General features: G+C 39.3%; 4 protein-coding genes across 10 annotated transcripts; 3 read left to right on the top strand and 1 right to left on the bottom strand.

The window, feature by feature from the left end:
* The first annotated feature begins 43916 nt into the window (after positions 1-43916).
* On the top strand, positions 43917-49386 carry LOC140888929 (probable serine/threonine-protein phosphatase 2A regulatory subunit B'' subunit TON2). Its single transcript, XM_073296628.1, has 12 exons — positions 43917-44236; positions 44904-44995; positions 45329-45391; positions 45613-45711; positions 46128-46286; positions 46602-46673; positions 46801-46933; positions 47014-47078; positions 47167-47242; positions 47653-47754; positions 48184-48376; positions 48977-49386. Exons 1-12 carry the CDS (start codon positions 44095-44097, stop codon positions 49221-49223), a joined length of 1443 nt encoding a protein of 480 aa, XP_073152729.1. The 5' UTR covers positions 43917-44094; the 3' UTR covers positions 49224-49386.
* A 1918-nt stretch (positions 49387-51304) lies between these two features.
* LOC140880613 (nuclear transcription factor Y subunit C-3-like) lies at positions 51305-54755 on the top strand. 4 transcript variants are annotated; one of them, XM_073285229.1, is made up of 5 exons: positions 51360-51402; positions 52329-52400; positions 52983-53056; positions 53167-53986; positions 54465-54755. In XM_073285229.1, the coding sequence occupies exon 4, from the start codon at positions 53209-53211 to the stop codon at positions 53980-53982; it is 774 nt and encodes a 257-aa protein (XP_073141330.1). In that variant the 5' UTR covers positions 51360-51402; positions 52329-52400; positions 52983-53056; positions 53167-53208; the 3' UTR covers positions 53983-53986; positions 54465-54755. The 4 variants fall into 4 exon arrangements, with proteins under 4 accessions (XP_073141316.1, XP_073141323.1, XP_073141306.1 ...); XM_073285222.1 differs by lacking the exon at positions 52983-53056 and having other exon boundaries at positions 51315-51402; positions 52353-52400; XM_073285205.1 differs by lacking the exon at positions 52983-53056 and having other exon boundaries at positions 51322-51402.
* A 1437-nt stretch (positions 54756-56192) lies between these two features.
* LOC140875265 (uncharacterized) lies at positions 56193-107154 on the bottom strand. Of its 3 annotated transcripts, none has more exons than XR_012148381.1 (6): positions 106600-107154; positions 105832-105866; positions 57977-58075; positions 57261-57303; positions 56911-57087; positions 56193-56392 (listed from the first exon to the last, which is right to left on the bottom strand). XR_012148381.1 is itself a non-coding variant. In XM_073278918.1 (6 exons), the coding sequence occupies exons 2-6, from the start codon at positions 106664-106666 to the stop codon at positions 57017-57019; spliced, it is 315 nt and encodes a 104-aa protein (XP_073135019.1). In that variant the 5' UTR covers position 106667; positions 106811-107154; the 3' UTR covers positions 56193-57016. The 3 variants fall into 3 exon arrangements, 2 of the variants coding, with proteins under 2 accessions (XP_073135019.1, XP_073135020.1); XM_073278918.1 differs by having other exon boundaries at positions 56193-57087; positions 106600-106667; positions 106811-107154; XM_073278919.1 differs by lacking the exon at positions 56911-57087.
* A 681-nt stretch (positions 107155-107835) lies between these two features.
* Positions 107836-111018, top strand: LOC140879994 (peroxiredoxin-2F, mitochondrial). Of its 2 annotated transcripts, XM_073284024.1 has the most exons (5): positions 107839-108127; positions 108241-108270; positions 109746-109904; positions 110443-110537; positions 110640-111016. In XM_073284024.1, exons 1-5 carry the CDS (start codon positions 107924-107926, stop codon positions 110743-110745), a joined length of 594 nt encoding a protein of 197 aa, XP_073140125.1. In that variant the 5' UTR covers positions 107839-107923; the 3' UTR covers positions 110746-111016. The 2 variants fall into 2 exon arrangements, with proteins under 2 accessions (XP_073140133.1, XP_073140125.1); XM_073284032.1 differs by lacking the exon at positions 108241-108270 and having other exon boundaries at positions 107836-108127; positions 110640-111018.
* Positions 111019-144179: the final 33161 nt, after the last annotated feature.

Raw genomic sequence — 144179 nt, 5'->3', positions numbered from 1 at the left:
TTCAAGCCATAAATTCGAATCCGCATCAGAAATTGCTTCCTTGAAGTTTCTTGGATCACATCCAATGTCGGGTTCATCTTGATCCCCTTCAAGAAGAAGACCATATCGAACTGGAGGTCTAGAAGTCCTTTCGGATCTTCTAGGTGCAGGCGTGTCCAGCAATGGTTCCTGAGGTGTAGGATCGTTATTTTGTATTTCGGGTTCTTCTCGAACTTCTTCGAGTTCCATCATCTCGCCTTTCTTATCCAATAAGAACTCCTTCTCCAAGAAGGTGGCATTCCTAGAAACAAACACCTTTGTTTCAGCAGGATAATAGAAATAATATCCGATTGAATTCTTCGGATACCCTACAAAATAACATAAGCTGGATAGACTATCCAACTTATCTCCCACTGTCCGCTTCACGTAAGCAGGACATCCCCAAATCCTCAAGTACGAATACTTAGGAGCTTTGCCATTCCATAACTCGTATGGTGTTTTGTCCACTGCTTTAGTGTGGACGTTGTTCAACAACAATACCGCCGTTTCAAGCGCATAGCCCCAAAACGAAGGTGGAAGCTCAGTGAAGCTCATCATAGATCGAACCATGTCCAACAAAGTTCGATTACGACGTTCCGATACACCATTAAGTTGTGGTGTCATAGGAGGAGTCCACTGAGAGAGAATCCCATTCTCTTTCAGATAGTCCAAAAACTCGGTACTCAAGTATTCTCCACCTCGATCCGATCGAAGTGCTTTAATACTTTTACCTAGCTTGTTTTCTACTTCAGCCCTGAATTCTTTGAACTTTTCAAATGCTTCAGACTTATATTTCATTAAATATAAATACCCATACCTTGAATAATCATCAGTAAAGGTAATGAAGTAGGTGTGGCCATGTTGAGTCCCTACTCTAAATGGACCACAAACATCTGTATGGATCAAATCCAACAGATTCTGACTACGCTCAGGTTTACCCTTAAAAGGAGATTTAGTCATTTTTCCTTTTAGGCAGGATTCACAAGTAGGTAGAGAATTAATATCAGACATATCAAACATTCCCTCTCCCACTAGCTTGTTCATCCTCCTTGAGGAAATATGACCTAGCCTAGCATGCCAAAGGTTTGCCGGGTTTTGACTATCGATTTTCCTTTTGTTTGTTGTCGCCGGTTTATCAACATAATTCACTGGAACGTCTTTTAGTTTTAAGTTGTATAGATCGTTTTCAAGTTGTCCATTTCCAATTAAACATTCATTCTTGTAAATATTGCAAATCCCATTCACAAAATTGCAAGAATAACCATCTCTATCAAGCATAGAAATAGAAATAATGTTTTTAATTAAATCTGGCACAAATAAAACATCTCTTAACAATAATTTAAAACCGTTCTGCAAAGTCAAACAAACATCTCCAATGGCCGTAGCTTCAACTCTGGAACCATTCCCGAGCCTCAGCTGGGTCTCACCCATTCTAAGCCTGCGACTTCTTGTCATCACCTGCAAATCATTGCAAATGTGAGATCCACATCCGGTATCCAATACCCAAGAAGTTGTATTAAGTGACATGTTTATTTCAATATAGAACATACCCTTTGCAGTTCCCAACTGCTCAAGATATTCCTTGCAGTTGCGCTTCCAATGACCCGGCTTCTTGCAGTAATGGCAAACATCCTTGGATTTTCCATTGTTTGAAGCCTTTGTCTTTTGCTTCTTCTCGGGCTCGACTTTCTTGGGTGGGGTAGAACGTTTCTTGCCCTTCATACTTGGCCCCTTCTTCGCAGAAGATGAGGAGCCCACCAAGAAAGCTGGCTTATCCTTCTTAAGTGTGGATTCATATGTAACGAGCATATTGACCATCTCTTCAAGGGTGGCCTCTATCTTGTTCATATTAAAATTTATCACAAATCCATCAAATGAAGAAGGAAGAGACAGAAGCAATAAATCCACATTGAGTTCATGCTCCAACACCAAATCTAGGGTCGCCAACTTCTGTATGAGCCAAATCACTCGTACCCCATGATCACGGACCGAAGTCCCTTCACGCATGCGGCACGTCATCAACTCCTTAACAGTAGCGAACCTTTCAGCCCTCGACTGAGCCCCAAAAAGTTCCTTGAGTTGCGCATGAATGTCAGCAGCATTCACCGTGTCCTCAAATCGCCTCTGGAATTCATCAGACATCGAGGCTTGCATATAGCATTTGGTCTTGATGTCATGGTCACACCATGCATCAAGTTTGGCCAATTCCTCCGGACTTATGTCAGCTGGTGCTTCCTTCGGAGGTGCTTTCTCTAACACGTAGAGCATTTTCTCCGAAGTTAAGACAATCTTCAACTTCCGGAACCATTCCGTATAGTTGGCGCCAGTCAACTTGTTTTGTTCGAGGATCGAGAATAATGGATTTCGCGAATTCATTGTATGAAATACTGAAAAGAAAAACAGACATATATCAATGATTGTTTAACAATTTACTAAGACATAAAATAGGCGAATTTAATTTTATGAATCTCACTCCCACTATTTTAACGATTTCACCACCCTCTAGTGAAAACGGGAAACTTTTTCCTTAGTGAGAACATGGAGTCCAATTGACAAACTTATGGTCCCGAATAATATCAGCCAACCATAATTCTCAAAAGGTAGAGCCCAATTGCTTCCAAAGCAACCCCCATGTGTTTACCTCATGTCCAATAAGGGCCCAATAATATGACGCCGTTTAAAGTGACATGTCAAGATGACCCATCAATATTAAGTTGTGATGGACGGTCGCCATGTGGATCCCCCAATAATATGAGCCGATCCCATGGGAGTTCCACCCAACATACAACATTTGTCGATCCAATGTACAGCTTTCCGACGGACGGGCCCCCCCAATAATATGAGCCGGACCGTATCCGCGGGTAGCATCACATACATTGACCGTTGATGGAAGGTGGAACATTTAAACAAATTTAAATTTCCTTTATTTATCTTGATATAAATTTTAAATCATATTTAAAATGAGGGATTTTTAATTATAAAAATATTTGTCTCATCATATTCATTTTATTGCATGCTTGCCGGATTCACGCAATTTATGTCTAAACATGCATACAATCATAATATCAAATATTATATAGGATGATCGATTCCATTTCTAATTGACCCGTGGTTGCCAATCACGGGTCTTAGTCCAATCCTAGGTAATATGCAGTATGCAATGCAATCCTATTACATGTGCTTCCAATTTACATTTCTTCAGTCTTTATTGTCTGCTGGGCCCACCGTCTTCAAATCTTGATCTCCCACTAAATCTAATGCATTTACAATAAATAACAATGACAAGTAGGGGATACATTTTTAGGGGTGGGAACGGGCTATAAACCAAGCCCACTTTTATTACATATGACATTCATATCGGGCCATAAACCAGGCCCATTAATAAAACCAACAACAATAAAAACAAAATGTAAATTCCTAACATACACCTACAAAATTGGTCATGGCAATCGATCATCCTTATCCAATAACATTTAATTCAAAATTAATTTATTGGATAACATGCAGTGGCAATTCAAATTTAAACAAGATAAAATCATATTTTATATATAAAATCTCATTTCACATATAAAATCATATTTTATCTCTATATCAAATAAAATCATATTTTATCTATAAAATCCAATTTTACAAATAAAATCATATTTTACTCAATATATCATAAGATCATATCTTATCATCAATTGTACCAAAATAATTGATTTCAAAATTCAATTTACGGATAAAATATTAAAATTTTCCAAAAATTCAAATTTATCCAAAATCAATTTTAAAATTTACGGACTCGAACAATTCGATCCGAAATCTCGTGAACCAATCAAAAACAATTTTTGATCGGACCAAAAATAAAATTTTAACATATTAAAACTAATTTTTAATAAAAATAATAATTTTTCCCGCGGGCCGCCCGGGACACTCCCGGGCCGGCCCGCACCCGGGGCGCGGGCCGGGGGCAGCCCGGCTGCCCCCTTAGGGCACCAACAATTGCTGCCCTGGCGGCGCCTGGCGCCGCCGCTGGGTGGCGCCGTGCGTCGCCCTGGGCAGCGCCGAGCGCTGCCCTGCGCAGCGCCCAGCGCTGCGCTGGGCAGCGCACAGCGCTGCCCTGGGCGGCGCCGTGTGCCGCCCTGGGCGGCGACGGTCGCCGTCCTGGGCGGCGCCGTGCGCCGCCCGGGGCAGCAACAATTGCTGCCCCACCGGGCAGCGATCCAATCGCTGCCCGGGTTTTGCCCCGGAAAAAAAAAATTTTTTATTATTTAAAAATATTTATTTTGTTTTCCAAAAACCGAGATTCAAAAATTTTGTACAATCGATTAATTTAATCGTTTGATCTGAGCAACCTGGCTCTGATACCACTGTTGGATAACTGGCGTTCAGATCAATCACGATTGATACCCGGTGCAGCGGAAGTTTAAAAATTTTATCATGGAACAATTCCATGGTGTGGGTATCAACCATTCAACGATTAAATTATTGTGTGTGTAAAATTCAAATAACAATTAATTAAATTTTACCTTCAATCTCGAAGCGAGATTAATGGACACCACACAGATTTCTCTGCGCTTCTTGTATCTCCCAGGAACTGATGAACTCCTTCAATCAGGTCCACGAATGGGGTTTAAATCCCTCTGATAGATTGCACTAGAAAATCTATCAGAAGTTTTTCTGCGAAGAGATTAAACGAATCTGATTCGTTATTCCTGACTGCGATTCAAAATCACAGACCGAAATTTCTCGGGCAGAGAACAGGGAGGGGACGGCCGAAAACTTTTGAGAGAGAGGAGGGTTTCGATTTTCTGTCTCAAAAATTATGAGCTGTTATTTTTAATTTCTGTACTGCAATAACTTATTTATAATGCAGGTCACTAACACCTTAGGGCCCATTAGTCATAAGCTAGGGCCCGACAAGCAAAGCCCGCACGTTCAGAAATTAATATAAAATTCATCGTGACTCCGATTGATGAACCGATTTCACCAATGTGCACAGAAACCATTTCTGCACATTTTAAAGTCAAAATAAATTTTCCTGAATCCGAATTCAGTGGTTTCCAAAAATGTCCATCCCTATGTCATTTTAGGAAATCCTACTCCCTTACTCTTATTTAAGAAGTCCAACTCCTTAGTTCATTAAATTTAACTCTTTAAATTTAACTATCTCAACGGGGATTAAAACTCCATTACACTGTGTGACCCTCAATGGTTCAGGGATACAGCTAGCCGTGGGCTCACAACTCCTTGTGACTCGGAACAACACTTTCCGACTTGCCCAACGAATCAAGGTAAAGCGCCTAGCAACATCGCCCCATGATTCCCTAGGTATCACTGATAGTGCCTACAAGAACCAGTAGATTTTGGTTAGCGTACAGTACGGTCCCTTCATCCATATATCCCGATCGAATCAACAACCATTGGTATATCGAGAGTCGCTCAAGATTCGATAACTATGCAATACATCTTGAAGATCAAATTAGTGACATCGCATGTGCTACTAAGAAACCATTTCTTAAATCACATCAAGTACTCTGGCCAGAGATTTGTCACACTAATATCTCCTCAGATCGCATAGGATATCCACACTCGCAAGTATGTGGTGAATCCTTGACAACAATGCATTGACTCCTATATGTGTCGTAACTGTACCCAATCTCGACACCTGATGACCCCCATAGAGTCGGTAAACGAGTCAAAGCACAGCACTAGCATATAGAGTCTCCATGATGTTTCAAGTCGTAAGGACTAATGGTGTACAACCAAAACCGCGGACTTTATCCACTCAATAAGTGATAACCACTTGGAAAGTCCGGATAGGGTAGTTCGATTATTCATCCTATGAATATCCATTTGCATGCTTCAAACATCTCCATGTTCCCTACCAATGAAACGTGGTACTCCGCATCGCAAATGCTAGTCTCAAACTCGAGCGATCCTTATCCTTATTATCGGACGGCTCAATCGACTAGGAACGGTTTTAGAATATACAGTGACTATAAGATGTATTTCATGATAGACATCCCCATGTTCTACCACATCTTACATACACTATAGTATATTCAAGGTCTTTATCAAAACAACAATAGTATATCACAATATAACAATATGAAGTAATATAAAGTCATTGTCATTAATAAAAGTGTAAATAATATTAAACAAAAGATTGTTTATACAAAGAGTCATCAAAGCCCATAGCCACACAGTTGGCTCACTGGGCACCCACTCTTACAATAAGTCATAATCTTTCAATAGTTCAATCCACCTTCTCTGTCTCATGTTCAATTCTTTTTGAGTAAACAAGTACTTGAGACTTTGGTGATCAGTAAATATATCACACTTTGCACCATAGAGGTAATGCCTCAAAATCTTTAGTGCAAAGACCATTGCTGCTAGTTCAAGGTCATGCGTGGGGTAGTTTTGCTCATACGGCTTCAGTTGCCTTGATGCATAAGCAATTACCCTTCCATCTTGCATGAGTACGCATCCCAATCCTCCCTTTGACACATCGTTATAGATGGTAAAATCCTTGACTTTGGTTGGTAGTATCAACACTGATGTGAATGCCAGCTCTTTCTTCAAGGTTTCGAAACTTTTCTCACACATTTTGTCCCTGTTGAACTTAGAGTTCTTTTGTGTGAGTTTGGTGATAGGTATAGCTATAGAAGAAAAACCTTTCACAAATTTTTGATAATAGCCAGCCAAACCTAAAAAGTTTCGAACTTCAGTTACATTTTTTGGTCTGGGCCAGTCCATGACTGCTTTCACTTTCTTGGGATCCACTGATACTCCTTCTTTGGATGTTATATGTCCCAAGAAGGTGACACTATTTAGCCAAAATTTACACTTCTTGAATTTGGCATAGAGTTCCTTTTCTCTCAGCGTCTGGAGAGTGAGCCGGAGATGCTCTTTGTGGTCCTCTTCATTTGGTGAATATACGAGAATGTCGTCAATAAATACCACCATAAATTTGTCGAGGAATGGATTTAATACTCTATTCATGATGTCCATGAATTCTGCTGGTGCATTGGTTAATCCGAATGGCATTACCAAGAACTCGTAATGTCCATACCTTGTCCTGAAGGCTGTTTTCGAAATGTCTTCTTCCTTGACTTTCAATTGGTGATAGCTTGATCTTAAATCGATATTGTTGAGCTATCAGTAGTCAATACACAACCTCATACTCCCGTCCTTTTTCTTCACAAATAGAAACAGATCTCCCCAAGGATATGCACTTGGCCGAATTTGCTTCTTATCCAACAATTCTTGAAGTTGTTCCTTTAATTCTTTCAATTCTGCTGGAGCCATTCGGTACGATGCTTTTTTATCGGTGCGGCACCTGGTACCAAATTAATTTCAAATTCCACTTCACGGTCGGGAATTTCTCCAGGGAGTTCTTCAGGAAAGACATCCAAAAATTCTTGTACTACCGGAATATCTTCTAATACATCCTCTCTGCTTTTCATGGCTTTCCAAGCTTGGGAATCAGATAAGAGAGATTTATGTTCCTTGACCTTGCCATGATAAATGACTTCGTCGAGGTTTGGAGTTCTCAGTTTGACATTATTCATGCGACAATCTACTAATGCATGGTTATTTTCCAGTCAATCCATTCCTAGAATGGCATCGAATTATACCATGTTTAGTTGAATCAGTTCGGTTTGAAATATGTGTTCATTGATTCCGATTTTGCATTCTCAGTGTACCCTATGTGTTTCAATTGTATTACTAGTGGGATTTTCTACTCTAAGGGGTTCCATAAGTATCTCAGGTGTAAGTGCTAACTTCTTAGCAAACCTCTTAGATATAAACGAATGCATAACACCACAATCAAACAATACATACGCATGATATTTGTTGATTAGAATGGTACCTGCTACAACATCATTTGCATTCTCGACCTCCTCTTGGGTTATGGCAAAATTCAAGCATTCGGCTTGTTCTCCTTTGGTTTATTCGGAGCAGGACTGCCTCTTGCCTCAGTTTCTTTGCCCTTGGTTTCTGGACAGTCGGCAATGCAGTGCCCAGTCTTCCCACATCCAAAACAGGAGCCACTTGTTCTATGGCATTCTTCAAATTGTTTAAATCCACATGTACTACACGGTTTGGTTTCTTGATTGCTTGGTTTTGAATAAGCGCTCTTGTTTACCCTAGTAGACTGGTATGGTTTCTTGAACGGCGGTTTTTATTGAGAAGATTGACCAGTCAAAGGTCTCTTATTTGTGTTTTCATCTTCCCTATGTTTTATGTCGGTCTAAGCTCGTATTGCTTCTCCCATTAAGTAAGTGAAGCTTGTGGGTCGGTAGACTGCTAATGCTGTCTGAATACGGCTACTCAAACCCCGTTTGAAACGGTGCATCTTCAAGATATCATCAGTCATGATAGTGGGAGCATATGTTCCAAGTGATTTGAATTTTGAAGTGTAGTCAACCAATGACATCTCCGGAGTCTGAGTGAAATTTTTGAATTCACTCAACTTTTTTTAGTCTGACTTCTGCTGGGTAATACTTCTTCAAAAACACGTCTCAAAATTATCGCCACGTGATTGGACCGGCTGCTGTCATAGCTGGTGAGACAGCCTCCCACCACTTGGCCCTTTTTTTCCTCCAAAAAGGCGTCACTACATCCACCTTAAACTCGTCAGGTATCTCGAGTAGGTGAAGTTGAGTCTCGATGTTCTTGAGCCAGTTTTGACCTACATCAGGGTCTGGATCTCTTTTGAAGGTTTGGGCTCGATTCTTTCTCAGAGACTCGTAGTGATATTTGACCCCACGCACTTGTGGTCCAGCCTTTGGTGGTGGATTGCCATTGGGAGGCGGGTTTCCCAATCGTTGTATGGTGGTAGCCACAATGGTTCCTATGGCCATCAAGTCCGCTTGATTTAGGCCTAACCCTGGTGGAGGTGGTGGTGGAGGTGGGTTCCCTTCATTGTCGTTGTTGCGGTTTCTATAGCATGGGTTATGGTTGTTGCGTACATGTCTTCCGTCCATGTCCTACAAACGAGTAAAGTTTCTAAGATTCTAATAGAGCTATAGATTAGAATCATAATCGAACAAGTTGGACACATGGATAAGCAAAATATTATTTATTGAATTTTAGAATGACAATTTGGTTGGAAATCAAACAATTGAATCAAGAAAACCGAAACAAATAGAATTGAGTAACAATCAGATCAAAAACTAAGGCATCTATCCTAATCCAGATCTATAATCTATCCATATCCTACGGCTTCCACGGGGTCCTCCTCAATCTCTAACTCCTCTGGATCCTCCTCGGGTTCCTCCTCAGAATCGTCTTCTTGCAGTTGATTAACAGCATGGAGTAGAATGTCACTTTGATTGTTCAAGGGTGCCAATGTATTTTGCAACTATTGTACTTGGGCTTCCAACTGCTGGATGCGATCTTGCATCTGCTGACGACTCTGCACCTGTTCGGCATAGGATTGCTGCCTTAGGCGCTTCTCGTGCTCCACTTGCTTTGTCAAGTGGATAATAACACCGAAGAGGTTTTCTATAGTATCTTGAGAAGACTCCAACCTATCCTTCGTCCTTTTGTGTTCTTTTTCAGCCTCAATCACTTGGTCGGTATGACGCTGAACCTCGTTTTGCAAAGCCTCCACTTGGAAATGATTAAGATCGATATCGTCTTGAAGGTATATGTTGTCACCCCTAACTTGTTCCAGTTCGTAAAAGAACTTGTTTGCCTTTTTCTCCCGATCCTGATTCTCGCGTCTAGCTTAAACAACTTTAGCACAAATTCGGGTGATCCTATGCTTTTGGTTATCAATGACGAGTTGCCGCATGCGAAAGATAGCATGAGCACGGGTACGAGGGAAACTTGGCGCTGTTTCCTGAAAGAAAACAAATGGAAAAGGCTTAGAATATAGAACAAAATATCAAAAATAAGAAAATCAGTATCGCATGAACAGTTTCAACTTATCATGCAGGAGACAAGATTTTTCGGAAAAATTTTCAAAAATGGAAAATTTTGAGGTTTTCATTTGATCGAAAAGTAATGATCATGAGGATCTCTATGCAATCGACGGAATTGGATTTAAAGTTCTCTATAAAAAGTTATAAGCGTTTCAAAACATTCCTAAAATGGCAAAAACGCGATTTTGGAGGCCTAAACGATTGAATTTGGCCGGGATAAGCATTTCCTCTTTACTTAGCATGATTATGGTTCATGGGATCGTTTCTGAGGGGAGTACATTGGGCTTTCCCTTGTTATGTGAAATCTCACATAATTTTCAAAAGAATCCCAGCCGGATTATGAACCTGGCGGCTCTGATACCAATTAAATGTCACGCCCCGGAACCGAGATGCGTCATCGGCATTGTTTAACTCTTTGAAACGTGAAACAACAAGCCATTTAGTATGTGAAATAGTCTACAATCAGTCTTTTACATAACCAAGAGTGTCTTTATAAATTATGAAAACGACAATATTGGAAGCGAAAACATAACAGTTAATAATGCTAAAAAGACTACTAGCATTTTCACAACTTGGACTTGATCACCAACTCCAGAACGCGTGTTTCTCATCATTTTCCAACTGCTCTTCAGTATTTGGAGAGTGAAGTAAGGGGGTGAGTGTTTTGAGAAACACTCAGCAAGTGGAGGACAATCGTACATACAAATATCGAATATACATACATGATACGAATTCAAAAGAAGGCATGTTCCAACACATGTCGCAACAGAAAACGAGACAAGGAACCAAACATTGTTCGAAAACAAGACATCAAGATACTTCATAACCGAAACATAAACTTAGAAATAGCACTGTTATTCATCTCGTTAATCCTGGCTACTGATCAATCCCTAATTGTTACTCCTCTAAGGGGACGAGGCCTTAAACGGTTATTATAGCCCACCACATCAGGGTCATTTCATATCATGTTTTCGGAAATTTTCTTACCATTTCTTAAGTTGAATTCTAACAGTTCATAGCAAGGAATTGTGTAGCAAAAGCATGTACGAAATCAAAGGAACTTCATGAACCATAAAATGTACGATTGAACTTTCGAAAACAAGGACACTATCATTTAAAACACATAATGTATAAGCCCACTTACAGTATTTGATTTCCAAGAAAATCGTGTAGGAACAGATGTCGTTGGAGAGCATCAAACTTGGGAAGAAAGCTTTTTCAAAAATGGGACTAGAACCTTGCTCAAAATGTACCGAACTATGTTCGAAACAATGCCGAATTCTCAAGATTTTTGGACAGCCTAGATGCTTCGAACTGCTGCTGAAAAACTGCTACTACTGGCTTCGAAATACTGTTGAAATCTCTCAATTTCAACAGGCCTTTGCTCACTCAAAAATGTCATAAATTTGATGCTCAAAAATGTGTGCTGCTGGTGCTTGAAATTGTGTGATTTTCCTTCGGGTTTTGCCACTATTTATAGGTTGTTTAGATCAGCTGAAGCGTCTCCTTTTAAGATTCATTACAACCCCATAATTCTCCATGAATGGGCTGTTACAACTTTTTTGATTTGAAGGGTGGTGGCTGTTACAACTTTGAGCAATTGATACCTAGTTATTGTCCTTTAAAAATAACACAAATCTGATGCACAAAAAGGGGTTCCAACTTGGAAAAACGTGGCTGCACAAATTACACACTTTTACTACATGCACATGCATAAGTCCATGCATATCTTGGGGTTCACACATTCATAAATCGGATGAAATATACAAAGGATCTATTGAAGAAGTTTGGAATGGAGTCATGCACTGCTTCCACCACTCCAATGAGTTCCTCAACCAAGCTCGACAAAGATGAAGGGGGAATCTCAGTAGATGCAACCATGTATCGAGGTTTAATCGGTTCCTTACTTTATCATACATCTATTAGACCATATATAATGTTTTTTGTTTGTATTTGTTCTCGCTTTCAATCAAATCCAAGCAAAATCATTATGTTGCAGCTCAAGAATTTTGAAATTCTTGAAAAGGAAAGAATGTTGGATTATGGTATCCTAAGGACTCTACACTTAATCTTGTGGGATATTCTGATGTAGATTGTAGTAACCCAAATCCAGAAATAAGAAATTAATTGTATAAGCATGTTTAAAATGGTCAAAAAATGATTAAAGAATTCTTGGATGAGATTAATAAGTAGAAAATCGGATTCAGGACGTTCGGAAATGGTCCAGAGGGTTCAAAGTGTTCGAGCAGTTCGGAAGATCCGAACTTGAACAAGTTGTAGATCGGATGTTCCAATACCTTCAGAAGCAAGAATTGGAGTTCGGAAGCTCCGAGCAGTTCGGTAGCTCCGATCCTGAGTTCGGAAGATTTGAACATTCCCCGACAGGCAGTATGGGCTTTCTGAGTTGTGATTGGACATGGTAGAGATAGGTGGTTCCGATCCCTTAGTTCGGAAGTTCCAAACATTTTTGGCAACCGTGCTGTCCAATCAAAAGACGTGTGTTCAATGGAGAGAGTTCGGAAGCACGATCAAAAGCTCCGAAGTGCGTTCGAAAGTTCCGATCACGAGTTCAGTAGTTGCGAACATGGTCTATAAATAGGGTTGTCGAGATTCTCATTTTTTGCTCATTTCTATTACTCTCTCTATCTCTCTCTCTCTCTCATTACTAGGTGCTTCTAGTGGGTTTTTAGGCATTTTTAGGCGACGTTTTGGATGTTGAACAGTAGTGGGGCGCTACCGGGTTCGTAGAGTAGTTGTGCCCAGGTTTTGAGGTCACCGCCATCAAAGGGTTAACGACGGATGTAGGTATATTTCTAGACTCTGATTAGCTTCAGTGAGTAGCTATTAGTCTAGTTAAGGCTTTTAATAAGCGATAAGTGATATAGTGATTATATTTTTATAGGCTTGGACTTGAGTACCCGGGTGACTAGGTTGCTTGAGTTGCATGATTTGAGGTACGGACGTACTATCTGAGATACCCTGGTTGAGTATGCATATTCATGTTTTCATGTTTTATGTGGCATTACTGATATTGCATTGATTATGTCACGGATATTATGTTGCATGCATTATCAATTTGAGCTTTTACCATTTTTATAACCTGTAGAGGGGTCGCTCAGCCCCATTATATTTTGTGGATGAATGCCATGGTTTTGGATCCGGTTATGTCCATGGTTTATGTTATGGGAGTCACCTCCTGGTACGACGGCTCAGCATGCTACATATCATGGAGTCTTTGACTGAGCAGTATTCTATTGATGATAGGTTTTCGGTACCCTTCACTTGCATTTAGCATTCATAGCATGTGTATACTCATACATCTGTATTGAGCGTTCTTAGCTCACGTCCATGTATTTTTATTGGACAACCCATTCGACGGGGCAGTTGCAGGTTTTTCAGGTTAGGGAATCTGTTTTTAGTTGGTGACCGGGGAGTTGTGGACTCAATTGGTGCCATTAGAGATAATTATGATTGACCCTCTTGTTTTTGAGTTTTCGATTTGTTTGTACATTTATTGAGGTTGCAGTTATTTATCGGTTGTATTCTGTCGGGTTAGTAATTGTTTTAAGTTTCCGCAATTTCTCTGATTTTTGTTATTTAAGTTTTAATTTCATACTTAAGTCTTTGTTAGTAGGTGATTCTAGGGCGGGTCACTACACAGATTATGCACGATGCAAACTGGATCGAAAGAACACCAGAGGATCATGTCAATTTATTGGTGATAGGCTTATTTCTTGGTTCAGTAAAAAGCAGACTTCAATTTCTACTTCTACTGCAGAAGCTGAATATCTCGCAGCTGGAAGTTGTTTCTCTTAAATCCTTTGGATCCAGCAGCAATTGCGAGACTATGACATTACTTCTACTGAATCACCAATCTTTTGCGAAAATACAATTGCTATTGCATCACTTATAATCCAGTACTGCATTCCAGAACTAAGCACATAGACATCAGACATCACTTTATCCGAGATCATAATATGAAGAAGGGTATTCTTCTGGAATATGTGTCCACAGATCAACAAGCTGCTGACATTGTTACTAAACATTGCCAGAGGCTAATTTTCCTATTTTCGTAATATTCTTGGAATTATTGAATTATCATAATATGCATAATCTTAGGGGGAATTTCTTGTATTACTTAGCAACTTCTGGTTATGTCCTTTCCAGCACATAGTGTATTGCATGATATAACACAAACTTGAAAAAACATAAAATAATTTCATTTCATTCATAATAATCAATTTTTCATTTCATTTGATATGTCTCTCTCTATTGATGCCTTCCACACCCTCATCCAAGAGATGAGACCACGAATGGTTGTTTTATTGTACACCCTCATCCAAGATATGAGACCACGAATGGTTGTTTTATTGTACACCCTCATCCAAGATATGAGACCACGAATGGTTGTTTTATTGTACACATCAGAAGAGAAGATCCTTTCAGGTTCCTTCTGCTCTGTAGTTGAAGTTGTGTATGTTTATTTGCACCTATCCTTCTGTTCTTATAGAAGAAATTCTTGGGTAGTGCAAACGACAGATCATCATTGCTTGTGTTTATTCACCTTCATCTTCTACTGCTTTTTATTTAAAATTATTAATATTAGATATATTTTTTGGCGGTTTTTTGTACGAACCGCAAATCTGTTTTGAACTTTTTGAATTAACCAACGACTCTCTGACACGTAATCCCTACTGCGTGTATAACCTTTTGGGTCTTTTCATTACTTTTTCCTTACGCATGATTCACCTAATTGTATCTATCTTGTACTACTAATTTCTATCTGATTTTCAGAACTCACCTTGCAATCATCGTCTTCAAACAACAATGGCAGCCTATACTCTTAACGCTTATTAGATATATTTTGCCTTAGTATACACTGTCAAAGACGAAGCCCTTGTTTGCATGTTCAAATCCTTGGAAGCATCTGGGATCAGCACATTTTTGGAGATCAACTCAATCATGTACAAGAAACCACTAATGGAATTCTATGCTCAAGCGACTGTGAGCACAGAAAACATCATCTCTTTTACATCTGGAAGCACAACCCTAACAATCGACGAAGAATCCTTGCTACTACATTTTCTCTTCCTCGCGAAGGAGCCACTGATTTCTCCACCATCACCAGAGAATCAATTTCTTCTGCCATGAAGAAATTTTCCACCACTGGAGAAGAAGTTTCTACCTCCTACCATAAGAAGATCTTGAAGATTGAATTCCAAATTCTGGTTGATGTTGTGTCCAAAGCCATACTAATCAAAGGAGGAACATTTGACAGGATCACGAAAGAAAAAGCACAGGTAATGACGGCTATTACTGATAATATACCTGTCAATTGGTCTTCTGTCATCTTTAAAATTCTGTGTGAAATGTTGAGAAAGAAGAGTAGTACTGGGTTTGCTGTCCAAATGAGTAAGTTGTTGAGAGATGCTGGTTTTGAATTTACCTCTGACAAAGATGGGTCTAAGGCTCCCATGGTGGATGCGGATAATGTGTTGGCTTTAAGGCCAAAGTCAATTGTCTTTTTTTTTTTATGGTGCTATCAAACAAGAACCTAGTGAGAAACCAACACCTGCTCCCAAATCGACCAGACCCAAGAGAAAGTTTGTTGTTATTAGTGATTCAGAACAGACTCTTTCAAAAGAGTCTACTGCCCCAAATCAGCCCTCACCCAAACCTAACAAAAGAAGACCAAACCTATTCTGAAAATCAAGCCTCTTCGAAAAACAGTGGTGTAGCACGTAAAATCCAATCTATTAAATTGTATGCATTAAATTAAATAAATATTATAATTATTATTTTTAAATTTAATCGGTTTAAAATTCTATATCTGAATTATTTGTTGATAAAATATTAATTGTTTATTCAAATGATTTTTATTGTATTAATTATTTAGATAATATTTTTAATCGTTTAAGTTTATTTGTTGAAATGATTTTTATTGTGCAACTTAATTGTTTTAAATATTCTAAAGATTTAAGCTTTCTTAATTAAATAATTTAAATTATTTAGGTTATTTATTTAAATGATCTTAACTACTACGCTTATTTATTTAAAATGATATTTGTTTATTGGATAGTTATTTAAATGATTTTAATTGTTAAGCTTATTATTTAAATACTTTTGATTTTCCAATTTATTTATTTTAAATAACTTAAGTTTAGCGGTTAGTAATTTTAAATCATTTTAAATGTATAGCTTATTTATTTAAATGTTTTTAGTTTGTTCAAGTCGTTTTAAAGATTTTTATTCCGCTTGTGTATTTATTTAGATGACTTTTAAATAATTATTTAGTTTATTTAAATTATTTTTAATCTCTCTATTTATTATTCAAATATTTTATTTATCATGGTGACATCGAAATAATTAAAGTATTGATTTTAATTTCTAAATCTAGTGTTTAAATTCTTTCAAATGTTTATTTTTTTGTGAGGTCAAAGCTCCATAATTTAAATTTCATGCCTAAATTAGATTCGATATTTAAATTTCTAAAATTTGTGGTGATTTAAATGATAATATTTTCTTAAAATTTAATTGCGCCAATATTTGAATTCAATTTCTTGAGATACTTGAAATTTGTGATTTTCGGCTCCGGCACGCGGCAAAGTTGGACACGGCGGGAAAATCTCTTATTTTAAATTTTGATGGCCTAAAATTCTTAAGAGTTAAAGAAAATAAAAATAAAATATTGTTTTAAACTTTTTCGGATAAAGAAAATCGCGTAAGCGCATTCTTGCGCGTAATTCCCTAAATTTTTCCAAAATTTGCCTTTTTGGACCCGAACTAGTGAAATTTCATTCTTAATATTCAAATTTAAAGATTCTAAACTTGGAAATAAAAAATGAGTGCAAATCTACAACTTGAAGTTGTAACATTTAAACTAGCACTTTTTTTATTGAAATAACACTATTGTGCATATACTACACTCACAAACCAACACCAATACTTACACCACATTAAAAATATATCACACATGACACAAAATAACTCTAAACCTATACCCATCAGCCGCCTCCCTCCTTCTTTTCTCCACCTTCACGCCATCTCCCTTTCTCCCCAAGAAAACCATTGGCATCACCTTTCCTCTTCTTCTCGTCGCCGGCCGCCCTTCCCAGCCCAGCTGCCGCCATCGAGGATGCCTTACGAGGTGTTCCAGCTGCTAGCTGTGTGTGTGTGTGTGTCCAGCCGCCCTCCTTTCTTCTATGCTTGTTGAGTTTGAGGCAAGATATCTTCTTCTCTTTTTTAAAAACCCAAGCATAGGTTATATTTTCTTGGTTTTATTGAAATCTTGATATTTTGACATATTATTTTGTGTAATGTGGATATGTATGTGTTCGGTTTTCAGAGTACAAGAGGACTCGGGGTTGGTTTTGAGTATTTTAAATCCTAGTTTGCATTTTGAGCTTGTATGAATGTTTGGCGTACATCTAAATGAAATTTTGCATGTTGTGAATGGAAAATTAGAATATACCCTGCTGATTTTGATCCATTATTGTGTGTGTATGGTTGGTTTTAAGTCTCACAAGATGGTGGACAAGTTATTTAGTGCATATGCTTTGAAATGAGGTAAATCGAATCGAGTTTGTGGCGTTTGAATGGAAGTTTTTGTGTGAATGGATGAAAGGAGTGGAGGGGCTGCCCATGGGGTGTTCATGGGATTAAACATGTGTTTTTGAATGAGTTTTGGGTGGATTATAGGTCTGATTATTGGGAATTTTGGTTGGAATGTTGGTTAGTGGAGTTTGAGGGCATCGGGCGAGCGTTTTGGAGCAAATGATTGAACGAGCTAGTGCCAGGCAAGAGACTAGCTCATGAACCCTTTTCTGGTCATTTAGGAACCCTTATAGGATGCTTGGGTGATTTTTTGAGGTGTTAAGTCATGAGAAGTGAGTTTGAGAAGCCTAAGTATTAAGGGCGCCAAAACTGAATTTTCCACCTACGCGTATAGCCTCTAAGATTTTGGCTCTATTGGATTCCTTAGCAAGACCTGGGCAAGGGCTACCTCTGATTTTCTTAATGTGTGTGATGTTAGGATCGTTTTGGTGAAAATTGGGCTTATTTCGGCTAATAATCGAGTATGTTATGTGCATTTTAAGTTAGTCGTACGCGAGCAGATGTTTCTAAAAACTATGGGCTGTCTGGGAATTTAAATCATTTGGGTTGTTTGGGCTGCCATTAAAGGATGAATACTGATCCTAGGTGTAATATAAGGTATGTTTGAGGTGACGGTTTGAACAGGAAGCCTTTTGAATTAAAATAGGATGAGTTATGGATCATACGGGTTAACCACTCGAGATAGACCTTTGTTGAGCGTGAACTTAAGTGTAAATAGAAAGCCCTTAAGCCTAAGGTGTTCACCTACACTCCAATCATCCACTTATTTTATTTTCACACTATATTTTGAGTTTCATGTCATTTAAATTATTCAACGCCCATTTATCCGCGTGTGTGGCTTCAAATTTAATTAATATTCTAGTCCCGAAGTCTTAATTATAGAATGCTTGTAAAGGTGAAAAATTGAAATGAGAAAAGAATAAATGAATGAAAAGTGTGAGACCTCGGTTCTAAACAACTAATCTCGGCTTAAACAACAATTAAGCATACAAGATCCAAGACCAAAGTAAGAAAGAAATTTTTTTTTTTTTTTTTTAAAGGGGAGTGCGCTCGGGCGGGCAAAAACTGCCGCTCGAGCGCGCCCTAAACTCCAGCGCTGCTGGACTACTCGAACTGGGGTGCGCTCGGGCTGCTAAAAACTGCAGCTCGGGCGCCCCCCCCCCCCCCCCTGCAGCAGAAACAGAACAGAGCAGAAAAGCTTGGCATCTCAAACCAAAAGTTATTCCATACATCAAACTCAAATTCATGCATTAAAAACATAACTTCTACAGTTATTACATGAAATGCTAACGTTGATCAACTACGAACCAGTCTATAACATGCAACATAAGACTCGCATAATCGATACAACATAACAACGAAGTTCGAGATCTAAACATGTTCTAACAACACTAGGTAGACATGCTGACACGACTTCTAAACCGAGTCTCACTGCTACTACTTTCCCTCGGAGCTAACCATGCCTCTTCTGACTTGATCCTGCCCCACCTGTTGCCAAGTACACATACAAAACAAAGCAACAGCCGGATAACCGGTGAGAACGACATTCCCAGAAAAAGCAACATAACAATTAATACCACAATCAACATGCTTTCAATACAACAAAGAAATCAATAATAACATAATGAATGCATGTCTTTTAAACCAGGATATCAATCTGATAAACGAGGGATTGCTGCTGTGCTTTTGGGATCCCGAGGATAAGATCACCTAACAACTCACCGACTCTCCCAATCGAGGTGGTGCCACGTATCTCACTCCTCTATACTTTGAGCAACTATAATGAGTATGCTAGCACTAGGCGAAACGAATACGACCTAGGCCACTCAATCATAGTTCCCAAACGTCTAAACAAAAAGGGCGGTTCTGCCCGCTGAAAACAATATTGGCTCAAGATGAATGCATAACATAAACATAACACATAAGCTATTTAACAAAAGCCAATACAATCAAACAAGACACAAGTTCCTCATGCTAGAACAAGTGTAAATGCAAGTATGTGATTTCAAAGGGGAAACTCGTGAACCACAGTCCCGAGTATGCTATCCCGCTACGATGACTGCTTTTACCTTTCAATGCAGTAGCTCCTAACTCTGGATACGCTACAAAAGAGATTGTATCAACAACTATACAATCTAACAACAACGAGGCAACGGTTCAAGGAAATTCTCTATACCGTTCTTTGTTCAAATCTCGGAAACGATCAAACAGCTGCTAACTCTAGGCTTGGTACCTCCAAACGAATCTGTTACGGAGACAAAAGAATGATCAATAACCATGATCAACTTACAAGTCTAGTTCAACAACTCAAATACGGTTCGAAATCTCCAAAACTCAAACCGACGGCATAACGATTATAACTGAACAAACCGACAACGCAGACAGCAGTTCAATAGCGATATAACCTCATAAAAATTCTAAGACAACCAAAACAAGGCAATCCCAACAAATCTCAAATCACAATTTTCGAAAATGGCTTCCAAAAATCATAACAATTCCGAACGTCGCTCAAATTCAAAACCGGCAGATAATAAACGATCAGAACTCTGTCTAGAACAAAATACTCGAATCTTGAACGATTCTAACAACATCCAAAAACTAGAATGTATCTGATCATAGAAAAACTTACGATATAACAGAGCTCTCACTGCAGTGATCGATAATCTGCCTTCAGAAATAAATTCCAACGGCTGGATCGAGCTCGGACTGGATTCTGGGAGCTTGGAGAAACGTTTAAAGCGTTTCAATGGAGGAGGAGCCGGCTAAGGAAGGAGATGAAGATTTTTCAATCTCAATTCTAAGTGTAGATAATATATAAAATCCAATAATTGCGTTTTAGTCCCTGAAAAATCCAAATTTTGCAAAAAGGACCCTGATCAAAATCAAGTCGGCTCGAGAACTCTGTAATCTCCGATTAACTCAAATAAACTCATTTAAGATAAAAAAAAATGGGGCGTTACAATTCTCCCCCACTAAGAAGAGATTTCGTCCTCGAAATCAACAAGAACCACAACTCATAAGATAGAATAAGGAACTAAAGACAGTAAGAAGAACTCACGTCATCAGAATAACTCCGAAAATCGCTGTCTCATGTCAGATTCTGTCTCCCAAGTCGCTTTCTCGACTCCGTGACGGCTCCACTGCACTTTCACCAACGGAATCAACTTGGTTCTGAGTTGCTTCTCTTTCCGATCAAGGATCTGAATCGGTCGTTCAAAATAGCTCAGAGTCTCGTCTAACTCGGCTTCGTCAGGCTGAAGGATGTGAGTAGGATCTGGATGATACTTTCGCAGCATAGAGACGTGAAAAACGTCGTGAATACCAGATAAAGACGGGGGAAGTGCAAGTCTGTAGGCAAGATCGCCTATCTTCTCGAGAATCTCGTACGGCCCGATGAATCTCGGAGATAACTTCCCTCTCTTACCGAATCTGACAGTGCCTCTGAAAGGAGAAATCTTAAGGAATACACGGTCTCCCTGCTCAAAACTCAGAGGTCTACGTCTGACGTACGCATACTTTGCCTGTCTATCTTGAGCTGACTTCATTCTGTTCTGAATGATCTTAACCTGCTCTGCCATATCTCTAAGCATATCCGGTCCCAAATCTGGTGACTCGGACAAGTCATCCCAAAACAGCGAAGATCGGCACTTCTTGCCGTACAATGCCTCAAAAGGCGCCATACCGATACTCGCTTGAAAGTTGTTGTTGTAAGAAAACTCGACAAGAGGCAAAGAATCCTGCCAACTAGTGCCAAAGTCTAGCACTACCGCTCGCAGCATATCCTCTAACGTCTGGATAGTCCGCTCTGACTGTCCATCGGTCTGAGGATGATAAGTTGTACTCAGATGTAATCGAGTACCAAGTGCCCCCTGAAGACTGTGCCAAAAGTGAGAAGTGAATCTAGGATCTCTGTCTGAAACGATTGACTTCGGCACACCATGCAATCTCACAACATTGCTAACATATAACTCAGCCATCTGATCATGACGATACGTCATCCTGTACGGAATAAAACACGCAGACTTCGTCAATCGGTCGATCACTACCCAAATGGCATCGCATCTTCGAACGGATCGTGGTAGCTTCGTGACGAAATCCATGGAAATGTGATCCCACTTCCATTCAGAAACAGATAGACTGTGCAACAGACCTCCTGGTCGCTTCCGTTCTGCTTTTACTTGCTGACAGTTCAAACACCGAGATACAAACCTCGCAATATCGCTCTTCATTCTCTTCCATCAGAACTGGTTCTTCAGGTCGTTGTAAATCTTACGACCTCCAGGATGAATACTGAACCGACTGCAATGAGCCTCTCGGAGAATACGTTGTCTCAACTCCGCAACATCAGGCACAACAAGACGGTTATTCACAAACAAGACTTCATCTCTAACCTGGAATTCAAACTGATGCCCAGATCTGACTTTCTCCACTGAAACTTGAATACTCGGCTCAGACTTCTGTGCTTCTCTGATTGCAACAAACAACTCCGGCTCGGCTTGAATAGCAAATACCCTGATAGTCTCCCTATCTGTTTCAAACTCTAAGCCAGAAGTGCAACAATCATCGATCAACTGAGAAACACCAATAGTAGAAAGAGATAGAGAACAAAGCTTTCGGCTCAATGCATCTGCAACTGCATTTGACTTTCCGGGATAATACTTGATTTCGCAGTAAAAATCTTTCAACAGATCTAACCATCTTCTCTGTCTCATATTCAGCTCTGCCTGTGAAAACAAGTACTTAAGTCTCTTATGGTCAGAAAAGATCTCGAAAGACTCACCATAAAGATAGTGACGCCAGATCTTCAGAGCAAAAACGATCGCAGCTAGTTCAAGATCATGAACCGGATAACGAGTCTCGTGCGGTTTCAGCTGCCTCGATGCATACGCTATCACATGCTTATGCTGCATAAGAACACAACCCAAGCCTCGGTTAGAAGCATCACAATAGACTGTGAAACCTCCAGTACCCTTCGGAATAGAAAGAATTGGAGCACTGGTCAGTCTCCTCTTTAGATCAACGAAGCTCGCCTCACAATCTGAAGTCCAAACAAAAGGCGCATTTTTCTGAGTCAGCTGGGTAATTGGCTTGGCAATGGACGAGAAACCCTCGATGAAACGACGGTAATAACCAGCTAAACCCATGAAACTTCGGATCTCCGGCACTGAATTAGGTCTAGGCCAATTCATAACCGCTTCAATCTTGCTGGGATCGACAGAAATCCCATCTTCAGAAATAATATGACCGAGAAATACAACTCGATCCAACCAGAATTCACACTTAGACAACTTGGCAAACAACTGTTCAACTCGTAAAATCTGCAATACTGTCCTCAAGTGCTCTGCATGGTCAGTACGGTTCTTCGAGTAGATAAGAATATCATCGATGAAAATAATGACGAACTCATCTAAATAACGCTGAAAGATACGGTTCATCAAACCCATAAAAACCGCTGGAGCGTTAGTCAAACCGAACGGCATGACTATAAACTCAAAATGACCATACCTCGTTCTGAATGCGGTCTTAGGAACGTCTTCCTCTCGCACTCTCAACTGGTGATAACCTGACCTCAGATCAATCTTAGAGTAGACAGAAGAACCCTGCAGTTGATCAAAAAGGTCATCTATTCGGGGTAAAGGATACCTGTTCTTAACTGTAGCCTGATTCAATTGGCGGTAGTCGATACAGAGTCGCATAGAACCATCCTTTTTCCGTACAAACAGAACAGGAGCACCCCAAGGCGATACACTGGGTCTGATATATCCCTTGGCAATCAAATCTTCAAGTTGTTCTTTCAATTCTCTCAATTCAACAAGTGCCATACGATAAGGAGCTTTTGAAATAGGTTGAGTACCTGGCACTAAGTCAATACTGAATTCGACTTCTCGAATAGGCGGCAATCCAGGAACATCTTCCGGAAACACATCCGCAAAATCTCTAACCACTGGTATATCGACCAAAGCTGGGCTAGATTTCAGTACATCAACCGCATAAACCAAAAATCCTTCTGCACCTCTCTGTAACAAACGAGTCATAGATAACACTGAAATCAAAGGGATTCTAGATCAAGAACCCTTACCAAAGAATTTCCACTCGTCTGCCATTTCAGGTCTGAACCGGACAACCTTCAGAAAACAATCAACTGTTGCCCTGTACTTGGTTAAAGCATCTATACCAACAATACAATCAAAATCTGACAGTCCAAGTACGATACAGTCAAATTCTAACAAATTTCCTTCAAAACACAGTTCACAGTTCCTGACTAATCTGACAGAAACAATTCCTCCACCCAAAGGTGAAGTAACAGCTACTACTGTAGGCAACAACTCAGTAGGCAAAGCATGCAATAACACAAATTTCTCAGAGATAAAGGAATGGGAAGCACCTGTATCTATCAAAACATGAGCAGAATGACAAAAAATCGAACAGTTACCTGCTATAACATCATCAGGTGCCGCCTGAGCCTGATCCTCTATCAGAGCAAAGACACGTGCTTGCTGTCTCGGAGGCTGGTTCACACTAGAATTACCTCCCTGTCTGTTCTGCTGCTGAGGCTGGAAAGAGTGCACTGCAGACGACTGCCTCTCAGGCTGAACTGCAGGTCTAGACGAACTCCCACTCTGAGCTCTATCTCTGTTACGCTGAGGGCATACCTTAGAGAAATGTCCCGGTTGTTGACAGGTGTTACAATTACCGAAGACTCCCACACACTGATCCGGTGAGTGTCTTCCTCCACACTTGCTGCAGTACAAGGATGATGATCCAGAGCTCTGTCCTGAACCAAACTGTCGGGAACCACTGGAACTGGACGAACTGTTCCCCTGCCTTTTGAACTGTTTACCCCTTGCCTTGTACTGATCCTTTCTGTTTCCCCCACTGCTACCACCTTCATACCTCTGCTGCTGGTTTTGATGCTGCGGTGGCTGATTCTGATACTGAGATGGTGGGTTCTGATACTGCCTCTGTTGCTGAGGTGCCACCTGATTACCTCTTTGCCTCCACAAGCCTGCTTCTGCTCCCTTTGCGTGATTCATGGCATCCGCAAAGTTGTTAGGCCTGTTGGTGTTAACCAACGTGAAGACGTCGGGGTTCAACCCATTGATGAACTGATCTGCCTTAGCTTCTTCATCCCCGGCAATTAGCGGTGCAAAACGCAACAGACTATCAAACTTGGCGACGTACTCTTCGATGTTCAGATTCCCTTGCTTCAAATTTGCAAACTCTGCTCCCTTATCCTTACGATACGAGATAGGGAAAAACCGCTTATAAAACTCAGATTTGAAAAGAGTCCAAGTAACTTCCGTACCTCTACTCTCAAATGCTTTCTTTGTCATGATCCACCAGCTCTTAGCACCACCACATAGCTGATGAATTACTAACCTTATTCGGCGGTCATCGGTGTAGTCAATGGAATCAAACAACTGATCCATATCATCCAACCAACTCTCACAGTCAACTGGATTTTCTGAACCCATCAACAACGGCGGATTGAACGACTGAAACCTCTTCAGCAAGATTTCCATAGGAGTCGCTGAAGCATCCAACTGATCAACTTCAGTGCTAGCTTGCTCAGTCGCAGGAATAACTGGCGGTGTGTTTCTTTTTATCACTCGATGAGGACCCATCTGATAATCAAAGGTTAGGACACGAGATATCTCAATCGCTACAATCAGTGCCCTTACAACCGCTTGGAATACAGGATACCAGTCGATAACAGAAACAGTTATATCTCAAGTAGATCATGCTTTATAAATTAAATCACATAACCATGTAATTCAATAATTCTCAATAATAAAGCATGCTCGCATGGAATTAAGTACACAGTTAAAATAATTCAAACACATGCGAGGAGCCAATACACGCAGACTCGATCTACCCGCTCACTCTAGTTCAACCAAGAATCTTAACTCTCTGATACCACTTAATGTGAGACCTCGGTTCTAAACAACTAATCTCGGCTTAAACAACAATTAAGCATACAAGATCCAAGACCAAAGTAAGAAAGAATTTTTTTTTTTTTTTTTTAAAGGGGAGTGCACTCGGGCGGGCAAAAACTGCCGCTCGAGCGCGCCCTAAACTCCAGCGCTGCTGGACTACTCGAACTGGGGTGTGCTCGGGCTGCTAAAAACTGCAGCTCGGGCGCCCCCCCCCCCCCTGCAGCAGAAACAGAACAGAGCAGAGAAGCTTGGCATCTCAAACCAAAAGTTATTCCATACATCAAACTCAAATTCATGCATTAAAAACATAACTTCTACAGTTATTACATGAAATGCTAACGTTGATCAACTACGAACCAGTCTATAACATGCAACATAAGACTCGCATAATCGATACAACATAACAACGAAGTTCGAGATCTAAACATGTTCTAACAACACTAGGTAGACATGCTAACACGACTTCTAAACCGAGTCTCACTGCTACTACTTTCCCTCGGAGCTAACCATGCCTCTTCTGACTTGATCCTGCCCCACCTGTTGCCAAGTACACATATAAAACAAAGCAACAGCCGGATAACCGGTGAGAACGACATTCCCAGAAAAAGCAACATAACAATTAATACCACAATCAACATGCTTTCAATACAACAAAGAAATCAATAATAACATAATGAATGCATGTCTTTTAAACCGGGATATCAATCTGATAAACGAGGGATTGCTGCTGTGCTTTTGGGATCCCGAGGATAAGATCACGTAACAACTCACCGACTCTCCCAATCGAGGTGGTGCCACGTATCTCACTCCTCTAGACTTTGAGCAACTATAATGAGTATGCTAGCACTAGGCGAAATGACTACGACCTAGGCCACTCAATCATAGTTCCCAAACGTCTAAACAAAAAGGGCGGTTCTGCCCGCTGAAAACAAGATTGGCTCAAGATGAATGCATAATATAAACATAACACATTAGCCATTTAACAAAAGCCAATACAATCAAACAAGACACAAGTTCCTCATGCTAGAACAAGTGTAAATGCAAGTATGTGATTTCAAAGGGGAAACTCGAGAACCACAGTCCCGAGTATGCTATCCCGCTATGATGACTGCTTTTACCTTTCAATGCAGTAGCTCCCAACTCTGGATACGCTACAAAAGAGATTGTATCAACAACTATACAATCTAACAACAACGAGGCAACGGTTCAAGGAAATTCTCTATACCGTTCTTCGTTCAAATCTCGGAAACGATCAAACAGATGCTAACTCTGGGCTTGGTACCTCCAAACGAATCTGTTACGGAGACAAAAGAATGATCAATAACCACGATCAACTTACAATTCTAGTTCAACAACTCAAATACGGTTCGAAATCCCCAAAACTCAAACCGACGGCATAACGGTTATAACTGAACAAACCGACAACGCAGACAGCAATTCAATAGCGATATAACCTCATAACAATTCTAAGACAACCAAAACAAGGAAATCCCAACAAATCTCAAATCACAATTTTTGAAAATGGTTTCCAAAAATCATAACAATTCCGAACGTCGCTCAAATTCAAAACCGGCAGATAATAAACGATCATAACTCTGTCTAGAACAACATACTCGAATCTTGAACGATTCTAACAACATCCAAAAACTAGAATGTATCTGATCGTAGAAAAACTTACGATATAACAGAGCTCTCACTGCAGTGATCGATAATCTGCCTTCAGAAATAAATTCCAACGGCGGGATCGAGCTCGAACTGGATTCTGGGAGCTTGGAGAAACGTTTAAAGCGTTTCAATGGAGGAGGAGCCGGCTAAGGAAGGAGATGAATACTTTTCAATCTCAATTCTAAGTGTAGATAATATATAAAATCCAATAATTGCGTTTAGTCCCTGAAAAATCCAAATTTTGCAAAAAGGACCCTAATCAAAATCAAGCCGGCTCAAGAACTCTGTAATCTCCGATTAACTTAAATAAACTCATTTAAGATAAAAAACGGGGCGTTACAAAAAGTTAAAGAATGAAGTGAGTTGGTTGTGACTTAGATGTGCAATGATGGGTCAGGGGATACCCTGGTTCACTTGCCAAAATGAGACGTGTAGATCGGGGTCGGGAGACATCTCGGATTCCCTACCAAATTAGACGTGTAGATCGGGGTTGGGAGAAATCTCGACTTCCCTACCAAATCAGAGGGGCAATGTGGGGCCGAGAAGAACTCGGTTTCCTTGCCGACATAGTACTGTAGTCATTGATCGATCAAAACCATAGTCACAATCGAGGATCTAAATTCAAAGATAAATGTAAAAGATAACTGATTCATGAATATTATTTTTCATCGCATATTGATATTGTTCTTACTTCTAGCATGTTATGACACTTTTCTTTCTTGTGAATTTCATTGTATACTCAGTACTACTTTTAGTATGATGCATTATTTTGAACTCTTGCTGGATTATATAATTTGCTGGACTTTTAGGCTCACTACTATGCTTGGTGCAGGTGAGATTGCAGGCGAGGATGCGGGGCAGGATCTTTAGGGTCTGTAGTGTTCGATGGCACGCCCTCGCCGTTGCTGCTCTTTACTTTTCCGCACTATGTCATTGTAATAAGTAACTACTGTCGTCTTTGTTTTTCCGTTAGTAGCATGATGCTTTTTTTCCTGCGATTATTTTGGCATGTAAACACTTATTATTTACTTCCGTTTGGTGTTGGATGAATTACTGAACATGTAATATTTTTGCGTCGTGGTTGCCCTCGGTTTGAGGTTTTGTTTAAAATGATTGTTTGAGACAGGTGATTTGTTAATCAAATAGATAGTTCATGCCGAAAAATTTGAAAAATCCGTATTTTATTTATTTATTATTTAAAGTAGAGTTGGTGGTCGTTTCAGTTGGTATCAGAACACGGTCATGGGTTTGGGTTGTGCCTACCGCCAAACGCTAAAACTCGGAAGATCTCGCCTCAAAGTCTGTAAGTTTTAAATAATTTTAAATTCTAGTCATACTTAAATTAATACTTTAAAAGTTTTGATGTCATCCATTCTAAAATATTTTCAAATTTTGGTATTTAATTTATTTAAATGTATAGCTCAATTTTTATTTCGTTTAAAATTTATTTTAGTAATTTAATGTGTACTATTCAAATGTTTATTTTATAGCATGCAAATTCAAGTTGTAACGGATGGTGTACCAATATTCCTTCCAGTTGTAGGCAGTGCGTGGAAATTGTTTGAATTATTAGGAAGTGTTAATAATTTTTATGGGATTGTAGGAGTTTGTTAAAAAAATAATATTAAACTTGCGCATTAGGAATTATTATTTGTTGTGTCATTGCTGTAATTTATTCTATTATGAATGAAATTTAGTCGGGTACAACTAAGTGAAAGGTTGTCTAGAAATTGATGGGTATGTTTTATTAGTTAAGTTAATGAATCGAAACTCGTGCAAAGACTTGGGATACATACTTTGTATTATATTATGGACAGACTGAGTTTTCTCTTGTTATAGGAACAAATATGATTTTTAGACAAGAGTGAATCGGTTACGAATGAGCCTTTTGATTTTGTGAATTATTATTCCGATCATTATTTTTTATTTTCATTTGTCCTTGTATCCATTGCAACATATACTTTCGAGTGTCCAAAATTTCTTTCACTTCCTTTGTGCATTTATGAGATTCGTATGACATCAATCCACTTTTTACTCTACTACTTTGACGTTGGATGAACATTTAAATAAAATATTGTTTGTATTTTTACATTTCTTGAAATTTTTCTTTGGTTCTAGAGCCACATGTTGAGGTGAGTGGGATCCACCTTGTCTTTTTTTCGGTGACCTACCTGTGTTGTGGTTGGCATCTAAACATGTTTTAGGACCGTTGTTTCCCCTGATTATTGACTTGTGTGGACTTTTCTTGACCGAAGTCACACCTATTGCCCTTAAATGTGCTTTGATTGTTTGAGCATGATGTCATTACCTATGGATGAGTGATCACGAGATTTGTTATCATGTCGACTCACATTCGTTGTTCTTGGATTTCCCATTATTACTCAATCACCCTTGGAATTTGATTTACAAGTGGGTTGTATTCAATTATCCGGATTTTTATCTCCAGTTCATTTTCTTGTAATGCTTGCACTGTTTCATTTCGTATTGAGCAGCATCACTTGAATGTTTGTTTCTCTTCATAATCCATCACGGTAAAGACTTGGGTGGATTATAGTCTCAATTATCATTTCGATTTTTTGTAAAGAGAATTGTCTCATAACCGCATAGTAAGTGTTTAGACCGTTGGGATTTAGTATTAATGTTAGATAAATCATAAGTCATTGTTGTGATCCGAGGGATAACGACTATCAATTATATCTAGTTCTAGTGAGAAGACTATTGGTTAGGCATTAGTGTATGAGTTGTTACAACTTTAGACAGGATCGTTAAGATTAAACATACGAATTTGATAAGTTGAATGGGTGTGTTAATAATCTGATTAAGATTGAAGAATAATAATCTGATTAAGATTGAAGCATGTTTGGGAGTGAATATTCCCATAGGAAATCGACAATTTGAATGATCAGTTGCGAGATAGAGAAATAGAGTTGTCCCTAAAGCACCTTTGAGTACTTTAGGTTTGCATTCCCAGGGTTGTCGTGAACGTCAACAAATAAGACTAATGTAGCAACTATGGGTATAGAATGATGATAGATTACACATGAAGTTTTCTGGAAATATGAATTCAAGTTGTATCATATTTTCATTTGGGAATTGTTGGATTTCAGATTTGACCACAAGTTGAAATAGAGGTTTGAGATTTATCTCCAGACGATGTGTAAGAATTATTTGATACTTAGAGGCAATCTAATCCTATAAACAGGTAATAGCTCATGATATATTTTGGTATCAAGAGTAAATAGGAATTTCTTAGTCGTTGCGTCTGAGATAGAGAAAGGTGCATTAATCTATTGGGAAACTTTAACTAAGAATTGAACTTTTGGTAGAACCAAGAATGCCTAAGTAACGAAAGTATAAAATGGTGAACGAATGATTGGGATCTGTATAGTTGCCATTTGGATTCTTTATATTATTGGATAATAACTTGGAATTGAACGACAATGGATTTTTATGATTTTGTTTTCTTTCAAGGATTATATTTATTTATAGAAATGGCTCAATCAATCCTAAGTTGAGGAGAGTCATTTGTTCAATTTGAAGATTCGCTGAACTAGAGTCGTTGCTTAAGAGAATTTTTAATCATCCTTAGAAGCCTTGTGAGTTATAGTAACTAATAAGGGTTGAGCTTGGTCCGGGATCCTTAAGAGAAGCTATGCTAATAAGTGACGTAGGCCTCTAAAATTTTAAATTTGGTTATTAAGTTGTTCTTGAAGGTATCACCTCGGTAATATTGATTTTGGTATGTAGGAAATTAACTCGTCTGTCGGCCCTATGTGATTGATGAAGTAGAATTGTATAGTTCTTTTAGTCATCTTATTTAGAAAATTTAGCGTTTATGTAGTGACCCTGCATAGAATCACCTACTAACTGGCAACTAATAGCATGCATTAAACTTAATACAGCAAAATGCTTAACAGAGTAAAACGTGCGGAAACATATCCATAATTTACATATCAGCTTAGTAAAACAAGTCTAGGCTTAATACTATAGTGATACAACCATATCGAAAAACTTAAAGTAAACTGTCTAAAAACATTTATACAGCTAAACAAATCCTGCTGTATGAAATCCCCTGAAAATCTCTGGCTCCCTAGTCCTGCCTCGAGCTACCGGCTCCATCCATCCTGCGACCTGCCCCGTGGAATAGGGTGTCCAAGATAATAACTAGGACGTGAGTGCTAACGCCCAGTACATAAACATGAGTACACGTATATATATGATGCATGCAACATGATGACTGGTAAAGGGTCATCTGAAAAGTCATGCTCAGTACCGGCGCCATATGAGTGCTGCCATCGCACGGATCAACCTATGGGTGCAACCACACTCGTCTAGTACACCAGAGTAGTCAGAAATACATGTCCCCGCCGTCGCGGTACTCTCAGTAACAGACTATCGAGTATAGAGCTGAGCGGCTCTATAATCAGGTATATCAAGGTATAGGCTCAATGTGTATGTGCACATGATATATGAGTATAGAAAGCGGTAAAACATACATCATGTCACATAATAATGCCAAATAAATGCAACATATAAACATGTATACTCGCTAGCAATCTCAGTGAATGTATTAGGCTAGTTCAAGTCTAGTAGGATCCTAGGTTCCAAGCCTATATTCAAAAGTTCACCGTATCACTATACAAGTTCTATAAGCCTTAACTAAACTAATAAGTACTCCCAAAAATTAAATAGATTTCCGGACCATACCTTCGTCCGTAGTAAGCCCTTTGATGTCGCTGACTTTGGATGACTATAACAACTTCTTTGTTATTCCAGAATCTCACTATTATCGATAGGGCCCTCAAGTGTATATCTCACACTATATAACTGAATAAGGAAAACTCGAGAATTCGTAATTCAAAATGAACTCCGGAGATCCCTATTTATAGGAAAATTTTTTGGTCAAGTTCGGACCCTCCGAACTCGGGTTTGGATCGTCCGATCCAACTCACTGCCTGCATGCAAGACACGTCAATTTCGGACCGTCCGATCGCCACTTTGGGCCGTCCGAAGTGTCCTAAATCCGACACTTGTCAAAAAACATGGCTGAGTAATCCTGCCTACTTGTCACATTAGAAGTTCGGGCCGTCAGATCCTGCTTCGGACCATCCAAACGTGCCTTAACTCCGAAGTCAACAAGACTACGATCGGAGCTCCCGGACTGCTCAGTTTGGACCGTCCGAAGTCCTCTTCGTACCGTTCGAACTGGCTCAAATATTGAAAGTCTAATTCTTCGGTCTGAAGTCCGATTAAGCCTCGGAATTGGTTAATTACTAACCTTTAATCATGTTTAACATATTATTATCTTAAAATGGATTCTGGGTTACTACATTCTCCCCATCTTTAGACATTTCGTCCGTGAAATAAAATCTAAAGAAAAATCAAGATAACAATATGAAACAGCACACCATGTTTTATTACAAAAACTTGTAATTACATTTTTACATGGTAATCAAAAGTACAAAGCAAACAACTCAGGATATTTCGCTCGCATACGACTCTCGATTTCCCAAGTTGCTTCTTCAACGCCTCGACATTGCCACTGTACCATCACAAGTGGTATAGTCTTGTTTCGAAGAAATTTCTCCTTCCTATCTAGGATACGGAGTGGTCGTTCAACATAAGACAGATCTGGCTCTAGCTGAACATCAGTAGGCTTAATAATATGAGATTCATCAGCTATATACTATCGAAGTAACGACACATGAAAAACATCATGTATACTAGAAAGATATGGTGGTAACGCCAAATGATAAGAAACATCTCCAATCTTCTCCAGTATCTGGAAAGGCCCAATGTAACGAGGTGACAACTTGCCTTTCACACCGAATCACATCACCTTCCTGAAAGAAGATACTCGCAAGAACACATATTCACCAGGATCGAACTGCAGTGGCCTGCGGTGAATATTAGCATAACTGGCTTGTCGATCTTGAGCAGCTTTGATCCTTCGCTTGATCAAATCTACCTTGTCTACAATCTGTTGCACCAACTCAGGACCCTCGACTTGTCGTTCTCCTATCTCATCCCAGAATAATGGAGTACGACACCGTTGACCATACAATGCCTCGAAAGGTGTCATATCAATACTACGATGATAACTGTTATTGTAAGCAAATTCGATCAAAGGTAATTGATCCTGCCAGGATAAGCCAAAGTCCATGACAGAAGAACGTAGCATATCCTCTAGCGTACGAATAGTGCGCTCTGACTGTCCATCAGTCTCCGAATGATATGTAGTGCTCAAACTCAGAGTGATACCCAACGCCTGCTGAAAACTACCCTAGAAACGTGAGGTAAATCGGGGGTCTCTATCACTGACAATGCTCACTGGAATTCCATGTAATCGCACTATCTCCTGGATGTATAAACATGACATGCAATCATAATAATACTCCCGGTTGTAAGGAATGAAATGTGCTGATTTCGTCAAACGGTCAACAACGACCCAGATAGCATCACACTGACGTGAAGTCATAGGCAAGTGGGTGACAAAATCCATTGTCACATGCTCTCACTTCCATTCGGGAATCTCAAGATTCTGCAGTAATCCACCTGGTTGTCGGTGTTCAGCCTTGACCTGTTGACAAACCAAACATCTCGAAACAAACTGATATACACTCTGCTTCATCCCTTTCCACCAGAATCTAGTTCGCAAGTCCTTATACATTTTCATGGTTCCAGGATGAACTGACAATCGAATCCTGTGAGCTTGAGAAAGAAAATCATTCCTGAGCTCCGCAACATCAGGTACAATCACTCGATTCGATAAGAACAATAAACCATCTTCCTGATAATGGAATCCAGATGTATTAACCCCATTGGCTAGACGTGCCAAATGCTGAGTCTTAACATCAGATATCTGAGCTTCCCTGATCTGGGAATACAATGCTGGCTCAGATAATATAGTATACAAACGAATTCCATTTCTTAATTTCTTGTGCTTGAGTGTAAAACTCAATGAACAACACTCCTGAACCATATGAGATATTTCACTAGTCTGAAGTGCAGAAAGTCTCACCTGACGACTCAAAGCATCAGCAGTAAGATTAGCAGAACCTGAATGATATTTGATTTCACAATCATAATTCTTCAAGAGATCCATCCAGCGTCTCTGTCGCATATTCAATTCCGCCTGAGTGAATAAATATTTCAGACTCTTTTGATCCGTGAATATCTCAAATTTCTCTCCATAAAGATAATGTCTCCAAATCTTGAGCGCAAATACAATGGCGGCTAACTTGAGATCATGCACTGGATAATTATTCTCATGCATCTTCAATTGTCGAAAGCATAGGCAATAACATTTCCATGTTGTGTCAGAACACATCCTAACCCCTGACCAGAGGCATCAGTATAGACAACATAACCTCCCGATCCAAAAGGTAGAGCGGGCACAGGTGCAGTAGTAAGACGTCTACGCAGCTCGTGAAATGACTCCTCACAATCCGAGGACCAAATGAAGGCAACATCTTTCCATGTAAGCTGTGTCAAAGGCCTGGCCAACTGTGCAAAATTCTCGATGAACCGACGGTAATAACCAGCTAGACCCAAGAAACTTCGAATCTCAGCAACCGTCGTCGGACGAGACCAGTTTAGCACTGCCTCTATCTTACTTGGATCTACAGATATTCCTTCACTAGAAATCACATGACCGAGAAACACTACCCGATCAAGCCAGAATTCACACTTGCTCAATTTCGCATACAGCTGCTTCTCTCCTAACGTCTACAAAACAATCCTCAGATGTTGTGCATGCTCATCCTTGTCATGAGAATAGACAAGAATATCATCAATGAAGACGATGACAAATCTATCCAGATATTCTCGAAATACCTGATTCATCAAATTCATAAAGACTGCCGGTGCATCCGTCAAACCAAATGGAATAAACAGAAATTCATAATGCCCGTATCTGGTCCTAAAAGCAGTCATAGAAATATCTGATTCTCGTACCCACATCTGGTGGTATCCTGATCTCAGATCTATCTTGGAGTAGACAGAAGTACCCTGTAGTTGATCGAACAGATCATCAATTCGTGGCAAAGGATACTTATTCTTGATGGTGACACGATTCAACTGCTTGTAATCAATACATAATTGCATCGATCCATCCTTCTTCTTGATGAACAAAACAGGAGCTCCCCATGGAGAAACACTCGGATGAATATATCCCTTATCAAGCAGATCCTGCAACTGCTGTTTCAATTCCCTCATCTCTGACGGTGCCAGACGATAAGGTGCTTGGGATATAGGCGTCGTTCCTGGTACTAGATCAATACCAAATTCAACCTCTCGAACCGGAGGAAAACCAGGAATCTCATCAGGGAATACATCAGGAAACTCGCTGACAACCGGTAACTGATCGATACCCGGACTACTCGTGGACATATCAACTTCATAAATGAGGTAGCCCTCCCCACCTGACTCTAAGACATGACATGCCTTCAGAGCCGATGCAAGTGGCATCGGAGGTCGCGCACCCTCACCATAAAAGTACCAGCTATCACCCTCATCCGGATGAAACTGTACCAGACGCTGATAACAATCCGCAGTAGCGTGATGCAAAGTCAGCATATCTATTCCCAAAATACAATCAAAATCTGCCCTCGCTAAAATCATCAGATTAGCAGACAACACATGACCCTCAAATTCTAGAAGGCAACCCATCACTAGATGCTTAGTTACTACCACCTGCTCCAGTGGAGTAGATACAACTAAATCCATATCTAATGATACATAAGGTAATCTATGTCTCTTAACAAAGCGACTAAAACTAAAGGAATGCGATGCTCCAGTATCAATTAAGACAAGTGCAGGAATACCACATAACAAAAAGGTACCTGCCAACATGCGATCGCTTCCCTCAGTAGCCTGCTCCTGAGATAGATCAAACACCTGCCCTTGAGTCTGTGAACGGTAACCAGAAGAACTCTGTTGTGCGGGCTGCTTATGTGGAAAAGTAGAAGCCTGAGATCCAACCTGTGATCCCGATCCACTAGCAGAACCCATACGCTGAGGACAATCTCTCCGCAGATGTCCCTGCTCACCACAAATATAACAAGCACCAGTAGCCTTCCGACACGAAGCTGCAGGATGCTTCCCACCACAATGACTACAAAACTCCTCCTTCTTCTTCTTCTTTCCAAAATGGAACGTACCTCGTGAGCCACGAGAACCAGACGAAGTAGTAGTAGAAGAAGACATAGGTCCAGTTTGCACAACAGACTGAGCCTAGGCCCAAGAGATCCACTAGGCTGTCCTGGCATCATCAATTGTGCTCGCCTATTGCTGTTCTCCACTTGACGTGTAACACCCGGTATTTTAAATACGTAAATCCGCATGCATAATTAGGATATTTAATTATTTAAATTTTAGATTTATGGGTTAAATAATTATGTGAAATATTGGTGCATGATTTAATTTATTTTTAAGAATTTAACCCATAAGTAGTGATTTTTATAATTTTTAGTATTTTAATTATTTTATCGCGTAGACGGGACCGTGGACGGACGAGATGACAACTTTCTAGCCAATTAATTTCATGAGCCTTTTTAGAGCCCTAAAATATTATTCTGAGTTTTATTATCTCAAAATTTTTAGTATTTAATTTTATATAATTTTAGGAGTCCATTTTTATCCAAATTTAGCCATTTTAATGACTTTTAATTATTTTTAAAATTCCCTAAATTTATAATTTCGGGATTTTTATATGTTTAACTTAAATTATCAGATTTTAAATTTTAGTTAGAGTTTTAAAATTTTATGTTTTATATTTAAACCTTTTAATTATCCTAAAACCTATTTTAATTAAAATAAAAACTCTAACCTAATCTACCCCAAACCCATCGACCAAAAGCTCTTAGCCGCCTCCCTCTCCTCCATCATCTTCTTCATCGAGCAGACCCCAAAGAAGTCACCATAGCCTCGGTTTTTGAAGGTCCAAGTCGGTTGTCGTCGTCCCGTCGTCCCGGAATCGTCTCACGCTCGTTTTTCTCTTCGTTTCCGGTGAAAGGCATGATCCCTTCTTTATTTCTTTGTATTATATCAGTGTATAACGGTGTGTGTGTGTGTATGCATTGGTTTCTTTCAATAATTTTCAGAAAAACAAGTGTGTTATGGTTTGAGGAGTTCATATTTTCCCATTCTTGTTGCATGTTCACGTTCTTTTGACATGGATGGGTCAAGGGCTGTTGGCTGATGGTTCTTAGGTCTGGTAGGGTCCTTAGAGTCGAGCCATGGCTAGGCTAGGGGCTGGATTGGGCTCGGCCGAACAGGTGAGGGCTGGAAGGGCAGATGGAGGCGCAGCTAGGGTTTCGAGGAAGAGGGTTCGGCTGATGGCCTGTGGGGTGCATGGGCCGGGGTCATGGGCTAGGTTCGAACCGCCCAGACGTGGGCTACGTCTGGGCGGCGGGGCTCCGGCCAGGGGTGGCCGGAGCAGGGCGGCAGCAGCCCTAGAAGGGCTGCTGCACGCGGCGGCCGAGAAGGAGAGGGGAGGGTGAGTTTCGGGTTTAGGGTTAGGGCTGGGTCCGGGTCGGGTTCTTGGGTTCGGGTCAAGTCAGTGGGTCGTGGGTCGGGTTAAGTGAGTCCAGGTTTGGTGGGCCGGGCTCGAGTCTTTTTATTTTTAAAACATTTTATGAATTAAAGGGTTTTTGGGTCAATTAATTAGAAATAAAATTATTTGGACTCCCAAATAATTTTATTTGGGCTTTTAAAATTTTAATTAAGTTAGTCCATTAATTTTATGGGTTTTTGAGCCCATAAAAGTTATTGGGCCAGTCTTTGGGTTTTTGGGCCCATTGGGCCAGTTTAAGTTGTTATTGGGCCTAGAATGTTTTATGGGCTTTAAATTATTTTATTGGGCTTAGAACAATTTTATTGGGCTTAAGTATGTTATTGGGCCAGTTTTAAGTAATTGGGCTTGAGTGTTAGGGCCAGCAGTCCAGGACAATCCATGAGAAATTTGCATGTGTCCTGATTATATATTTAATTATTTTTATGCATTGAAGTTATTTTAATATTTATATGTTAGTAAGAAATTAAATTAAATATATATGAAGGACACGCATTTTATTTAAGTACATGCATTCATGAAATAATTTTATGCATAATTAAATGTTTAAGGTTGAGCAATAATAAAATATTTTATGTTGGAAGTTGAAGTAGTGTGACAATTTAAGGGGGATTCGTCCCCATATGTGAACTATTGAAGGGCAGTTTATTGCCAATTTAAGAGGTGATTCGTCACCGCCACGTACGTTGGTTTCCACGCTGATCAGTATTTAATGTATGATTTAAGGTTACACTACGGATACAACCATGCGATGTTAGAAAATTATTTGCTCAACAATGTTTATGTATTATGTATTTTTAAGATATTTAAGTTAATTTAAGTTATGTTTATGTCATGATATTTTTAAGCATGCTCATTCATGTATATGTATGTATTAGTATTAAATTGATTTAAATTATTTTAAACCCTTGTTATGTTAGCATGTTGGGCCTCTAGGCTCACTACACTGGTATGGTGCAGGTGAGTATGTTGAGGATGAGGTTGTACCCACCGGAGGCGAGGATGTATGAGCGGACATGCAGTGACCCCGTGACCGTGATAGTTGTCTGAGTCACATTGCATGTTTTATTTATGTCAGCATGTTACATTTATTTTAAGTATTTTTCAGTGGTTGGGTTTTGGAATGTTACTTTTAAATATTTTTAGTGCATGCAGTATTTTAATTAAATGTAGACTCAGATATTTATTTTATTAAAGAATGCATTTTTATTTAAGTATTTATTTATTTATTTATTTTTAAATCTTTTTATTCTGTGCATATATGTATGGGCATATATGTACATCTATTTTAATTAGTATTTTAATAAAAAAAAAATTTCCGCGTATTTATTTATTTAATAATTATAGAGTTAGAGTCGTTTCATGACGGCAACGGTTCACCAAAATCTCATAAGATGTCGAACCATCACAGACGACAACTTGTGAATAGATATCTTGATTCAAACCTTGCAGAAAGATATCATACTTGGACGCATCACTGTCATTGATATGAGGACTAAAAGGTAGCAGATCAAGAAATCATTGCTGATATTGATCAATAGTCATTTATCCTTGCCTCAGAGTCAGCAACTGTTGTGAAAATTGCTCGCAAGTGTACGAGTGTCAAGTTTTAATATAGTGAATGAATCAAGTGTCGATCCCACAGGGAGTAAATTGAAAATAATCAGTGCTTGTAATTAATATAGTCTAAACTTTATCTAGAAAATCAAACAAAGAGTTATGATTTCAACTTAAAATAAAATTCAGAACTTTTAGAAAAACTCACACACAACTTCCGAATAATATTAATGAGAGAAAAATGGTCTAGAGGTTTTGATTTCACTTGGTTTTGACAACAACTACTCCTAATTAAATTATTTTCATGAATTCCATTCAATTAATAGCCAAGAACACTTAATTATATTATTTTCCTCTCCCGAGCAATAAATAATGTGTATGAACTAAGATTCAATTCCAATATCCCTATTAAAAATCTAGTCTTAGTGATATGTGTAAAACGATGTTCTTCCTAAATCTCTGTTAACGTTATACACTCTCCCGAGCTATATAAACAATTAACAGTGTAATTTCTAATGATCCTATTCAAAATCCCCTCTCCCGAGCAATGATTTCAAATAAGTATAACAATTCAATTAGTGATCAAGTAATTGGAAAAACAATCAAAGCTAGAAAAACAATTAATTTAGGAGAATTCAATCCAATAAAATTAACAATTCGTAAAAGCGTTTCAACCAGGCTACATCAAACCCCTAGACTATGAAAATTTAGTTCATGATCAAAAATAGATAAACACCAGTCATATTCAAAAGTCTAGACATCAATTCAATGATAACAAATTCGAAAGGAAGAAAACAAATTTGAATATTCGACGTCGTGTCCGGTCGACGATCTTCTCCTTTGTTCTTCAAATTCTTCACGTTGATGCACAGATTTTTCCTCTCCAATTGTCACGATCAAGCTCTCTCAATTTGTGTTGTGTTGTCAGGCGGCTCTCTCCCCCTTTTGTGTCTTTGAAATCTCTTTTATATGTCCTCGAAGCCCGTCAAAGAAAGCCCGACAAATCGAGAGTTTTAAAGTTGGAAAAATCTGCCAATTTCTCGCACAGAGCGGCGCGGGTGCGCAATAGAGTAGCGAGGGCGCGCCTGAGCCTCGAATTTACACTTATTTTCACGTCCAGGGATGGCGCGGGCGCGCCTTCCTCTCGCATGAGCTGTTCTGCAGCGCGCGACAATTTTCAAAAAATCATATCTCCCAAACTAACCGTCGGATTGAGCTGAAATTTTGACAGCAGCTTCAAAACATCCTAAATTTGATTATGAACGGTAGAAATCGGATTTGGATGTGTCAATAATTCCCAATAATTTTCTGAAGTTGATACTTCATAATGCATCCTTCCACTTCTTCTTGCTACTTTTGCGCCAATCTTTGTAACTCACAAAAACAACAACAAATATGCATAATACCCACTCGATACATCGCAAAAGTCAATTCAAATCATATATAAATTAAGTGCATAAAATGCACTTATCAAATTCCCCAAAACTTAGACTTTTGCTAGTCCCGAGCAAAACAATAATGAGTAATCTATCGGCCTCCGAATTTTTACATTCCAAGAACAAATACACATGTAGGCTAATTTTCTCAAGAGTTCTCGTGTGTGTGTGATTTCGCCAATCTCATCTACCCACCCAACTTTCGATAAAATCATGCAATCCGTAAGCTTCACAGATTCATTAATCCCGCCCTCAAGTTTCAAGACACTCTCCACCAAGTTCAACTTCTAATTGCACAGATCAACGGGACTTTTTCGGTTAACATTAGGCTCAAGTATAATCAGCAGGAGGTAAGCATCCATATGTATATCAATGTAAACAAAGACTCAGGATTCAAAGCAAAGGGAATTGAATATTTTCAATTTGTGCAGGAAGATGAGTAGCTAAAATTTTTTATTTGCATTGCCAGACATTAGTTTTGTCTTTCTTCTACTCCATACATCTCCATCTTTATGCCTTGTATTTGGACTAGAATTTCAATCCAAATTTTTTTTTCAAGGCCTCCCCTCACCTTACTTTCTCCGCCATTACTCTTATTTGAACTTTAAGCTACTCAATTTGTTTTGGATTTTTCATGATTTATATGACTAACAAATGAATAATCGCTAAAACGGCTCAACGAATTCAAAAATGCCTAAATCACTTCTGTGCTCTTAAAAATCTACCTCAATTTCAAGTAAAAATCACAAGAGTTAAGAATCAAATCCTCTAATCCACATCACAAATCCACATAATTTTTCTAATTTGCTAGGAGTATCGAAAATCATGGCATTCGTGCATGTAAGTAAGAACTCAAGATTAAATATCGCTAACATGAACTTTTCAGCACAAAAAATTATTTTCATCATAGGCCAACACAAGTACACGTCATTTATTCAACTCAAACTAACTCACAAAAATTTTCAAAATTTTCAGAATTTTTTTAAAACACCCCCCCAAACTTAAGTTGTGCATTGTCCTCAATGAACAGTAGTAAATCTAAACAAGGACACATACCTTGGGCACCGAGCATCAGTACTCGGCACCATCTTAATCACTCAAAGCTCTTCATGCAGGGGTGGCGTCTAAACTCTTTCAGCTCCATACTTTTTCACCTACACAACTCAAAATCATTATTGATGTCTAGTTTCCTCATGATAAAAATAAAAACAAAAACAACTAAAAGAAAATAAAAAACGCAAAAAAACTAGCTTGGGTTGCCTCCCAAGAAGCGCTTAGTTTATAGTCCATAGCCCGACTGTAATCCAATTCTAGCCCGGTTCTGCTTTGTTGAGGGTATTCACATTCGCTTTCACACTCCAAATATATTCAACAATCTTTTTAAATTTTGATTTCTTCTTCGTTCTCTTCTTCTTCTTTGGCACCTTCGGATTATTCTTCTTTGAATCTACCTCATGAACAAGTTTGGGATTGCCATCCAGCTTCATAACTCGCTCAATCATGCATAATTCCTCGATGGGTGGATTACTTGATTTCTTGAATATGTTAAAAATAACTCTTTCGCCGTCCACACCCATCGATAAATCACCACTCTTCACCTCAATCTTGGCATCAGCAGTGGCCAAGAATGGTCTCCCCAATATCAGTGGCATATTTGCATCCTCCTCCATATCTAGAACAACAAAATCCGCCGGAAAAATAAATTTATCTATTTTTACCAAAAACATCTTCAATGATTCCAAGCGGATATGTAATATATCTATCAGCCAACTGCAAAGCGATCATTGTACCAAAAAAAAATAATACAGTTAAAAATTTTAAAGAAAAAAAAATATAATTTATTATTATGAATATAATTATGGACTTTAAAATGCATGAAAATATAAATTAATGCACTTTGTCTTTATGTTTTTAAGTTTCACATTATGATATGTCTACTAGTTTTTTACTTAATCATGAAATTATTTTCCTACTTGAGATTTCAGGGGTGTTACAATTTTTGACAATAACATGACCACCAAAATATAGAAGAACATCAATACTATCCATTTTGAAGTAGAAATTTCATACAGAAAAAATTGTAAAAAAGAGAGAAGTTTTGGACTCGAAAAGCATAAAAAAGAAACGGATACACAAGAAAAATTACATCCAGATGTTGTGAAAACAAAAAAAATTAATCCATTCGAGATGTTTTTATAGATTTTAAAAGTTGACGGAACAATTTAATGTATGAATCCCTGAGGTTCAACGTGGGAATCAGGCTGAAAAGTAATAGGGATTGAGTATGATTTGTGGCTGCGTCCGTTGCTTTTTATTTATTTGCATCATCAACCATAACTCGTAGCGTTTTGCGGTATTCGCTGTCATCTGCCTAAGGGTGATCAAAGTGTGGTTTTGCGGTTTTTTCGAAAAAATTCAAACCAAATTGCCACTTGCGGTTCGGTTATACTTTATTTTTTAAGTTGCGGTTTTGCATGTAAAACCGGTTTCGCGGTTTTGGACGGTTTTAAGCGGTGGCGGTCGTTTTACGGTTTTTTTTGGATGATAAATAAAATGAAAAAAAATAGAAATATTCAAATTATTTAGAATAATGAATTAAAACTATAATAAACAAAATAAAACTATATAAGATAACAATCAAACGACAAAATAACAAGAGAGAAAGAGGGGGAAAAATTGAAGGAGAGTTGAGAGAGTGAAGGTAGCAAAAGTAGGAAACCTATGGTGTATATAGTGCTCGTTATTAAATACAACCCTAGCTAAATAAACTTGTACATGACGGTGAGGTTTTGGCCAAATATTATAACCGCACCGTGGGGGCGGGGCGGTTTCTTTTTTTTCCTTAACCGCGGTTATTTTTAAAAAAAATGAGATACAACGGTGCAGTGTGGTGCGGGCGGTTCGGGTGGTTTTTGAAAAATTTTGAGCAGCCCACAGCTGCCCTATTTTTAATTTTTTTTAAAAAAAATCAAAACAAAAACAAAAAAAAAAACCAATAAAATTAGACACGTCGGCTCCGTTTGGTATCAAAAGTCAGGCCAAAAAAACATATTTTTTTTTTAAAAAAGTGCTTTTTCCATTAAAGGTGTTTGAATGACCAAATAAAAGATCAAAATTAGAGTTTTTTCAAAAATCAAAAATTATAACTTCAAAATTTTTTTTTTTTTTTTTTAATATCTGCAAAATGGGGCTCGTTTTCTTCTGTTCCTAATAACCGGAGAGAATCAGAGTACAAATTACGGAGCTTTTCGTTTTATCTTCGTTGGTTCAGCATTTCGGAGCTTCCGAATTCGCTCCATTGCCGTTTTGAAGAAATTGGCGTTCGTTTTTCTCTGAATTTGGCCTTGCTTTGCGGTTTAGGGTTTTTGAAGTGAAGCATGTATAGTGGATCAAGTGATGGCGAAAGTCACGATACGTCTGCGGCGAGGAAAATTCCGCCGGCTTCTTCGATGCTTTGGGTCCGGAACATTCGCAGATATATCGGATCCGGGGCGGGCCTCGGGTCCGAAGCCCTCATGGGTTTGTTTGTTCTCCCCCTCTAGCTCTAGTTGTACGAATTAGCAGCAGTTACTAAGGAGTCATGGAATTTCAGTATAAATTTTTTTTTTTTTTTGGCTCGAGTGCTTGCATTTTCACAGCATTACTGAGATGAAAATTTCCACATGGTTTTATCAATTGCTGAGGAGAAATTCTACAGCGATGAGCACAATATACTTGTTTGTTGGTAGAAGCTAAGTGTGGTTGGTTTTGAAAGATAGGAAATGGAAACAAGGATATGTTTTAAGCTCAAATAGGTTTGATTCTTGAAATTGATCTGTCAGAAAATATTTTATTATAGCTCGCTTAATGTTTGGAAACGAAATTTTATTTTTCAAGGGGGATCCCCTCTATGTTGCAGCACACCAAAAGATCCATGATGTGAGTTAAGTGGCAAGCATAGCACTCGTCACAAACTCACAATTCTATGGGCTCAGTGTTGTGGTTGTTTGGATATGATTTGCCTAAGTAATCTGATCTTATCAGTATACTGTGCAGTTGTAGACTAAGGTAGTGTTTGAGAGAGCTTCTAGGAAGCACTTCTCAGCTTTTTAGAAGCTCTCCCAAAAAATACCTAAGTCTTTTTACATGAAACCAAATGCATATGAAGTACCCTTGTAATCTTAGAGTAGCAATTTCTGTTTTTCAGAACTAGAAACGAAAAGGATTTTGCTAGAAATTTTTAAAGAGAAGCAACAGAAGAACGCTGAGGCTGGCACAATCCCAAGTTTCTACAAGAAGGTATTCCATTGAAAGTTTCATGGAAAATGAAATAATTGAAAAAAAAAAAACACTCCAATGTTTAGATAATAATCTCCTTAATTCTTTAAATGTCGTCCCACACCTGAGATATTGTGTTTATATGGCATATTGGCTTTTTACACGCGATCCCACACTTTGGATTACGTACTTTAAGCAAGGGCTTCTTCTATTTTCTTTGTCTTTTTTGGTTTTGATTATCGATTCTGTTGCATGTGAACGTTCTGCAATAATCCTCAATCATGCATGTCTTGTTCTTCTTTTGGGTTAATTGAAATTGCCTTTCTTTAACACTCTTACTCCTGTTTTATTTAGAAACCAGAAGAAGGTTCCATCAGCCATAGGGTACAGAGACTGGCAAAGTATCGGTTTCTGAAGGTATTTACTTTCACTTGTGAGCTGTTCGTTACCGATATTAGAACTTTTTATTCATGATATTGAGTATTGGAATTACTTTTTGAAGTTTTTTTTTTGTCAAGGAGATATCTCTTTGTAAGTAGAAAGTTTGTTCTACAACATTTATGAATTTATATGATTCCTTAGTTGTATCTATTTTATTGACATGCCCGAGCCTGATAAAGTGCCGTATCCTCTGTCAGAAACAATCTGATCTGTTACTAAATGCTGATGATTTGGATGCTATGTGGGTATGCCTAAGGGAAAATTGTGTTATAGATGATGCCACGGGTGCTGAAAAGGTGAGTACTAGATCCAGTTTCCTTTGAGTTATTATTTTCTGCAATGTTTTTATCTAATTTTCACTCCTTTCTTCCATGTTAGAAATATTTGCTGTGGTGGAACTTTTCCCACACATGTTCTTTATCGCATTCCAAATTTCTTTATTTCTTCAAATATATGGCATTATGATCTTGCTATATTGTTTATGTTCCCATGTGGAATGCCCGTGTAAATTTTTTATTTTTTTGTTAGAAAATACATAATTGTATGACATTTTTTGTTGGGCACACTGTTACATTATATTTCTTTTCATTATTCCATTACCCAGTATCTCTCTACTCATCTTTGTCTTTGGATTTGTTTTTGTTTTAATAATTACCTTGTCTATTTAAATGAATGTAGACACGCTGAATTGCCTTTTTTTGTCGTTATTTAGATGAACTATGAAGACTTTTGCCACATTGCCTCCGTATGTACGGAACAAATAGGCCCTAAATGTCGACGATTTTTCAGTCCTTCAAATTTCATGAAGTTTGAGAAAGATGAACTGGGAAGAATTGCCATCCTACCGTTCTATCTTTATGTCATGCGTACTGTAAGTGCTATTTCTCCTCTAAGACTAGCATGGTGTTAATACTGCCTCCTCCCTTTATATCACATATTTGGGTTTTATGGTTCCAATTGTTGGAATTTATATATACCCACCAACAAAGCAAACCTACTGGTACTCAATTAACACTGAAAACTTTTCATGCTGGTGGATTATTCACGGGAGATAATTCAGAACATGTGCGAGCCCCTTTTAAAGGGGGGGAAAAAATTCAATAAGGATTTTACTTTTCAACAATTAGAAAAAAGAGTGATAGATGAATGAAAAGAAACCTTGTAATTTACTTTTGTTCCTTTCCAGGTTTCGCTTACTCAAGCCAGAATTGATATGAGTGAGCTTGACGAGGATTCTGATGGCTTTCTCCAGCCTCATGTATGTTTATTGTGCCTTTAAGCATTTTGCATTTAGTTCAGCAACATGGTCGTGATGTTATGTTCTAATTACCATAATTTGGTGATCTTTATACGTGTTTATTTCTTTTCACTTTTACGAAAATAAGGAAATGGAATCATATATTGGAGGTCTTATTCGTAATTTGGCACAACTGCGGGATATGCCGACAGCTTTTGTGCAGATGTATTGTCGCATAGCTGCGCACAAGTTTTTCTTCTTTTGTGATCCTCATAAACGAGGTTTGCACTCAATTGCTTTACCTTGTATCATCTCAAATAATTTGGCTCTATTCGCGTATAACAGTGTTCGATGACAACAGGTAAGGCATGCATAAAAAAAGTCCTACTCAGTAATTGTCTCCAGGAATTGATGGAACTTCACCAGGTAGAATGTTTGAATATAGTAAACAAAATTAAACTTGTCTTGTGATGTTTGTTCCATTATAATTGTTTTCTGTTTTTATCCGCACTAGGAAAGTGAGGAAGAAGTTACTGATAATGAACAAGCAGAAAATTGGTTCTCTTTGACTTCTGCTCAGCGCATATGTGGTTAGAACCTGTACTGTGGGACATGTTTCTTATTTCTAATGAATTGTTGAGCTTCATCATTTTGCTCTGACTCTCTTCTCTGGGATCATATTGATATCTGGAGCTATATTTCATGAAACATCTTATTCTTTATCTGATCTTGGTCGAGTAGATTTTGACCATAATTGTAAGGTTTGATGTAGTGGTGAACTCAGAGATGGAATGAAATCAACTCAAAATTGAGTTGTTTCCATTTCTACTCTGTAGCTGTAATCTCTTTTCACGCTGGAGCATTTTTCATATATTGGTGTTCATTGAATTAGGGTCTATGTGATTATATGTTAATTGCTGATAGATTGTTTATAGTTCCTTCTTTTCTTTGTATTTTAGTCAATACATTAGCTTACAGACCCTATGGGTGATGTTTGCAGACATGTTCCTTGCCCTTGATAAAGACATGAATGGAACGTTGAGCAAACAAGAGCTTCGAGATTATGCTGATGGGACATTGACAGATATTTTTATTGAGAGAGGTAGAACCCAACTTGAGTTTCCTCTGTCTCCTGTTTCAGTATGAAATTCCTTTACAATTTGATTCCGTTGTTTAAATCTAATTTATTTCTTCAATTGAAAGAAAAAAGTGAGGAAATGTCTTTTTGACCATTATTTGTATCTATGTAAAGGAGAAATTTGGTATATAACTCTTCCTACAAATTTCAGTTTTAAAATATGACCTCTTTTATTTACATTGTTCGTACATTGGACCATGTAGTAATAGTTTTTGACTTTTGAGTATTAATATACACAGTACTTTGCTTTTTTGCAAATGTGAAGGATATGGATTTAAAAGAAAAGGTAACACTAGTTTATAGAAAATTAACCAGATCATATTTGAAATGTCCCCCCACTCGGATGTATTTTATTCTTACTTAATAATTTCCAATTTGTCCTGTTCTAAATAGTGTTTGATGAGCATGTCCGGCGTGGAAAAAGTGGTGGTGGTAATGCTCGAGAGATGGATTTCGAGAGTTTTCTTGATTTTGTTCTGGCTCTAGAGAACAAAGACACTACCGAAGGATTAACATATTTGTTTAGGTGTCTTGATCTTGGTGGTAGGGGATTCCTTACAACCGCTGACATACACACACTGTTCAGGTAAATGCTAATTATTCTTCAGTTTGAGATAAGATAGATGCTTTTGGTTTATTTTTTTATTTTTTATATTTGCATCAAACTTAATTTTTGGGTTTAATATACTTCTAATCTTGAACTTCTTTTGATTTATTTACCCGTGACCAAGCAAATGAGTGGAAGAAAAGAAGGGTAACATCAAAAACCGTTCATGTTTCCCTACAGAATCTTCCTGCTCGTGGCTTTTGAGCAAAGACTATTTCTGGAAAACATTTAGATTATTTATGTTACCTTTGGATCGATTCCTTGGTGACTGCAATGTTGATCTTTTTTTTTTTGGGAAGTTTTGAGGGGAAATTTTGTGGTGCTTCTGTTATCCATACATGTATGTCACAAGTGATGCCACATTTTTTGAGGTGCCCCACAATTACTCTGATGAACTAAGGTGTTCAAGGTCGACACACTAGGTGCACCATCCAGGGTTTGGATGAATGGGAGTGATTCAATAATTTTGGTGGAGGATCTAATAATTTTAGAATAAATAAGGATTAATTTTATATTTTTTGGTTCTGGCCGGTGGCTACTACTTACATTGAATAATATACCTTGCCATGTGTAAAATAGGGATGTGCACCAAAAATGGATCGAGGGAGGGAACTACGAGCTGTGCATCGAGGATGTAAGAGATGAAATATGGGATATGGTGAAGCCATCAGATCCTTTGATGATCTCATTGGCCGATCTTTTGGCTTGTAAACAAGGTGGCACGGTAGCAAGCATGTTAATAGACGTGCGTGGCTTCTGGGCGCATGACAATAGAGAAAACCTTCTGCAAGAAGAGGAAGAACCAGAAGAGGAACCACAGGGTTGAGTTCAGCTCTTAGTATACGTGTACTAAAATTGGAGATGAAAAATTATATGTATTCTCGCATTACTAATGCATGTATTGTTATTTTGAGCTATATTCACTGGTTTTCAAAAAAAAAAAAAAAGCTATATTCACTGAAATGCCAAGGGTAAGATTTGGAGGTTTACATCCCTCTTTTTCCTTCGTGTGTTGTCTTGTTTCTGGCTTTAGTGTCAAGAAGGGCTTTGATTGTGCCATTAGGACACAAGTGTTAAAAATGAATAAGGACATGGACGTCTTTTTTAATTTGGCAAAGTCTTCACTAATTTAGGTTTGATTGTGATTTGTTTTCACACTTTTTCTTTTTGTGTTTTGGTGTTTTTTCATTGGTATGAATCACAATCCCGCGAACCCCAATTGCGGAGTATTATATGAATGAAATTAAGCCGCCTATGTCTAACAAATTCAAGGACTAAATGGTACTTAAAAAATTACTCAAAAAAGGAAAGTAAGAGAAGAGAAGAGAAGAGAAGAGAAGAAGCCTTCGATGTTATAGGATAACTTTGCACTTGTAGTAATTTAAATTGTGTAACCATAATGTTCTATTCCTTTTGGCTTTTTATTTTGTTTGTTTTAGTTACGTGTATGATATTGCAGCTGACACACCATTATTTATTTTTATAATCTAATGAGATTTTGTATCATTTCAGAAAAATACCCTCATTATTTTGCTATGGGACAAAATAGAATACTACTTTAAAATAACAAAATTGCATATTACATACATACGTGTGTTTGGAGGTCATGGACAAGTCTTGAGTTTAACGACGTGTGCGTCAAGGTGATGAATTATCATGATTTTTAATAATTGTAAGTTTCTTTTAAAATATAATAAATAATTAAGTTCGTTGAAAGTTTTAATTTTTGTTTTGTATTACTAATTTACTAACACTATTACTATAATTTTTACAAAATAATGATGTATTGTGGTCATGATATACGTCTCTTGGAAATGGCAATTCAAGATGAAAGAAATACAATAATGAGTAATTACTTAATAAATTTGAAAAATTGATAAAGATAGGTTAGGGCCTTTAAGCTTGCCTACCATAACGTGGGGACGTGGGGTGCTACTTTTTGCAAAAGGTGCTTTGAATGAAAATATAAAAATGGTTTAAAACATAATTTAAAAAGTTCATTGGGCAAATGGTTGATAAAGTTAGTAGAGTAGTATTCGAGTCGATCATGTATATGAATATTTGATTAATGATAATGAGCTTGATTTTTTCGTGATATTATTGTTTCATATTTGGTTAAAAATGAAAGTTTAAAATGTTTTATAGGGTTACAATGGATTTATATGATAATTTAGGTTAATCATTTTCGTAAAACAAATACAAATATTAAATAATTGATATAAGAGTTCATTATGCAATTCCACAAGTGTGGACCTGAGCCGAAACATGACAGAGTGACATCAGAATGGATTAACAATTAAAATAATTGTGTTACTTTTTATCTTTCATTTGATTAGATTTCCTCATCCCATCCATGAGCTCGACATAAATTAAAATTAATATAGTGTTTAAATAAGGTCAACCAAAATAGTGATATCTTTATTTCTATCCAAAATAGTGATATCTTTATTTCTATCCAATCTAATATATTTAAATATAAAATTCATCCCGTAGAGAATATATGCAGTTCGATTTAAGTTTTTAACACATAAATAATGTTTGAGATAATTTCTAAGAAGCACTTCTCAACTTTTATTTTACAAAATTTTGAAAATTTGATTACTAAAATTTCTCTCAAATACTATTATAATATTGGTGTGTGTATATATATATATATATAAAATTTTTGTTATGCTGTCCACCTACCGTGTCAACCTCTGTGTCCACCATGTACAATAGTTGAGTGTTTTATACATGGTGGGCACAAAGGTTGGCACGGTTGGTGGGCAGCATATATATATATATATATATATGTAAAGGATGTCACGTCAGCGGTGCACATGTATATATAATTTGATTTAAAATACAAATTAGACATTAAATGCATATGAGTAGGGTTATTGTGGGTAATTCACCAAGTATCTAGTTTGGCAAACCAAACTTTGACCTCCAAAGGCGCTTTATTCAAATTAGGGATTCATTCGGGAAAACCCAATTCAATCACAAGTTCCAGCTTCAACTTACTGGTAAAAACCCTAATCTTTTGCTTGACTTTCGATTAAACTGCGGTTTTTTTTAATCAAAAAGTTATTGTTTTATGTCTCGTTCATATATTTTTATTGCGGAAAAAGGTTCAGATTTGATTTTGATTTTTTGCTCAACTATGGTTGTTCCCGTGTATGTGTTTGTGGGTTTTTTTCCCGATTTTTATGGACTTTGATTGTGTGTATTTTTGTTCAACGGTTGTAAGTTATTTTTCTATGATAGCACGTAGCTATACATGCTTGCAAAGTATAGTGAGTTGAATTTTTGGTATGATTATTTGTATGCCAGAAGAGAAACGGAGCGTGGAGATGAGTTTTGATTTCTGCAGTGAGGAGTCCTAATTCTTACACCTGGGGGGAAATTATTAGTATTAATAAGTATAAGGTGTAACTTGCACGCATTTGATTCCATTTTAACTAGTTTTATCTAATCGGAACATGCAGTTAAATGTTTGACTAGTTTTCTACAATCGCGGTTTGCACATATCCATCCTTTTTTGTCATGATTAGTTCCTTGGGATAGAGTTTCTCCTTTTATTCTAGCACTTGGTTGATGATTTTTTCAATTTTTGTGCTCTTTGATAGCTGTTTTCCAAATAATTGTCCTACTTGTTGAAAATAAATTTGTTTTCTCGGTCCTTGAAGAAATTGTAACAAAGAGATCAGTTTCGAGTGCTTTATACGTGGAACGTGCAGTTAAATGTTTAGGTAGCATTTAATACTTCGAACTAAAAATTTCTCGTAAATGAGCTGGTGCATTAACTACCGTGGTTGCATGCAAGACACGGTTGAAGTATTCTTAGTGACATGTCTGCATTATGAAATGACTCGTATGTTAGTTTTTCGGAAACTAAGGATAAATTGGGCAACCTTTAGTTCTATTCTCATCCATTACTTCCATTTTGAAGCTCTGAAGCAATCTATGTCTTCAGAGTGAGAATTTGCGGAAGCATTATTTGACTGGACTTGGGAACTTTGTGGTAAGTTTTTCTTTGATTTTAAGTTCTATAATACGTAATTTGTTGCCAAGCATGAGATGCAAACTGAGTTTTAGATATCCGAAATTGAGGTCTCTTGTTCTTTACATTATAGTTTTCCAGAAAAAAGAGCATGTTCCACAGGTTTGCAAATTATAACACTGTTTTATTCTTCATCTTTTCCTTGGCTGTAGAGATGTGTATATTTTCTTGAAGGGGTATGCATATGTGTTTATAATTCTACCTTATTTTACCCATTTGAATTTGCCAATATATATGAGATAAGATACATGAACATAACACAGATTATTTAATTGGAAATGTATCAGATTCCTTGTAGAACTCTTTAATTTCCATTTTTCTGTTAAGATTTGGCACTTCGTTTGGATCCCACCACAATCGAATATTTCATTTTAGTTGTTTGGTTTCAAAGTTATGCAGCACCGAAGTACGCTATTTATCCATATCATGCAGCTTTATAATGTTTTATCATGTGGAGGGTTCATGTTGTTTTTTATCGTATTTCTGTGCTTCAGGGGCATTGTTTTTTGTTTTAAGCACTTTTCATGCTTTGTCTCTTGATAGCATTATAAAAAATTATTCTGTGGCTAATCTTGATTATTCAACATTGGAGACTCCCATGTCCCGTGTTGCTGAAGGTATAGTGATGCTGAACCTTGATTTATAAAGGCTGTCAATCAGAAATTCAATTCTTAAAATTTTAAAAATTTAGAGTGTTATGCTTATCATGTGTTACTGGTGATTTTAGGGAGTTTGAAGAGAAAAGGTTTTCCGAAGATTATAATTTGTAATGGAGCAGAAAGGAAATGGACAGTCGCCGGGTATTGGGGTGTTGGGTACCTCTGCTCAGATGCCATATGGCATGATGTCATATCCAGCCAACCAAATGGCTGGAACCTCTTCTCCAGCACCGGTTGGATCGATTCAATCTCCCCAAGCTGGTGGTCTTTCTGCCTCTCCAGCTCAGATGGCACAACATCATCTTGCCTACCAGCACATACATCAGCAGCAGCAGCAGCAATTGCAGCAACAACTGCAAAATTTTTGGGCCAGCCAATATGAAGACATTGATCAGGTAACCGACTTTAAGAACCATAGCCTGCCTCTGGCTAGAATCAAGAAGATAATGAAAGCTGATGAAGATGTTAGGATGATCTCAGCTGAAGCACCGGTTATCTTTGCACGAGCCTGTGAGATGTTCATCCTTGAGTTGACACTACGTGCATGGAATCACACTGAAGAGAACAAAAGGAGGACGCTCCAGAAAAATGATATTGCTGCAGCAATTACAAGGACCGACATATTTGATTTCTTGGTTGACATTGTACCTCGGGAGGACTTGAAAGATGAGGTTCTTGCATCAATGCCGAGAGGACCAGTTCCTGTTGGAGCTCCTACTGAAGGGCTTCCTTACTATTATATGGGACCACCAGCTGCACCACCAGTTGGCACTCCAGGGATGTTCGTGGGGAAGCCTGTGGATCCTGCTCTTTACGGTCAACAACCTCCTTATATGGGTCAGCCAATGTGGCCGCAACAACCTCCGCCACCTGCAGATTCTTAAGCAGGTTTGGTATCCACATAATTTCTAGCATATGTGCCAGCTAGAAACCAAAGTTCTGTTAATTGCTCTCACTATTCTTGGCTTAATTCTCTTGAGATTTGTGTTATATCAATTCAGTTTTCTGGTTTTTTCCCCTTTAATCTCCATGATTGCGGCATGTCAGTTCTTTAGGACTAGGAACTGGATGGATGCTCCCTGTGTGATCTATCTTTCGGTTACAAGGTCCCATTCTTAAGATAACTCGATTCAATGGTTTAGATAACTCGAACCCTTTCCTTCTATTATTTCAAGTTTGGTAATTGATCGATTGTTTGCCATGGCCCGTTTATGCGAGTCAATTCAGACTAGCAAATAGTCTTTCCACTTTCCAGTATACATTATACTTTTTAATACGTCCTCTGTTACTATTACCATTTATAGGCTGGCTACGTGCTATTTATTGAATTCCAATTAACTAATACAGCTTATTTATTGATTTGCAGAAGCTAATGCTGAACCGAGTTTCTTGATCTCGGTGTTTCAAGAGGAGCATGTGAAGTTTGTAGTCAGGCAGATGCACGACGACCTCTAGATACAGAACGCGTGCGTAGTATTTATTATCTATCTTGGCGGGATTGTAGGTCTACTGTATAGTGTATCTCGAATCCTTTTCTATAATAATTTAACGTTGGATGTGTGGAACTTTGTGGTGTTGCCTTACAATCGAACATTGTGCTTACTTTCCTGCAGTCCGGTGGAGCCTAATATTAAGTGGATAACTTGATATGTGTTCATACTTCCGTTGTGCTTTTCTAAACTTTTATGTTCTTATTATTAATTCGTCTGTTATTTTTTTAAAAAAAAAATTATATAGATGAATGTTGTATATCCTTAAAATAAATTGTGGATTCATCCAATGTGAATGTCTTAATGAATTTGGGGAAAGATTTAAACTTCAAGTTTCAAATGATAGAACATTGATTGAATTCAAACTTCATTAACATTGTTGAATTTGAAAATCCTCTGCTAATTAATTTATGATAAAAAAAAAACCATCGAGATGGTATGTTGTAAGTTATTTGGATTTATTCATGGGCTTGGATTTCTATTTCTAGAAGTGGACGGTGTCGACGTCTTGATCAAATTGATTTGTCTCACATATATAAATTTGATGTCTTGTATATAAATTCGATATCATCTTACAAGACGAGTAATGCATTGGTTAGTTTATATTTTATATAAAGTTTTTGTGATTTATTTATGGTTATAGATGGCAGGACACGTCATTGATGTAGGAAATTGAACAGCAGGACAACTATATGCAATGGTCCGGGTTGGGATAATCTTTTTAAACCTGCGATTATTAATTTATTATTTCTCATTAAAAAAAATTAGATAAACGCCTCCAAAACATAAATATTTTCCTTGTATTGTTTTGTATTAAATATTTTTTTTTACCTTTTTTTTTTTTTTTTTTTTTACGTAAACCTTGAAGCTTTATTGAGAAATATCCTTCAACACAAGAACACAATATTTACAAGATTTACCTTTAAACATTACTATTCTATCGTTCATTTTAGTAAACCAAAACATTTATCATTTCCACTTTTTGATCAAATTACTCAACTTACTATGCGTTGTGTTTGAATTGATATACATGATGGATGCATTCGGTTTGACTAAATTTTATTTCGATTTTAAAATTATATAATCAAATATCCAAATCGTATTACTTTGATGCGGTTAAATTTTTTATTTAAACGGTTCAATTGTTTCGACTCGATTTATTTTGTTGAACAATTATTTGAACTAGCAACCGTGGCACACGCGTTGCGTGTGTAACGAAAAAAATTTGACAAACACGCTTAGGTGTAAATGCACAACCGTAAATGCCATGATGCCTTCATCCTTTGGTATTTTCGGTATTCTCAATTGTAGGACATTTTTTCTCCTTTTTCCACAACAATAAATATTCAAGCCTAAGTAAGTGGAAACTTGGGGTTAAATTAAACTATCTCATCAAAGAAAGTCACACATGTAATTTAGATCAGTCACTCTCATTCCAGAAAAAGCGTGTTTGATGGATTCATATAGTAGTTGAACCTTTTTTCTTGAAACTATTTATTTTGGAAAGAAAAAAAATCGACCATGTTACAATTAGTCTCATGCATTAAAGACAATAGTAAAGAACTACCAAGTTTGAGAAGATCATGATAAATAAATTTAGAGAATTACAAATCATAAAATTCAATCGAATCCAGTATATAGAATTACAGATTAGAGTATATATACGTGCTGAGATTGAAAGAAAAAAAATTAAGATCCGAGAAGAACAAAACAAAAAAATTAACTACTAGCAAAACAAAATTTAAATCAACAAAAAATTATCACCACAATTAATAATAAGGTTCAATGATGGTCCCCCAAATTACTGAAATAGAAAAAGCATCATATGAGAAAAATAGAAAAGGAAAATACACACACAAAAAATTGATGATTTGTAAATGGGTTATGAACTTTTACGAAGTCCATGAACCACTAAGACAACAAATAAATCGGTTTCAACCTGTATAGACATCCATATTTGGAAATTTAGAACTAAGATAAGATTCTCATATTCCACGATTTTCATAGCAATCTTAGATGAGTTAAGTCATGTGAATTGTTATGATAATTTATATTTTGACTTGTACTATACCAGTCAACACTCTATAGTTTGTTTTAAATTTTATGACATTTAACAACAGGCTTGAATTGGATATCTTATATGAATAGAGAAATGTGTTTGTCCCACAAATGCATTGGAATGCCATTTGATAATCTTAACCTTGGGAATATATTTTTGCCTTCTATGCGTTTTCCTCTCAAAATAAAGTTTCAGCAATATTTTAGCAGACTTATGGTAACAAACATCAACATCTCAAATCAAAGAGATAATAGAGTTCATACCTTGCATGTCATGACTTATCACTTAAATTGTGCAAGTTGAAAACCAACGGTCAGTTCTGTATACTCTTAACAACTTCAATTGTTACCCAAACTTTTAGATTATCCTCTATTGAAGTTGAAAATATGCATAATTTTGAATCAAAGTTTCCTCATTTCTCTTTGCACGTAAATATTCATCTAAAAAAAACAAAGAAGTTAATTAACTGCATTGAGCAAGCCATAATTATACACAAAAAATGCAAGACAAATAGAAAATATTGTAAAATAAATGTTCCTAAGTTCATTGTAATCTTGAAGCATACTTAGGGTATACCATGAGTGGAAGGGATAAGGGGGAAAAACTCACAAACCTGCTGGTAAGTACATTTGTGAAGGATCAGGTTGTGATCTTGCCTAAAACATAGAAGAATAAATAAATAAATAAATAAATAAATAATAAATAAAAAGTAATTGAAAGCCATATACTCCTCAAACACAGAGTAATCTCATTTGCATGCTATTAAAACCTCAAGTTCAACCGACCTATTTTATTATGCAAACATAGAATATACATCAATATAAAGTACCTAAATACCAATAAAGATATTTCCACAACTAAATGTTGACTACTATTATTTCCTCAAAATGACGTATTCCACTATTTTGAAAATTTTGTTTTTGTTTTTTTGGTATGAATAATGATATAATGGGTCGTAAAGGGAAAAATAATCAATAATATCTGGAAAAAAAATGAAACATTATTAGTTTTGTCTCCTAACCACTATAATTGATACCTAAACCTTTAGATTTTCCTCTCTTGATGTTGAAAACATGCATACTTTTGAATAACAGTTGCCCCTTTCTCTTGCTTTAAAATATTCATCTAAAAAACTCAAATAAGTTCATTAAGTACGAAGTGCAAGCCGATGACATAAAGAAAATCTTGTAAAAAATTGTTCCTACATTGCAAGAATAAAATATAATGCATGTTCTGAGCTAGGATGTTTGGATTTTGTTAAGTGTCAAACAATTAAGACACAATTATATTATATTCTCCTACATAGAGCAGAGAATATTGAATATTTACCATTATCGATCTTAATGTATCAGGCATTGGCCAAATCTCAAAAGAAAGCTGGAGGCAAGGGACATCATTGAAGGAGTCCATTCTGTGTTTTTTCGGTGGCTGATGAAATAATCCATGGAAAATTTAATTACCACAACACATTTTGATTTAAATCTTGTCAAAGTTCAAACACATATATTGGTTTAATTCATGCATGCAAGGAACCCACAAAATTCAAAGCACTCTTGTTAAATTTCAAACACTTATATTTATCTTGATTCAAGCACGCAAAGTATCCACGAAATTCAAAGTGTCCTTGGAAAACATCGACAGAAGAATTCTGAATAAAAAGATTAATCTAAGCACAAAGTATCGTATAAAAGTTGGAACATAAATAACAACAAATAACTGAATAAGCACAAACATTCAAAAATTTATTTTACAGTATAAATTTACCACTTTCAATTTTGTTTGAGACTCTAAAACACATGTACCCATGTGGGCATCAACCATTCTCTCTTTCAGACACAGAAGACATTTAGCATACAAAGATATTTAGTAAAATTGTTGAAGTACATCTACATGATAACTCCACGAAAGACCACATATCGCCGTTTTATTGCAACACTCACTTTTTTACACTCGTGTCATGTGGGTTCATAGTCAGGTAATATGCATCAGAGAAAATATTATAGCAAAACAAATCGGTTGACCACATTAAATAACCCATTTTTCTGCTTTGAAATTAAAATTAATGTAATAAACAGATGGATAAACCAAAAAACTAAACTTAAATCAAATTTTATCAAAATGAATGAACTACCATGATTTTTATTTTAAAACCAAAATGAAAGGAATGATTATTACTTGATATATTTCCATGTTTTGAAAGATTATAATATTGTGTTTTGCCTTTCTAGGATTGATAGTTAATATTGTGTTTTCTATCTATATGTTTGATATATTTTAAACTAGAAAATGTTTTGATTTGAATTGAGATAATATAATATTCCAAGATTTAAAATATGGTTTCTTGGACTTGAAGTTTAGATCTTTTTAAATATCTTATTGTTTGAAATATTTTAAATTAGGAATTGTTTTGAATTGATATAATATAATTTTCCTATATTTAAGATAAGATTGATTTGTTTAATTATGATAGGAATTATCTTATATTAAATAACTAGATTTAGTCGTTTGATATTTTTGGTAGGAGATATATTTGGACTTATCATAATATATATCTATCTTCTAACTTATCTTTATTTTCTTATCATTGTAGATTCAAGTTTGAATTAAGAAAACAAGATCAAGACTCTTTTTGGAGATAAAATTTGTACACGCTTAAATAGAAGAAGAGGACGTAGAGATCGGTGGCTTGGAGAAAAACGAGAGAGCGCAGAAAATAGAGATCAAGCCGTAGATGAGGATTTGAGCGTACAAAATAAAAGACACGACCAAGTGAGATTTTCTAGAGAGCTTCTAAGCGTACATCACGAGAATTCAGAATACATATTTGAAGCTCGTTTCTACAACCATTGGTCGTGGTCTACTTGATTGTCGTTGAAGATTTGAGAGCATTGAAGATTCAAGAGTGTTGCTCTCGTGTGTTCGGCATCAAGGATTCATCTCCGTATTTCTGTTTATTTATTTTATTTCGTATAGAATTTTAGGAGATGCTTTTATTTGTTTATTTTCTCACTCGTTCTTGAGAAAATTGAGTTTTGAAATAATTCACTAGTTTTAGGATTTTGTAAACTCTTTGATTTGTTTTCTAGTGAAAGTTTTGCCCTGGGGCGCTGCAAGAGTATTTTATACTTTTGCTTAAATATTTGAGTCTGATTTATTTGGTTGTTTATTTATTTTATTCATGCTTTCAAAAATTCTGATGCATGTTAATCAAGGTGTTATTGAAGATGTTGTTAACACCTTGTGACAACATCTGAATCTGTTTGTATGTGCAACTTTTTATTACTTTAGTAATTGTGCATATTTACTCTTGAGTATTTTTATTGTTGATTTGCTGTTACTATTCACGTTTTAATATTTTCGCTGCATGTTGTGTAGGATGTTGTCAACACCTAGTGACAACATCTGATTATGATAATTTTTATGAGCCATGATATCCCTTACAAGTGGTATCAGAGCCTACTCTTGATACACTAAGAGCTGATTTTGGATTATTTTTTTAGGAATATTATGGAGTCAACAACAGCAAACTCATTCTTCAAACCTCAAGAAGTCTTTGAATCGGATTTGGGAGATGACTCGTTGTCACTCATCACAAAGAATTTCTGTGATTATCTGAAGAAAATGAGGGAGACAAAGAAGATCGATCAGAAACTCAAAGCTTCACTTTTTTCGGCTGCTAACAAAACTCTGAAAATAGGCGGGCATGATCAATCATCAAGGAAGTTTCCTGATCCTCAAAAGCCTTGACTTATGCTGGAAGGAGAGAAAGAGCCTACTGCAAAGAAGATTGACACGGTGTATTGTCATGAATGTTAAGGCTATGGTCATTATGCCATTGAATGTGCAAACAGGCTTCGAAAAGGGATGAAAACATCTTTGACTTGAGTGGTGAAGATTCTGAAGAAGATAAAGAACATAATGAAGAAGAAAGCCACACATCCCTGACAGCTTTGATGGAAAGAAAGAAGCTGATGCAATTCAATCCTTTAGGTGTTGCCGGAGGTGTTGCCACACCTGGCCGCAACATCTCCCAAAGGTCAGTATGTTTAAATTCTGTAAGGCCCGGGATTAATTATATTAATCCGAATTTAATTTGATTTTAATCCAAGTATATTTAATTTGGGGATATTTAGAGTTTTGATTTAAATTCTAATATTCTTAAATTATTTAGGATTGAAATTGAATTAAAATAAGGGCTGAGGACCAAATTGCAAATATTGAAGAATTGAGGGACTAAAGTGCAATTTTGATTGAAAGTTATCTGATGTTAATTCTTTTATCAGCATGATACGTGTACATGCCTTAGACAATTCAGAAGTTGAAGACCAGAGCAAGCCGATATCTTTCGTTTCTTTTGATTTTTCGATCTTCAAATCCTTATAACTTTTGCTCCGGTTATCCGATTTCAATTTCGTAAATTGTTCTGGAATCCTTACGACGAGGAATTCGATCTCGTGTAGGTTTTATGTTGTGTTATATGGATTTCGAAATCAATAAAGGGCAGATATCAGATGTTGAGTTTTCGATTATGTTTATCGACGTTTATGCGATTCTATATCGAAACCGGATTGATGAGTTTGTGTTATTTGTATCCAATCTTGATTCCAGCATGTTAATCGATTTTTATAGCTATTGAGATGAAGATTTGAATGATATATCAGCTGGTTATTGATTTGGAATATACGTATGATTGGGTTTTGAAGTTAGAAATGGTTTTGGGATTACGTCGGTTACCGATTTTCAATCGCTATGCCGTTTAATCGAGTTTTTGGACTGTTTTGATATTCGATAGCTAAGCTGAAACACTTATCTTGATGATTTGAATGTTATGGAATTTTATTCTTTCGTTTCAGTTGAGTTTGGAAGGCCAACGACTCGAGACAACGACTTTGAACCGAAGAAAGTGGATTGAGGTTTGAAATGCGATTGATTGATGTATTATTGATGGTTTTGACTCGTTTCTGAAATGATAGATTGAAATGAAGTTGATATATGTATTTTGGTTGTATCCTTCAGATTTGAGGAGTTCAGAACCGAGATAAACGAAGGTATAATGACGACATCGCGAAGTAGGGACTTTGAAACTCAAGAACGACTAATCTTGAGTTGGCCCGCAAAAACCACATACTTGTTTATGTTTTTGATTTGATTGTGATGTTTTCGATCCATCACAGGTAGTGAATCTTTATATTCGAGTTGATATGATGCTATATTGAATTGATTCTATGCCAAGGTTGCTGTTAACCTAATTTGCGAGTCGGTTACGAACTCGTTAGATGGATATCCATGTCAAGATCAGTTATGAATCTTAATGGCTTTGAAGTTATGTGAATCAATTCGTTTGTAAAGCGTTTACGTACTCTATTTGTTGAATCGAGTTTAAATAGAGTCAAGATGATTTATTTAACGCTTTCTATATGTTGGTTATACTGAGAATGTTTTCTCATCGGAGTTTATCCGGTTGTTGTCTTGTTTTGTATGTGTGCATGACAACAGATGGGGCAGGAGCTAGTCATTGACGTCATTGACAGCTGGGAGAGAGTCTAGCACGTGAGAACTTGGGTTGTAGATGATGTCTTTAACTTTAGAAGCACTAAACTTTAGTTATGTTGGTTTTGGAAGACATGTATGAAACTTGATATAGTTGTTGTCGTTTACGATCTTTAGCCGACTTGTTGACGTAATGAAATGCATGTATAAATGCTTATGACCTTGTTTATATGTAGATGCATGTTTTGGAGTTGATATATCATGTTTTGGATCGAATTTGGTGATTGGAAGTGATAGTGTTCGAGTTTGACAGCAAAATGTAATCTGCAGATTTTCTGGAATTTGAAGCCCGCTCGATCCGCAGAAGTTGACGGATCGAGCGAGCCCTGTATTTTGCAAAACAGAGATTTGAGTTTTTGGCTCGCTCGATCCGCAGTAGTTGACGGATCGAGCGAGGCCAAATTATACTGCCATCCGAGAGCTGAGCAATTGTGCTCGCTCGATCGGGTGTTTTTCCCCGATCGAGCGAGACACTGAAATTTTAAATTTTTTTTTTACTTGGCTCTTGGTTTATTTAATTGATGTTTAATGAATGTTAATTGTTCATTAATTGCCCTAAGATGAGATTTGTAACCCGATGTCCCCACAACAGGTGGTATGGACTGAGATTAGATGAGCGGGGTAGATCGAGTCTTCTATTCTGATTTATTTATTGCTTGCATAATTGTATGGTATATGATTGATTGATTATAGATATTAAATTGTCACATGATGCTGTGATAATTTGCGAAGAATATGCTATATAATGGGTTGAATTACATGCTATCTGGTTATTTGATTGAAGTAATAGCATGTATTATGAGGATGAATCGGAACTCGATCTTTTATGAAGGCAATGTGGACTGTAACAGACTTGTTGTAATTGAGATTGAACTGTACACTAATCTGTTTGATAATCAGATATGCCTCCCCGACCAACACCGAGAGTTAGACATACGTTGGATACGAATCAGCCTGAACAAACAAATGCTGCACAGGTCCTAGTGACAGTGTCTGAACATGGACAGGGTAGTACTTCTACTGATGAGTTCAGTGATGCTAATCCAATGGAGAAACTTCTGAAACGATTCCAGTCATTCCAACCACCAAAGTTGCAAGGAACTGAGAATGCTGTGGAATGTGAGAATTGGCTGGAAGATATTGAGCAGTTATTTGAGTCTATTGACTATTCAGATGATCGTCGTGTGAGACTGATTATTCATTAACTGCATGGACTTGCCAAGAGTTGGTGGATAGCGACGAAGAAAGCATTGAAGAACCAAGGTACTGTTATTACCTGGTCTTTATTTCGAACTGCTTTATCAGCGTTTCTTTTCTGTGTCTTATCGCAAGGACAAATGAGCAGAGTTTGCGAGTTTGCAACAGGGACAGTTAAATATCGAAGAATATGTTGCAAAGTTCACTAGCATGTTGAAGTTTGCTCCACATATCGCTGTTAGTGATGAAGCTCAAGCCGATCAATTTATCAATGGCTTGAATCCTGAAGTATTTACACTTGTGAATTCGGGAAGACCGAATACCTTTGCTGATGCTCTGAATCGAGCAAAGGGTGCAGAAGCAGGGATACTGAAACAACGAGGAGCACAGTTTGTGCCACGGCCAGTGAGACAGTCTCAAGAACAGTCACAGATTCCACCGCCACCTCGATTTGAAGCTGGAGGTAGCAGTAGTGGAAAGAAAAGTTTCTTCAAAGGCAAGAGTAAACAGTTCAAGAGATCTCGTGGTAGTAGTTCTTCGAGTTCAGGTAGTTCCCGACAGTCTAGGGCTGGACAGAAGTCTGATGTGTGTTGCACCAAGTGCGGTGGTCTCCATACCAATGAACAATGCCGAGGTGTATTTGGAAGCTGCCACAATTGCAACAAGATGGGACATTTTTCATGAGTGTGTCCACAACGAGGTTCTGAAGGTGCACAGGGTGCGGGATCATCGAGACCAGTAGGTCAATCTACATCTTCTGTTCACTTTTTTCTACCACAGCCTGCAGCACCGAGTAGAGGAGGAGGTCAGACAGTGAATCAACCTCCCAGGCAACAAGCACGAGTGTTTGCATTGACAGAAGAGCAAGAACAAGCAGCACTGGACGATGTGATTGCAGGTAACTGTTTTCTTTCTGGTTATCCTGCTTATGTCTTATTCGATACTGGTGCGTCGCATACCTTCATATCTAAACAATTTGTTACGTTTTATTCATTGCCTGTTGAGTCATTAGCTACTGTAGTGTCTATATCTTCACCGTTGGGAAAAGGTATAGTATCAGTGAAGTCTGTTAAAAATTGTGTACTACAGTACGAAGGTAATGAAGTTGAGCTTGACTGTATTGTTCTTGGTTTATCTGATTTTGATTGCATAATCGGTATCGATATGCTAACCAAGTACAGAGCCACAGTGGACTGTTTTCAAAAGATTGTGAAGTTCAGGCCTGATATGACTGATGAGTGGAAATTCTATGGTAAGGGATCACGAGCCAGAATTCCTTTGATATCTGTTCTTTCTATGACTGACTTGCTACAGAAAGGGGCGAAAAGATTCCTTATTTATGCAGTCGATATACTGAAGACTAGTCCGACATTGACGGATATACCGATGGTGAATGAGTTTGCAGATGTATTCCCTGACGAGATTCCAGGATTGCCACCGTACAGAGAGGTAGATTTTGGTATTGAATTGATGCCAGGTACACAACCGATATCGAAAGCACCTTACCGAATGGCACCGATTGAACTGAAAGAACTGAAAGACCAACTTGAAGATTTGTTGGCCAAAGGATATATCAGACCGAGTGTATCCCCATGGGGTGCTCCGGTATTATTCGTTCGAAAGAAAGACGGATAGATGAGATTGTGTATTGACTACCGGCAATTGAACAAAGCAACGGTAAAGAATCGTTATCCTTTACCTCGTATCGATGATTTATTTGATCAATTGCAGGGTTCGTCGGTATATTCGAAGATTGATCTACGATCCGGATATCATCAACTGAGGGTTAGAGACGAAGACATTCCTAAGACTGCATTTAGAACCAGGTATGGCCATTATGAATTCATAGTCATGCCTTTTGGTCTAACGAATGCACCGACAGTTTTTATGGGATTGATGAATAGAGTATTTCAAAGATATTTAGATGACTTTGTGATTATCTTTATCGATGATATTTTGATATACTCTAAGAATCTGTGTGAACATGCTGATCATCTCCGAACTGTATTGAGAATATTAAGAGAAGAGAAATTATATGCCAAGTTATCCAAATGTGAGTTTTGGTTGCAGCGAGTTGTTTTTCTTGGTCATGTAATTTCAGGAGATGGCATTTCCGTGGATCCGAGTAAGGTTGAAGCTGTGATCAGTTGGCAAAGACCGACATCTGTGCCAGAAATTCGAAGTTTTATGGGCTTAGCAGGTTATTATCGTCGATTCATTCGAGATTTTTCCTCGATAGCGAAGCCTATTACACAGCTTACACAGAAGAATGCACCATTTATATGGTCTGAGGCTTGTGAAAGGAGTTTTATCGAGCTAAAGAAGAGATTGACTACAACGCCTGTTCTAATAATCCCTACAGGTACTGGTGATTTTGTTGTTTATTGTGATGCTTCTCACCAGGGTTTGGGATGTATTTTAATGCAGAAAGGACATGTTGTCGCTTATGATTCTCGACAACTGAAACCACATGAAGTCAGGTATCCGATTCATGATCTTGAATTGGCTGCAATCGTCTTTGCATTGAAAATATGGAGACATTACTTATATGGCAAGAAGTTTGAAATCTTTTCTAATCATAAAAGTTTGAAGTATCTGTTCTCACAATCTGAGTTGAATATGAGACAACGACGATGGCTTGATTTGTTGAAGGATTTCGATTGTGAAATCAAATACTATCCGGGAAAATCTAATGCAGCAGCGGATGCCCTAAGTAGAAAGGTATGTGCTTTATCCTTGTCTACGATAGGTGTATCTAATTTGATTGAAGATTGTTGTATTTCGGGGTATGTATTTGAGACAGATAGAAGGCCGATGAGAGTGTATGCAATCAGTGCTGAGCCAGAGTTATTGATTCGTATCAAAGAAGCACAAAAAGCCGATCAGAATGTACAGAAATCGATTGAAATGATCCGATCGGGACATCAGTCTGAGTACAAGGTTAGTGATGATGATATCTTGTATGTGAATGACCGAATAGTTGTTCCCGATATTGCAGACTTGAGATAGAATATTTTGAAAGAAGCCCATTGTAGTCGCTTCAGTGTTCACCCTGGAGGCAGAAAGATGTACAACGACTTGAAGAGTCAGTACTGGTGGAAACAAATGAAGTCTGATGTGACTGAATTTGTATCTAAATGTTTGAATTGCCAACAGATAAAAGCTGAAAGAAAGAAACCGGGTGGCTTATTACAGAGTTTATCGATTCCTGAATGGAAATGGGACCACATTTCCATGGACTTTGTAACGAAGTTTCCATGAGCATCTCGAGGATGCAATGCTGTTTGGGTGATCTTCGATAGATTGACGAAATCTGCGTGCTTTATTCCTTATCGAATGACTTATCGTCATGATCAAATGGCGGATCTCTATATTCGAGAAGTGGTAAGACTACATGGTGTGCCAAAGTCGATAGTATCTGACCGAGATCCGAGGTTTACTTCGCACTTTTGGCATAGTCTACAAGAAGCTCTAGGTACGCGTTTACATTTGAGTACTGCTTACCATCCTCAAACTGACGGTCAATCTGAACGAACTATTCAGACGCTTGAGGATATGCTTAGAGCTGTAGTACTTGATTTTGGCGTTACATGGCAAAATTCTATACCACTTGTGGAATTTTCTTATAACAACAGTTATCAGACAAGTATAGAGATGGCACCATTTGAAGCATTATATGGGAAGAAGTGTCGATCGCCTTTGTATTGGGATGTTGTTTCTGAGGTACCTGAGTTAGGGCCAGATATGATTAGACAGATGACTGAGAAAGTGAAATTGATACAGCAGAGAATGTGTAACGCCCCGTTTTTATCTTAAATGAGTTTATTTTAGTTAATCAGAGATTGCAGAGTTTACGAGCCGACTTGATTTTGATCAGGATCTTTTTTGCAAATTTTGGATTTTTCAGGGACTAAAACGCAAATATCGGTTTTATTAGATATTTATAAGGGAAATTACTTGTATTATTCATTCATCACCTTCCCTTAGCCGCCTCCCCTCCATTGAAACGCTTTAAACATTTCTCCAAGCTCCCAGAATCCAGTCCGAGCTCGATCCGGCCATTGGAATTTATTTCTGAAGGCAGATTATCGATCACTGCAGTGAGAGCTCTGTTATATTGTAAGTTCTTCTACGATCGGATACATTCTAGTTTTTGGATGTTGTTAGAATCGTTCTAGATTCGAGTATGTTGTTCTAGACAGAGTTCTGATCGTTTATTATCTGTCGGTTTTGAAATAGAGCGACGTTCAGATTTGTTATGATTTTTGGAAGCCTTTTTCGAAAATTATGGTTTTGATATTTGTTGGGTTTGCCTTGTTTTGGTTGTATTGGCTTTGATATGAGGTTATATCGCTATTGAACTGCTGTCTGCGTTGTCGGTTTGTTCAGTTATAGCCGTTATGCCGTCGGTTTGAGTTTTGGAGATTTGAACCGTTTTTGAAGTTGTTGAACTTGGCTTGTAAGTCGATCATGGTAATTGATCTTTGATTGTATCTGAACAGATTCGTTTAGAGTTGTCAAGCCCTGTGTTAGCAGCATTTGGTCGTCGAGAATTGGACGAAGAACGGTAAAGAGATTACCTTGAACCATTGCCTTTGTTGTTGGATTGTTTAGTTGTTGATTAAACCTTTTGTTGTAGCTTATCCAGAGTTGGAACTACTGCCTTGAAAGGTAAAAGCAGACATCGATAGCGGGATAGCATACTCGGGACAGTTGGTTCTCGAGTTTCCCTTAAAATCACATACTTGCATCTACATTCGTTCTAGCATAAGAAACTTGTGTTTTGTTGTTTTGATTGAGCTTTTGTTATATGGCTATGTTTTATGTTTCTGTTATGCATTCATCTTGAGCCAATCTTGTTTTCAGCGGGCAGAACCGCCCTTTTTGTTTAGACGTTTGGGAACTATGATTGAGTGGCCTAGGTCGTACTCGTTTCACCTAGTGCTAGCATACTCATTATAGTTGCTCAAAGTCTAGAGGAGTGGGATACGTGGCACCACCTCGATTGGGTGAGTCGGTGTGTCGTTACGTAATCTCACCCTCGGGATCCCAAAAGCACAGCAGCAATCCCTCGTTATCAGATTTGATATCCCGGTTTAAAGACATGCATTTCATTACATCGTTATTGATTTCGTTGTTGTCTTGAAAGCATGTTTATTGTTGTATTACTTGATATGTTGCTTTTACTGGGATTATCATTCTCACCGGTTTATCCGGCTGTTGCTTTGTTTTGTATGTGTACTTGGCAACAGGTGGGGCAGGACCAAGTCAGCGAAGGCCTGGTTAGCAACAAGAGGAAGAGCTAGTAGTGAGACTCGGTTTAGAAGTCGTGTCAGCATGTCTACCTAGTTGTTTTGGAACATGTTTAGATCTCGAACTTCGTTGTTTATGTTGTATCGATTATGCGAGTCTTTTGTTGCATGTTATAGACTGGTGCGCAGTTGATCAACACTAGCATTTCATGTAATAACTGGAGAAGTTATGTTTTTAATGCATGAATTTGAGTTTGATGTTTGGAATAATTTTAGTTTGAGTTGCCAAGCTTTTTCTGCTCTGTTCTATTTCTGCTGCAGAGGGCGCGCTCGAGCGACAGTTTTTGCCCGCCCGAGCGCACCCCCCTTTTTATTTTCCAGCAGCGCTGGAGTTTAGGATGCGCTCGAGCGGCAGTTTTTGCCCGCCCGAGCGCACCCATTTTTTTTTAAAAAAAAAAAAATTCTTTCTTACTTTGGTCTTGGATCTTGTATGCTTAATTGTTGTTTAAGCCGAGATTAGTTGTTTAGAACCGAGGTCTCACAGAATGAGAACAGCGCAGCATAGACAGACGAGATATGCAAATTTGCGACGACGGCCGTTATCTTTTGATCAGGGAGATAGAGTGTTTCTGAAGATTTCACCGTTCAGGGGCACAGTTCAATTTGGCAAATGAGGAAAATTATCTCCAAGGTATATTGGGCCGTATGAGATTCTCGAGAAGATAGGCAATCTTGTTTATCGACTCGCTCTTCCTATGTCTTTATCTGGGATACATGATGTCTTTCATGTATCGATGTTGAGGAAGTATATATCTGATGCGTCTCATATGATTCGATCTGATGAAGCTGAGTTGGATGATACTTTTTGCTATTTCGAACGACCTATTCAGATTCTTGATAGGAAGACGAAGCAACTCCGAACGAAGACCATTCCATTGGTGAAGATTCAATGGAATCGACACGGAGTTGAAGAGGCGACGTGGGAAGTCGAAGAAGATATGAAGCAAAGATTTCCTTATCTATTCCACTGATGTGAGTTCTTATTCAGTTTTCAGTTATTCTTTATTCTTATGAGCATGCGGACTGCATATCTATACTGTTTATGAATTCGAGGACAAACTCATGTCTTAGTGGGGGAGAAATGTAAGGCCCGGGATTAATTATATTAATCCGAATTTAATTTGATTTTAATCCAAGTATATTTAATTTGGGGATATTTAGAGTTTTGATTTAAATTCTAATATCCTTAAATTATTTAGGATTGAAATTGAATTAAAATAAGGGCTGAGGACCAAATTGCAAATATTGAAGAATTGAGGGACTAAAGTGCAATTTTGATTGAAAGTTATCTGATGTTAATTCTTTTATCAGCATGATACGTGTACATGCCTTAGACAATTCAGAAGTTGAAGAACAGAGCAAGCCGAGATCTTTCGTTTCTTTTGATTTTCCAATCTTCAAATCCTTATAACTTTTGCTCCGGTTATCCGATTTCGATTTCGTAAATTGTTCTGGAATCCTTACGACGAGGGATTCGATCTCGTGTATGTTTTATGTTGTGTTATATGGATTTTGAAATCAATAAAGGGCAGATATCAGATGTTGAGTTTTCGATTATGTTTATCGACGTTTATGCGATTCTATATCGAAACCGGATTGATGAGTTTGTGTTATTTGTATCCAATCTTGATTCCAGCATGTTAATCGATTTTTATAGCTATTGAGATGAAGATTTGAATGATATATCAGCTGGTTATTGATTTGGAATATACGTATGATTGGGTTTTGAAGTTAGAAATGGTTTCGGATTACGTCGGTTATCGATTTTCAATCGCTACGCCGTTTAATCAAGTTTTTGGACTGTTTTGATATTCGATAGCTAAGCTGAAACACTTATCTTGATGATGTGAATGTTATGGAATTTTATTCTTCCGTTTCAGTTGAGTTTGGAAGGCCAACGAATCGAGACGACGACTTTGAACCTAAGAAAGTGGATTGAGGTTTGAAATGCGATTGATTGATGTATTATTGATGGTTTTGACTCGTTTATGAAATGATAGATTGAAATGAAGTTGATATATGTATTCTGGTTGTATCTTTCAGATTTGAAGAGTTCAGAACCGAGATAAACGAAGGTATAATGACGACATCGCGAAGTAGGGACTTTGAAACTCAAGAACGACTAATCTTGAGTTGGTCCGCAAAAACCACATACTTGTTTATGTTTTTGATTTGATTGTGATGTTGTCAATTCATCACAGGTAGTGGATCTTTATATTCGAGTTGATATGATGCTATATTGAATTGATTCTATGCCAAGGTTGCTGTTAACCTTATTTGCGAGTCGGTTACGAACTCGTTAGATGGATATCCATGTCAAGATCAGTTATGAATCTTGATGGCTTTGAAGTTATGTGAATCAATTCGTTTGTAAAGTGTTTACGTACTCTATTTGTTGAGTCGAGTTCAAATAGAGTCAAGATGATTTATTTAACGCTTTCTATATGTTGGTTATACTGAGAATGTTTTTTCACCGGAGTTTATCCGGCTGTTGTCTTGTTTTGTATGTGTGCATGACAACAGATGGGGCATGAGCTAGTCATCGACGTCATTGACAGCTGGGAGAGAGTCTAGCACGTGAGGACTCGGGTTGTAGATGATGTCTTGAACTTTAGAAGCACTAAACTTTAGTTATGTTGGTTTTGGAAGACATGTATGAAACTTGATATAGTTGTTGTCGTTTACGATCTTTAGCGACTTGTTGACGTAATGAAATGCATGTATAAATGCTTATGACCTTGTTTATATGTAGATGCATGTTTTGGAGTTGATATATCATGTTTTGGATCGAATTTGGTGATTGGAAGTGATAGTGTTCTAGTTTGACAGCAAAATGTAATCTGCAGATTTTCTGGAATTTGAAGCCCGCTCGATCCGCAGAAGTTGACGGATCGAGCGAGCCCTGTATTTTTCAAAACAGAGATTTGAGTTTTTGGCTCGCTCGATCCGCAGTAGTTGACGGATCGAGCGAGGCCAAATTACACTGCCATCCGAGAGCTGAGCAATTGTGCTCGCTCAATCGGGTGTTTTTCCCCGATCGAGCGAGACAGTGAAATTTTAAAAAAAAAAAAAAAAATTTGCTTGGCTCTTGGTTTATTTAATTGATGTTTAATGAATGTTAATTGTTCATTAATTGCCCTAAGATGAGATTAGCAACCCGAGGTCCCCACAAATTCATTTACTACTGATAATGTGAGTAATTCTGATGTAGGTGATGAAAGAATGTCTCTGGAAAATGTGCAAGTGCAATTTGAAGAGCTACATGCTGACTGGATTGAAAGGAATAAAACGAATGCTATTCTTTCAAGAGAAAATTCTGATTTGAAGGTTGATATGTCAAGACTTGAAGTTATGCTGAGTAAGAAGGATCTGGAATTGAGTCAGGTTAAGGATGAACTCATGAAAGCTAAGGCTACACTGGCTAAATTCAACTCAAGCACAACCAAGCTTGATTCTTTGCTCATGATGGGAAGAGATGGTAAGGCTGGACTAGGTTTTGAGAACAGTAAATTTGAGGTTGGTGAATGTTCAAAAGCTCCTGTGTTTGTCAAAGAAAATAGTTGTCCAGGAAGCTTAACAGTAAAGGTCACAACAACCGATCCTCCAAAACCAAAGCCACAACCTACTGTTCCTATAAAGTCTGGGAGAAAGCGTAAGTTTGTATGTCATTACTGTCATAGACCTGGTCATATCAAACCATACTGTTTTAAGTTGCATGAAGATTATTGGCAGAGGTCTGGATCGAAGGTGTTGCCAACACCTTTCCACAACATCTCCAAAAACAGATCTACTGTAAGACAGGTTTGGGTACCAAAAGCTGATATTCACTGCTACATGATTTATACTGCTTTAAGAACTAATGTTTCAGATGCTTGGTACTTTGATAGTGGAAGTTCACGTCATATGACAGGTTCTAAGAAGTTTCTCACAGATTATGTTGAACAGAAGAGTGAGAAAGTGACGAATGGAGAAGCAACAAAGGGAAATATTGTAGGAAAAGACACACTAGATGTTGCTGGTTTGCCTAAGCTTCGCAACGTGCTTCATGTTGAAGGATTAACTTCAAATTTAATAAGCATTAGTCAGCTTTGTAACACCCGGTATTTTAAAATACGTAAATTCGCATGCATAATTAGGATATTTAATTATTTAAATTTTAGATTTATGGGTTAAATAATTATGTGAATTATTTGTGCATGATTTAATTTATTTTTAAGCATTTAACCCATAATTAGTGATTTTTATGATTTTTAGTATTTTAATTAATTGTTTTGATCGCGTAGACGGGAACGTGGACGGACGAGATACCAAAATATTTTTAGCCAAAAATATTTTATGAGTTTTATGAGCCTCAAAATAATATTTTAAGGTGTTTTGTCAAGAAAATTATAGTATTTAATTATATATTTATTTAGGAGTTTATTTTTAGCCAAAATAAGTCATTTTAATGACTTTTATTAATGTTTAAAATCCCTTAAATTTATATTTCGGGATTTATCTTTTATATCAGATTATTTTGTATTTTTAAAAGTTTAAAATCTTATATTTATGTTATATTATCTACCTAATTATTTTATGTTAGTTATTATCCCAGATTATTCCTAATTATCAAAATTTAAAACAAAAACCTATCCTACTCTAACTCCATCAGCCGACACCTTCTCCTTCCACCCCATTCTCACGTTTTCAGCAGAAACCTTCAAGCTTCCATAGCCAACTTTCGAACGTTTTGTCAAGTTTTCGTCCAATCGTCGTCCCGGAAACGTCCTACGCACTTAGCTCTTTATTTGCATCGGTGAAAGGCATGTTTTCTTCCACTTTTTAAGACCATATCAGTGGGTATATGTGTGAGTGTGTATGCATCAGATTATGTACTGTCCTGTTCGATTTTTGTAAGAAACTTTGGATTTTTGAATGAACTATTCACGTTTTTCTGCATGTGTTGGCTTGTTCATGATGCATACTCATGTTTTTAAGGAAGGGGCCGATCCAGGGCTGCTGGCCACGTCTAGGGTGATGTATTAGGGTCCCTAGGATTGAATGGCTTGCCTGGTTCGAGCCATGCATGGCCAGGAGAGGAGCTGGTTCAGAACAGGTCCTAGGGTGCGCAGGTTGAGCGATGTTGGGAGATTGGGTCGTTCTCGGTCCATAAGGCGTGTTTTAGACTGATTCCAGTTAGGTTAGAACCACAAGACATAGGGGAAGGTAATAAAAGTTGTGCTCCGGCCAGTGGTGGCCGGAGCTGGGCGGCCGAACGGTCGGAACTCTGCTGTCGCGCGCAGGAGGCGAGCAGAATAAGGGCTAGTTTGTTTTGGTTCGTTCTCCTTCGTTAGGGCTCGGATTGGGCTGGTTTTTAGCTTGTTGGAAACGTCTTGAAGAGGGCTAGGGGTAGGTGGTGGTGCTCGGGCCAGGGGACGGCCGGAGCACGGCGGCAGCAGCCCCGGAAAGCTGCTGCTCGCGGCCGAGGAGAAGGATAAGAGAGGGGTTCGGGTTCTAGGGTTTCTAGCTGGTCCGGGTCGGGCTGTGGGTTCCGGGTCGGGTCAGTGGGTCATGGGTTATGTTAGTTGGGTCCGGGTCCGGGTTAAGTGAGTCGGGCTCGGGGATTTTTATTTTTAAGTTTTAAGTTTAATTAAGTATTTAATGGGCCTAATTAAATCCCAAAATTTAATTGGGCTCCATTTAATTATTTTGAGTCAAATTTATTTATTTTGGGCTTAATTAATTTAATTAAGTAAGTCCATTAATTTTATGGGCCTTGGAGGCCCATGGAAATTATTGGGCCAGTCTTTGGGCTTTTGGGCCCATTGGGCCAGAATAGAGTGTTAATGGGCTTAAATTAATTATTTGGGCTTAGAATTGTATTTTTGGGCTTAAGTATGTTATTGGGCCATTCTCAGTGTTAATGGGCCATATTTAAGAAAAATGGGCTTGAGTGTTAGGGCCAGCAATTCAGGACAACCCATGAGAAATTGCATGTGTCCTGAATATATATTTAATTATTTTTTTTTATGCATGGAAGTTATTTTTATATTTATATGATAGTATGAAATTTAAATTAAATATATATGAAGGACACACATTTTATTCAAGTACATGCATTCATGAAATAATATTTTATGCATGATTTAATGTTTAAGGTTGAGCAAGAAAATATTTTATGTTGGAAGCTGAAGTAGTGTGACAATTTAAGGGGGATTCGTCCCCATATGATTGAAGGGCAGTTTACTGCCAATTTAAGAGGTGATTCGTCACCGGCCACGTACGTTGGTTTCCACGCTGATCAGTATTTAATGTATGATTTAAGGTTACACTATGGATGCAACCATGCTATGTTAGAAAATTAATTTGCTCAACATTGTTATGTATTATATTATTTAAGTTTATTTAAGTTAAGTTATGTTATGTAATTTTTAAGCATGCTCATTCATGTATATGTATGTATTAGTATTTAATTGTTTTAAATTATTTTCAAACCCTTGTTATGTTAGCATGTTGGGCCTCTAGGCTCACTACACTGGTATGGTGCAGGTGAGTTCGTTGAGGATGAGGTTGTTCCCACCGGAGGCGAGGATGTATGAGCGGGCATGCAGTGACCCCGTGACCGTGATAGATGTCTGAGTCACCTTGCATGTTTTTGAATATTTTAGCATGATACATTATTATTATTTTTCAGTGGTTGTGAGTTTAGAATATTTTATTAAATATTTTCAGTGCATGCAGAATTTACTCATTTTTATTTTGCAGTATTTTTAATTAAATGTTTGACTCAGATGTTTATTTTATTTTAAAGAATGCATTTTTTTTATTTAAGTATTTAATTGTTTATTTATTTATTTTAAATCTTTTTATTCTGTGCATATATGTATGGGCATATATGTACATATTTTATTTAGTAAGTATAAAAAAAAAAAATTTCCGCATATTTATTTATTAATTATAGAGATAGGGTCGTTTCAGTTGGTATCAGAGCACGGTTCTTGGAGGGGTCATAACTGCTATGCGAGCTCAGAAATCCACGCTACCGGTCTGTAAGTTTTAAAGTGTTTATAGCATGATTTAATTTGTAGAATTTAAGTTAGCATTAATTTTTAAACAACTTAGTTATGCATGGCGATTTACGTAAAGAAATATGTGGTGGTGCAGAATGCCTCCGAGACCAGTTAACAGACGTGGGGGACCTCCACCTCCACCTCCACCTCCGCAGAACCCTATTGCAGCATTGGAGCAGGCCAATGCAAATATGATGGCAGGGATTACTGCTCTGTTAGAGCAGCAGGCTACTCGTCCCAGGTTGTCCCACGAGGAGGACGTTGCTGAGAGGTTCCAGAAGAAGGGACCCAAGGAGTTTGTTGGTACCACCGATCCTTTGGTGGCGGAGGGATGGATTCGCTCTCTGGAGTCCATCTTTGCTTATATGGGGATCACAGACACCGACAGGGTGAAATGTGCGACGTACATGCTGAGGGGTGATGCAGCGCTCTGGTGGGAGGGTGCAGCCAGAGGAGTCGACCTTCCTACACTGACCTGGGCAGAGTTTAGGCGTATCTTCTACGCCAAGTACTTCACTGAGGATGTGCGCAGTCGCATGATCCGTGAGTTTATGAGTCTCCGTCAGGGGGACAAGGCCGTGGTTGAGTATGTGAGGCAGTTCGAGAGGGGCTGTCACTTTGTGCCCTTGATTGCTGATAGTCCGCAGGAGAAGTTGAGACAGTTTGTGGAGGGCCTGAAGGCTGATATCAGGCATGATGTTCGTATGGCAGACGTCCTTACTTATGAATCTGCAGTCAGTAGAGCCTTGCGTTCCGAGGAGGGTCGGAGAGAGATTCAGAGGGAGCAGCAGGGGAAGAGGCAGTTTCAGGCTGGGTACCAGAGACCATCTTCGCAGCCTCCTGCGAAGAAGCAGTATACAAGGCCGGCTAAGGGCCCGAATCAGAAGCAGAGGCCACAGCAGCAGAGGCCGCAGCAGCAGAGGGGCGGGGCCCCTAATGCCATAGCTTATCCTACTTGCCCGAAGTGCCAGAAGATGCATTCGGAACCTTGTCTATTGGGAGCAGGAGTTTGCTACCACTGTAGGGAGCCAGGGCATCAGATAACTAACTGCCCCAGGAAGAAGAACACCACTGGTAGGGTGTTTGTGATGCAGGCTGAGGAGGTAGATCCAGACACCTCCTTGATCACCGGTATATCTTATCCCTATCATTTTAATAATTTTCCTTTGGTTAAAAATTTAGTCTTTAATTTGGAATTCTTGTTATTTGGGTTATTTAACTGCATGTTAGAATAGGAAGCATGTTTTACTTGTGATTAGAATTAAGAATTTGTAGTGACTCGTTGGGGAAAATTTAGTAGTGGTATGAAACTGTTGGGAATTTTATGCGTGCAGGGAGAATTCTAGTTGGAGGCAACTCCACGTTTGCGTTGCTAGATTCAGGGGCTACGCATTCGTTTATCTCCCTGGAGTTTATCAGGCGGGTAGGCATCACACCTGAGAGTAGTGACAGTGGGTATGATGTTACTATGCCGTCAGGGCAGATTATTTCTACCTCGAAGGTTATTCGAGGACTGGAGTTAGAGCTGCAGGGACACTTCATTCGAGCAGATGTAGTAGTTTTGCCTTTGAGTGGTTTTGATCTTATTTTGGGTATGGACTGGTTGACAGTCAATGGAGCTTCGATTGATTTTCGTCGGAGATCAGTGTCAGTGAGACCTGCAGTGGGCGACCCGTTCACTTTTCATGCATCTCAGAGCAGTGATATGCCTCAGGTGATATCTCTTATTCAGGCAAGGAAGTTGTTGAGACGGGGTTGCCAGGGGTTTCTAGCGAGTATTGTCACGACTTCAGAGCCATCTAGCAGATCATTATCAGAGATAGAGGTGGTTCGTGACTTTTCGGATGTCTTTCCGGAGGATGTTGCCGGAATTCCACCAGTGAGAGAGGTGGAGTTCAGCATCGACTTAGTGCCAGACACCGTGCCTATCTCTAAGACACCGTACAGACTTGCTCCTACCGAGATGAAAAAGTTGAAGGAGCAGATTCAGGAGTTGTTAGAGAAAGGCTTTGTTCGTCCTAGCTTTTCTCCGTGGGGAGCTCCGGTGTTATTTGTGAAGAAGAAGGATGGCAGTATGAGACTGTGCATCGATTATCGAGAGCTCAACAGGGTCACAGTGAAGAACAAGTATCCACTGCCGAGGATAGAGGATTTATTTGACCAGTTGCAGGGAGCTTCGGTGTTCTCCAAGATCGACCTGCGATCTGGTTATCATCAGTTGCGTGTTAGAGATGCAGATGTGTCCAAGACTGCTTTCAGGACGCGATATGGGCATTACGAGTTCTTAGTGATGCCATTTGGGATGACCAATGCTCCGGCGGTTTTCATGGATCTCATGAACCGAGTCTTTCAGCCGTATTTAGATCAGTTCATCATAGTCTTTATTGATGATATTTTGATCTATTCTAGGAGCATCGAGGAGCATAGACAGCATCTTCAGACGGCCTTGCAGACTTTGAGGGAGCATCGGTTGTATGCCAAGTTTAGCAAGTGCGAGTTTTGGCTTGAGCAGGTGGCATTTCTTGGCCACATTATTTCGAAGGATGGGATTGCAGTTGATCAGTCTAAGGTTGAGGCAATGCAGAATTGGGGTATTCCGAAGAATGCTTCAGAGATTCGCAGTTTCTTGGGTTTGGCAGGATATTATAGGAAGTTTATCAAGGGTTTTTCCTCTATTGCAGTACCCTTGACTTCCTTGACCAAGAAGAATGCGAAGTTTATCTGGAGTTCAGCCTGTCAGAGGAGCTTCGATCAGCTGAAGGAAGCACTCACTACAGCACCAGTGTTAGCGATGACAGTACCACACGAGGAGTTAGTGGTGTACACCGACGCGTCTAAACTAGGTTTAGGCGCAGTACTTATGCAGTGTGGTAAGGTTATTGCATATGCGTCGAGACAGCTGAAGATTCATGAGCAGAATTATCCGACGCACGACTTGGAGTTAGCAACAGTGGTTTTCGCTTTGAAAATCTGGAGGCACTATCTGTATGGCGAGAAGTGCAAGATTTTCACAGACCACAAGAGTCTCAAGTACTTCTTCACACAGAAGGAGTTGAACATGAGACATCGCAGATGGTTGGAGTTGGTGAAGGATTATGACTGTGACATTAGCTACCATCCGGGTAAAGCTAATGTAGTGGCCGATGGTTTGAGTCAGAAGTCGTCAGTGGTATCATGTTTGACTGTACAGTTACCACTACAGAGCGAGATTCAGAGATTTGACTTGGAGTGTTATCCGAGTGGTCATGCACCGAGCTTGTCAGTGTTGACGGTGCAGCCAGTTCTGCGAGATTGGATTAGGGAAGGACAGTCTACTGATGAGGAGTTGCAGCAATGGAGACAGAGAGATGAGGCTAGAGGTAATCTCTTGTATACAGTGGAGGATGATATCGTTCAGTACCGTGGTAGGATGTGGGTACCGAACGTCGAGCAGTTGAGAGCTGAGATTTTAGCAGAGGCTCACACATCTCCGTACTCCATTCACCCCGGAAGTACGAAGATGTACAAAGATTTGCAGCTATTGTATTGGTGGCCCGGGATGAAGAGTGACATCGGGAGAGTGGTGTCAGAGTGCTTGACTTGTCAGCAAGTCAAGGCAGAGCATCAGCGTCCAGCAGGACTTCTTAGACCTCTTCCTATTCCAGAATGGAAATGGGAGAATATTACGATGGACTTTGTGGTTGGCTTACCGAGGAGTGCCAGAGGTTGTACAGCGATTTGGGTGATTGTGGATAGACTCACCAAGTCAGCTCATTTCTTGCCGGTGAGGACTACTTATACTTTGACACAGTATGCAGAGCTTTGCATCAGAGAGATTGTTAGACTGCATGGCATACCAGTGTCTATTGTGTCAGACAGAGATCCGAGATTCACATCTGCGTTTTGGAAGAGTCTGCACACAGCTTTGGGGACGAGGCTTTTGTTCAGTACCGCATTTCATCCCCAGACAGATGGTCAGTCTAAGAGGGTGATCCAGGTTCTCGAGGATCTTCTGAGAGCTTGTGTCATTGATTTTCGGGGTTCTTGGGAGACTAGACTGCCATTAGTGGAGTTTACCTATAACAACAGCTTTCAGTCGTCTATAGGTATGGCTCCTTATGCAGCATTGTATGGGAGGAGATGCAGATCTCCTGTGCATTGGGATAAGGTTGGTGAGCGGATTTTACTGGGTCCTGAGATTGTGCAGCAGACAGCTGACATTGTGACTCAGATTCGAGATAGGATGCGGACTGCTCAGAGTCGGCAGAAGAGTTATGCAGATGCCAGACGACGAGATTTGGAGTTCGCTGTATGTGATCACGTGTTCCTGAAGGTGTCACCTATGAAGGGAGTAGTGCGTTTTGGCCGGAGAGGCAAGCTTAATCCGAGGTATATAGGGCCATTCGAGATCTTGGAGAGAGTTGACACGTTGGCCTACCGTTTAGCTCTACCTCCAGGGTTAGCGGCAGTGCACAACGTTTTCCATGTATCCATGCTTCGGAGATATGTCTCCAACCCGTCGCATGTGTTGGATTTCGAGCCCTTACAGTTGCCACCAGATCTAGTGTATGAGGAGAGGCCAGTGCGGATCTTGGCAAGGGAGGAGCGGAGACTTAGGACGCGGGTCATACCGATGGTCAGAGTCCAGTGGCTGAATCACTCGGAGGAGGAAGCTACTTGGGAGACCGAGGCAGATATGAGGACTCGCTACCCGGAGTTGTTCGGGTAAGTACTTTAATTTCGAGGACGAAATTCAATTTAAGGGGGGGAGAATTGTAACACCCGGTATTTTAAAATACGTAAATCCGCATGCATAATTAGGATATTTAATTATTTAAATTTTAGATTTATGGGTTAAATAATTATGTGAATTATTTGTGCATGATTTAATTTATTTTTAAGCATTTAACCCATAATTAGTGATTTTTATGATTTTTAGTATTTTAATTAATTGTTTTGATCGCGTAGACGGGAACGTGGACGGACGAGATACCAAAATATTTTTAGCCAAAAATATTTTATGAGTTTTATGAGCCTCAAAATAATATTTTAAGGTGTTTTGTCAAGAAAATTATAGTATTTAATTATATTTATTTAGGAGTTTATTTTTAGCCAAAATAAGTCATTTTAATGACTTTTATTAATGTTTAAAAATCCCTTAAATTTATATTTCGGGATTTATCTTTTATATCAGATTATTTTGTATTTTTAAAAGTTTAAAATCTTATATTTATGTTATATTATCTACCTAATTATTTTATGTTAGTTATTATCCTAGATTATTCCTAATTATCAAAATTTAAAACAAAAACCTATCCTACTCTAACTCCATCAGCCGACACCTTCTCCTTCCACCCCATTCTCACGTTTTCAGCAGAAACCTTCAAGCTTCCATAGCCAACTTTCGAACGTTTTGTCAAGTTTTCGTCCAATCGTCGTCCCGGAAACGTCCTACGCACTTAGCTCTTTATTTGCATCGGTGAAAGGCATGTTTTCTTCCACTTTTTAAGACCATATCAGTGGGTATATGTGTGAGTGTGTATGCATCAGATTATGTACTGTCCTGTTCGATTTTTGTAAGAAACTTTGGATTTTTGAATGAACTATTCACGTTTTTCTGCATGTGTTGGCTTGTTCATGATGCATACTCATGTTTTTAAGGAAGGGGCCGATCCAGGGCTGCTGGCCACGTCTAGGGTGATGTCTTAGGGTCCCTAGGATTGAATGGCTTTCCTGGTTCGAGCCATGCATGGCCAGGAGAGGAGCTGGTTCAGAACAGGTCCTAGGGTGCGCAGGTTGAGCGATGTTGGGAGATTGGGTCGTTCTCGGTCCATAAGGCGTGTTTTAGACTGATTACAGTTGGGTTAGAACCACAAGACATAGGGGAAGGTAATCCAAGTTGTGCTCCAGCCAGTGGTGGCCGGATCTGGGCGGCCGAACGGTCGGAACTCTGCTGTCGCGCGCAGGAGGCGAGCAGAATAAGGGCTAGTTTGTTTTGGTTCGTTCTCCTTCGTTAGGGCTCGGATTGGGCTGGTTTTTAGCTTGTTGGAAACGTCTTGAAGAGGGCTAGGGGTAGGTGGTGGTGCTCTGGCCAGGGGACGGCCGGAGCACGGCGGCAGCAGCCCCGGAAAGCTGCTGCTCGCGGCCAAGGAGAAGGATAAGAGAGGGGTTCGGGTTCTAGGGTTTCTAGCTGGTCCGGGTCGGGCTGTGGGTTCCGGGTCGGGTCAGTGGGTCATGGGTTATGTTAGTTGAGTCCGGGTCCGGGTTAAGTGAGTCGGGCTCGGGTATTTTTATTTTAAGTTTTAAGTTTAATTAAGTATTTAATGGGCCTAATTAAATCCCAAAATTTAATTGGGCTCCATTTAATTATTTTGAGTCAAATTTATTTATTTTGGGCTTAATTAATTTAATTAATTAAGTCCATTAATTTTATGGGCCTTGGGGGCTCATGAAAATTATTGGGCCAGTCTTTGGGCTTTTGGGCCCATTGGGCCAGAATAGAGTGTTAATGGGCTTAAATTAATTATTTGGGCTTAGAATTGTATTTTTGGGCTTAAGTATGTTATTGGGCCATTCTCAGTGTTAATGGGCCAGATTTAAGAAAAATGGGCTTGAGTGTTAGGGCCAGCAGTTCAGGACAACCCATGAGAAATTGCATGTGTCCTGAATATATATTTAATTATTTTTTTTTTATGCATGGAAGTTATTTTTATATTTATATGATAGTATGAAATTTAAATTAAATATATATGAAGGACACACATTTTATTCAAGTACATGCATTCATGAAATAATATTTTATGCATGATTTAATGTTTAAGGTTGAGCAAGAAAATATTTTATGTTGGAAGTTGAAGTAGTGTGACAATTTAAGGGGGATTCGTCCCCATATGATTGAAGGGCAGTTTACTGCCAATTTAAGAGGTGATTCGTCACCGGCCACGTACGTTGGTTTCCACGCTGATCAGTATTTAATGTATGATTTAAGGTTACACTATGGATACAACCATGCTATGTTAGAAAATTAATTTGCTCAACATTGTTATGTATTATATTATTTAAGTTTATTTAAGTTAAGTTATGTTATGTAATTTTTAAGCATGCTCATTCATGTATATGTATGTATTAGTATTTAATTGTTTTAAATTATTTTCAAACCCTTGTTATGTTAGCATGTTGGGCCTCTAGGCTCACTACACTGGTATGGTGCAGGTGAGTTCGTTGAGGATGAGTTTGTTCCCACCGAAGGCGAGGATGTATGAGCGGGCATGCAGTGACCCCGTGACCGTGATAGATGTCTGAGTCACCTTGCATGTTTTTGAATATTTTAGCATGATACATTTTTATTATTTTTCAGTGGTTGTGAGTTTAGAATATTTTATTAAATATTTTCAGTGCATGCAGAATTTACTCATTTTTATTTTGCAGTATTTTTAATTAAATGTTTGACTCAGATGTTTATTTTATTTTAAAGAATGCATTTTTTTTATTTAAGTATTTAATTGTTTATTTATTTATTTATTTATTTTAAATCTTTTTATTCTGTGCATATATGTATGGGCATATATGTACATATTTTATTTAGTAAGTATAAAAAAAAAAAAATTTCCGCATATTTATTTATTAATTATAGAGATAGGGTCGTTTCAAGCTTTGTGATAACAACTTGCATGTGAAATTTGATAAGAAATTATGCAAAGTTTTTGATAGCTCTAACATGTGTTTGATGACAGGTATGAGGTCGTTTGATAATTTCTATCAACTTGGAGAGGAGATGGCATGTAGAAATTCAAAGGTAGATGAATTTAACCTATGGCATCAAAAGTTGGGTCATGCAAACTTCAAGACTTTGAAGAATTTAAGTAATTTTGATGCTGCTAGAGGTATGAATAATTTAAAAATCTGGAATTTCATTTGTTTGTGAGGCATGTAAAAAAGAAGCAAACCAAGGTGTTGCACCAGATGTTGCCAACATCTGAGACAACACTCTGTCTTAAGTTTGTACATATGGACTCGAAGGGTCCAATGGATGTGGAAAGCTGTGGAGGTAAGAAATATTTTGTTGTTTGTGTAGATGATTTTTCACTATATACTTGGGTAAGATTTGTGAGAGAAAAATCAGATATATTTGATGTTTTTAAGAATTTGCTCACAAGGATTGTGAATCTTCACAACTTGAAGGTGACCAAAATTCGTACGGATTATGGTAAGGAGTTCGAAAACTCTTCTTTTGAGAATTTATGTGGTAAGAAAGGTATTTATCATGAATTTTTTGCTCTCAAAACCCCACAATAGAATGAATTTGTTGAAAATAAGAATATAACTTTGCAAGAGATGGCTAGAGTGATGTTATTTCTGAAAATATCTCAAAACATTTTTGGGCAGAAGCCTTAATCACAACAAGTCACATTTTAAATAGATTATATTTGAGGAATGGTTCTACTATGACTTCTTATGGAACTCTCATGGGAAAGAGGCCGAACCTTAAGTACTTTCATATTTTTGGCTGTGTATGTTACGTTTTGAATGATATTGATCATTTTGCAAAGTTTGATGATAAAAGTGACAAGGGTTTGTTCTTAGGTTATTCTTTGGATATTCAAGCTTACATGATGTTTAACTTAAGAACTCGAACAATTTTTAAGTCTATTCATGTTGTTTTTGATGACTTTGCAGATCTGAAGAAGAAAACTGTCGAAGATGAAGTGTAGTAACCCGCATTTCTGATTAGTGATTCAATGAGTAATTAATCACGTGATCATGTTTAGATTAATTAAAACATGATTAAGTAAGTTCCTGTTGGGATAACGGACTTCAGAAATGGATTCAGAGCACTCGAACTAGTTGAATTGGTTCAACAGGACCGGACGGTCCGATGAGGAGTTCGGACGATCCGAAGTGAATCGGAAGCTCCGATCGAGATCGGAAGCTCCGTCGGCAAGATCGGAAGCTCCGATCTGACTCGATGAACATGTCATCGCTTACATCAGCAAGATGACGTCATGGCTGATGTAATATTGAGAGATCGGACGCTCTGAAGGTGCGATCGGAGGTTTCGATCGTGATCGGACGTTCCGAACGGGGATCGGAGGTTCCGATCGCCGTCTATAAATAAGGGGTCCGAGCCCTCATTTTGTGCACCGATTTTTCCTTCTTTCCTCTGGTTTTCGAACCTTCTTACTTAGATCTATGGAGTTCTTGGCATCCTATTTGGAATCCGGAAGTTGCCTAGCGATCCCGGCGTCGTAGCAGAGGTGTGCCTAAGTTTTGGGGCGATTCTACACCAGCGGGCTGACGACGGACGAAGGTATAATTTGGCTTCCTAAAAATATTTAGGAGTATGCAATAGCTTAGTTAAGGCTTTTAGAGCTTAATTGTTGATGCATGGATATTTGCATTGTAGTAGCTAGTAGACTGGACTAGTAGGCTTGGAGTCTAGACCAGCAGAGCTAGGTTTGACCAGCAGTATTAGAGGTACGTAAGTACTGACCGAGATAGCCGGCATGATATATTTGCTTATATGTTGCATGAGTATGTGCTATATGTTTTATCATGTTTTAGCATGTTTTACCGCCTTAGCACATACATGATTTTACGTGTGACTGCATCCGGAGAGATTGAGTCATCGACAGTCTCCATAGGGAACAATGATCTTATTTTGGACTCGAGTCAGGTATGACAGTTTCCATATGAGACTTGTATCCTGTTTTGGATTCGGGTCAGGATGGGGTTGGCTCAGCCCTGATATGGAATATACGAGTACCCCCGGAGTAGCTCTCTAGCCGATACTGTATATTCCCGGCGCCATGAGCAAGTGTTTTCACCTAAGTTTTAAATCATCTGTGTGCGTATATTTGTATTTATATCATTGCTTCGTATTGAGCGTTCTAGCTCACGCCCCTGTGTTTGGGTATTGTGTACCTTGTGGCGGGGCAGGTTTGAGGCTGGACGGTTCAGGCGGCTCTCAGCAGGATTGAGCTTTGGGGAGTGCGAGGTTGTAGAGGGTAGGGATTTAATTTACCCTGAACCTTCGATTTGGTTGTATAACTGTATTTATACACTTGTGATAGCGTCGGTTGTATTCTGCCGATTGGATTTGTTGTATTTTAATTATCCGCACTTTACGCTTAAAGCTTTTATTGCGTGCGCTTTTTTATAACTCTGATTAGATAGTGGATCCGGGTTGGGTCACTACATTTTGGTATCAGAGCGACGCATTGCACTGGGAATATTGTAAGCGGATTAAGTAATTGTCTGTTCTTATGTAACAGATAGCAGATTACGACGAAAGTCACGGTAGCGTAGACGGCGGTCGTTGGGGCGATCCGGACGATCGTAGACGTCGGCGACAGCCCGAGGAGCGCAGGCGAGTCAGCATGCGTAGGTTTAAGGAAGATAGCCCGAAGCCTTTGACGGGTAGGAAGACAGCTGAAGAGGTGGAGGATTGGATGGAGAGGATGGAGCAGTGCTTCCAGGAATTCCATTGCACGACTGAGGATAGGATGGAGATTCTTGCCTTTATGCTTGAGGGCAGAGCGAGGAAGTGGTGGAATTCTACTTCCGCACCGTTCATAGCAGCCAGAGGTGTAGCTACTTGGGTGGAGTTCCGTACTGCTTATCAGAGATTTTATTTTCCTCCAGCTCTTCGTCAGGCGAAAGCCAGCGAGTTGTTGAGTTTGCGACAGGGGACGATGACGATCGAGGAGTACCAGCAAAAGTTCTTTGATCTGCTACCCTTTTGTCCTCATATTGCCGATAGTTCTATGGCGAAGTTTGATCATTTCCTTCAGGGTCTGAACCCTGACATTCATCGTATGGTTGCTGTGGGTGGCGATGGGACTTACGAGGATTTGGTGGACCGTTGTCGCCAGGCCGAGGACAGTATTCGGAGAAACAGGGGACTTTATTCTTCTTCCAGGCCAGCGAGCTCTAGTCCTTTGGGTCCGAAAGGACAGTCCTTCAAGAAGCCAGGAGGTACTTCTTCATCTTCCTCTGGGTCTGGTGGAGTACATAACTTTGGTGGCCAAAGGCCGAACCGTTGTCGTCAGTGCCGACGCAGGCATCCGCCAGGGCAGTGTGGTCGATCGACCACTGCATGTTTCCAGTGTGGCCAGGAGGGTCACATGAAGAGAGATTGTCCTATGCTGATTGGGGCAGCAAGTGGTTCTGGAGGTTCTCAGGCATCTGTTCAGCCACCTCAGTACCAGCAGCCACCTTTCCAGCAGCAGTATTCGCAGCAGCGCCAGCATCCGCAGCAGTCTCAGAGACAGCCTACTCAGACTCCTTCTTGGGGTCATTCTTCGTTGAGGCCACGTGCCCAGGGTCAGGTCTTTGCGCTTAACCAGGAGCAGGCAGAGGCTGACAGCGATTGGATGATTGCAGGTATCTGTAGTTTATGTGGTTTTCCTGCATATGTTTTAATTGATACCGGTGCATCGCATTCTTTTGTCTCAGCACGTTTTGCTAAGAAGTATAAGTTGCCATATATTCCTCTAGACGTGTTATTAGTGGTTTCTACTCCTATGGGTAGCGAGGTTTTAGCCAAGCGTCTAGTTGTGGGTTGTGTTTTGGATTTCGAGGGACATCAGCTTAGCGCGAACCTAATGATTCTAGAGATGGAGGATTTCGATTGCATCATTGGGATAGATCTATTGACTACCTACCGAGCCATAGTGGATTGCTATCAGAGGTTTGTTCAGTTTCGTCCAGAGGATGACGAGTCATGGTATTTCTATGGTGAGGGAGCGCGACCCCCGATGCCAGTGGTTTCAGTTCTGAAGGCCCGGCGTGCGTTAGAGTCTGGCGGGAAAGGCTACCTTATCTACGCCATTGACGCATCCTTAGGAGAGCCAGATATCTAAGAGATACCAGTGGTTCGTGACTTTCCAGATGTGTTTCCGGAGGAGATTCCAGGTTTGCCACCAGTAAGGAAGATTGAGTTTAGCATTGAGTTAGTGCCAGGAACTGCACCGATTTCCAGAACTCCTTACCGATTGGCACCGGCAGAAATGAAAGAGCTGCAGAAGCAATTGCAAGATCTTCTTGATAAGGGTTATATTCGACCTAGTGTTTCGCCATGGGGAGCCCCAGTACTGTTTGTCAAGAAGAAGGATGGTTCGATGCGGTTGTGTATTGACTACCGTCAGTTGAATCGGGTGACAGTGAAGAATAAGTATCCTCTTCCGCGGATAGATGATCTTTTTGATCAGTTGCAGGGTACTTCTGTCTATTCGAAGATTGATCTTCGGTCTGGGTATCATCAGTTACGAGTTAGACAAGAGGACGTTCCTAAGACAGCATTTCGTACGCGGTATGGACACTATGAGTTTCTAGTGATGCCGTTTGGTTTGACGAATGCTCCAGCTGTTTTTATGGATCTGATGAACCGAGTTTTCCGCGAATTTCTGGATAAGTTCGTGGTGGTGTTCATCGATGACATTTTGGTGTATTCTCGCAGCATGGATGAGCATGCCTACCATCTCTATACTGTATTGCAGGTCTTGAGGGAGAGACAGCTGTACGCGAAGCTGAGTAAGTGTGACTTCTGGATTGACCGAGTTGTGTTCCTTGGTCATGTCATTTCTCAGGAGGGCGTATCTGTGGATCCTAGTAAGACAGAGGCTATTTTGAATTGGTCGCGTCCGACTACAGCTTCTGAGATTCGTAGTGTAGTGACCCTTACCCGGATCACCTACTAAACAGAACTTATGCATGCAAATAACTTAATGAAACAGATATCAGAATAAAACTGCGGAAACCATTAACATTATACAATCCCAAGTAAAGGAATCTGTAATTTATCCAATAATATACAACCAAATCGAATAACTGTATAAACCCAAAACAACAGTAATAAAACCTAAGCGAAGCTCCAGCCGGCCAACCGCTGACTAGCCCCTCCTGGATCCACCCTCCTCGTCCAATCGCAAACCTGCCCCATGGAATAGGGTGTCCAGAAAATACAGAGTACGAGACGTGAGCATAAAACGCTCAGTGCGAGAGTATGAGTATACATGCATGCAAAGTGAACTCCCTATAGACTCGAGGTCAAGGATCAGATAACAGAGACAGACCGGGCCCTGGTATGTAGCACGCTGTGCCGTCGCTTCAGGAGGTGGCTCCCATACCGAGATAACCGTGGATACGCCGGACCCAAATCGATGGAAATCCATCCACTAACAGGATAGGGTACAACCCTACTAACAGACATCTCGAAAGAGATACAGCAAGATTCAAATGAATGCAGCATAATATCATGGCATATAAATCATGCAGTCACATAATACATGCATACTCAGTCAGGATATCTCGAACAGTACTTTCGTACCTCAATACAGTGCAAGCTCTACCAACTCTAGGTCCACGCCTATAGTCTGCTCTACACTGCCAAATGATACTACTATCATTAAAGTGCTCTAAAAGCCTTAACTAAGCTATTGCATACTCCTAAATATTTATAGGAAGCAAAAGCTATACCTTCGTCCGTCGTTAGCCCTTTGATGTCGATGCCTCCAGAACTTGGGAACAACTCCGCTACGACTACCGAACGCCTCGCCGACCTCCGGACCAAGCCTAAGAAGACTAGAACAGCTCCAAAAGGACTAGAAGGGAAAGGAGAACTCGGAATTGGCAATTGAAAGTGAAGGCTCGGCCTTCTATTTATAGACAACGATCGGAACTTCCGATCCTTGATCGGAACGTCCGAACCTCGATCGGAACGTCCGATCCTGCCATCGGAACTTCCGAAGATCCTGATCTGGCACGTGTCAAAATATCACTTGTTGACTCCGGATAGGGGTGATCGGAGCTTCCGGTCCTGATCGGAGCTTCCGATCCAACCACACGTCATGCCTGACGTAATAACATCGGTGCCTCCGATCGCTCATCGGAGCCTCCGATCCTGTTCGGAGCTTCCGATCGTGCCTTCGGAGCTTCCGATCCGTCCGATACCCAATTCAATTAATTAGCATTAATCCTTTAATTACTCAATTAGGGTACGGGCTACTACATTCTCCCCCACTTAAGATATTTCGTCCTCGAAATCAGATCTTAAGTACCGAATGCAAATACAGAAATCAGAAACATTCTTTATTCAAATCAAACGTTTACAGAGTTTGAAACTGAATACAACTCAAAGAATGAAATCAAAATAACTCAGGATGGTCTTTACGCATTCTGTCCTCAAGCTCCCAAGTAGCCTCCTCAGTGCCTCGGCGCTGCCACTGAACTAAAACCAAAGGAATGACTTTGTTCCGTAAAACCTTATCCTTATAATCCAGGATATGAAGAGGTTTCTCAACATAAGTCAAATCCTTGTCTACCTGAACCTCAGACCGCTGCAGAATATGAGATTCATCCGCCACATACCATCGCAACAGAGATACGTGGAAAACGTCGTGAATACTGGATAGGTGCGGTGGCAAAGCTAGTCGATAAGCCAAATCGCCAATGCTCTCCAAGATCTCAAACGGACCGATAAATCTGGGAGACAGCTTGCCCTTAAGGCCAAATCTGAGAATCTTGCGGAAAGGTGACACTCTCAGAAACACTTTCTCCCCGACCTCGAACTGCAAGGGCCTACGCTTGATATTAGCATAGCTGGCCTGACGATCCTGTGCAGTCTTAATCCGTTTCTTGATTTGATCAAAAATATCTATCGCTTGCTGGATAAACTCTGGTCCCTCAGCCTGTCTCTCCCCCACTTCTTTCCAGAAGAGTGGAGTACGACAACATCGCCCATACAACGCCTCAAAAGGTGCCATCCCAATACTAGTGTGATAGCTGTTGTTGTAAGCGAACTCGATCAACGGCAAATGATCCTGCCAGGCTGAACCAAAATCCAAGACGCACGCTCTAAGCATATCCTCTAACGTACGGATAGTGCGCTCTGACTGATCATCAGTCTCCGGATGATAGGCTGTACTCAAACTGAGAGTAGTACCCATCGCACGCTGAACACTCCCCCAGAATCTAGAAGTAAACCTGGGGTCCCGATCGTTGACAATGCTCACAGGCACTCCATGAAGTCGGACGATCTCCTGAATGTACATCCGTGCCATGCGATCCACAGAGTACTCTCGGCTATAGGCAATGAAATGCGCTGACTTGGTGAGTCGGTCCACCACAACCCAGATAGCATCACAGTTCCTCGGGGATACCGGCAAATGGGTCACAAAGTCCATTGTGATAAACTCCCATTTCCATTCAGGAATAGGCAGACTGTGAAGCAATCCTCCAGGTCGTCGGTGCTCTGCCTTGACCTGCTGACAAACCAAACATCTCGAAACAAACTGATAAACACTGCGTTTCATTCCCTTCCACCAGAAACGAGTACGGAGATCCTTGTACATCTTGTTGCTCCCAGGATGAATACTCAACTTAGTGCGATGCGCCTGAGACAAAATCTCTTCTCGCAACTCTTCATCCTGCGGGATCACAAGCCTACCAGACAAACACAGAAAGCCATCTGACTGATAATGAAATCCAGACGAGCTACCCTCGTTAGCTAGACGAGCTAAACGCTGGGTCTTCGAATCAGACATCTGAGCATCTCGGATCCGCGAATACAAGGCTGGCTCAGATAATATCGCAAACATCTGGATACTCTGCATACCTTTCTTATGCTTGAAGGTATAACCTGAAGTACAACAGTCACTGATCGCACTAGATATCGAACAAGTCTGAAGTGCGGATAGTCGCACCTTGCGACTCAAAGCATCAGCGGTGAGATTAGCAGCTCTCGGATGGCAATTAATCTCGCAATCATAATCCTTAAGCAAGTTCATCCAACGTCTCTGCCTCATGTTCAACTCCGCCTGAGTGAACAAATACTTGAGACTCTTATGGTCGGTGAAGATCTCAAATTTCTCGCCATACAGATAATGACGCCAGATCTTCAAAGCGAACACAATGGCTGCCAATTCCAAATCATGGACTGGGTAGTTGTCCTCGTGAAGCTTCAGCTGTCTAGAAGCGTATGCGATCACATGCCCATTCTGAGTCAGGACACAGCCTAACCCCTGAAGAGAAGCATCCGTGTAAACTACATACCCTCCAGATCCTAACGGTAATGCCAACACCGGCGCAGAAGTCAACCGCCGTCGAAGCTCACGGAAATTCTCCTCGCACTCGGAGGACCACTCGAAATCCACACCCTTGCGGGTAAGCTGCGTCAACGGTCGAGCTAACTGAGAGAAGTTCATAATGAAGCGACGATAATACCCTGCTAGACCCAGAAAACTACGGATCTCAGCAACTGTCGTCGGACGCGACCAATTAAGTACTGCTTCAATCTTGCTTGGATCAACAGAAATCCACTCCCTGGATAAGATATGGCCAAGAAAGACCACTCTATCCATCCAGAACTCACACTTGCTCAGCTTGGCGTACAACTGCTCATCTCGAAGAGTCTGTAGTACCAACCGCAAGTGAAAAACATGTTCTTCCGTATTACGCGAATACACCAAGATGTCGTCAATGAAGACCACGACAAACTTGTCCAAATATTCCCTGAAGACACGGTTCATCAAATCCATGAATATAGCCGGCGCATTAGTCAAACCAAATGGCATCACTAGGAACTCGTAATGCCCATAGCGAGTACGGAATGCAGTCTTGGCTACGTCCTGATCACGGACTCTCAACTGATGATACCCAGATCTCAAGTCAATCTTGGAGTAAACTGACGTTCCCTGCAGCTGGTCAAACAAGTCATCAATACGAGGCAACGGATACTTGTTCTTCACAGTGACTCGGTTCAGCTGCCGATAGTCAATGCACAGCCGCATCGACCCATCCTTCTTCTTTACGAAGAGAACAGGAGATCCCCAAGGAGACACACTAGGACGAATGTACCCCTTGTCCAAAAGATCCTGTAGCTGATTCTTTAACTCACGCATCTCTGACGGAGCCAGGCGATACGGTGCTCTAGAAATAGGCGAAGTACCCGGCATCAACTCTATGCCAAACTCGACTTCCCTAGCAGGAGGAAAACCCAGAATCTCATCAGGAAACACATCTGGAAATTCATCCACAACAGGAATGCTCTCTATCCCAATACTCTCAGCGGACAAATCAACTGCATAGATAAGGTAACCTTCCCCGCCAGACTCTAGAGCTCGACAGGCTCTCAAAGCTGATACCAAAGGCATAGGGGGTCGCGCTCCCTCACCATAGAAAAACCAGCTCTCACTCCCCTCCGGATGAAAGCGTACTAATATCTGATAGCAGTCCACTGAAGCTCGGTAGGTAGTTAACATATCTATTTCCAGAATGCAATCAAAGTCGTCCATCGCCAGGACCATGAGATTCGCTAACAGAATGTTCCCTTCGAACTCTAAAGGCAACCCATCACTAGACGCTTAGCCAAAGCAGATTGGCCCGTCGGAGTAGAAACAGACATCACTACGTCTAGTGCAATGCATGGTAACTTATGCCTCTTAACAAAACGTGCAGAAATGAAGGAATGAGATGCACCAGTGTCAATAAGTACAAGAGCAGGTATACCATAAAGCAGAAATGTACCTGCGATGACTTTCTCATTCTCCACTACAGCCTGATCATGTCTAAGGGCAAACACCTGGCCAGAAGCTCGTGGCCTCAAATGGGAACTCCCAGCAGACTGTCCCTGCGACCTCTGCTGTACGGTGGCCTGAGAACCCAATCCTGAACCAGAACCAGAACCGCCTCCCCCAGACAGTGGACAATCTCTCCGGATATGACCAGTCTCTCCACAACGAAAACAAGCTCCAGAAGCTCTACGGCACTTGTCGGATGGATGGTTCTTCCCACAGTGATCACACTTGTCCTTCTTACCGAAACGGACAACACCTCCAGAACCAGAGGAAGAAGAAGATCCAGACTTCTTGAAAGTTTGGGCACGGGGACCCAAAGAACTAACAGGCCTCGACTGAGGGAAAGACCTGTTCCGCCGAATGCTGTCCTCCGCCTGGTGACAACGGCTCACCAAACCCTCGTAGGACATGTCGTCTCCAACCGCCACACGGTCATGGATCTCAGGGTTAAGGCCCTGAAGGAACAGATTATACTTCATCTCTGAGCTATCAGCAATCTCGGGGCAATAGGATAGCAGATCAAAGAACCTCTGCTGATACTCATCGATAGACATGGCTCCCTGTCGCAGACTCAGTAGCTCGCCTGCCTTCGACTGACGAAGTGCCGGAGGAAAATACCACTTTTGGAAAGCTGTGCGAAACTCGGCCCAGGTGGCCACTCATCTCGCCGTAACAAAAGGTGCAGAAGTAAACCTCCACCACCTGCGCGCACGCCCATCCAGAAGATATCCAAGGGTCTCCACCTTCTTCTCATCGGTGCATTGGAAAGTCTGAAAAGTCGTCTCCATGCGGTCTAACCAGTTCTCCGCATCCTCCGGAGACTCACCTCCAACTAAGGGCTTAGGACCCATAGCTAAGAATCGACGCACAGTGAAACGCTCGTCGTCATGGTGACGATGACGCTGTTCTCGACGAGGCTCCCGGTCGGCATCACCCCAACGCCCACCAACACTGCCATGAGAACTCTGGTCGTCACGATTTGACATCTACAAAAATACCTCAAGATGAGACTAAATCCCAAGAAATCTTTTGCATGCTTTGATACCATAAATGTAGTGACCCTTACCCGGATCACCTACTAAACAGAACTTATGCATGCAAATAACTTAATGAAATAGATATCAGAATAAAACTGCGGAAACCATTAACATTATACAATCCCAAGTAAAGGAATCTGTAATTTATCCAATAATATACAACCAAATCGAATAACTGTATAAACCCAAAACAACAGTAATAAAACCTAAGCGAAGCTCCAGCCGGCCAACCGCTGACTAGCCCCTCCTGGATCCACCCTCCTCGTCCAATCGCAAACCTGCCCCATGAAATAGGGTGTCCAAAAAATACAGAGTACGAGACGTGAGCATAAAACGCTCAGTGCGAGAGTATGAGTATACATGCATGCAAAGTGAACTCCCTATAGACTCGAGGTCAAGGATCAGATAACAGAGACAGATCGGGCCCTGGTATGTAGGACGCTGTGCCGTCACTTCAGGAGGTGGCTCCCATACCGAGATAACCGTGGATACGCCGGACCCAAATCGATGGAAATCCATCCACTAACAGGATAGGGTACAACCCTACTAACAGACATCTCGAAAGAGATACAGCAAGATGCAAATGAATGCAGCATAATATCATGGCATATAAATCATGCAGTCACATAATACATGCATACTCAGTCAGGATATCTCGAACAGTACTTTCGTACCTCAATACAGTGCAAGCTCTACCAACTCTAGGTCCACGCCTATAGTCTGCTCTACACTGCCAAATGATACTACTATCATTAAAGTGCTCTAAAAGCCTTAACTAAGCTATTGCATACTCCTAAATATTTATAGGAAGCAAAAGCTATACCTTCGTCCGTCGTTAGCCCTTTGATGTCGATGCCTCCAGAACTTGGGAACAACTCCGCTACGACTACCGAACGCCTCGCCGACCTCCGGACCAAGCCTAAGAAGACTAGAACAGCTCCAAAAGGACTAGAAGGGAAAGGAGAACTCGGAATTGACAATTGAAAGTGAAGGCTCGGCCTTCTATTTATAGACAACGATCGGAACTTCCGATCCTTGATCGGAACGTCCGAACCTCGATCGGAACGTCCGATCCTGCCATCGGAGCTTCCGAAGATCCTGATCTACCACGTGTCAAAATATCACTTGTTGACTCCGGATAGGGGTGATCGGAGCTTCCGATCCAACCACACGTCATGCCTGACGTAATAACATCGGTGCCTCCGATCGCTCATCGGAGCCTTCGATCCTGTTCGGAGCTTCCGATCGTGCCTTCGGAGCTTCCGATCCGTCCGATACCCAATTCAATTAATTCGCATTAATCCTTTAATTACTCAATTAGGGTACGGGCTACTACACGTAGTTTCCTTGGTTTAGCAGGATACTATCGTCGTTTTGTGGAGAATTTCTCTCAGATAGCCAAGCCATTGACTCAGTTGACAAGGAAAGACGTTTCTTTCGTTTGGTCTGATGCTTGTGAAGATAGTTTTTGTGAGTTGAGACGTCGTCTGACGACAGCTCCAGTTCTTGCCTTACCGTCTGGATCAGGTGGGTTTGTAGTCTTCACTGATGCTTCTCTCCAGGGTTTGGGGTGTGTGTTGACTCAGAATGGCCACGTGATTGCCTATGCCTCCAGACAGTTGAAGACTCACGAAGAGAACTATCCCGTACATGATTTAGAGCTTGCAGCCATTGTCTTTGCTCTTAAGATATGGCGTCATTATTTGTACGGAGAACGATTTGAGATCTTCACCGATCATAAGAGTTTGAAGAATCTGTTCACTCAGGCTGAGTTGAACATGCGGCAGCGTCGTTGGATAGATCTGTTGAAGGATTACGACTGTGAGATCAAGTACCATCGAGGTTCTTCAAATCCTGTTGCTGACGCGCTTAGTCGCAAAGTTTATGTGAGTTCCCTTCGTACCAGTTCGATTTCGAAGGCAGTGGAGGAGTGTTGTTCTTTGGGATTTACATTCCGTCATAAGAAAGAACAACAAGGGATTCGTGTCTCTTCTGTGCTTGCAGAGCCAGCGCTATACAGACGAATCCGGGAAGCTCAAAATTCCGATCTGAAGACTCAGAAGTTGGCCCGGCTGGCAGAAGGTGATAATACTTCTGGTTTTCATCTGCAAGGAGACGGTCTGTTGTGTCTTTCTGGTCGAGTTGTGGTACCCGAGGATTCTACTTTGAGGGATGAGATCTTATCGCAAGCTCATCGCAGTCGATTTTCTGTACATCCAGGCAGCATGAAGATGTATAAGGATCTTCGCACTCGATTTTGGTGGAAGGGGATGAAGCGCAGCGTTTATCAGTTCGTATCCCGGTGCCTTGTGTGCCAACAAGTCAAGGCAGAGTTTAGACGACCCGAAGGGTTACTTCACAGCTTAGAGGTTCCTGAATGGAAGTGGGAGCATGTGACAATGGACTTTGTCACCCACTTGCCTATGTCTTCCAGGAATTGTGATGCTATTTGGGTTGTCGTGGATCGGTTGTCGAAGTCAGCGCATTTCCTTCCCTATAACCGCGATTACACCTTTGATAGGATGGCACAATTGTATGTGCGGGAGATTGTGCGATTGCATGGGATTCCGTTGAGCATTGTCAGCGATAGAGATCCGAGATTCACCTCGAGATTTTGGGGTAGTTTCCAGCGAGCCCTTGGTACTACTTTGAGCTTGAGTACGGCTTATCATCCAGAGACGGACGGACAGTCGGAGCGTACTATTCGCACTCTAGAGGATATGCTTCGCGCTGCGGTGATGGATTTTGGTCCAGCGTGGCATGACCATTTACCCTTGGTGGAGTTCGCCTACAATAATAGTTACCATCGCAGCATTGGCATGACACCATTTGAGGCTTTTTATGGACGACGTTGTCGTACACCTTTGTTTTGGGACGAGGTTGGTGAGCGTCAGGTTGAGGGTCCTCAGATGATTCAGCAGATGATTGATGCAATAGAGTTGATCCGACGCAGGATTAAGGCAGCCCAGGATCGACAGGCTAGCTACGCAAACACTCACCGCAGACCACTTCATTTTGAGGTAGGAGAGTATGTTTTCTTGCGTGTGTCACCTTTTCGGAAGGTGATGAGGCTTGGTCGCAAGGGTAAGCTGACACCTAGATTTATTGGTCCTTTCGAGATTCTCGAGAAGGTTGAGGATGTTGCTTATCGTCTGGCCTTGCCACCCGATCTTTCGGAGATCCACGATGTGTTTCATGTATCCTTGTTAAGACAGTATGTGGCAGACGAGTCGCATATTTTGCATCCGACCGAGGTTAAAGTGGATCGAGATCTATCGTATGTAGAGAAACCCCTACGGATTCTTGACAGGAAGGACAAGGTACTTCGTAATAAGCGTATACCGTTGGTAATGGTACAGTGGCAACGCAGAGGTACAGAGGAAGCTACTTGGGAGTTGGAGAGCCGGATGTTAGCCGAGCACCCCGAGTTATTTTGAGATTTTGTACTTCTTTGTATCAAGTTTATACTTGTTCAGTTGTAATAAAGAACATTGGTTAGCTATTTATGTTTTCCTCTAAGACTTAAATTTCGAGGACGAAATTTCTTAAGTGGGGGAGAATGTAATAACCCGCATTTCTGATTAGTGATTCAATGAGTAATTAATCACGTGATTATGTTTAGATTAAGTAAAACATGATTAAGTAAGTTCCTGTTGGGATAACGGACTTCAGAAATGGATTCAGAGCACTCGAACTAGTTGAATTGGTTCAGCAGGACCGGACGGTCCGATGAGGAGTTCGGACGATCCGAAGTGGATCGGAAGCTCCGTGCCAAGATCGGAAGCTCCGATCTGACTCGGTGAACACGTCATCGCTTACGTCAGCAAGGTGACGTCATGACTGACGTAATATTGAGCGATCGGACGCTTCGAAGGTGCGATCGGAGGTTCTGATCGTGATCGGACGTTCCGAACGGGGATCGAAGGTTCCGATCGCCGTCTATAAATAAGGGGTCCGAGCCCTCATTCTGTGCATCGATTTTCCCTTCTTTCCTCTGGTTTTCGAACCTTCTTACTTAGATCTATGGAGTTCTAGGCATCCTATTGGGAATCCGGAAGTTGCCTAGCGATCCCGGCGTCGTAGCGGAGGTGTGCCTAAGTTTTGGGGCGATTCTACACCAGTGGGCTGACGACGGACGAAGGTATAATTTGGCTTCCTAAAAATATTTAGGAGTATGCAATAGCTTAGTTAAGGCTTTTAGAGTTTAATTGTTGATGCATGGATATTTGCATTGTAGTAGCTAGTAGACTGGACTAGTAGGCTTGGAGTCTAGACCAGCAGAGCTAGGTTTGACCAGCAGTATTAGAGGTACGTAAGTACTGACCGAGATAGCCGGCATGATATATTTTCTTATATGTTGCATGAGTATGTGCTATATGTTTTATCATATTTTAGCATGTTTTACCGCCTTAGCACATACATGATTTTACGTGTGACTGCATCCGGAGAGATGTGAGTCATCGACAGTCTCCATAGGGAACAATGATCTTATTTTGGACTCGAGTCAGGTATGACAGTTTCCATATGAGACTTGTATCCTATTTTGGATTCGGGTCAGGATGGGGTTGGCTCAGCCCTGATATGGAATATACGAGTACCCCGCGGAGTAGCTCTCTAGCCGATACTGTATATTCCCGGCGTCATGATCAAGTGTTTTCACTTAAGTTTTAAATCATCTGTGTGCGCATATTTGTATTTATATCATTGATTCGTATTGAGCGTTCTAGCTCACGCCCCTGTGTTTGGGTATTGTCTACCTTGTGGCGGGGCAGGTTTGAGGCTGGACGGTTCAGGCGGCTCTCAGCAGGATTGAGCTTTGGGGAGTGCGAGGTTGTAGAGGGTAGGGATTTAATTTACCCTGAACCTTCGATTTGGTTGTATAACAGTATTTATACACTTGTGATAGCGTCGGTTGTATTCTGCCGATTGGATTTGTTGTATTTTAATTATCCGCACTTTACGCTTAAAGCTTTTATTGCGTGCGCTTTTCTATAACTCTGATTAGATAGTGGATCCGGGTTGGGTCACTACATGAAGTTTATGATCTGTTTGAAAATTCTGAAAATTTAGATGTTGTCCAAGGTGTTACAACACATGTGACAACACCTCCTACAGAATCTCCAGAAACAAAAAAATTGAACAATCCACTGCTGAAAATGAGGATGAAGACAGTGAGGTCATTGTAGATGTGCATGGAGATATGCAAACCCGAAGGACAGAAAATGTAGATTATCGAAAGATGGCTGGACTAATTTGCATGTGCTCCACGTTTTCACAGGTAAGATTTTTGTTCTTTGTGTCAAAAAAGTGAACCCAAAAATTTTGGCACTATATGGATTACAGCAAGCACCACGTGCATGGTATGGAAGATTAACCAAATACTTGCTCAATCTTAGATTCAAAAGAGGTGAGTTTGATAAGACATTGTTTGTGCAAAAGTTTCAAGGTAATATTCTTATTTGTCAAGTTTATATGGATTACATAATCTTTTGTGCTTCTTGTGAAAAACTTGTTGATGAATCTGTGAAGTACATGTCGTCTACTTTTGAGATAAGTATGGTTGGTGAATTGAATAATTTCTTGGGATTTCAAGTGAAACAAATGCATGGTGAAATCTTTGTGTGTCAAATCCAGTATGCTAGAAATCTTGTGAAAAAGTATTTGTATAAAAATTGTAAACACATGTGTACACCAATGAGGTCAAGTGAAAAACTGTCGAGGGAAGATGTTGTCGAAGGTGTTGACAACACCCTCTACAGAAGCATAATTGGAAGTATCTTGTTTTTTTGTGCTACTGGGCTAGATATCATGCTTAGTTGAATGTGTACTGTGATAATTCAAGCGTTATTGATATATGCAAAAATCCAGTACAACACTCTCGAACCAAACACATAGACATTTGACATCACTTCATTAGAGATTTGATCGAGAAAGGCATGATTTGTATTGAGTTTATTAGAACGGATAACCAATTAGCTGATATTTTCACCAAAGCATTGGATTTCGAGAGATTTTTCAGTCTAAGGAAGTCTCTCAGTTTGTGTGCATTATAGACAGAATTGAGATGTTGTCTGGAGTGTTGCCAACACCCTGTGACAACACCTTTTCATGCATGTGCATCTTTAGGATCATTAGGCATGTTGCATTCATGCATACACTCTGTTTTGTGAAGTGTTTGATACTTTGTAATCATTGACCAGTTTTCACTCAGGATTCTTTCAAATTGTTTTACAGTTTAATGAGATTTAATTGAAGAAGAGTTTTGACTAAATCACGAAGTAGTGGAGGGATGTTCGTGTATTTTATGATCCTGTCCCAAGTGAAAAGTGATTTCGCAAATTCAGAAACTCAAAATAACAAAATGGTTAAAAGAGATAATCTCAATCATAAAATTTGATTGAAAATCAGAAGCAAATGGAAAAAGCTACCTAAAGGGGTCCGTTGAAGATCGTTCCTTTAGTGTGCAGGCTACCACTTCTGTAATAATGAATTTAATGGCTATCTGGAAATAAAATTTTTTGGGAATTCTAAAGTGTTGCTGAAAGATGTTGCCAACATCGTAGATAACACCTCACTTGTCAACATATTATTTTGCATGTGATTGCATTTTATTGCATTGTTACACTCTGTTTTAGACATAATTAAGACATGCATATTTTATGGTGAATATATCTTGCTGAAAAGTTTGAAGTTCGAAAATAAGCGAAATGTAGTGATTTGCCCTATCCACTAATATTTCGAATTGTTTAGTGATTGAAAATGTTTTTAGTGGAATTTATTTCGATGTGGAGTTTCTTTATGGAAATTTTGTGAAAATCAATTGGCTTGATTTATTGCCTTAATTCGGAAATTTGTGGTCATTATGATTTTAAAATCCATTTTACCGTTGGCAACTGTTACTGTTAGGGAACATTAATTGCGACCAAATGATTAAGAGGTGAAGGGTTTTTTGTTTAGATTTGATCTTATCATCAGAATGTTTTATGGTCTTGTTATTTTTTGCTCACCCTCACCACATTATCACTTCTACAGAATTTTGTCGGTCCTTGCATTATTGTCAAATTCTTCTCTTCTTATTCTAACTGTTCAAAATTTTATGGCAGAGAAGAATTTTCATTCACTGATATTCAAACAGAGATGGGCTACAAAGAAGATGTTGAGCCAGATGTTGACAACACCTCTGACAACACCTTAGAGGATGATTTTTTAAAAATTGAGATATTTGATGGTCATTGTTACTACTGCTGATCCATCTTTGATGGTCATTTTTATTGCTGCTGATCCATCCCTTGCATTCTCTGATGAAGACTCTGAGGAATCTGCCTCAAAAGAAAATGTTGCATCAAATGCTGTTGACATTCCTGCTGACATCTTAGATGAGAAGTATTTGAATATTGTAGAATTTTTCAGAATTCAGAATTTGCTGGCTACTGTCACTGTTATTACACCTTTATGTTGGAATCCAAGGTTGCTGTTTCTGCAGAAGATGTTTTCTGAAGGTGTTGCTGACACCCTGGACAACACCTTGGATGAAGACTATCGAGTAAGCCAATCCTATTCCTCTATATATTTTTTTTACTGAGAATGCTACAAACGATTGGCAACACTATGCCAATTGAGACTTCTTTGAGGACCACATCATTGATTTGGAAGCATATGGCGCTCAAAATTTGGTAAGAATTTTCCAACTCAGGAATATGCTCTCTACTGTTACATATGCTACTCCTTACTGTAGACCTATGGTCTTGGAATTCTACTGAAATTTGAATAAAGCTGTGCCGAACCCTCTTTCGCAAAATTTGGGAAAATTCATGTGAGGGTTCATATTTTTCGAGTTTAGTTCTACTGTGATTAATGGATTTTTTAACCCACCCGAGGTGAAAGAAGATGTGCAGCCTGCTCTGATAAGATAGCTTATGTTATTTACAAGACTGCAATCAAGACTTGGAATCCTTCCACAAATTCCATCTTTGTCACCAAACAACAAGTTGGTGTGTTGTTTACTATAGGAACTGGAGCAGCTTTGAACTTTGGAAAGCTTGTGTTTTACTACAGTTATGCAATATGCAAACTGTGGGTTGGTATCTTACATGCTCATGTTTCTTTATTTGATATTTGTTGTGCTAGTATCTCAATATTTTTAAAAACATGATGATGAGCCTTTATCTGCTGTTGTTGAGGTCCTGAAGCTTGCACCTGCATTACTTAAAGGTAACATGAAATTGGACCTACCTTGGTCAGAAACAGGTGCTGTTGCAGATGCTGTGGCAGATGTTGCCAACACCTCCCCTGCCACTGCCATATTTGTCCCTCCTACTTCAACAGCTGGATTATGTCTTTATTTAATCCCAGATGCTGCATGTTGAACAGAAGATTTTACAAGCCAAAGCAGACATTGCTTACTATAAAGCTCTTCTGTCTCAATATCAAATTTTTTTCCTGGTTAGGTATCTCTTCTGGACAAAAAGGGGGAGAAGATGTTGAAGATGGCGGCTCTGGATCTGATGGAGAAGAAGCTAGTTCTGGCAAAGCAAATGATGGGCTGTCACAGAGCAATAAGTTTTAGTTTTTTGTGGTTTAAGTTTATTTTGTGGTTTATTTTGCTCTGCTCTGATATGTCTTATGTTTTTGCTCTGATCTGGTTTTAATCAATGTTAGCTTGTTTGATTATAACTCTCTGATTGGTTAAAAGTTTTTTTTCTCTGCTCTGACTTAAGTGTTGTGAGGAGATGTTGGGAACATCCTCGACAACATCCGTGCTTAGACTAAGGGGAGAATTTATTTTTGAATTCAGGGAGAGAATTGATATTCAGGAGAGTTGTGATGTGTGCTGAATTGATTAAATGTGTTTTGTGATTCATTTCTGAACATGTATTAAGTATTTTCTGATCTCTCCAAGTGTTGTGTGCAGATGTTGCCAACATTCTTGACAACACTCAGAATTGAAAGATCAAATTCAGGGGGAGAACTGATTTGATAAGTTTGAACTCAGGGGGAGTTCTGAGAATTAATATCCAGGGGGAGTTGCTGAATTGGTTTTAGGTGTTTTGTCCGGAAAGGCAAAAATGGGGAGATTGAAAGGAATAATTATTCCTTGATATATTTCCATGTTTTGAAAGATTATAATATTATGTTTTGCCTTTCTAGGATTGATAGTTAATATTGTGTTTTCTATCTATATGTTTGATATATTTTAAACTAGGAAATGTTTTGATTTGAATTGAGATAATATAATATTCCTAGATTTAAAATATGGTTTCTTGGACTTGAAGTTTAGATCTTTTTAAATATCTTATTGTTTGAAATATTTTAAATTAGGAATTGTTTTGAATTGATATAATATAATTTTCCTATATTTAAGATAAGATTGATTTGTTTAATTATGATAGGAATTATCTTATATTAAATAACTAGATTTAGTCGTTTGATATTTTTGGTAGGAGATATATTTGGACTTATCATAATATATATCTATCTCCTAACTTATCTTTATTTCCTTATCATTGTAGATTCAAGTTTGAATTAAGGAAACAAGATCAAGACTCTTTTTGGAGATAAAATTTGTACACGCTTAAATAGAAGAAGAGGACGTAGAGATCGATGGCTTGGAGAAAAACGAGAGAGCGCAGAAAAGAGAGATCAAGCCGTAGATGAGGATTTGAGCGTACAAAATAAAAGACACGACCAAGTGAGATTTTCTAGAGAGCTTCTTAGCGTACATCACGAGAATTCAGAATACATATTTGAAGCTCGTTTCTACAACCATTGGTCGTGGTCTACTTGATTGCCGTTGAAGATTTGAGAGCATTGAAGATTCAAGAGTGTTGCTCTCGTGTGTTCGGCATCAAGGATTCATCTTCGTGTTTCTGTTTATTTATTCTATTTCGTATATAATTTTAGGAGATGCTTTTATTTGTTTATTTTCTCACTCGTTCTTGAGAAAATTGTGTTTTGAAATAATTCACTAGTTTTAGGATTTTGTAAACTCTTTGATTTGTTTTCTAGTGAAAGTTTTGCCCTGAGGCGCTGCAAGAGTATTTTATACTTTTGTTTAAATATTTGAGTCTGATTTATTTGGTTGTTTATTTATTTTATTCATGCTTTCAAAAATTCTGATGCATGTTAATCAAGGTGTAACGACCCACTGTATCAAGACGGGTCTTTTCAGCGTGCTTTTGTCCTCACTCACACGCACTCTGAGAAACTTCCCAGGGGGTCACCCATTCTATAATTTCTCCAAGTCAAGCACGCTTAACTTTGGAGTTCTTATGTGATGAGCTTCCGAAAAGAAGATGCACCTTCTTAATATGAGTAGCACATATGAAATCTTTTTAAGCTCTCCTCAACTATGCAGTCCCATACCTACACAGTCTCAGAATCCCTCTCATTTCGGCAGAATCGGTTCATTCATGTCTCCCTCCGCCTAGAAGTCTTTCAGGAGCCGCTCATTGTCCGTGCAACCTCTTGGCACCGGCGATCACTCCCCGCCTCCTCGGCCTCGGGCGTCACATGCCCACCAGCTTCCGCTTGGTTCGTCCCCGAATCATACCGTACTAAGAGAGGTCGGCTCTGATACCATTTGTAACGCCCCACTGTATCAAGACGGGTCTTTTCAACATGCTTTTGTCCTCACTCACACGCACCCTGAGAAACTTCCCAAAGGGTCACCCATCCTATAATTTCTCCAAGTCAAGCACGCTTAACTTTGAATATCTTATGTGAAGAGCTTCCGAAAAGAAGATGCACCTTCTTAATATGAGTAGCACATATGAAATCTTTTTAAGCTCTCCTCAACTATGCAGTCCCATTCCTACACAGTCTCAGAATCCCTCTCATTTCGGCAGAATCGGTTCATTCATATCTCCCTCCGCCTAGAAGCCTTTCAGGAGCTGCTCATTGTCCGTGCAACCTCTTGGCACCGGCGATCACTCCCCGCCTCCTCGGCCCCGGGCGTCACACAAGGTGTTATTGAAGATGTTGTCAACACCTTGTGACAACATCTGAATCTGTTTGTATGTGCAACTTTTTATTACTTTAGTAATTGTGCATATTTACTCTTGAGTATTTTTATTGTTGATTTGCTGTTACTATTCACGTTTTAATATTTTCGCTGCATGTTGTGTAGGATGTTGTCAACACCTAGTGACAACATCTGATTCTGATAATTTTTATGAGCCATGATATCCCTTACACAAAATAATTGAATATCCTGAAAAATCGAGGTAAATTGTTTCATTCCAACGAAATATGCATACATATCATATTTAAATTTATAAGTATTCAGAACCCAATCATCAAGCTAATCGTCAAACATATATTAGTGTAGGCTGGTACTTTAATCATCATGCTAATCTTTGGATAAATTTTATCTAAGATAACGAATGTTGCTTCATTCCAATAAATAAATGTGATATGAAAGAAAACAGAGCAATAAAATATAAACTAAAAATTTCAAAACACCAAACACACAAAACTAAAAAAAATCACCTGCGTGAAAGAAAGATGTTTGGAAATCTCCATCTCTGTTTTTTCAACAAATATGTGGTAAGATAGTTAGAAATAATAACATCAACTAAAATGAAAGAAGAAATAAATGAATATTAGTAATATTCACATATCAAAATAAATATAATACAATCTGCATAAAGTTCTAAAATTCAATTCACAAACAAAAATAAATCCTAATTGAGTCACAAATATAATACCATGAAAATAATGGATTCATTATAATGGATTCATAATATGCTAGCCTATTATAGTTCACCATAATATGGATTCATAATATGCTAGCTTTAGTCATAATTCTAGCTATGAAGATTGTTTTTCTTTTTGAAAGATTTCGTCAAACAATTAATGATCGAGTTTTTACTGACAACAAATGTGTATAAAATAAACTGTAGCAATAATCTCTTGCAGATGAAAAATAAGAGACACTAATTGAACACAATACTTTAAAAAATATCATTATCTTCATTCATTAAAAAATTAAACCACCTATTATAGTTAACCATAGCAATGTAAAAGAGATTGAATGCTGACAATGTATAAAATTATCAGTGGAAAACTATACATCGAGATAGCATGTACTCAAACATTTGGTTAGCATGTTCATTGGAAAAGTGAATGAGAGAGTATTCATTTTTTATCAGCAAACGCAAGGGGAGAAGAGAAGACAGCACAATCATCGTCCAATCCTGTCTAATATCTCGACATTGCTGGACTTAAAAAAAAAGTGAAAAACAGAATCAGGCTTACTGAAGAGGAAAACCGGATCGGAGATTGGTTTCGGCTTAGAAAATGGAGCTCCAAGGCTCTTGCTCATTCTGCAGAAAATAAATACAGAGCCGATTATCCGATAGGATGAATTTCCAGGACTTGCAAACCGCTCTCAGCCTTGCCGACTGTCTAGGACCAAGAATTCTGAGAATTTGCAATTATATATCGATCGGAATCCGGTCGAATTCACCTGTAGATGAATCATGTATGTACATCATCTTCAGGAACCTGTCATCTTCCGAGATCGGACTCGGATGCTGATTTGAACTCGAACCAAAAACCAATCGGTGTACGACGAATTGTGGAAGTTGCGAGATTTGTGAGGGAGAAATCCAAACCCTCTGCTCTGGTCAGTCTCCTATTATGCATAACCTGCAAGTGAATAAAATCTGTGCACAAAGTTTAGAATTTGAGTGTGAGAAAGTCAACATAGAGAAGGAGAAGGCTTTATTTGTATTTATGAGGGAGGAATTCAGGGACGGTTTGTGGAAGTTGGGAAATTTGTTAGGAAGAAAAAATTGATCGATGACGTTTGGAGAAGAGAACATTGGGAACGGTTTTTTATCCAAGTTGTGTGAGAAGTGGAGACGGTTTTTTTTAACACGTATTGGAAAATGAAAAATGGGAAAAGTCATACCAACGGACCAAAAAATTAATATGTGGCCCTCAACTTTAATTAAATAGTAAGAGATTAGTAATTAAAGTATATTTAATATCACAATATATTATTTTTATTAAAAAAATTTATAAAACATTTAAACATAAAATCAAAATAAATAATAATCATCTAAAAATTAACAAATATTATACTAAATTCACTAAATATTATTTTATAAAATATATAATCTATATAAAAACAAAATTATTAATCTAGTTAATTTTTGTTTTCAATGGGGCCGTGGTTGATATATATGAGTTCGAAAACCTAATCGTATAAACTTCGATTTTAACTTTTATATCCAAATAAAAATTCTATTTTTGGTTCATTCGATTTTCATATGTTCCGTTTGAATTTCTGGTTTTTTTCGATTTAATCTAAAGCTCGAAACTCCCTAATTTATCTAATCAAACAATTTAATTTATAAGCATATCAGACTAAATAATGTTTGCAAACCTCTAAAAATAAATGATTATAAATATCTTCTTAAAAAAACTTGTGAAAAAAATTTCATAATCGCAAACACTATATTGATAATATGAACAAATGTTGATGAAAAATATAAACTAGATGAACTACTACATTACACGACCAGCAAAATAGGAAGAAAGGAGTAAAGAAAAATCGAAGGAGAAAAGTAAAGCTATGGCTTCCTCTGCATTTTTTAAGCGAATGAGGGTGATGAACACAATTGTCAGTGAGTTCCAAGCATCACGGAGCTACGCGTCTGCCGCGGTGGGGACGGATTTGATATCGGCGGCGCCGGATGTCTCCCTCCAGAAAGCTCGCACCTGGGATGAAGGGGTTTCCTCCAAGTTTGCCACCACCCCTCTTAAGGACATTTTCAAGGTTCATTTGCTGATGGGATTTCAGTTTTCTCGATTATTTTTGTGGGTCTTACTGTTTTGGTTGTTTTATCCACTGATATTGTGTTTTGTTTTTCCCTTAATCTTGTTTTTCAGGATAAAAAAGTTGTTATCTTTGGCCTCCCTGTGAGTCATGCTATTCGTTTGGTGTATTTTATTTTTCATCCTTTCATCCCAATGTTATGTTTTGGTAGCTCGAAGTTGTGTGTCATTGCTGGGAATTTGCATTTGTTTATGTATACTTCATTCTTGAGCCTGGAGCAATTATATTACATTAGTGAGTGATGTACTGATGTGGTACAGTTTGGGGGCTTAATTGTGTTTCTGGAGAGATATCAGTGAAATGGGACATTGCTTATAGAAGTTCTGAGAAAACTATGAGGAGAATCAAATAGGAATGCACAGAGAATTGTATTACCCTGTTGTTTATGTATGTTCAGGTGCGGCTGTTGCCTTGCATCTTCTCTTACAATTACGGATCGTTAACCTGCTCAGTTTCATCTTATCATTGATTATAATTTATTCATTCACTGATAATCGAGTGGACTCATGTTATATATATTCTAAATGGAAGATATTATGGATTAGTTTGTATAACATTTTTTTCACAATTGATCACATCTTTTTTTGCAGTTAGGCTGAAGAAGTTTTGATTAGTTCTCTTGTATTTGGAAAGGAAAATTAGATGTGGTCGATACCAAATCATATCTATCACTGAGAATTTCCAACTTTTTTGTGTGTGTTAGATCACTGGATGATTAGAGTAAAGGAAATGCCATGTTCGACCTTTTCATTTAAAATTGATACATGTTGTGGCTCTTTAGCATCTATCAGCTTGCCATATTTTTTAGCAGCACCTAAGCGTATGTTATCTATAGAACTTGTTTTTGGATTTTTCTTTTTCTTTCTTGAAACTCATACTCCGACATATGAATTAAGAAGTATGATGTATCATGTATGCTTAATTTTGGTTTCTGCAAGCTACATTTTCTGTGTCGATGTTATATAATGTAAGAATATGCTGGATTATTTTATTTTTTAAATATTTTGTGGGGTATTTTAAATTTTGAACATATACTTTATCAAGTGTGCAATATAACAGTAAAGTTATTTTGGGAAGTGATGGAAACCTGTATTCTAAACATTTATAGGACTGTAAATTGTCATTCGGGGAATGAAATTGAAATAAGGCGAAAAGGATTTGATTTGATTTCATTTCGTTGGACGCCATACGTCACGCTAGGTATTCTCATACGTAGTTGCTTAGCACGATTCTACCTCCAGTTAAAGAAAACGGTAAATGACGAATTAATGCTTTAAAACTTTCATTCGAAATCATTGATTAAATGTGAGGTTCTTGTTTGGTTAGTCCACTTACCAAAGTCAATTACAAATTACTAGCTAAGAAAGTCTTATTTATGTTCTAACCTCTAACCGAGTGAATCTAGGATAAGGTGTGAAAATGGCCATAGACTTTAGGCAGTATCTTTAGCAAGATAGTTAGCAATTGGAATAACTTCTAGCCTGTTCTAATTACATAATCTTTTTATTTTTTCAATTTACTATTACATGGTGTATGGAGTTCATTTTACAATCCACAGGGAGCATACACTGGAGTTTGCTCCATGCAGCACGTCCCTAGCTACAAGAACATCATCGATAAATTCAGAGCAAAAGGAATTGATTCGGTGATATGTGTAGCTGTCAATGATCCTTATACAATTAATGGCTGGGCAGAGAAACTTCAGGCCAAAGAAGCTGTAAGTTAATAATTTTTTATTTATTTTCGAACTCCGATGGAGAAATAAATTGCTTGCTTATTTGTATGGTACTATGAAGTATGTATTTTCTTTCCTACTATTTTAATTCTTTGCGGTGTAATATTGTATTTCACATCAAAGGCATGCAGAATCATATTTCCTCGAGGTTTGGAACCACCTTGCAGGTGCCAAAAATGAAGCATAGGGAATAAATTGTGGCATTGTATAAAGTATTCGCGATGTTTTACATATTGTCGTAGAAAACTATAACCTGAAAAATTCTTCTTACACACTCAAAAAACATTGTAGAGAGTGTTCGGAAAACCTCTATACAGCGACTGATTTTGAGTTAACATGTGTGACTATGCTCACACTGTCAACATAAGAATGAAATATTCAAACTAATCCTTTGAGTGATAAAAAATCCACTTCTTATTCTATATTTGTTTGCTTGGTCCACATCTTGATTTGTAAACCTTCAGTTGTGCTATGAGAATAATTATGCGCGTTGATTGAACCTTCTCTTTTCATGTTTTAGATTGAGTTTTATGGAGATTTCGACGGTAGCTTCCACAAGAAACTGGACTTGATGGTAGATTTATCATCCGCGTTACTTGGACCTCGTTCTCATAGGTACATTGTCTTAAACCCGGGCTTTCACGAATGATGTATACGGTTCCCTGGTATATGACTCGAGATAGAAACTGATATATTCATCATGTTATTGTTACAAAGGTGGTCTGCTTATGTTGTTGATGGCAAGATTAAAGCTCTTAATGTGGAAAAGGCTCCGTCCGAAGTCAAGGTTTCTGGTGGGGAAGTTATTCTGGGGCAAATCTAGATTTCATTTATCGACAGAGTCAATCTTTGTGTTCTTTAAAGGTTTTGGAACATATTACAGAAAATCAACTTATCGTGTGTTGGGACTTTGGTTAGCGGCTTTTCGAGCCATATCCAGTCGAGACTCAACCGGATATGTGCATTGTACATGCCAAATAAGGGAAAGGTGTTGACGGCAGATGAAACTAACATTTATTCGCATATTTTGTTTTGAATTTGTTTGGAACACAACCCTCTCCTTTCTTACAACCATTTTAGATATTTCTCATGCTAATGATATTAACTGTTACTATTTGACTAAATATAATGGATAATATGCACTATAAAAATATGGATTTTTGTCCTTGTTTTTTTTAAAACTGTGTGGTCCACCCAAACCACAGTATTTAATATATAGTTATATATCATATTAATTACATATTAGAGCTCACGAGTGGCCCGCGAAATCTCAATCAAAATAATTTTAAATTTTTATTCGATAATTTCAAATATAAATCAAATATTTTTTCTGAGTCTGCTAGAAAATTTTGGGTCAATTTGTTCACACCCGTTAACCATTGGATAGAACGAAATGAAACCCATTAGAATTGGATAGCCCAGTATTTTATTTTATTTTTGGTACATCAAAAGTGGGTGGAAATTACTTCAGATTTTTCAAAGTTTTATTTTTTTATTTTTTTGAAGCGTTCAGTACATATTTCCAGCTTGTTTTCTTGTAGTTTCCTTATATGTCCAGCACTGTATTTTCGTGTTTTTATGGTAGATATTTTGTCCATATTTTATTTAATTATTATTTAGATTTTTTTAATAAGGAAATCTACAAAAACCCATAATGGGCTTAAACCCACAAAACTCTCTGAATATTTATAAATAGCTCAAGTCACTTCATTCTACAAATACACACTTTTTTAGAATTATAACGCTCTGCTTTCGATTATTATTTTTTGAGTAATCACTTACTTGAGCGTAGTGTCTTTGCCGAGAACCCTCCTGACGCCTCTGACTTTGATTTGTGATGTAGGAACAACCCACCAAAGATCATGATCAGATCATACAAGGGACTGTTGATACTAAGGATTTTGCGGAAGTAATCTTTCTGGTACGAACGTTTTTGGCTACATCAATAGTGAATTTCTATTATTATTATGGAGTATTTTTCAGTCAATTTCTTATGCTCTTCATCGTTAAACCGGAGAAACTGAGGCCGAAGGTGGAACCGAAGCTCGTAATCGCTTTATGTCGAATTCAGATTTTTCCTTTATTTTTTTCTTCAAATTTTGACATAATTTGTGTCTGACACGCCCACATGCAAAAATCTGAGCCAAATATATATTTATATATATATACACGCGTGCGGACATAGATTTCAAGTTAATTTAAAGGATTTCTTATAATTTTTTTTTAAATATCGGGGATGTATGTGGGAGTTAACAAGATCTAAAATTTAAGAAGTAACTATTTTTTAGGCATATGATGTTGCTTGGCCATGAGACCTTGTGACGATGGATGATGAGAGTCCACGGGGCATAGACGAGTTGGTAAGGTCTGAGGTGACGTGGGAAAAGATTCCCCAACGTTGCGGGTTTGATCCTCGTGTGGAGCATACTTCTTGTTGAAATATTGTGGGGTATGCTCTGGTGGTTGGCTGTTGGAACATGCGTTCTCTGATCACACGGATGTGATACCCGGAGCAGCGGAAGTTTAAAAAATTTTATTTTTCGATATGGAACGATTCCATATCGTGGGTATCAAATCCTAACGATTAAAATTGTTGCAAGTAAAATAATAAACACAGTTATATATTTTACCTATTCAAGCAAAGGCTTGATTATGGACTCCAACAGAATTTAATCTGCTTTTCTTGTAAATCCCGGGAACCGATGACTATCACGATCAACCTCCGGAATTAAGTCCACGAATAGAAAACTAAAACCCTCTGATTGATTGCACTAAAAATCAATCAGATGTTTATCGAAGAGAATAAACAGATTTGATCTGTCAATTCAGAAAGTAATTTTTCACAAAAATTTCAGACTGAATTATCTCAAAAGGAGCAGAGGATTTTCGAAAATTCCTCTTGAAAATATATGTGTGTAATTCGAAAATTGCAAGACTGAAAGCTTATGATTTTCGAACACTACACATGTATTTATAGATAATTTTTACACTAGATTAAGTTATAATTGTATTAGGACTCTAACTGCTTAGGGCCCACAATCCATAACTTAAGCCCAACAAGCCAAGCCTGTTATTATAGAAATTAATATAAAAATTCATCGTGACTACGATTGATAAACTGATTTTACCAATGTGCACAGAAACCATTTCTGCATCTTTTGAAGTCAAGATAATTTTTCTGAATGCGAATTCAGTGATTTACAAAAATGTCCATCCCTATGTCATTTTAGGAAATTCCACTCCTTTTATTTAAGAAGTCCAACTTCTCTTTCATTAAATTTAACTCTTTAAATTTAACTATCTCAACGGGGTTTAGTAATCCATTACTTGTGTGACCCTCAATGGTTCAGGGATACAGCTAGCCGTGGGCTCACAACTCCTTGTGACTCGGAACAACAATTTCCGACTTGCCCAAAGAATCATGGTAAGAGCGTCTAGCAACATCACCCCATGATTCGCTAGGTATCACTGATAGTGCCTGCAAGAACTAGTAGATTTTGGTTAGCGTACAGTACGGTCCCTTCATCCATATATCCCGATCGAATCAACAACCATTGGTGCATCGAGAGTCGTTCGAGATTCGATAACTATGCATTACATCTTGGAGATCAAATAGTGACATCGCATGTGTTACTAGGAAAACCGAGTAACCTAGAACACATCATGTACTCTGGGCAGAGATTCGTCACACTAATATCTCCTCAGATCGCATAGGATATCCACACTCGCAAGTATGTGGTGAATCCTTGACAACAAAGCATCGACTCCTATATGTGTCGTAACTGTACCCAATCCCGATACCTGATGACCCCAATAGAGTCGGTAAACGAGTCAAAGTACAGTACTAGCATATAGAGTCTCAATGATGTTTCAAGTAGTAAGGACTAATGATGTACAACCAAAACCGCGGACTTCTCCACTCAAATAATAATAACCACTTGGAAAGTCCGAATAGGGTAGTTCGATCATTCATCATATGAATATCCATTTGCATGCTTTGAACATCTCCATGTCCATTACCAATGAAACGTGGTACTTGGCATCACAAATGCTAGTCTCAATCTCGAGCGATCCTTATCCTTATTAGCGGACATCTCAATTGACTAGAAACTGTTTAGAATATACAGTGACTATAAGATGTGTTTCATAATAGTGATCTCTCTTTATTCACTATCTCATCTTACTTACACTATAGTGTAAGAGTGGGTGCCCAGTGAGCCAACTGTGTGGCTATGGGCTTTGATGACTCTTTGTATAAACAATCTTTTGTTTAATATTATTTACACTTTTATGGCAATGACTTTATATTACTTCATATTGTTATATTGTGATATACTATTGTTGTTTTGATAAAGACCTTGAATATACTATAGTGTATGTAAGATGTGGTAGAACATGGAGATGTCTATCATGAAATACATCTTATAGTCACTGTATATTCTAAAAACCGTTCCTAGTCGATTGAGCCGTCCGATAATAAGGATAAGGATCGCTCGAGTTTGAGACTAGCATTTGCGATGCGGAGTACCACGTTTCATTGGTAGGGAACATGGAGATGTTCGAAGCATGCAAATGGATATTCATAGGATGAATAATCGAACTACCCTATCCGGACTTTCCAAGTGGTTATCACTTATCGAGTGGATAAAGTCCGCGGTTTTGGTTGTACACCATTAGTCCTTACGACTTGAAACATCATGGAGACTCTATATGCTAGTGCTGTGCTTTGACTCGTTTACCGACTCTATGGGGGTCATCAGGTGTCGAGATTGGGTACAGTTACGACACATATAGGAGTCAATGCATTGTTGTCAAGGATTCACCACATACTTGCGAGTATGGATATCCTATGCGATCTGAGGAGATATTAGTGTGACAAATCTCTGGCCAGAGTACTTGATGTGATTTAAGAAATGGTTTCTTAGTAGCACATGCGATGTCACTAATTTGATCTTCAAGATGTATTGCATAGTTATCGAATCTTGAGCGACTCTCGATATACCAATGGTTGTTGATTCGATCGGGATATATGGATGAAGGGACCGTACTGTACGCTAACCAAAATCTACTGGTTCTTGTAGGCACTATCAGTGATACCTAGGGAATCATGGGGCGATGTTGCTAGGCGCTTTACCATGATTCGTTGGGTAAGTCGGAAAGTGTTGTTCCGAGTCACAAGGAGTTGTGAGCCCACGGCTAGCTGTATCCCTGAACCATTGAGGGTCACACAGTGTAATGGAGTTTTAATCCCCGTTGAGATAGTTAAATTTAAAGAGTTAAATTTAATGAACTAAGGAGTTGGACTTCTTAAATAAGAGTAAGGGAGTAGGATTTCCTAAAATGACATAGGGATGGACATTTTAGGAAACCACTGAATTCGGATTCAGGAAAATTTATTTTGACTTTAAAATGTGCAGAAATGGTTTCTGTGCACATTGGTGAAATCGGTTCATCAATCGGAGTCACGATGAATTTTATATTAATTTCTGAACGTGCGGGCTTTGCTTGTCGGGCCCTAACTTATGACTAATGGGCCCTAAGGTGTTAGTGGCCTGCATTATAAATAAGTTATTTCAGTACAGAAATTACACAAAAAAAAAAAAAAACAACAGGTCATAATTTTTGAGAGCAAAAATCGAAAACCCTAGTTCCTCTCAAAGATTGTTTCGGCCGAACCCTCCCCATACTCTGCCCGAGATTTTCCGGTCTGTGATTTTGAATCGCAGTAAGGAATAACGAATCAGATTCGTTTATTCTCTTCGCAGAAAACTTCTGATAGATTTTCTAGTGCAATCTATCAGAGGGATTAAACCTCTGTTCGTGGACCTGATTGAAGGAGTTCATCGGTTCCAGGGAGAGACAACAAGAGCAGATAAAATCTGTTGGTGTCCAGTAATCTCGTTGCGAGATTGAAGGTAAAATTTAATAATTGTTATTTGAATTTTACACACACAATAATTTAATCGTTGAATGGTTGATACCCACACCATGGAATTGTTCCATGATAAAAATTTTAAACTTCCGCTGCACCGGATATCAATCGTGATTGATCTGACCGCCAGTTTTTACAACAGTGGTATCAGAGCCAGGTTGCTCAGATCAAACGATTAAATTAATCGATTGTACAAAATTTTTGAATCTCGGTTTTTGGAAAACAAAATAAATATTTTTAAATAAAAAAAAAAAAAAAATTTTTTTTTCCGGGGCAAAACCCGGGCAGCGATTGGATCGCTGCCCGGTGGGGCAGCAATTGTTGCTGCCCCGGGCGGCGCACGGCGCCGCCCAAAGGGGGCGCATGGCGCCGCCCAGGACGGCGACCGTCGCCGTCCAGGGCGGCGCACGGCGCCGCCCAGGGCAGCGCTGTGCGCTGCCCAGCGCAGCGCTGGGCGCTGCGCAGGGCAGCGCTCGGCGCTGCCCAGGGCGGCGCACGGCGCCGCCCAGGGGCGACGCACGGCGCCGCCCAACGGCGGCACCAGGCGCCGCCAGGGCAGCGATAGTCGCTGCCCTAAGGGGGCAGCCGGGCTGCCCCCGGCCCGCGCCCCGGGTGCGGGCCGGCCCGGGAGTGTCCCGGGCGGCCCGCGGGAAAAATTTTATTTTTATTTAAAAATTAATTTTAATGTGTTGAAATTTTATTTTTGGTCCGGTCAAAAATTGTTTTTGATTGGTTCACGAGATTTCGGATCGAATTGTTCGAGTCCGTAAAATTTAAAATTGATTTTTGGATAAATTTGAATTTTTGGAAAATTTTAATATTTTATCCTTAAATTGAATTTTGAAATCAATTATTTTTGGTACAATTGATGATAAGATATGATCTTATGATATATTAAGTAAAATATGATTTTATTTGTAAAATTGGATTTTATAGATAAAATATGATTTTATTTGATATAGAGATAAAATATGATTTTATATGTGAAATGAGATTTTATATATAAAATATGATTTTATCTTGTTTAAATTTGAATTGCCACTGCATGTTATCCAATAAATTAATTTTGAATTAAATGTTATTGGATAAGGATGATCGATTGCCATGACCAATTTTGTAGGTGTATGTTAGGAATTTACATTTTGTCTTTATTATTGTTGGTTTTATTAATGGGCCTGGTTTATGGCCCGATATGAATGTCATATGTAATAAAAGTGGGCTTGGTTTATAGCCCGTTCCCACCCCCTAAAAATGTATCCCTACTTGTCATTGTTATTTATTGTAAATACATTAGATTTAGTGGGAGATCAAGATTTGAAGACGGTGGGCCCAGCAGACAATAAAGACTGAAGAAATGTAAATTGGAAGCACATGTAATAGGATTGCATTGCATACTGCATATCACCTAGGATTGGACTAAGACCCGTGATTGGCAACCACGGGTCAATTAGAAATGGAATCGATCATCCTAAATAATATGTGATATTATGATTGTATGCATGTTTAGACATAAATTGCGTGAATCCGGCAATGCATGCAATAAATTAAATATGATGAGACAAATATTTTTATAAATAAAATCCCTCATTTTAAATATGATTTAAAATTTATATCAAGATAAATAAAGGAAATTTAAATATTGTTTAAATGTTCCTACCTTCCATCAACGGTCAATGTATGTGATGCTACCCGCGGATACGGTCCGGCTCATATTATTGGGGGGGCCCGTCCGTCGGAAAGCTGTACATTGGATCGACAAATGTTGTAAGTTGGGTGGAACTCCCATGGGATCGGCTCATATTATTGGGGGATCCACATGGCGACCGTCCATCACAACTTAATATTGATGGGTCATCTTGACATGTCACTTTAAACGACGTCATATTATTGGGCCCTTATTGGACATGAGGTAAATACATGGGGGTTGCTTTGGAAGCAATTGGGCTCTACCTTTTGAGAATTATGGTTGGCTGATATTATTCGGGACCATAAGTTTGTCAATTGGACTCCATGTTCTCACTAAGGAAAAAGTTTCCCGTTTTCACTAGAGGGTGGTGAAATCGTTAAAATAGTGGGAGTGAGATTCATAAAATTAAATTCGCCTATTTTATGTCTTAGTAAATTGTTAAACAATCATTGATATATGTCTGTTTTTCTTTTCAGTATTTCATACAATGAATTCGCGAAATCCATTATTCTCGATCCTCGAACAAAACAAGTTGACTGGCGCCAACTATACGGAATGGTTCCGGAAGTTGAAGATTGTCTTAACTTCGGAGAAAATGCTCTACGTGTTAGAGAAAGCACCTCCGAAGGAAGCACCAGCTGACATAAGTCCGGAGGAATTGGCCAAACTTGATGCATGGTGTGACCATGACATCAAGACCAAATGCTATATGCAAGCCTCGATGTCTGATGAACTCCAGAGGCGATTTGAGGACACGGTGAATGCTGCTGACATTCATACGCAACTCAAGGAACTTTTTGGGGCTCAGTCGAGGGCTGAAAGGTTCGCTACTGTTAAGGAGTTGATGACGTGCCGCATGCGTGAAGGGACTTCGGTCCGTGATCATGGGGTACGAGTGATTTGGCTCATACAGAAGTTGGCGACCCTAGATTTGGTGTTGGAGCATGAACTCAATGTGGATTTATTGCTTCTGTCTCTTCCTTCTTCATTTGATGGATTTGTGATAAATTTTAATATGAACAAGATAGAGGCCACCCTTGAAGAGATGGTCAATATGCTCGTTACATATGAATCCACACTTAAGAAGGATAAGCCAGCTTTCTTGGTGGGCTCCTCATCTTCTGCTAAGAAGGGGCCAAGTATGAAGGGCAAGAAACGTTCTACCCCACCCAAGAAAGTCGAGCCCGAGAAGAAGCAAAAGACAAAGGCTTCAAACAATGGAAAATCCAAGGATGTTTGCCATTACTGCAAGAAGCCGGGTCATTGGAAGCGCAACTGCAAGGAATATCTTGAGCAGTTGGGAACTGCAAAGGGTATGTTCTATATTGAAATAAACATGTCACTTAATACAACTTCTTGGGTATTGGATACCGGATGTGGATCTCACATTTGCAATGATTTGCAGGTGATGACAAGAAGTCGCAGGCTTAGAATGGGTGAGACCCAGCTGAGGCTCGGGAATGGTTCCAGAGTTGAAGCTACGGCCATTGGAGATGTTTGTTTGACTTTGCAGAACGGTTTTAAATTATTGTTAAGAGATGTTTTATTTGTGCCAGATTTAATTAAAAACATTATTTCTATTTCTATACTTGATAGAGATGGTTATTCTTGCAATTTTGTGAATGGGATTTGCAATATTTACAAGAATGAATGTTTAATTGGAAATGGACAACTTGAAAACGATCTATACAACTTAAAACTAAAAGACGTTCCAATGAATTATGTTGATAAACCGGCGACAACAAACAAAAGGAAAATCGATAGTCAAAACCCGGCAAACCTTTGGCATGCTAGGCTAGGTCATATTTCCTCAAGGAGGATGAACAAGCTAGTGGGAGAGGGCATGTTTGATATGTCTGATATTAATTCTCTACCTACTTGTGAATCCTGCCTAAAAGGAAAAATGACTAAATCTCCTTTTAAGGGGAAACCTGAGCGTAGTCAGAATCTGTTGGATTTGATCCACACAGATGTTTGTGGTCCATTTAGAGTAGGGACTCAACATGGCCACACCTACTTCATTACCTTTACTGATGATTATTCAAGGTATGGGTATTTATATTTAATGAAATATAAGTCTGAAGCATTTGAAAAGTTCAAAGAATTCAAGGCTGAAGTAGAAAACAAGCTAGGTAAAAGTATTAAAGCACTTCGATCGGATCGAGGTGGAGAATACTTGAGTACCGAGTTTTTTGGACTATCTGAAAGAGAATGGGATTCTCTCTCAGTAGACTCCTCCTATGACACCACAGCTTAATGGTGTATCGGAGCGTCGTAATCGAACTTTGTTGGACATGGTTCGATCTATGATGAGCTTCACTGAGCTTCCACCTTCGTTTTGGGGCTATGCGCTTGAAATGGCGGTATTGTTGTTGAACAACGTCCACACTAAAGCAGTGGACAAAACACCATACGAGTTATGGAATGGCAAAGCTCCTAAGTATTCGTACTTGAGGATTTGGGGATGTCCTGCTTACGTGAAGCGGACAGTGGGAGATAAGTTGGATAGTCGATCCAGCTTATGTTATTTTGTAGGGTATCCGAAGAATTCAATCGGATATTATTTCTATTATCCTGCTGAAACAAAGGTGTTTGTTTCTAGGAATGCCACCTTCTTGGAGAAGGAATTCTTATTGGATAAGAAAGGCGAGATGATGGAACTCGAAGAAGTTCGAGAAGAACCCGAAATACAAAATAACGATCCTACACCTCAGGAACCATTGCTGGACACGCCTGCACCTAGAAGATCCGAAAGGACTTCTAGACCTCCAGTTCGATATGGTCTTCTTCTTGAAGGGGATCAAGATGAACCCGACATTGGATGTGATCCAAGAAACTTCAAGGAAGCAATTTCTGATGCGGATTCGAATTTATGGCTTGAAGCTATGCAGTCAGAATTGGATTCGATGCATACAAACCAAGTTTGGTCTTTAGTAGATCCTCCCGATGGAATTGTTCCGATAGGGTGTAAATGGATCTACAAAAGAAAGCTTGGGCCTGATGGTAAGGTATTGACCTACAAGGCGCGATTGGTGGCTAAAGGTTATACTCAAAGGCAAGGAGTTGACTATGACGAAACCTTTTCACCAGTTGCAATGTTCAAGTCCATAAGAATCCTAATTGCCATAGCTGCATGGTATGACTATGAGATATGGCAAATGGATGTGAAGACTGCTTTTCTTAATGGAGACATTAAGGAGGAAATCTATATGAAGCAGCCTGAGGGGTACACATCCATGGGAAGCGAGCATAAGGTATGCAAGCTTCAGAGATCAATTTATGGTCTAAAACAAGCATCAAGAAGTTGGAACCAGAAATTTGATGAAACAATAAAAGATTTTGGTTTCATCAAGAACCCGGAGGAACCTTGCGTGTACAAGAAAGTAGTTAAGGATGCGGTGACATTCTTAGTACTTTATGTTGATGACATCCTACTCATTGGGAATGATGTAGGGATGTTGCAGTCAACAAAGATATGGTTATCAGGTAGATTTTCGATGAAGGATTTGGGAGAGGCATCCTACATTCTTGGGATACAGATCTATAGAGATAGGTCTAAGAGAATGATAGGACTCACTCAATCAACCTACATCGATACCATATTGAAACGGTTTTCAATGGATGGGTCCAAAAGAGGACATCTACCCATGTGTCATGGAGTTTCTCTATCCAAGTCTATGTGTCCCAAGACTGATGAAGAGATAGAGAATATGACACATGTACCATATGCGTCAGCTATAGGTAGTATCATGTATGGGATGATATCTACCAGACCGGATGTAGCATTTGCTCTGAGTGTCACGAGCAGATATCAGTCTAATCCTGGTCAAATGCATTGGAAAGCCGTGAAGGACATTCTTAAGTACTTGCGAAGGACTAAGAATATGTTCATGGTTTATGGAGGACGAGAACTCAAATTGGAAGGCTATACCGACTCTAGCTTCCAAAGTGATGTGGATGACTCGAAGTCAACCTCTGGATTTGTGTTCATGCTCAATGGCGGTGCTGTCTCTTGGAAGAGTTCCAAGCAGGACACCACAGCGGATTCCACCACTGAGGCTGAATACATTGCAGCATCAGCTGCTGCTAAAGAGGCCGTTTGGATGAGGAAGTTCGTCCAAGAGTTGGGCGTCATTCCTGAATTTGTTGGTCCAGTACCGGTGTACTGTGACAACACGGGTGCCGTTGCTCAAGCAAAGGAACCAAGGTCTCATCAAAGATCCAAACACGTACTGAGGAAATACCACATAATCCGGGAGATTGTGGAAAGAGGAGACATCATTGTCGAACGAGTGGCCTCTGCAGACAATATCGCTGATCCGCTTACTAAGCCCTTGCCAGGACCATTGTTTGACAAACATCGCGAAGCAATGGGTCTACGTAGTATGACTAGTTGGCTATAGGGCAAGTGGGAGATTGTAAGAGTGGGTGCCCAGTGAGCCAACTGTGTGGCTATGGGCTTTGATGACTCTTTGTATAAACAATCTTTTGTTTAATATTATTTACACTTTTATGGCAATGACTTTATATTACTTCATATTGTTATATTGTGATATACTATTGTTGTTTTGATAAAGACCTTGAATATACTATAGTGTATGTAAGATGTGGTAGAACATGGAGATGTCTATCATGAAATACATCTTATAGTCACTGTATATTCTAAAAACCGTTCCTAGTCGATTGAGCCGTCCGATAATAAGGATAAGGATCGCTCGAGTTTGAGACTAGCATTTGCGATGCGGAGTACCACGTTTCATTGGTAGGGAACATGGAGATGTTCGAAGCATGCAAATGGATATTCATAGGATGAATAATCGAACTACCCTATCCGGACTTTCCAAGTGGTTATCACTTATCGAGTGGATAAAGTCCGCGGTTTTGGTTGTACACCATTAGTCCTTACGACTTGAAACATCATGGAGACTCTATATGCTAGTGCTGTGCTTTGACTCGTTTACCGACTCTATGGGGGTCATCAGGTGTCGAGATTGGGTACAGTTACGACACATATAGGAGTCAATGCATTGTTGTCAAGGATTCACCACATACTTGCGAGTATGGATATCCTATGCGATCTGAGGAGATATTAGTGTGACAAATCTCTGGCCAGAGTACTTGATGTGATTTAAGAAATGGTTTCTTAGTAGCACATGCGATGTCACTAATTTGATCTTCAAGATGTATTGCATAGTTATCGAATCTTGAGCGACTCTCGATATACCAATGGTTGTTGATTCGATCGGGATATATGGATGAAGGGACCGTACTGTACGCTAACCAAAATCTACTGGTTCTTGTAGGCACTATCAGTGATACCTAGGGAATCATGGGGCGATGTTGCTAGGCGCTTTACCATGATTCGTTGGGTAAGTCGGAAAGTGTTGTTCCGAGTCACAAGGAGTTGTGAGCCCACGGCTAGCTGTATCCCTGAACCATTGAGGGTCACACAGTGTAATGGAGTTTTAATCCCCGTTGAGATAGTTAAATTTAAAGAGTTAAATTTAATGAACTAAGGAGTTGGACTTCTTAAATAAGAGTAAGGGAGTAGGATTTCCTAAAATGACATAGGGATGGACATTTTAGGAAACCACTGAATTCGGATTCAGGAAAATTTATTTTGACTTTAAAATGTGCAGAAATGGTTTCTGTGCACATTGGTGAAATCGGTTCATCAATCGGAGTCACGATGAATTTTATATTAATTTCTGAACGTGCGGGCTTTGCTTGTCGGGCCCTAACTTATGACTAATGGGCCCTAAGGTGTTAGTGGCCTGCATTATAAATAAGTTATTTCAGTACAGAAATTACACAAAAAAAAAAAACAACAGGTCATAATTTTTGAGAGCAAAAATCGAAAACCCTAGTTCCTCTCAAAGATTGTTTCGGCCGAACCCTCCCCATACTCTGCCCGAGATTTTCCGGTCTGTGATTTTGAATCGCAGTAAGGAATAACGAATCAGATTCGTTTATTCTCTTCGCAGAAAACTTCTGATAGATTTTCTAGTGCAATCTATCAGAGGGATTAAACCTCTGTTCGTGGACCTGATTGAAGGAGTTCATCGGTTCCAGGGAGAGACAACAAGAGCAGATAAAATCTGTTGGTGTCCAGTAATCTCGTTGCGAGATTGAAGGTAAAATTTAATAATTGTTATTTGAATTTTACACACACAATAATTTAATCGTTGAATGGTTGATACCCACACCATGGAATTGTTCCATGATAAAAATTTTAAACTTCCGCTGCACCGGGTATCAATCGTGATTGATCTGACCGCCAGTTTTTACAACATATAGTATATTCAAGGTCTTCATCAAAACAACAATAGTATATCACAATATAAAAATATGAAGAAAGACAAAGAAAATGTCATTAATGAATGTAAATTATATTAAACAAAGATTTTTTATACATAGAGTCATAAAAGCCCTTAGCCACAAGTTGGCTAATCGAGCACCCACTTTTTTAATCTTTCACTTGCCCTAAAGCCAACTAGTCATACTACGTAATCCCATTGCTTCGCGATGTTTGTCAAACAATGGTCCTGGCAAGGGCTTAGTAAGTGGATCAGCGATATTGTCTGTAGAGGTCACTCTCTCGACAATGATGTCTCCTCTTTCCACAATCTCCCGGATGATGTGGTATTTCCTCAGTACGTGTTTGGATCTTTGATGAGACCTTGGTTCCTTTGCTTGAGCAACGGCACCAGTGTTGTCGCAGTACACCGGAACTGGACCAACAGCTTCAGGAATTACGCCCAACTCTTGGACGAAATTCCTCATCCAAACGGCCTCTTTAGCAGCAGCTGATGCTGCAATGTATTCTGCCTCAGTGGTGGAATCCGCTGTGGTGTCCTGCTTGGAACTCTTCCAAGAGACAGCACCGCCATTGAGCATGAATACAAATCCAGAGGTTGACTTCGAGTCATCCAAGTCGCTTTGGAAGCTAGAGTCGGTATAGCCTTCCAATTTCAATTCTCTTCCTCCATAAACCATGAATATATTCTTATTCCTTCTCAAGTACTTAAGAATATCCTTCACGGCTTTCTAATGCATTTGACCGGGGTTGTCCTGATATCTGCTCGTGACACTCAGAGCAAAGGCTACATCCGGTCTGGTAGATATCATCCCATACATAATACTACCTATGGCTGACGCATATGGTATGTGTGTCATTTTCTCTATCTCTTCGTCAGTCTTGGGACACATTGACTTGGATAGAGAAACTCCATGACACATAGGTAGATGTCCTCTCTTGGACTCATCCATAGAAAACCTTTTCAATATGGTGTCGATGTAGGTTGCTTGAGTGAGTCCTATCATTCTTTTAGATCTATCTCTATAGATCTGTATCCCTAGAATATAGGGGGCCTCACCCAAATCCTTCATCGAGAATCTACCTGATAACCATATCTTTGTTGACTGCAACATCCCTACGTCATTCCCAATGAGTAGGATGTCATCAACATAAAGCACTAAGAACGTCACCGCATCCTTAACTACTTTCTTGTACACACACGGTTCCTCCGGATTTTTTATGAAACCAAAGTCCTTTATTGTTTCATCAAATTTTTGATTCTACCTTCTTGATGCTTGTTTGAGACCATAAATTGATTTCTGAAGCTTGCATACCTTATGCTCGCTTCCCATGGATGTGAATCTCTCGGGCTGCATCATATAGATTTCTTCCTTAATGTTTCCATTAAAAAATGCAGTCTTCACTTCCATTTGCCATATCTCATAGTCATACCATGCTGCTATGGCAATAAGGATTCTTATGGACTTGAACATTGCGACTGGTGAAAAAGTTTCATCATAGTCAACTCCTTGTCTTTGAGTATAACCTTTTGGTACCAATCGTGCCTTGTAGGTTAGTACCTTACCATCAGGCCCAAGTTTTCTCTTGTAGATCCATTTACACCCTATTGGAACAATTCCATCGGGAGGATCTACTAAAGACCAAACTTGGTTTGTATGCATCGAGTCTATTTCCGACTGCATAGCATCAAGCCATAAATTCGAATCCGCATCAGAAATTGCTTCCTTGAAGTTTTTTGGATCACATCCAATGTCGGGTTCACTTTGATCCCCTTCAAGAAGAAGACCATATCGAATAGGAGGTCTAGAAGTCCTCTCTGATCTCCTAGATGTAGGCGTGTCCGTTGAAGGTTCTTGAGGTGTGTGGTCGTTATTTTGTATCTCGGGTTCTTCTCGAATTTCTTCGAGTTCCATCATCTTGCCTTTCTTATCTAATAAGAACTCCTTCTCCATGAAGGTGGCATTCCTCGAAACAAACACTTTTGTTTCATTAGGATGATAGAAATAATATCCGATTGAATTCTTCGGATATCCTACAAAATAACATAAGGTGGATCGACTATCCAACTTATCTCCCACTGTCTGCTTCACGTAAGCAGGACATCCCCAAATCCTTAAGTACGAATACTTAGGAGTTTTTCCATTCCATAACTCGTATGGAGTTTAATCTACTGCTTTAGTGCGGACATTGTTCAACAACAATACCGCCGTTTCAAAGCGCATAGCCCCAAAACGAAGGTGGGAGCTCAGTGAAGCTCATCATAGATCGAACCATGTCCAACAAAGTTCGATTGCGACGCTCCGAGACACCATTCAACTGAGGTGTCATAGGAGGAGTCCACTGAGAGAGAATCTCATTCTCTTTTAGATAGCTCAAAAACTCGGTACTTAAGTATTCTCCACCTCGATCCGATCGAAGTGCTTTAATACTTCTACCTTGTTTGTTTTCTACTTCAGCCTTGAATTCATTGAACTTTTCAAATGATTCAGACTTATATTTCATTAAATATAAATACCCATACCTAAAATAATCATCAATAAAGTTAATGAAGTAGGTGTGTCCAAATTTAGTACCGATACTAAATGGTCCACAGACATCTGTATGGATCAAATCCAACAGGTTTTTACTACGCTCAGGCTTCCCTTTGAAAGGAGATTTAGTCATTTTTTCCTTTTAGGCAGGACTCACAAGTAGGTAGAGAGTTAATATCAGACATATCAAACATGTCATCTCCCACTAGCTTGTTCATCCTCCTTGAGGAAATATGACCTAGCCTAGCTTGCCAAAGGTTTGCTGGGTTTTGACTATCGTTTTTCCTTTTATTTGTTGTTACCGGTTTATCAACATAATTAATTGGAACGTCTTTTAATTTTAAGTTATATAGATCGTTTTCAAGTTGTCCATTTCCAATCAAACATTCATTCTTGTAAATATTGCAAATCTCATTCACAAAATTACAAGAAAAACCATCTCTATCAAGCATAGAAACAGAAATAATGTTTTTAACTAAATCTGGCACAAATAAAATATCTCTCAAAAATAACTTAAAATTATTCTGCAAAACTAAATAAACGTCTCCCACTGCTTTGGCTTCAACTTTGGAACCATTTCCAAGCCTCAGCTGGGTCTCACCCATCCTAAGCTTACGACTTCTTGTCATCACCTGCAAATCATTGCAAATGTGAGATCCACATCCGATATCCAATACCCAAGAAGTAGTATTAAGTGAAACATTTATTTCAATGTAAAACATACCCTTTGCAGTTCGCAACTGATCGAGGTATTCCTTGCAGTTACGTTTTCAATTACCGGGTTTCTTGCAGTGATGGCAAACATCTCCAGATATGTTCACGTTTGAAGCTTTTGTCTTGCCCTTCTTCTGTGGTACAATTTTCTTGGGTGGGGCAGAACGTTTCTTACCCTTTCCACTTGGCCCCTTCTTGGAGTAAGAAGAGGAGCCAACCAAGAGTACCAATTTATCCTTCTTTAATGTGGCCTCATAAGACACAAGCATATTAACCATCTCTTCAAGGGTGGCCTATATCTTGTTCATATTGAAGTTCACCACAAATCCGTCAAACGACGAAGGAAGGAAAAGAAGCAACAAGTCCGCGTTTAGTTCATGCTCCAAAGTCAAATCGAGTGTTACCAATTTTTCAATGAGCCCAATCATGTGTACCCCATGCTCACGGACCGAAGTACCATCTCGCATGCGGCATGTCATGAGCTCTTTGACGGTGGCATACCTCTCCGACATTGACTGAGCTCCAAAAAGTTCCTTGAGGTGCATGTGTATGTCAGCAGCATTCACGGCATCCTCAAATCGCCTCTGGAGTTCATCAGACATTGAAGCTTGCATATAGCATTTAGCCTTGACATCATGGTCCCACCATTGATCAAGTTTTGCCAATTCTTCCGGACTTATATTAGTCGGTGCTTCCTTTGAAGGATTCTTTTCTAACACGTAGAAAATTTTCTCCAAGTTTAGAACAATCTTTAATTTACAGAACCATTCCGTATAGTTTGCGCCAGTCAATTTGTTTTGTTCGAGAATTGAGTATAGTGGATTGCGCGAATTCATTGTAATAAAATACTGAAAAGAAACAGACAATAATTAGTGATTGTTTAATTAATTTACTAAGACATAAAATATGGAGAAATTTAATTTTATGAATTTCACTCCCACTATTTTAACGATTTTACTACCCTCTAGTGAAAACGGGAAACTAGTTTCCTTAGTGGGAACATGGAGTCCAATTGACAAACTATAGTCCCGAATAATATCAGCCAACCATAATTTTAAAAAGGTAGAGCCCAATTGCTTCTAAAGCAACCCCCATGTTTTTACCTCATGTCCAATAAGGGCCCAATAATATGACGCCATTTAATGTGACATGTCAAGATGATCCATCAATATTAAGTTGTGATGGACGGTCGCCATGTGGATCCCCAATAATATGAGCCAATCCCATGGGAGTTCCACCCAACTTACAACATGTGTCGATCCAATGTACAGCTTTCCGACGAACGGGCCCCCCCAATAATATGAGCCGGACCGTGCCCGCGGGTAGCATCTCATACATTGATCGTTGATGGAAGGTAGGAATATTTAAACAATATTTAAATTCCCTTTTGTTTATCTTGATATCAATTTTAAATCATATTTAAAATGAGGGATTTTTAATTTTTGAAAATTTGTCTCATCATGCAATTTATGTATGCTTGCGGGATTCATATAATTTAGTCTAAACATGCATACATCAATAATATCATATATTATTTAAGGATGATCGATCCCATTATCTAATTGACCAGTGGTTGCCAATCACGAGTCTAAGTCCAATCCTAAGTGATATGCAAGTATGCAATGCAATCCTATTACATTGAGCTTCCATTTACATTTCTTCGGTCTTTATCGTCTGCTGGGCCCACCTTTGTCTTCAAATCTTTATCTCCCACTAAGTCTAATAAATTTACAATAAATTTCGATGACAAGTAGGGGATGCATATTTAAGGGTGGGAACGAGCCATAAACCAGGCCCACTTTTTATTACAAATGACAATTCAAATTGGGCTATAAACCAAGCCCATTAATAAAACCCAACAACAATAAAACCAAATGTAAATAACCTAACATACACCTACCAAATTGGTCATGACAATCGATCATCCTTTTATCCAATAATTAATTCAATAATTAAATAATTGGATAACATGCAATGACATCATAATTAAAAAGATAAAATCAAATTTTATCTTATCCTTTCATAAGATCATATCTTATCATCAATTGTACCAAAATAATTAATTTTATAAAATCTAATTTAACGGATAAAATTTATAAATTTTCCAAAAATTCAAATTTATCCAAAAATCAATTTTAAAAATTTCGAACTCAAACAATTTGATCCGATGCCTCGTGGACCAATCAAAAACAATTTTCAATCGGACCAAAAACTAAAATTTCAAAAATTTCAAAAATTCAAAATTTTTAAATTTCTGGACTGCCCGTGACATTCCCGGGCAGCCCCGCCTCCACGTGGGACAGGGCTGCCCACGTGGAGGTGGGCAGCTCGTCGTTGCCCGTGGGCAGGGACGATCAGATCGCTGCCCTAGGCAGCGACGTGCGCAGCTAGATTGCCTTGTTTCTTTTCAAATTTAATTTTAAAATTTTTCGTTTTGTTTCAAATACCGAGGCTAAAAATTTTGTACAATCGATTAATTTTAATCGTTTGATCAAATTTTACAACCTGGCTTTGATACCACTATTGGAACATGCGTTCTCTGATCACACGGATGTGATACCCGGAGCAGCGGAAGTTTAAAAAATTTTATTTTTCGATATGGAACGATTCCATATCGTGGGTATCAAATCCTAATGATTAAAATTATTGCAAGTAAAATAATAAACACAGTTATATATTTTACCTATTCAAGCAAAGGCTTGATTATGGACTCCAACAGAATTTAATCTGCTCTTCTTGTAAATCCCGGGAACCGATGACTATCACGATCAACCTCCGGAATTAAGTCCACGAATAGAAAAATAAAACCCTCTGATTGATTGCACTAGAAATCAATCAGATGTTTATCGAAGAGAATAAACAGATTTAATCTGTCAATTCAGAAAGTAATTTTCACAAAAATTACAGACTGAATTATCTCAAAAGGAGCAGAGGATTTTCGAAAATTCCTCTTGAAAATATATGTGTGTAATTCAAAAATTGCAAGACTGAAAGCTTATGAATTTCGAACACTACACATGTATTTATAGATAATTTCTAGACTACATTAAATTATAATTGTATTAGGACTCTAACTGCTTAGGGCCCATAATCCATAACTTAAGCCCAACAAGCCAAGCCTGTTATTATAGAAATTAATAAAAAAATTCATCGTGATTCCGATTGATAAACTGATTTTACCAATGTGCACAGAAACCATTTCTGCATCTTTTGAAGTCAAGATAATTTTTTTGAATCTGAATTCAGTGATTTACAAAAATGTCCATCCCTATGTCATTTTAGGAAATTCCACTCCTTTTATTTAAGAAGTCCAACTTCTCTTTCATTAAATTTAACTCTTTAAATTTAACTATCTCAAAGTGGTTTAGTAATCCATTACTTGTGTGACCCTCAATGGTTCAGGGATACAGCTAGTCGTGCGCTCACAACTCCTTGTGACTCGGAACAACAATTTCCGACTTGCCCAATGAATCATGGTAAGAGCGTCTAGCAACATCGCCCCATGATTCCCTAGGTATCACTGATAGTGCCTGCAAGAACCAGTAGATTTTGGTTAGCGTACAGTACGGTCCCTTCATCCATAATCCCGATCGAATCAACAACCATTGGTGCATCGAGAGTCGTTCGAGATTCGATAACTATGCATTACATCTTGGAGATCAAATAGTGACATTGCATGTGTTACTAGGAAAACCGAGTAACCTAAAACACATCATGTACTCTGGCCAGAGATTCGTCACACTAATATCTCCTCATATCGCATAGGATATCCACACTCGCAAGTATGTGGTGAATCCTTGACAACAAAGCATCGACTCCTATATGTGTCGTAACAGTACCCAATCCCGACACCTGATGACCCCAATAAAGTCGGTAAACGAGTCAAAGTACAGTACTAGCATATAGAGTCTCAATGATGTTTCAAGTAGTAAGGACTAATGGTGTACAACCAAAACCGCAGACTTATCCACTCAAATAATAACAACCACTTGGAAAGTCCGAATAGGGTAGTTCGATTATTCATCATATGAATATCCATTTGCATGCTTTGAACATCTCCATGTCCATTACCAATGAAACGTGGTACTTGGCATCACAAATGCTAGTCTCAATCTCGAGCGATCCTTATCCTTATTAGCGGACGGCTCAATTGACTAGGAACTGTTTAAAATATACAGTGACTATAAGATTTGTTTCATAATAGTGATCTCTCTTTATTCACTATCTCATCTTACTTACACTATAGTATATTCAAGGTCTTCATAAAAACAACAATAGTATATCACAATATAACAATATGAAGAAAGACAAAGAAAATGTCATTAATGAATGTAAATTATATTAAACAAAGATTAATTATACATAGAGTCATAAAAGCCCTTAGCCACAAGTTGGCTAACCGGGCACCCACTCTTTCATTGGCCATGTTGCTTCCTTCTTTGGGTCTCTGTCGCTCATGCACATCCCTCGATTTAACCTCCATATGAGCCAATGAGCCTTTGAATTATGTGCAGGGGCGGATCTTGAAAGAGTGGGTGCCCGGTTAGCCAACTTGTGGCTAAGGGCTTTTGTGACTCTATGTATAAATAATCTTTGTTTAATATAATTTACATTCATTAATGGCATTTTATTTGTCTTTCTTCATATTGTTATATTGTGATATACTATTGATGTTTGATAAAGACCTTGGATATACTATAGTATAAGTAAGATGAGATAGTGAATAAAGAGAGATCACTATTATGAAACACATCTTATAGTCACTGTATATTCTAAACAGTTCCTAGTCAATTGAGCCGTCCGCTAATAAGGATAAGGATTGCTCGAGATTGAGACTAGCATTTGTGATGCCAAGTACCACGTTTCATTGGTAATGGACATGGAGATGTTCAAAGCATACAAATGGATATTCATATGATGAATGATCGAACTACCCTATTCGAACTTTCCAAGTGGTTATCACTTATCGAGTGGATAAAGTCCGCGGTTTTGGTTGTACACCATTAGTCCTTACTACTTGAAACATCATTGAGACTCTATATGCTAGTACTGTACTTTGACTCGTTTACCGACTCTATTGGGGTCAACAGGTGTCGGGATTGGGTACAGTTACGACACATATAGGAGTCGATGCTTTGTTGTTAAGGATTCACCACATACTTGCGAGTGTGGATATCCTATGCGATCTGAGGAGATATTATTGTGACGAATCTCTGGCCAGAGTACATGATCTGTTTTAGGTTACTCGGTTTTCCTAGTAACACATGCGATGTCATTATTTGATCTCCAAGATGTAATGCATAGTTATCGAATCTCGAACGACTCTCGATACACCAATGGTTGTTGATTTGATCGGGATATATGGATGAAGGGACCGTACTGTACGCTAACCAAAATCTACTGGTTCTTGCAGGCACTATCAGTGATACCTAGGGAATCATGGGGCGATGTTGCTAGACGCTCTTACTATGATTCGTTGGGCAAGTCGGAAATTGTTGTTCCGAGTCACAAGGAGTTGTGTGTAACGACGCACTGTATCAAGACGGGTCTTTTCAGCGTGCTTATGTCCTCACTCACACGCACCCTGAGAAACTTCCCAGGGGGTCACCCATCCTATAATTGCCCCAAGTCAAGCACGCTTAACTTTGGAGTTCTTATGTGATGAGCTCCCGAAAAGAAGATGCACCTTCTTGATATGAGTTGTACATATCAAATCTTTTTTGTACCTCTCATTCCGGTGTGGGATCGGTTCATTCATGTCACCCGTCGCCCATTCTTTGGTGGGGTTTCCATCTTTCAGGTATTAACCACCCATATTGCGGACCATGTACTAGGTGTCACATGCCCACCAGCTTCCGCTTGGTTCGTCCCCGAATCACACCGTACTGGGAGAGGCCAGGCTCTGATACCATTTGTAACGACGCACTGTATCAAGACGGGTCTTTTCAGCGTGCTTATGTCCTCACTCACACGCACCCTGAGAAACTTCCCAGGGGGTCACCCATCCTATAATTGCCCCAAGTCAAGCACGCTTAACTTTGGAGTTCTTATGTGATGAGCTCCCGAAAAGAAGATGCACCTTCTTGATATGAGTTGTACATATCAAATCTTTTTTGTACCTCTCATTCCGGTGTGGGATCGGTTCATTCATGTCACCCGTCGCCCATTCTTTGGTGGGGTTTCCATCTTTCAGGTATTAACCACCCATATTGCGGACCATGTACCGCCCTAGGACTTTTTGGCTCCGGGTGTCACATTGTGAGCCCACGACTAGCTGTATCCCTGAACCATTGAGGGTCACACAAGTAATGGATTACTAAACCCCGTTGAGATAGTTAAATTTAAAGAGTTAAATTTAATGAAAGAGAAGTTGGACTTCTTAACTAAAAGGGAGTGGAATTTCCTAAAATGACATAGGGATGAGCATTTTTGGAAATCACTGAATTCGGATTCAGAAAAATTATCTTGACTTTAAAAGGTGCAGAAATGGTTTCTGTGCACATTGGTGAAATCGGTTTATCAATCGGAGTCATGATGAATTTTATATTAATTTCTATAATAACGGTCTTGGCTTGTTGGGCTTAAGTTATGGATTGTGGGCCCTAAGGAGTTTGTAGTGACCCTTACCTGGATCACCTACTAAACAGAACTTATGCATGCAATTAACTTAATTAAACAGATATCAGAATAAAACTGTGGAAACCATAAACAATATACAATCCCAAGTAAAGGAATCTGTAATTTATCCAAATAATATACAACCAAATCGAATAGCTGTATAAACCCAAACAACAGTAATGAAACCTAGACGAAGCTCCAGCTGGCCAACCACTGACTAGCCCCTCCTGGATCCACCCTCCTCGTCCAACCGCAAACCTGCCCCATGGAATAGGGTGTCCAGAAAATACAGAGTACGAGACGTGAGCATAAAACGCTCAGTACGAGAGTATGAGTATACATGCATGCAAAGTGAACTCCCTAAAGACTCGAGGTCAAGGATCAGATAACAGAGACAGACTGGGCCCTGGTATGTAGCACGTTGTGCCGTTGCTTCAGGAGGTGGCTCCCGTACCGAGATAACCGTGGATGCGCCGGACCCAATTCGATGGAAGTCCATACACTAACAGGATAGGGTACAACCCTACTAACAGACATCTCGAAAGAGATACAACAAGATGCAAATGAATGCAGCATAATATCATGACATATAAATCATGCAGTCACATAATACATGCATACTCAGTCAGGATATCTCGAACAGTACTTCCGTACCTCAAAACAGTGCAAGCTCTACCAACTCTAGGTCCACGCCTATAGTCTGCTCTACACTGCCAAATGATACTACTATCATTAAAGTGCTCTAAAAGCCTAAACTAAGATATTGCATACTCCTAAATATTTATAGGAAGCAAAAGCTATACCTTCGTCCGTCGTTAGCCTTTGATGTCGATGCCTCCAGAACTTGGGCACAACTCCGCTACGACTACCGAACGTCTCACCGACCTCCGGACCAAGCCTAAGAAGACTAGAACAGCTCCAAAAGGACTAGAATGGAAAGAAGAACTCGGAATTGGCAAATGAAAGTGAAGCCTCGGCCTTCTATTTATAGACAACGATCGGAACTTCCGATCCTTGATCGGAACATCCGAACCTCGATCGGAACGTCCGATCCTGCCATCGGAGCTTCCGAAGATCCTGATCTACCACGTGTCAAAATATCACTTGATGACTTCGGATAGGGGTGATCGGAGCTTCCGATCCTGATCGGAGCTTCCGATCCAACCACACGTCATGCCTGACGTAATATCATCGGTGCCTCCGATCGCTCATCGGAGCTTCCGATCCTGTTCGGAGCTTTCGATCGTGCCTTCGGATCTTCCGATCCGTCCGATACCCAATTTAATTAATTAGAATTACTCCTTTAATTACTCAATTAGGGTACGGGCTACTACATTCTCCCCCACTTAAGATATTTCGTCCTCGAAATCAGATCTTAAGTACCGAATGCAAATACAGAAATCAGAAACATTCTTTATTAAAATCCAACGTTTACAGAGTTTGCAACTGAATACAACTAAGAATAAAATCAAAACAACTCAGGATGGTCTTCACGCATCCTGTCCTCAAGATCCCAAGTAGCTTCCTCAGTGCCTCGGCGCTGACACTGAACTAAAACCAAAGGAATGACTTTGTTTCGTAAAACCTTATCCTTATAATCCAGGATACGAATAGGTTTCTCAACATAAGTCAAATCCTTGTCTACCTTAACCTCAGACTGCTGCAGAATATGAGATTCATCCACCACATACCGTCGCAACAGAGATACGTGGAACACGACGTGAATACTGGATAGATGCGGTGGCAAAGCTAGTCGATAAGCCAAATCGCCAATGCTCTCCAAGATCTCAAACGGACCGATAAATCTGGGAGACAACTTGCCTTTAAGGCCAAATCTGAGAATCTTGCGAAAAGGTGACACTCTCAGAAACACTTTCTCCCCGACCTCGAACTGCAAGGGCCTACGCTTGATATTAGCATAACTGGCCTGACGATCCTGTGCAGTCTTAATTCGTTTCTTGATTTGCTCAACAATGTCTATCGCCTGCTGGATAAACTCCGGTCCCTCAGCCTGTCTCTCTCCCACTTCTTTCCAGAAGAGTGGAGTACGACAACCTCGCCCATACAACTCCTCAAAAGGTGCCATCCCAATACTAGTATGATAGCTGTTGTTGTAAGCGAACTCGATCAACGGCAAATGATCCTGCCAGGCTGAACCAAAATCCATGACGCACACTCTAAGCATATCCTCCAAAGTACGGATAGTGCGCTCCGACTGACCATCAGTCTCCGGATGATAGGCAGTACTCAAACTGAGAGTAGTACCCATCGCACGCTGAACACTCCCCCAGAATCTAGAAGTAAACCTGGGGTCCCGATCGCTGACAATGCTCACAGGCACTCCATGAAGTCGAACGATCTCCTGAATGTACATCCGTGCCATGCGATCCACAGAGTACTCTCGGCTATAGGCAATGAAATGCGCTGACTTGGTGAGTCGGTCCACCACAACCCAGATAGCATCACAGTTCCTCGGGGATACCGGCAAATGGGTCATAGAGTCCATTGTGATAAACTCCCATTTCCATTCAGGAATAGGCAGACTGTGAAGCAATCCTCCAGGTCGTCGGTGCTCTGCCTTGACCTGTTGACACACCAAACATCTCGAAACAAACTGATAAACACTGCGTTTCATTCCCTTCCACCAGAAACGAGTACGTAGATCCTTGTACATCTTGTTGCTCCCAGGATGAATACTCAACTTAGTGCGATGCGCCTGAGACAAAATCTCCTCTCGCAACTCTTCATCCTGCGGAATCACAAGCCTACCAGACAAACACAGAAAACCATCTGACTGATAATGAAATCCAGACGAGCTATCCTCGTTAGCTAGACGAGCTAAACGATGGGTCTTCGAATCAGACATCTGAGCATCTCGGATCCGCGAATACAAGGCTGGCTCAGATAATATCGCAAACATCTGGATACTCTGCATACCTTTATTATGCTTGAAGGTATAACCAAAAGTACAACAGTCACTGATCGCACTAGACATCAAACAAGTTTGAAGTGCGGATAGTCGCACCTTGCGACTCAAAGCATCAGCGGTGAGATTAGCAGCTCCCGGATGGTACTTAATCTCGCAATCATAGTCCTTAAGAAAGTCCATCCAACGTCTCTGCCTCATGTTCAACTCCGCCTGAGTGAACAAATACTTGAGACTCTTATGGTCGGTGAAGATCTCAAATTTCTCGCCATACAGATAATGATGCCAAATCTTCAAAGCGAACACAATGGCTGCTAATTCCAAATCATGGACTGGGTAGTTATCCTCGTGAAGCTTCAGCTGTCTAGAAGCGTATGCGATCACATGCCCATTCTGAGTCAGGACACAACCTAACCCCTGAAGAGAAGCATCCGTGTAAACCACATACCCTCCAGATTCTGACGATAATGCCAAAACCGGCGCAGAAGTCAACCGCCGTCGAAGCTCACAGAAATTCTCCTCACACTCGGAGGACCACTCGAAATCCACACCCTTGCGGGTAAGCTGCGTCAACGGTCGAGCTAACTGAGAGAAGTTCAGAATGAAGCGACGATAATACCCTGCTAGACCCAAAAAACTACGGATCTCAGCAACTGTCGTCGGACGCGACCAATTAAGTACCGCTTCAATTTTGTTTGGATCAACAGAAATCCCCTCCCTGGATATGATATGGCCAATAAAGACCACTCTATCCATCCAGAACTCACACTTGCTCAGCTTGGCGTACAACTGCTCATCTCGAAGAGTCTGTAGTACCAACCGCAAGTGAGAAACATGCTCTTCCGTATTACGCGAATACACCAAGATGTCGTCAATGAAGACCACGACAAACTTGTCCAAATATTCCCTGAATACACGGTTCATCAGATCCATGAATATAGCCGGCGCATTAGTCAAACCAAATAGCATCACTAGGAACTCGTAATGCCCATAGCGAGTACGGAATGCAGTCTTGGCTACGTCCTGATCACGGACTCTCAACTGATGATACCCAGATCTCAAGTCAATCTTGGAGTAAACTGATGTGGCCTGCAGCTGGTCAAACAAGTCATCAATACGAGGCAACGGATACTTGTTCTTCACAGTGACTCGATTCAGCTGCCGATAGTCAATGCACAGCCGCATCGACCCATCCTTCTTCTTCACGAAGAGAACAGGAGCTCCCCAAGGAGATACACTAGGACAAATGTACCCCTTGTCCAAAAGATCCTGTAGCTGATTCTTCAACTCACGCATCTCTGACGGAGCCAGACGATACGGTTCTCTAGAAATAGGTGAAGTACCCGGCATCAACTCTATGCCAAACTCGACTTCCCTAGCAGGAGGAAAACCCGGAATCTCATCAGGAAATACATCTGAAAATTCATCCACAACAGGAATGCTCTCTATCCCAATACTCTCAGCGGACAAATCAACTGCATAGATAAGGTAGCCTTCCCCGCCAGACTCTAGAGTTCGACAGGCTCTCAAAGCTGATACCAAAGGCATCGGGGGTCGCGCTCCCTCACCATAGAAAAACCAACTCTCACTCCCCTCCGGATGAAAGCGTACTAATCTCTGATAGCAGTCCACTGAAGCTCGATAGGTAGTCAACATATCTATTCCCAGAATGCAATCAAAGTCGTCCATCGCTAGGACCATGAGATTCGCTAACAGAATGTTCCCTTCGAACTTTAAAGGGCAACCCATCACTAGACGCTTAGCCAAAGCAGATTGGCCCGTCGGAGTAGAAATAGGCATCACTACGTCTAGTGCAATGCATGGTAACTTATGCCTCTTAACAAAACGTGCAGAAATGAAGGAATGAGATGCACCAGTGTCAATAAGTACAAGAGCAGGTATACCATAAAGCAGAAATGTACCTGCGATGACTTTCTCATTCTCCTCCACAGCCTGATCATGTCTCAGGGCAAACACCTGGCCAGAAGCTCGTGGCCTCAAATGAGACCTCCCAGCAGACTGTCCCTGCGACCTCTGCTGAACGGTGGCCTGAGAACCCGATCCTGAACCAGAACCAGAACCGCCTCCCCCAGATAGTGGACAATCTCTCCGGATATGACCAGTCTCTCCACAACGGAAACAAGCTCCAGAAGCTCTACGACACTTGTCGAATGGATGGTTCTTCCCACAGTGATCACACTTGTCCTTCTTACCGAAACGGACAACACCTCCAGAACCAGAGAAAGAAGTAGATCTAGACTTCTTGAAAGATTGGGCACGGGGACCCAAAGAACTAGCAGGTCTCGACTGAGGGAAAGACCTGTTCCGCCGAATGCTGTCCTCCGCCTGGTGACAACGGCTCACCAAACCCTCGTAGGACATGTCATCGCCAACCGCCACACGGTCATGGATCTCAGGGTTAAGGCCCTGAAGGAACAGATTATACTTCATATCTGAGCTATCAGCAATCTCGGGGCAATAGGATAGCAGATCAAAGAACCTCTGCTGATACTCATCAATAGACATGGCTCCCTATCGCAGACTCAGTTGCTCGCCTGCCTTCGACTGTCGGAGTGCAGGAGGAAAATACCGCTTTTGGAAAGCTGTGCGGAACTCGGCCCAGGTGGCCACTCCTCTTGCCGCAACAAAAGGTGCAGAAGTAAACCTCCACCATCTGCGCGCACACCCATCCAGAAGATAGACAAGGGTCTCCACCTTCTGCTCCTCGGTGCATTGGAAAGTCTGAAAAGTCATCTCCATGCGGTCTAACCAGTTCTCCGCATCCTCCGAAGACTCATCTCCAACTAAGGGCTTAGGACCCATAGCTAAGAATCGAAGCACAGTGAAACGCTCGTCGTCATGATGACAATGACGCCATTCTCGACGAGGCTCCCGGTCGGCATCACCCCAACGCCCACCAACACTGCCATGAGAACTCCGATCATCACGATTTGCCATCTACAAAAATATCTCATGATGAGACTAAATCCCAAGAATTCTTTTGCATGCTCTGATACCATAAATGTAGTGACCCTTACCCTGATCACCTACTAAACAGAACTTATGCATGCAATTAACTTAATTAAACAGATATCAGAATAAAACTGCGGAAACCATAAATAATATACAATCCCAAGTAAAGGAATCTGTAATTTATCCAAATAATATACAACCAAATCGAATAGCTGTATAAACCCAAAAAACAGTAATAAAACCTAGACGAAGCTCCAGCTGGCCAACCACTGACTAGCCCCTCCTGGATCCATCCTCCTCGTCCAACCGCAAACCTGCCCCATGGAATAGGGTGTCCAGAAAATACAGAGTACGAGACGTGAGCATAAAACGCTCAGTACGAGAGTATGAGTATACATGCATGCAAAGTGAATGTTACGCCTTAAACGCATACAAATCTCGTGTTATGAGATTAATGTTTTTAATGCATTAACAAATCTCATATTATTATGTTTTGATGATTACAAAACTCGGTTAATTGTTACTAACCATTTAAAGTGAGACTTTGCAGATTAGATCATATTAACAATCAAATTCTTGGAAGTTACTTTGAAGTTGTAAAAGAAATGGACAAGGACAAACCAATATTATAAAGCAGAAACTTGCAAAATTCACCGGGCACTTTCCGGTCATCCAAATCAGATCTCCAACAATGAAAATCAAGATCTGGATGTTCTCAAGCTTCTCTCCAAATTTCATAGCAATCCAACGGCTGGATATGGAGATATGAGTTTTTTTTAACAAAGCTGCACAGTACTTACTTCTGCAAGGAATGAACTATGAAGACTCAACTTCAGAAAATAACTGGGAATGCTTCGGTTATTAAAATCCGATCTCCACCAATCACATGGATTTCTATGATGTTTTAAAGTTTTTATCCAAATTTCAAATCAATCCAACGGCTGGATATGGAGTTATGATTTTTGAAAATATGTTGAACAGTAGCTATTTCTGCAAGGAGCTAACTGCTGAAGTATCGGATTCAGAAGACTACTGGAATCGATGGAGGCATCCAAATCCAATCTCCACCAATCACGATCAATATCAGGATGTTACAAAGATTGTGTGTTAATTTCAGGCCAATCCAACGGATGGATTGTGAGATTCGAATTTTTGAAAAGTAATGCTCAGAACAAAAGCGAGAACGTGATTTTGCGACTTCCGAGATTTACTGGAAATGTTTGACTCGTTAGAATCAAATCTCCACCGTTCCGATTGAAGATCCAGATGTTTTAAAGTTTCAGTTTAAATTTCAGATCAATCCAACGGTTAGATTGGAAGATATGATTTTTCCACAAAAGCTGCTCAGTGCTGGAAAAAGAAGGCAGCGGCGCCTACACTCTGTCTCTACTCCTTGGCTTCCCAATAAACGCTCCAAGCACACAAATTCAAATTCAAATCTTTGCCAACTATAAATAGAGGCTTGCCAAGACCATTTAGAGACATCCCAACTCATCTCTTCTCTCCTTTGCAAGCAATTTCTCACTATCAAAGTGTTTGTGTGATATATTTGAGAGTGTTTGTAAAAATAGTTTGTGAGTTGGTTGTGCTATTGTTGTAAACACTTGAGTGTGAAGCCAAGTGTGTTGTGCTATCGTTGTAAGCACTTGAGTGTGAAGCCAAGTGTTGTGTTGAGGCTATCCTTGGAGCCCTTAAGGCCAAGAGTGTTGAGTTGTATCGGCGCGGTGATCGTGTCAAGTTGTAAGGCTATCCTTGGAGCCATCAAGGCCAAGACGTTCGAAGTGCTAGTAGATCCTTGGTTAATCGACTTAACCAAGAAGGGGAGACGTAGACGATTTATCGTCGAACTTCCATAAACATCTTTTATCCCTTTTACTGCTTTATTTACATTACGTATTTATTTACCGCACTTATTTATTTGATTGCTTAAGTCTTCCGCTTGCGTACTTGCATAATCATTTTAAATTGCTAAAGTTGCCAATAGAACCTAAATCCCCCCCCCCCCCCCCCATTAGGTTCTAACAAGTGGTATCAGAGCCATTTGAAAATACTTTTCAAATCCTTTTTATGGCAAACCTAGCGAGTGATTATGCTCAAGGGCAATCTACTAATCGTCCTCCTCTTTTTAATGGCATAAACTACGGGTATTGGAAAAATCGTATGTCCCTATATATCCAATCCGTAGACTATGACCTATGGAAAGTGACGGTGAAAGGTCCCTATACACCTATGAAAATAGTTGATGGGGTTGAAATTCCTAAGGGAATGGATGACTTTTCAAAAGAGGACATGAAATTAATTTCGCAAAATGCTAAAGCTATGAATATCTTGCATTGTTCCTTAGATATGAACGAGTACAACCGGATATCGATGTGCTCATCTGCTAAAGAGATATGGGACAAGCTAGAGATATGTCACGAAGGCACCAACCAAGTGAAAGAAACAAAGATCGACTTACTCCAACTCAAATACGAAACATTTGAGATGGAATCCAACGAAGATGTTGACACCATGTTCCGAAGGCTTACTCAAATCATCAATGAGTTAGCACAATTGGGAGAACAATATCCTACCAAGCAAGTTTGGAGGAGAGCTCTTCGTGCCCTACCAAAAGAATGGGATGCAAAGAGAACCGCCATCATCGAATCCAACAAAGGGGACACTGCCGCCTATGATCTTGATCAACTACATGGGACCCTAAAAACCCATGAGTTAGAAGTGTCCACAAGAAAAGAATCAAAGAAAGAAGATGTCAAGCACAAAGGGATAGCCTTGACTACACAAGTCGAAGAAGATGACGATGATGACATGGCTCTCTTCGCAAGAAAATTCAAGAAATTCATGCGAGGAAACAAATTCAAAAAGGACAAGAAACCTGAGAAAGAAGTGACCTGCTACAACTGTCAACAACAAGGTCACTACGCCAATGAATGCCCACTCAAGAAGAAAGTGGACAAAGGAAAGAAGAAAGCCCTACTAGCTACCTGGAGTGATAGCGACGACGACGACGAGGAAGCAAACTTCTGCTTAATGGCTAAAAGTGATGACATCGTCTCTGACGACGATGACGAGGTACCTACTTACGATGAACTCTTACATGCTTATAAAGATATGTTTGATATGGTTAAGGTTCTTAGAAAAGAGAATAGAAATCTTAAAAAGGAATTAGAAACTAAGGAGCATGATAACCTTAGACTTAAGGATGACTTAGATCACTTAGAAAAATCTTTCGATAAATTCAATGTGAGTAGCAATAAATTGAACAACCTACTTAGCATGCAGAAATGTAGCTTTGATAAGGGAGGAATAGGCTATGGTAAAAAGTCTATAGACTTTGCTAGTCTAATAGCTAAAGCTAAAATGAGATCAACCCCTACTTGTTCTTATTGTTGCAAATCTGGTCATGTTAGACATAAATGCAGATCATTGAAATATCAATATGTTCAAAAGAGCTATATGAAATGGAGGCCTAAGAGTACTTAACAACTCATTAGTCGGCATTATGAGATCAAAATCTAAGGGAGTTCAATATAGACCGGCTTAAAAATGCCTTGACTTGCGGCTGGTCTCCCTGTTGAACGTTGCTCTGTCCAAGGAAATAGGTTTTTAAAGTGGCCATATGCCCTACCTACTACTGGGAGCACTCTTGGAAAGTGGCGATGATGTTGCTATGAGAGACTGAACTCTTAGAAGTCTATTTTGTATCTCTCTTTTCTAACATTGTGGACCCAAAAGAACTAAAGGGTACCAAAATCAATTATTTTCAGGGAAACAAGAAAAATGCTCTCCCTAGCATATGGTATCTAGACAGTGGATGTTCTAGACATATGACGGGGAACAAGGATCTTCTTCAATCAATCAAACCAAAGGAGAAGGGGACTGTCACCTTTGGAGACAACAGCAAAGGAGTAATTGAAGGCATCGGCTCAATAGGTATATCTAATTCTTGTCTAATTGATGATGTACTCCTAGTGAAAGGACTTAAGCATAATCTACTAAGCATAAGTCAATTGTGCGATAGAGGTTATGAAGTCAAATTCACTCCCCAACACTGCACTGTATCATTTATTAGTGACAAATCCATAAATTTCAAAGGATATAGAAGTGAGAACGTTTACAAGGTCTCTTTAAATAATTTATCTTTATCTATCAAATATAAAAAGCCTTGTATCCGTGAATGTTGATGACAACATTCTTTGGCATAGACGATTGGGTCATGTTGGTCCTAGTACCATCGAAAAACTTTTAAAACTTGACTTAGTCGTTGGTATGCCAAAACTTGATTTGAAACTTGATTCTGTTTGTGATGCGTGTCAATTTGGCAAACATACAAGGGAATCTTTTAAAAGCAAAAATTTTGTATCCACTTCTATGCCCCTTGAACTTCTCCACCTAGATCTATGTGGTCCCTCGAGGAATGCTAGTTTAGGAGGAAAGCTTTATGCGTTTGTCATTGTAGATGATTTTTCACGTTACACGTGGACATTGTTTTTAGCTCACAAAAATGATGCCTTTGAGTATTTTAAAACTTTTGCTAAACGAGTTGAGAATGAGAAA

This window comes from Henckelia pumila, chromosome 1, assembly GCF_033568475.1.
Source record: "Henckelia pumila isolate YLH828 chromosome 1, ASM3356847v2, whole genome shotgun sequence".
Classification (NCBI taxonomy): Eukaryota; Viridiplantae; Streptophyta; class Magnoliopsida; order Lamiales; family Gesneriaceae; genus Henckelia; species Henckelia pumila.
This window is presented reverse-complemented; position numbering and strand designations above follow the sequence as displayed.

Bases quoted from the DNA above. Each gene is read 5' to 3' on its own strand.
- LOC140875265 (XM_073278918.1), bottom strand. From the start codon at position 106,666: ATGAGCAAGAGCCTTGGAGCTCCATTTTCTAAGCCGAAACCAATCTCC. The intron at 105,867-106,599 runs GTAAGCCTGATT...TTGAAAAAACAG, and splicing joins CGATCCGGTTTTCCTCTTCA to AGATGGAGATTTCCAAACAT. The intron at 57,088-57,260 runs GTTTGTGAGTTT...TGTTTTTTTTAG, and splicing joins ACAAATGTACTTACCAGCAG to ATGAATATTTACGTGCAAAG.
- LOC140879994 (XM_073284024.1), top strand. From the start codon at position 107,924: ATGGCTTCCTCTGCATTTTTTAAGCGAATGAGGGTGATGAACACAATT. The intron at 108,128-108,240 runs GTTCATTTGCTG...CTTGTTTTTCAG, and splicing joins CTCTTAAGGACATTTTCAAG to GATAAAAAAGTTGTTATCTT. The intron at 108,271-109,745 runs GTGAGTCATGCT...TACAATCCACAG, and splicing joins TTGTTATCTTTGGCCTCCCT to GGAGCATACACTGGAGTTTG.
- LOC140888929 (XM_073296628.1), top strand. From the start codon at position 44,095: ATGTATAGTGGATCAAGTGATGGCGAAAGTCACGATACGTCTGCGGCG. The intron at 44,996-45,328 runs GTATTCCATTGA...TGTTTTATTTAG, and splicing joins TCCCAAGTTTCTACAAGAAG to AAACCAGAAGAAGGTTCCAT. The intron at 45,392-45,612 runs GTATTTACTTTC...ATCCTCTGTCAG, and splicing joins CAAAGTATCGGTTTCTGAAG to AAACAATCTGATCTGTTACT.
- LOC140880613 (XM_073285215.1), top strand. From the start codon at position 53,209: ATGGAGCAGAAAGGAAATGGACAGTCGCCGGGTATTGGGGTGTTGGGT.